Source organism: Prionailurus bengalensis, chromosome A2 (genome assembly GCF_016509475.1).
Source record: "Prionailurus bengalensis isolate Pbe53 chromosome A2, Fcat_Pben_1.1_paternal_pri, whole genome shotgun sequence".
NCBI classification, from domain to species: Eukaryota; Metazoa; Chordata; class Mammalia; order Carnivora; family Felidae; genus Prionailurus; species Prionailurus bengalensis.
The window spans coordinates 1,250,341-1,384,743 of record NC_057348.1 but is presented as its reverse complement, the minus strand read 5'-3'; the positions used below and the strand labels follow the sequence as shown (position 1 = coordinate 1,384,743).

Below are 134,403 nucleotides of genomic sequence, written 5' to 3'. Positions count from 1 at the left end.
CCGGCGCGAGGAGGCGGCGCGCGCCCGCTGCCCCGCCCGCCGCGCCGCGCGCGGCCCCCCCGCAGCCCCGCCCCGTGGGCTCGCCCGCACGCACGCACGCACGCACGTCCTCGGCTGCCCTCGGCTACCCACGCCAGCCCGACGCGGGGACCCGGGGAGACCCCGCGCGTGTGGGATGACAGGTTCGAGCCCCGCCCCTGGAGGAATGGGGCCCGCCCCCCGCGCCGGCAGTCAAGCCGTAATTCCTGGTTAAGTAGGAGGGTCGGCCTCCAGGCCGCCGCCGCCGCCGCTCGCCGCTCGCCGCTCGGAGCACCCGACTCGCCCAGCAAGAATGCAGCTTGTTGAGTACCCGCTGGGCGCGGGGCCTGGACACTCGTTAGTGACCAGGGGGAAATGCCCTGCCCGCAGGGAGCTGCGCTTTCCGAGAGGATCACCCAAGAGCGTGCCTAATCTCCCGCGTTACTCTCACTACATTACTCCACATGCGGCCAGGAGCTACTTTTCAAATCGGTGGACTTTAGGTAAAGGACGTGGTTACCCGCCATGGCGTGGGTGGGCCCCGTCCAATCAGGTGAAGGTCTTTAGGAGGAAATAAGTAAGCTTCCCCACAAGGAGGGACGTCTGTCTGCAGTAGTCTTCAGACTCCAGTTGCAACATCAGCCCTCCCTGAGGTTCCAGCCTGGGGGGCCCGCCCTGGAGATTTGTGACTTGCCAGCCCCACCTCCGAGTCCCGTCACCCAATTCCCTAAACTAAAAGTTCGTATGGATCTATAACGTGTACATACACTGAGCATATGCACACCTATGCATTTATGTGTGTACGTGTATGCATGTAGTATATGTGTAAGCAAGTCTATTTACAGGTGCGTGTGTGTGTGTGTGCGTGTATGTATTATATATGCATACAGACGAGCATACTATATGCACGTGTATGTTAGCTGTGTATACCTATACATGTGTGTGTATACATGTATTGCAAAAACGTGCATATGTGCATTGCATATTGTATATGTACACAGTACATCTGCACACCTATATTTCCCTATATGTGTGTGTAAATATACACACACAGACATTCTCTGCTTGGCTGGAGAGCCCTCACTAACACAGACACTTGTGATAACTGAGCACCTGGCATGTGCTGGCCAAGGAGCCAACCGCCTCTGCCTTTTTGCTATGTCCCTTAAGTGTCACAGCCCCCCGGGAGGGCGGGTGATGGTGTCTGCTCTTCCCAGGTGAGGCGCCTGACGTCAGGGAGGTGCAGTGACCTGCCCAGTGTCACACAGGTGGAGAGATGGAGCTCTGGCAGGAGCGCGGCACGGCAGTACCCACACCCCCGTAGGGGCTTCTCGGGGGCGATGTGGAGGGAGAGAGGCAGGGTCCGAAAGACAAGCTGTTGGGAGCTCTAGACCAAGGCCAACTCACCGAGGGCATTAGAAGTCTGGACAGTGGTTACCCCTGGGCGAGGGGGGTGGCCAGAGGACTTACACAGGGACATTCACCTGTGAAAAAGTAGCCATCATGCACTCTTTATATGTCTATCAATAAACTTTTTTATTTTTTAATGTTTTTTTTTTTAATTGAGAGAGAGAGACTGAGCACCAGCGGGGGAGGGGCCGAGAGAGAGGGGGAGACACAGAATCCGAAGCAGGCTCCAGGCTCTGAGCTGTTAGCACAGAGCCCGACGCGGGGCTGGAACATACAAACCGTGAGATCATGACCTGAGCCGAAGTCGGACGCTCAACCGACTGAGCCCCCCAGGGGCCCCAATAAAAAACTTTTTAAAACCAGATTCTCCTGGTTGCTATGCTAGCACACTGGAAGATTGGGGCGGGGGGGGGGGGCAAAAGAGGAACGAATACGAGGAGTGAGGAGGCCAGAGGGTCACCCAGGCGACAGGAAAGTTGGGCTCAGACAGGGACAAACCTCCCATGGATCACGCAGCCAGCCTGGATTCCAGCTTCGTGAGCTGAGGACACCTGCCAGCCCTGGAGATAAGGGGTAGGGTCCCCAGCCTGAGAAGCCCAAAGCCCAGATGCACCCCTTGTCCTCCCAAGGAGGGCCAGTCACCCTGGGCTCCAGGGCCCTCAGGCTATTTTCAGCCTCCATCCTAGAGGGCACGTCTCAGGAAACACCCTCCCTCCCTTTCTGCCTCCCACTCCCTCCATCCCCCCCAGAGACCCCCAGGGACCTCTCACACCCTGTCCAGCAGCCAACCAGGGAGTGCCTACTCACAGCTGCTTCCGTCCACCCCTCCCCTGCCCACCCCCCACCGGCTGAGGGATGTCAAGGCAAGCCCTGAAGGAGTGTGACCTTGGCCCACGGCCATCAGCAAGTGCTGTTCCCTGGCTTGGAATCTTCCTAAGACTCCTGCCTCTGCCATCAGTCTTGTTCTCTGCTCGCTTCCTCCAGAACGTTCCTGGGCTCCGCAGCCAAGGTGGGGTCCCAGACTATGCTTTATACTTGCCTTACGCCTACAGAATTCCAATTCCCCCCCCCTTCCCTGCGGGGTGACTTTGAATGAGTCTCTCAACCTCTGCGGGTCTCCTCGTTTGAGCAGCCGATGCCAGCAGTCCGTGCCTCGGGGTGTTCGAGAGGGTTGAGTCAGTTACCAAAGAAAATGCTAGAACAGTGCCTGGCACACGATTTGCCATCAGCACTGCTGTCGGTACTGTGACGGCGGTTTGTAGGGTGACCCACAACCCCGTTTGCCCAGTCTTGGCTCCGGAAACCCGGGGGACCCCTCTGTTCTGGGCAAACAGGGATGGTTGGTCATTCCATCTAGGACTTACCTTCCACTCCCACGCAGCCGGAAGGGAAAACTTCCCCCCACTTCCCCTCCTTGCCCGTAACCCTTCATTCATCTACTCGTCTCTTTGCTCATCTACTTTATTCACCGAGTGTTTCTTAAGCATCTACCACGTGGTGGCGCCTCTTCCGGGCGCTGGGCACAGAGCAGCCACGACGGGACCGCGGATGGAAATCCCTGTCCTCATAGAGCTTACGTTCCAGAAGGGACGGCAAACGATAAGTTGCTAAGATGTAATTTATGATACGGGAACGACGTCTCGGAGACCACTCAAATAAAAGGACAGGGGGAGGGGGGCGTCTTCAAATGCAGGCCCCCGCCGGCCGCCTCAACACCACCATTCTGCCCCAGAGAGATCCTGCCCCCAGGGGACACTGGGCCAGGTCTGGGGACATCTGTGGTTGTCACGACTGGGAGTGACGCTGCTCAGCCCCCCCACAGCGTCCAGGTCACCCCTACAGAGAACGACCCAGGCCCAACATCAGCAGAGCCGAGGGGCAGAGACCCTGCTCCAACATTACTCTGACCCACTGGTTCCCCCAGAGTCCTGCAAGGGCGGGGACTCTTTCCTGGCCACTGGTACACCCTCAAAGGTGACCTGGAGTGAGGCAGCCAGGCAGGGTTGCCCCAAGCCTCGGGGATGAAGTGATAAGTGTGTGTGCCCATCCACCTGGCACTCAGAGCTGGGGAGGTGGCACCCCCACACGTGATGGCCTCTTTCGCCCACCTTGTGCAGCTAGCCCTTTCCAGAGTCACCTCTTCTGGCCGCTGGCCTGGTCTCTGTGCTGGGTTGAGTTCCCTGGAGTCGAGGCAGGTCGATGATTTGAGAAGTGCAGAGAAGAGTTGGGGGGGGGGGTGGGGGGAGACAGGAAGAGCCGGTGCCTCTGACATCAGCTGCCACAGTGGGAGCCCCAGCACCGCAGAGGCTGTGGGGTGTGCAAACCCGTCCCTTGGGATTAGCGTCCCCGGGGAGCGAAGGGGATGTCATTGGTGGAAGGGGGGCTGTGAGTTCCCCGGCACTTCTGGCCTGCCACAGTCCTGGACAGTCCTCACGCACGAGCGAGGTGCAGATTCTGGCTGCTGGAGTCTCAACACCGAGGTCATGTCCAACAGAAAAGGTCAGGGCGGCAGCAGGGGCAAATCCGGTCCCCAAGTGACCTGACTCATCCTGTCCTATGGTTCTAAATTCTCCCGGAGTCTTCAGACTTCCACCCACGATTTTAGTCTTGAGCTCTAGAGTAAACCACCAGCGGACGACCCACACCTTCTCAGGGGGCTGGTCGGCAACTCCTGTCATTGATCGTAAGATGCACCCAGATCTCAAAATTGTGAACACGGAAGGAGACTGGGACATGTTCAAATCAAAGACATACATTATTCTCTTTGTTAAATACACGCTTAATTTTAGAAGAGTTAAGATTGACAAAAAAGTTGCAAAGTTGGTACAGGATATTCCTATGCCCTGGCATCCTGTCCCCTCCGCCCCCCCCCCCCCCCCGCCCAATTTCACATGTTACGTTAGTAAGATGTACTTGTAACAGCCAAGGAACCCATATCGACACATTATTACTAACTAAAGTCCAATGTTTATTTGAATTTCCTTAGTTTTTCCCTAGCATCTTTTTCTGCCCCCATGTCCTCTGGGCTGTGAAGGTTTTGGTACCTCGAAAGTTTTCAGGAGGACTAGTCAGGCATTTTGTCCCTCAATTTGTTTGTTTTTCTGATGTTTGCTGTCTTTCTTTCTTTTTTTTTTTTTTAAGTTTACCTGTTTTTGAGAGACTGAGAGAGTGAGCAGGGGAGGGGCAGAGAGAGAGAGAGAGAGAGGGAACCCCAAGCAGGCTCTGAGCGGACTCAGAGCTTGAACCCAGGAACCGTGAGATCATGACCTGAGCAGAAATCAAGAGTCTGACGCTTAACCGACCGAGCCCCCCAGGTGCCCCATTTTTCTTCTAGTTGGTGTGGGGTTATGGGGCTTGGGGGAGGAAGACCCAAACAGAGATAGAAGGCTGTTCTCACCAGATGACATCTCAGCCGGTAGATACCTATGACCCAGATGTTGACATTGGCCGCCTGGCTACTATTGTCTTTTAAATTATGGTGGACGTTCCCCTCCCCCAAAACTAAAGAGGCTGACGATGTCTAGTGTTGGTAAGAACGGGGAGCCACCAGAACACCTTTCCTGCTGATCCCAGCTGGAGTGATCACATTGGAAAGCTGTCGGCCGGATCCACTGGAGCTGACTGCACACACCCCACGTCTCTGGGATCCCCCCCCTCAGTGCATGCCCAAGAGAAATGTGTCTGAGTCCACACTAAAAGACGCGCACTGGGGCGCCTGGGTGGCTCAGGTGTTGAACATCTGACTTTGGTCACGTCATGATCTCACGGTTTGTGAACTCAAGCTCAACTTCAGGTGAGCCCCACTTCTCTCTCTCTGCCCATCCTGGGATTCTCTCTCTCTCTCTCTCTCTCTCTCTCTCCCCATCACTCACTTGCACCCCCCTGTCTCTAAAATAATAATAATAATAATAATAATAATAATAATAATAATAAAAGACGTGCATTGAAATGTTCACAGGGACTTAATTTACAATAGTCAATCACTGGAAATGATTTTTTGAAAGTTTTTTCCACCTCATTTATTTGAGAGAGAGAGAGAGAGAGAGTGAGTGGGGGAGAGGGGCAGAGGGAAAGAAAGAATCTTAGGCAGACGTGGGGTTCCATCCTAAGACCCTGGGATCGTGACCTGAGCCAAAATCAAGAGTGGGACGCTCAACCGACTGAGCCACCCAGGCGCCCCTTGGAAATGACGTAGATGTCCTTCCAGAAGAGAGCGGGTGGAGAAGGTGTGGGGGTACGCAGGGAAAGGGATGCCACACGGCGCTGAAGAGGCAAGAAGTGACACACGCCAGCGTGGGCGGGCCACCGACGCGGTGGCCAGGTAAAGGCAGTGGAACAACGTGACAGGGACTTACCTTTTTTTTCTTCTTCTTCTTTTTTGAGCAGTTAGTTCATTTGTTTGGCTGGTGTTTTGTTTACAACCAAGTTTTAACTTTTCGTTCCAGTGTAGCTTCCACACAGTGTTACATGAGGTTCGGGTGTGCAACGTAGCGATTCCACAATTCTCTACGCTTCTCCCCGTTCGTCGGAAGGGTGCGCTGCCCCTGTTTCATCCACCTCCCATCCCCGAAAGGGACGGACTTCTTAACTCCGTTTATGCGAAGGTCAAAACCAGGAAAATGAACGAACGGTGTTGGAAGTCAGGTACAGGTTGTCGCTAGCGGTTGGGGTGTTGACTAAGAAGGGGCTGGCTGTGCTCCAGCTTGTGGTCCGGGTGCTGGTGACTTGGAGACGGAAAGGGGGGTGGGATTCATCAAGCTAGAGTCACTTGAGAGTAGCGAGTGCACTTGTGTCTGTTTTGTACGTATGTCACCCCTCATATTCAAAGAAGAAAGAATAGGGGCGCCTGGGTGGCTCAGTCGGTTTGAGTGTCCGACTTCGGCTCAGGTCATGATCTCGCGGTTTGTGGGTTCGAGCCCCGCGTAGGGCTCTGTGCTGACAGCTCAGAGCCTGGAGCCTGCTTCAGATTCTGCGTCTCCCTCTCTCTCTGCCCCTCCCCTGCTCATGTTCTGTCTCTCTCTCTCTCTCTCTGTGTCAAAAATAAATAAACATTTAATTTTTTTAATAAATAAATAAATAAATAAATAAATAAATAAAAGAAAGACTAGAATAAATGAAACCAGGTCTGGGGTGGTGGGAATGTAAAATGCAGCTGCTTCTATGGAAAACAGTTTTAGAGGTCCTCAAAAAATTAAACATAGCGTTACTGTATGATCCAGTAATTCCGTTCCCAGGTATATACTCAAAAATATTGAAAACAGGGACTCAAACAGACGTTTGTACACCCATGTTCACAGCGGCGTGATTCACAATAGCCAACAGGTAGAAACACCCGGAGCGTCCATTGACGGACGAGTGAACATGGTGTGTCCATCCACATGCCCGGGTGTCACCCAGGCTCAGGAAGGAAGAACGCCCTCCCACCTGCCACCACGTGGACGGACCCAGAGGCCAGTGTGCGCGGTGACAGAAGCCAGACACAGAAGGACACGTCCTGCGTGACCCCACTCACAGGGGGTCCCTAGAGGAGTCCCGTCCACGGAGACAGAGAGTGGATGGTGGGAGCCGGGGGGTGGGGGGAGTCCGTGCTTCATGGGGACACAGTCTCAGTCTGGGGAGATGGAAAGTTCTGCAGACAGATGGTGGGGACAGCTGCTCGACAGTGTGAGCCTGCCTGATGCCACCGAGCTGTGCACTTGGAAACGTTACAATGGTGACCACATTTACGGGGGTGAGCAATTCATAATGTATATAATTTTCAAATCACTATTTTGTACACCTGAAACTAACATATAGTGTATGTTAACTGTGCTTCAATAAAAAAAAAAAATTAAATGGTTAAGATGGTAAATGTTAAGTGTATTTTATCACAATTTTTTATTTATTTATTTTTCTAAATGGCTGTTTTATTTTTGAGGGGGTGGGCAGAGAGAGAATCCCAAGGCGGGTCCGTGCTGTCAGCACAGAGCCTGATGCGGGGCTTGAACTCACAAACTGTGAGATCGTGACCTGAGCCAAAGTCAGACACTCAACCGCCTGAGCCACCCAGGAGCCCCATCTCAATTTTTTAAAAAGTGGTAGCAAATATAATCACAACAGCCAGATTTTCAGACAAGGGTAAGCTTCTGCCTCAGAAATATAGAACCCTCTGGGAGTCTGCATTCCTGTTGTGTCATTTGCTTGCTCCTAGGGTCAATGAGATCACTCTTGGCAAGACGGGATGCATCTGTGTTGCAGGGAACAAGGATTACAAAGCTGTACGCCAAGTTAAAGGTCATCTAGCAGATGAAACTGTGGAAAGATGTCCTCGCGGAGAAGGATTTACACGATATGTGATGTGAAAAAAGCAAGGTGCGGGTTAGCGAGCTGAGCAAGTTCATATCTGTATTTAAATATATACATATATACATACATAAACACGCTTGCATATAAGTAGGCTCTTTCTGGCTCACAAGAAACACATCGCAGTGGTTGTAACTGGAAAGGGACAAGTCGTAGACTGTTGGAGTCTCCCTATGATGGGCCTACGCACGTGCACGCTCTTGGCCATGTGACTTTGCAGGGTCTCCCGGTAGAGCTGTCAAAACATACATCCCGGCTCTGTGAACTCTAGGCCTAACGACGTGTATCAGTCATCCACTGCTGCGTAACAAGCCGCTACGAAACTCAGTGGCTGCGAACAACCATCATGTAGTTTGCTCCTTGCTCTGTAAGGTCAGCACTTTGGACTGAGCCCAGCTGGACAGCTCTCCTGGCGGTCTTGCCTGGGTCTTTTTACACACACGTGGTCATTCAGTGGGTCAGCGGTAGGCTGTTTGGTCTAAAGGGCTTTAGGTAGGCTGGCTCATCTCTATTTTCTGGCCTCATCCTCCAGTAGGCAAGCTCATGGCAAGAGGACAAGAACGGAAGCGTCCAGACCTCTAGAAGATATTTTGGGAGGGGCTTTAAGGGCCCATACTTTCTCCTCTAAGGAGAGTTGGCTTAGGACAGGGTCTGATCCAGTCCACCCCTTATTTTTGTAAATAAAGTTTTATTGGAAACAAACACACGCATTCACTTACACATCATCCAAGACTGCTCTTCCACCACCACTGGACGGTTGAGCTGTTAGAGCCAAAGTATCGACTCCCTGGTCCTTTACGGGAAGGGCGCCAGCCCCTGACACAAGACATAATGTGTGCCTTTTGGAAACAGCTGCCTAATCATGCCTGCCATGCTTGCAGGGGGCTGGGGCAAAGCACCCCTGGACCCCCAAATGTAACAGAAAGCTCCCCCAACTGGACCCCCAATTGTAACAGAAAGCTCCCCCAACGTTCTCCTGCTGGACTCGGCCCCAGGGACTGTGGTTTGCTGACCCCCTGCTTAAGATTACAGGAGCTCGGGGCGCCTGGGTGGCGCAGTCGGTTAAGCGTCCGACTTCAGCCAGGTCACGATCTTGCGGTCCGTGAGTTCGAGCCCCGCGTCAGGCTCCGGGCTGATGGCTCAGAGCCTGGAGCCTGTTTCCGATTCTGTGTCTCCCTCTCTCTCTGCCCCTCCCCCGTTCATGCTCTGTCTCTCTCTGTCCCAAAAATAAATAAACGTTGAAAAAAAATTAAAGAAAAAAAAAAGATTACAGGAGCTCAGGGATGCCTGGGTGGCTCAGCCAGTTGAGGGTCTGACTTCGGCTCAGGTCATGATCCCACAGTTCATGGGTTCGAGCCTAGCGTTGGGCTCTGTGCTGACAGCTCGGAGCCTGAAGCCTGCTTCACGTTCTGTGTCTCCCTCTCTCTCTGCCCCTCCCCTGCTCGCTCTCTCTCTCTCTCTCTCTCTCTCTCTCAAAAATAAACATTAAAACATTTAAGGTGTTTTTTTTTTTTTTCATGCTAAAGACCAGCATGCACAGAATAACATCTGATTGTCAGGTGCTTTGGAAATCTCAATGAATTCACCAACTTTCCCCCAGCGGGGAAATCATGGAGCTGCTGGCTCCTAGGGCTCCCTTTAAAGTCTCAGAAATGACAGCAGTAACTGCAGAGAAGTGAAGAACTATAGGTTCCTTCTGTTCCAGGATCCAGGCCACTGTCTGCTCTGAAGCCCAGGGTTTCTGAGTTCCCTGCAATGGGAACTCTACCATTTCCAGTTATTGAGCATCAACTCTATGCCCGGGCTAAGCCAAGCACTTTACACACAGTCTCTCTTGATCCTGCAAGGACCCCAGGAGGGATATTCTTTTCGTGTTAGTTTCCTGTGGCTGCTGTAGCAAAGGACCACAAATTGAAACACACAAATGTACTATTATATGTACATTGTATCTGGAGAACCCTGACTAACACACTGGGCTAAAGTCAAGGTGTCAGCAGGACCTCACTCCCTTCTGGAGGGTCTAGGGAAGGATTCATTTCCTTGCCTTTTCCAGCTTCTAGAAGCTGCCTGCATTCCTTGGCTTGTGGTCCTTCCTCCATCGTCAGACCCAGCAGCATCTCAGGCTGCTACCTTCCTGACCATCTTCTACTTTGAAGGAGCCTTATGCTGACCTTGGGTCCCCCCGGATAATCCAGGATAAACTCCTCATCTTAAGGTTGGCTAATTCACAACTGCAGTTCTATCTACAACCTTAATTCTCTTCTGTGTAACCTATTCACGTGTTCCTGTAATTAGGATGTGGACATCTTGGGGGAAGGGGCAGTTATCTACCTGCCATACGTTATAAACATTCCATTTTGCAGGTGAAAAAAGTCACCAAGGCTTAGATGGGGTTAGTGACTTACCTGAGTCACGAGCAGGTAGTCAGTGGCCAGGCTGGGTTGATCTAACTGCAGAGCCTGTGAACCAGTGCTGTGACACGCAGGACTCCAAGGGCTTGTGGGCAGAGGGAGGGCAATGGGGGGCTGAATATAGGGGTTAGAAAAGCGGGGACACAGTCTTGCAATAAGTGAAGTAGGCAGAACTATTGGAGGGCTCACCACGCCCCCCACAGTAAACTCGCTGTGGTCTGAGGTTACACCTCTTCCGTCCCCTCTGTCCCAGTCACTGCACCTGCCCCCCGCAAACTTTGATGGGATGTGGACCCTGATCTTTTTCTGGGCAGCTCAGAACTATCCGTGGTACTGAAACACCCCCCATTCCTTACCCCCACCACTTGCCTGTCTTGGCCAAGTGTTGGGTCTCTAGCGTTCTAACTCCGGCTTTGTCTCGCCAACTACACCCCAGGACTCCTTTTTGTCTTTTCCAGATCCGTCCTTGGCATCGAGTTGGGGAGAGGTGGGGCGTCAGCCTTGAAATCTAGGGCGGCCCAAGAGCTTAGAGCTTTCCTGGAATCTCTAAATACTTTCACATTTGGAGAGTCCCAATGGTTGGGCAGTGAGTAGACTCATGATGGGAGAGTGCCCTGCCTTTAATGACACGTCTCTTAGTCACTCGTGGACAACCTCAAGGGTCCCCACGTTCTGGCTTCAAATTAGACCAGTTGGTTTGAGCGTGCTGATGAAAAACAAGGAGAAACAAACAAAAACAAAACTCTCTTCTGTGTTTTGACCACATGGCAGCCTCCAGAAGCCATCTGGTCAAGCACATAGGTTTCTTGGAGTCTGTTGTTGTTGTTGTTGTTGTTAATTGCGGCAAAATACACATACCATAAAATTCATCATTTTAAAAAACTGTTAAATTTTTTATTTATTTTGAGAGTGCGTGCTCAAGAGTGGGGAAGGGGCAGAGAGAGAGAATCCCAAGCAGACCCTGCGCTATCAGGGCAGAGCTGTACTCGGGGCTCAATCCCACAACCGTGAGGTCATGACCTGAGCCAAAATCAAGAGTCAGGTGCTCAACCGACTGAGCCACCCAGGCGCCCCTAAAATTTACCAACTTAACCAGTTTTAACTGTACATTTTAGTGGCATTAAGTACACTCACAGTGTTGTGCAACCATCACCACCATCGATCTCCAAAACCCTTCATCTTCCCAAATGGAAATTTCTCTCCTCATTAAACACTTAACTCCCCCCCCTGCACTCCCCCACCCTTTGGTCCCATCACCTACTTCCTGTCTCCATGACTTTCCCAATTTTATGTCACTTTTATGTTCCAGGATCCCATCCAGGGTACCGCATAATATTTAATAGACATCTCTTCTTGAGCTCCTCTTGGCTGAGGCAGATTCTCAGATTTTCTTGCTTTCGATGACCTTGACAATTTTGAGGAGTGCTGATCAGGCATGTTACAGAATGTCTCTCAACTGGGGCTTGTCTGGAGCTATGGGTTTTAGGGAAGGAGGTCACAGAGGTGAAGGGTCATCCCATATCAAGTGTCCAGCTATCAACAAGACTTATCACTCTTGATGTTAATCTTTGAGGTATGTTGTCAGGTGTCTGCACTGTAAATTTACTCTCCCCTCCCCCCTTTCCATCCTGTACTCTTTGGAAGGACACTGTTATGCATAGCCCACGCTTTGGAATTTGGAAGTTATGCTCCCTCTCCTTGAAGATGGAGTGTTGATGTGAATTGTTTCGAATTCTTCTGTCTGGGAGGGCTATTTTCCACGTATTTCTTTAATCATTTATTTACATCAATACGGAGTCATAGATATTCATGTCGTGTTTGGGGTTTAATCCAATATTGCTTTACTTCATTGCAAAAATCGTTTTAGCTTTAGGGACTCTTTCAGTGGGTTCCCGTGTCCCGTTGACATACCCTTCTGTGATTACAAGATGCTCCAGGCTCATACTGTGTATTTCCTCAGTCTAGAACCCGCCATCTCTCCACGGAGCCCTGGTTCCTTTTGTTGGAGAATGGTGTTAGAAACCCAGGTCTGGGTGCTGGGTGTCGTGGATTTTTGTGTTACACACGATGGGACAGAGATATATGATGTGAGTCTGCACAAGTGGCTTCTGTTAAGCACAACAGAGTGTGGGACGATGTTGTTCTCTAAAGGCATAGTCTGTCCGAATTTTTGCTATTCTCGGTCTTGGTGGAAATACAACCTCTTCCTCTTGTCTGAAGGGTCTGAGCCCTCCAGGTCACTTCGACCCAGAGAAGTACTCTGGCTTTCCAAACCAGGTGCAGAGCATCTAGGCTGTCTAGACACAACATTTCACACAACGGTTTCCAAGGAAACAGGACCTTGCGTCGGTATCTTAGCCCAAGCTTAACGCCAGCCTCTTTACTCGTAAGTCTGCTGAGCTTCGAGCCCATCAGACTCCACTCCATGTAAATATCACCTAAACTCTGCTTTTCCCGTAAATCTTATCATCTGTTTCCTTTTTTTTTTTTTCCTTTTCTGGTGAGACACTCCATTCCTCCCCTGTTATGTGGTCTCATGCCGTAGCAAGTTAAAAAACCAACCTTTCTGGGACCACAGTTGTGTCCCTGGAGGTCTTTAGATGGGTTCTAACAAGTGAAGGGGACGGTGGTGGGGAAAAGGCTATTTCTGAAACACAGAGAAAGAAGCTGGGATTAGCTTTTGCTAATGTCGGATGAGCCATCCATAGCTCGGGGCCACAGCTCTAGCCTGAGCATAATGGGGTCAGTAAGTTTGTTCATTGTTCAAACGTCCAGTGGATGTTGCGATAATCAAAAAAAGGAGAGAGAAATGAGACATATTTCCACATCCTCTTTATGGGAGGAAAGAAGGGAAGGGTCCTGGGCAAGAGTGGGGTTGCAACATGGGTGGGAGCAGGCAGGGCCAGGATTGACCACCCAGAGACTTAGTCCCCATCATACAAGGATAAAAGTCCTCACGAGCTGCTTCTCCCTTCTCTGGGATCCCCCTCTCCTCCCTATGAACCATCCGCAGTGGAGAATCCCTGGAATTACGATTGCCAGATGTAGCAATGAAATATACAGGATTCCCAGTTAGAGTTGATTTCAGACAAACAACGGACAATTTTTGTTCTGTAAATATGTCCCCAATATTTAATGGGTCACGCTTACACTAAACAAAATTCACTGTTTACCTGAAATTCAAATTTAAGGGGCAGTCCTGTATCCTAGGTGGCATTTCCTACCCAGAAATCCAAACACCTGCCAAACACACACCAGCCTGGTGGGGGTAAAGGGCCCGAGTCACTTCCTGAGGAGCCATATTTATTATCACGTGACCAGGTCATGTGATCACACTTCCTTAACGGGGATTGGCTCCCTAGCCAAAGCAACCAGCCATAGGTTGGGGAAGCAGCCTATCAGGTGGCCAGGCGTTCTAGCCAATAGAGGTTTAGACAGTGACTTAGTGGCCCAATGGGAGCTTCGGTCTGTGGGAATATTGCAGGTGGATGTCCTAGGTTGAATGTGAGTTCAAATCCTGTCTCCGGCAGTTGTCTGTTTTGGAGGAGAGTCATCAGCCTCTGATTTTGGTATGAACCCCATATGGGCATTAAGCGAGGTGCTATAGATGAAGCTTACAGTAAATGCTCCATAATTATGCCCATTATTATATTATTATAACTACCAATGTCAATATAATTAACACTTTTGCTCTCCCTTCTCCCCATGACATGAGGCCAGCAGGGACTAAATATCATTACCCCACTTTACAGCTGAGGAAACCAAGGACAGGGATCCGCTGTCTGGCTGAGTTCCTGGGGGAGCGGTGGCTGGGACCAGGCCCTTCCGGGCTCCGAGGGCCACCTCCCTGGAAGCCTGGCTTGCACCTCTGTTGCCACCTCACCTCGGCACCCTCCCGGCAATCCTGGGCCCTGTGGTTACCAGGACCACAGGTGATGCAAGATGACGGGTTCGTTGCTGGGACCTCCTCTCCGGCTACCAGGGGACTGAAACAGCCTAACCGGGGTCTCTGGGGGCTAGAAGTGCCAACTCATTCACGCCGACACCAGGTCTAGCCCTAGGGACTCCACACCTCACGAGCAGAAATGAAAGGCGTTTTCTCGCTCTCAACCAGAGGACTCATTAGAGACCACCTCTGTCTCTAATATCCAGGTTCGTCACCTGCCAGCTGGCACTGGAATGATCGCCCACGTGGGTGTATTCGTTGGACACTTGGGACAGACAAGTGTGGGCACGAATATCGTAGCTCTGGAACCTCGGCCACTGCTGCAGGGATGGGAGGTTCGTACGACACTTTGGAAAACTGACATCATATACTAGACGTGAACATACCCTTACCCATGACCCTGGATGTGAAGCCAGGAGAAACGAGAGCACTTATCCACCAAAAAGTATGCACAAGCATGTACATCATTTAGATAAATTACACATCATCAGAATGAAAACCTTTTGTGCTTAAAAGAGCTCCACTGAGAAGATGATAAGGGACTTGTATTTTGAACGTGTAGAGAACTCTTACAAGTCAACAGTTTATAAATAATCCAACTGGGGGACACCCGTGTGGCTCAGTTGGTTAAGCACCCAGATCTTGATTTTAGCTCAGGTCATGATCTCACTGTTTGTGTGTTCGAGCCCCGCGTCAGGCTCTGTGCCGACAGCTCAGAGCCCGGAGCCTGCTTTGGATCTGTGTCTCCCTCTCTCTCTCTCTCTGCCCCTCCACCGCTCACACTCTGTCTCTCTCTGTCTCTGAAAAAGAAATAAACAGTAACAAAAAAAGTCTGTTACCGTTTGCCTCCCTCCCTCCCTCTCTGTTTGTCACTATTTTTTCCCCTTCCCTCCCCCCATGGTCTTCCGTTAAGTTTCTCAAGATCCACATATGAGTGAAAACGTATATCTGTCTTTCTCTGAATTATTTCACTCAGCATAATACCTTCCAGTCCTATCCACGCGGCTGCAGACGGCATGATTTCATTCTCTGGTGCTCTTATCATTCAGGAAATTGCAAGAGTTTTAGGAGCTCTAGATAGGACCTGGGGGACAGACCAATACATACCCATTTTTAAAATTATTTCACAAGTCATAATTTACATGCCATAAAACGAGCCCCTTTAAACGCGCAACTCAGTGGGTTTTGCTACAGCTACAAAGTTGTGCAAACATCACTACTATCTAATGTTAGGACAGTTTCATCACCACAAGGCAGAAACAAGAAAACAAAAAACCTGTACCCGTTGGCTGTCTCTCCATATCCTTTCCCAGCCCCTGATAACCACTAACCTAGCTCCTGCCTGTGGATGTGCCGGTTGTGAGCATCTCACACAAATGGAATCACACGCCGTGCGGTCTTCTGTGTCTGGTCTCCTCCCTGAGCATCGTGCATTCAGGGTCCGTGCCTCCGGAAGCACGTGTAGGCGCCTCGCTCCTGCTCGTGGTTGAGTAATTTTTCCAATGTACCTATAACTAGTCGTCTGTTCGTGGATATTTGGATCACCTCCACTTTTCGGCAATTACGAAAAACGCTGCTGTGAACATTCACGTACAAGTTTCGGTGTGGAAATAGATTTTCGATTCTTATTTTTGAGTTGAGGAATATAGAATTTTAGCTGGGGAAAGGTACCGTGAAGTTCATGGAATCATTAACATGTTCAAAAGATTTCAAGTATGCTATATTTTTTTTAAAGGTTAAAAAAAACTTTTTAATGTTTACATTGATTTTTGAGAGAGAGAGAGAGAGAGAGCGTGAGAGAGCATGAGCGGGGGAGGGGCAGAGAGAGGGAGACACAGAATCCCAAGCAGGCTCCAGGCTCCGAGCTGCCGGCACAGAGCCCGACGCGGGGCCCCCTTCTGTGATACTTTTTGTCCCAGCGGCCCAATCTGTGATACTTTTTGTCCCAGCAGCCCAAATGGACTCAGACGGTGTATAATGGTCCACCAGTGCACATCTCTTTCCAACTCTGTATTCAGTGCTGTCTCAAAGGTCGATTGAAAATCAGCTCCGGTGGGAGCATTCACACCACAGAAATTGGTGAAGGTGACAACCTCCCCCCACCTCTAGATAGCTGTTCAACATTCAACAGCACACCGTGCTTGGAATATAAGTGGGGCAACATAAATCTTGGAACCAGGACCAACTAAGATACAGTTAGCGCTACGGATGCCCCGCTGATCTGAAGATGGGAATAGATGATTACTGTCTAAGCCACGGAGCTTTGGTGTAGTTTGTTACCCAGCGTTAGCACAACACTTGCCAACTAATACACCAGGCGTTCACCTTATTGGACTGAGAGAGCTTCAAAGCAGTGACACCAAGTGAAGATGAGAAAATCTGTTAATGGTGACACAGTTGGGTTCAAAGGTAGCTAGGATTAGGAAACAAACATGAGACCTGGGTTCAAATCTAGAGACTTAATAGCTGTGGGGTTTGGGTTCATGGACCTCACTTCTCTGAGCCTCTGCCTTCGAGAGAAAATTGAAATGACCCTCGCTCATTATCTCAGAGATCAAAATAGAAGAACACATATGGGAAGTAGCACAGGCACTCAGTGAATGCTCCCATAAGCTGATGCCTAGTGACCTTGCCAAGCTCACCTTCCTCTGTCCCCCTCTTTGCTCGCCCTGCTCCGATCACGCCAGCTTTCTCTCCGTTCTTCCGTGCTAACTTTGTCCTGACATCTGCCTGGTCATTTTCCCCAAAACTTCTCTCGGCCATGACTTTGGTCTCCTGCTCATTGCCAAAGTCAGCACGGAGTAGACACCCGGTATGGTGTTATTGAATGAATGGATGAATAGACAGAAGGATGGACAGACAGGAGGCTGGCTGGCTGGCTGGCTGATGGGTGATGGATGGATGGATGGACAGATGGATGGATAATGCATGGATGGATGGGTCATTTATGGATGAAAGAACTGACAGGGGCGGAGTTGGGATTGATCACATGTGTCCAAACCTCTGGCTAGATGCCACGCTGGGGGCTCCAAGCCAAGATCATTTCAGAGAACAGTGGCCCCTTCTCTGAACCTGGCTAGCACTGCTCTCTGCTGGATGTCCTAAATATTGCAGTAGTCTACCAGAATCCCATAGGCAAACATTGGCCCTTGTTCAAAACCATTCTTCGGTACACCCTGGATCACAAGTCCTACTAGGGTCTCACTGGGCTAAAACCCAGGTGTGATCAGGGCTGGTTCCTTCTGGGGTCCCAGGGAGACCCTCCTCAAGCCTTTTCCATCTCCCAGAGGAACCGCCTCCTTGGCCTGAGGCCCCGCCCATCTCTTTGACTCTGACCCTTTGCCTCCTTCTCATGAAGACCTCCTGAGGGTGCTGCCCTCTGTCCGACTGGTAGTCCAGGGTCATCCTCATCTCAGGGTCCTCATCTGTAAAATCCCTTTAACCATATGAGGTGACCTACCTACCTCATATGGTAAAAGATTAGGACGTGGACATCTTTGGGGGCCATTATTCTGCCAACGACAGCATCCAAGACATATCGGTAAGTGAAGGCAAGCAACGAATCAGCACGCTGACATGTTTTTCAATGTTTATTTATATTTATTTTGAGAAATAGAGAGAGAACCCCAAGCAGGCTCTGCACTGTCCGGTGCCCCAGCATGTTCTCATTTGTATGAAAATGCATTCACCTCCAAACAGACCAGGTAGAGACCAAAGTGCATAAATGTAGAGAGAAGGGTCTGGAAGGGGACATCCCCAACTGCTAACCACTGTTAGCACTGTTTTCCTCTGGGAAGAGGATATTGAGACATGAGGAAGACGGGTTTTGGAGAAGGCCATGAGATAGAAAAGCCAAAAGGTATGCTGTGTCCCTGCAAGTCTGAACAAGATGCAATAAACACTAAAATATTGGAGGAAAAATAGGATGAGAAACAAGATATTACATAATCTCAAAATATCTCCCCTAAGATATTTATTGGTAAATGAAATATCTCCCCTAAGATATTATTGGTAAGGGGAGCGACAGATCAGCTTGTTCTCATGTGGGCTTTTCTTTATGTTTATTTGTTTACCTTGAAAGAGAGAGGGAGAGGCAGAGAGAGAGGGAGAGAGATTTTGAGGTTTTACAGATATCTGGTTTTAATTTCCAACCTAATTACATTGTAGGAAACTATTCTGCATGATTTCAATCATTTTGGATGTATTACATGTTTCATGACCCAGCTCATTATCCAATCGTCTTGATGAATATTCCGTGTGTTTTTGTCTTTAATTAATTAATTAATTTTGTATAGCTCCGCGTGCTTTTGAAGAGAATGTACATATTGCTTTTGTTGGTTGATAGTGTTGTTCAAATCATCTATATCTTAACTGATTTTCTATTTACTCTACTAATTATTGAGAGAGGGATATTGCTATCTCTTGTCATAATTGCGAATTTGACTTTTTTCTTCTCATTCCAGTCAAATTTTCCTTCATGTATTTTGAACACAGTTATTAGGGGCATACATGTTTAGGATTGTTACGTCCTTTTGATGAATTGGTAATGACCTTCTTTTTTTTAATTTTTTTAACGTTTTATTTATTTTTGAGACAGAGAGAGACAGAGCATGAACAGGGGAGGGGCAGAGAGAGAGGGAGACACAGAACTGGAAGCAGGCTCCAGGCTCTGAGCCATCAGCCCAGAGCCCGACGCGGGGCTCGAACTCACGGACCGTGAGATCGTGACCTGAGCCGAAGTCGGCCGCCCAACCGACTGAGCCACCCAGGCACCCCGGTAATGACCTTCTTTATCCATGTTAGTATTCTTTGTTCTGAATTCTTTTTTTTTTTTTTCCTAATAGAGATGTAGTTACTCCAGATTTCTTACGATTAGTGTTTGGATGGTGTATCCTTTTTCCATCTTTTACATTTTTTTCCTGCCAATGGAAAGTTCCCCCCTCCACCACTTGTAGCATTCCCCACCTCAGCTTTATTGAGCTATACTTTACATACAATTAAATTCACTTTACTGTAAAACCACAATTTGATAACTTTTGGCCATTATTTATGGATGTATAACCACATCATGATCCCAATATAGGATATTTCCGTCACCTCAAAGTTTTTTCTCCTTTGCAGCCAACCCTCCCCTCATCCCTGCCCTCAAGGCCACCGCTGATGTGTTTTCTGTCAATATTGTTTTCCTATGTTTTTTTAATCCACTTGTCTGTTGGTGGATACTTAAATAGTTTCCACTTTTTGGCTACGATGAAAAAAGATGCCATGATCATTTGCCTACAAGTCTGTGTTTGGAAATGTGCCTTAATTTCTTCTGGGTAAATCCCTGTGAATTGCTGGTGCATATGGTAAATTTATCTTTAACTTTGTAACAAACCGCTAAGCCACGTTCCAGAGTGGTGGTGCCATTTTGTGTTTACTCCAGCCATGCCTGAAAGTTCCAATCGCTAAGCATCTTTGCCAATACTTGGTGTTAATGGGCTTTTAAATTTATTCTTTCTAGGGGCGCCTGGGTGGCGCAGTCGGTTAAGCGTCCGACTTCAGCTCAGGTCACGATCTTGCGGTCTGGGAGTTCGAGCCCTGCGTCAGGCTCTGGGCTGACAGCTTGGAGCCTGGAGCCTGCTTCGGATTCTGTGTCTCCCTTTCTCTCTGGCCCTCCCCTGCTCATGCTCTGTCTCCCTCTGTCTCAAAATAAATTAAAAAAATAAAAATAAAAAAAAATTAAGAGTAGAGACGCGAGGGCGCCTGGGTGGCTCAGTCGGTCAAGCACCGAGTTTGGCTCAGGTCATGATCTCATGGTTGGTTTGTGAGTTGGAGCGCCTCATTGAGCTCTGTGCTGACATCTCAGAGCCTGGAGCCTGCTACGGATCCTGCGCGTCCCTCTCTCTCTGCCCCTCCCCCTCTCATACTCTGTGTGTGTGTGTGTGTGTGTGTGTGTGTGTGTGTCTCTCTCTCTGTCTCAAAAATACATTACTATTAAATCATTAAAAAAAAAAAAAAAGAATAGAGATAGGGATGCCTGGCCAGCTCAGCCGGTAGAGCATGCAACTCTTCATCTTGGTCATGAATTCAAGCCCCATGTTGGCTGTTGAGATTACTTACAAAAAAAAAAAAAAAGATTAAGGACAACTTTCTTTCTATTTTGATATTCAGGTGTTACAGCAGCAATTGCTGAAAAGGCTATTGTTTCCCACACTGAGTTATTTGGCAGTTTTGTCGCAAATAAATTGACAATATAACTGTGAGTCTCCTCCTTGGACTCTCTCTCTCTCTCTCTTTTTTTATTGTCTTGATTACCATAAGTTTAGAATAAATCTAAAAACAGGTGGTCCTCCAGGGGCGCCTGGCTGGGTCCGGGAGTAGAGCATGAGACTTGGAGTCCTGTGTTGGGTGTAGGGATCACTAAAAAAATAAATAAGCTTTAAGAAACTTCAGATAGTCCTTCAATCTTGTTCTTTTAAAAATTGTTTTTAAGCCTTTATATTTAAAGCCTTTATATTTAAGCCTTTATATTTAAAGGACAACCTATAGTTGGGGCCATGCGGACAGTTTCTGTCCCTGGACTAGTGTTTAGACATTTGTATTTAATAGAAGTATGGTTATGGCCAGGTTTATTTGTTTATTTTAATGTTTTATTTATTTTTGAGAGCAGAGGAGGGGCAGAGAGAGAGAGAGAGAGGGAGGCACAGAATCTGAAACAGGCTCTAGGCTCAGCTGTGAGCACAGAGCCGGACGTGGGGCTCGAACTCTGACTGCCAAGATCATGACCTGAGCTGAAGTCGGATGCTCAACCAACTGAGCCACCCAGGCACCCCAATATCAGTTTCATTTTTTACCTATAATTGCTTTGTTTTGTTTTATTTTATTTTATTTAAGTAGTTTTTTTTTTTTTTTTTGAGAGACAGAGAGCGAGAGCAGAGGAAGGGCAGAGAGAGACAGAGACGGGAATCCCAAGCAGTCTCTATGCAGCAGAGAGCCTGATGCAGGCCTTGAACTCATAAACCACAAGATCGTGACCTGAGCCAAAGTCGGATGCTTAACTAACTGAGTCACCCAGGAGCCCCTGTTTTATTTTATTTTAATTTTTTATTTAATCAATTTATTTTTTTTAATTTTTTTTTCAACTTTTATTTATTTTTGGGACAGAGAGAGACAGAGCATGAACGGGGGAGGGGCAGAGAGAGAGGGAGACACAGAATCGGAAACAGGCTCCAGGCTCTGAGCCATCGGCCCAGAGCCTGACGCGGGGCTCGAACTCCCGGACCGCGAGATCGTGACCTGGCTGAAGTCAGACGCTTAACTGACTGCGCCACCCAGGCGCCCCTCAATTTATTTTTTTAAGTAGTCTTCACCCCCCAGCATGGAGCTCAACGCCGGGTTTGAACTCACAACCCCGGGATCAAGAGCTGAGCTGAGATCAGGAGTCAGATGCTCCGGGCACCTGGGTGGCTCAGTTGGTGACGCAACTGACTCTTGGTTTTCAGTTCAGGTCATCATCTCACGGTCATGATCTCAGAATCGTGACATTGAACTGTGCTGGGCACGGAGCCTGCTTGGGATTCTCTCTCTCTCCCTCTTCCTCTGCCCCTCCCCTGCTAGTGTTCTCATTTTCTCTCTCTCTCTCTCTCTCTCTCTCTCTCTCTCTCTCTCTCTCTCAAAATAAATAAATAAACTTAAAAAAATGCTCTACGGGCCCCTGGCTGGCTCAATCAGTTAAGTGTCTGACTCTTGATTTCGGCTCAGGTCACGATCTCACCATTCGTGAGTTCGAGCCCCACGTGGGGCTCTGTGCTGACAGTGCGGAGCCTGCTTGAGATTCTCTCTCTCTCTCTCTCTCTCTCTCTCTCTCTCTCTCTCTCTCTCCCTCTCTCTCTCTCTGCCCCTCCCCACCTCTTATATGCTCTAGAACAAATCTCATGATACATTGCCGTTACTTTTTACGTAGAGTCAATGATCATTTAAAGAAATGAAGAAGTAATCCTATTCCCCACGTTTTAAACATTTCTTAGGCTCTTCCTTCCTTTGCGTAGATCTACATTTCTGCTCGCTGTTGTTTTCCTTCTGTCCAAAGAACATCCTTTGACATCATTTCTTTCAATGTCAATCCACTGGTCACAAACGTACTTGGCTTTTATTTGTCTGGGAATGTGTGGCGTCTTTGCTGCTAGGTAAAGAATTTTAGCGTTTTTGTTGTGATTGCTTTGTTTCTTTTGGTACATAAAAATATTGTAGCCCAATGTCCTCCAGTGTGAATTGTTTGTTAAAAATTTCAGTCACTCTGGGGCGCCTGGGTGGTTCAGTCGGTTCAGCGCCAGGCTTCGGCTCAGGTCATGATCTCACGGTTCATGAGTTCGAGCCCCGCGTTGGGCTCTGGGCTGACAGCTCAGAACCTGGAGCCTGCTTCGGATTCTGTGCCTCCCTCTCTCTCTGCCCCTCCCCTGCTCGGTCTTGCTCTGTTTCACAAAAATGAGTAAATGTTAAAAATTGAAAAAAAATTCAGTCATTCTTATTTTTGTTTCCATGTATGTAATGTGTCTTTTTCCTCTGATGTTTAAAAAATATTTTTTTCTGTATCTTTGGTTTCTGGTTTATTTTAGTTTTTTGAAATAATCTCCAAACCCCACATGGGACTGCAACACATGACCCTGAGTCAGAAATTGCACGCTCCAGGGCCTGAGCTAGACAGATGCCCCCCAATACTTTTTTTTTTAATTTATTTTTTAATTTACATCCAAGTTACTTAGCGTATCGTGCAATGATTTCAGGAGTAGATTCCAGTGAGTCACCCCCTACGTATAACACCCAGTGCTCATCCCAGCGAGTGTCCTCCCTAATGCCCCTTGCCCATTTAGCCCATCCCCCCACCCACAACTCCCCTCCGGCAACTCTGTTTGTTCTCTGTATTTAAGGGTCTCTTAGTGTTTGTCCCCCTCCCTGCTTTTATATTATTTTTGTTTCCCTTCCCTTATGTTCATCTGTTTTGTCTCTTAAAGCCCTCACATGAGTGAAGCCATAGGATATTTGTCTTTCTCTAATTTCACTTAGCATAATACCCCCCAGTTCCATCCACGTAGTTGCAAATGGCAAGATTTCATTCTTTTTGATTGCTGAGTAATACTCCATTGTGTGCATGTGTGTGTGTGTGTGTGTGTGTGTGTGTGTGTGTGTCTTCTTTAGGCATTCATCCGTCGTCGGTGGACATTTGGGCTCTTTCCATACTTTGGCTCTTGTCGATAGTGCTGCTATAAACATGGGGGTGCATGTGTCCCTTCGAAACAGCACACCTATATCCCTTGGATAGATGCCTAGTAGTGCAATTGCTGGGTCATAGAGTAGATCTATTTTTAGTTTTTTGAGGAAACTCCAGACTGTTTCCCAGAGTGGCTGCACCAGCTTGCATTCCCACCAGCGGTGCAAAAGAGATCCTCTTTCTCCGCATCCTCGCCAACATCTGTTGTTGCCTGAGTTGCTACTGTTGGCCATTCTGACACATGTCAGGTGGCATCTCATTGTGGTTTTGATCTGCATTTCCCTGATGACGAGTGATGTTGAGCACGTTTTCATGTGTCGGTTGGCCATCTGGATGTCTTCTTTGGAGAAGACATGTCTATTCATATCTTTTGCCCATTTCTTCACTGGATTATTTGTGTTTTGGGTGTTGAGTTTGAGCAGTTCTTTATAGATTTTGGATACTAACCCTTTATCTGACGTGTCATTTGCAAATATCTTCTCCCATTCTGTTGGTTGCCTTTTAGTTTTGCCGATTGTTTCCTTCGCTGTGCAGAAACTTTTTGTTTTGATCAGGTCCCAAGAGTTCATGTTTGCTTTTGTTTCCCTTGCCTCTGGAGATGTGTTGAGGAAGAAGGTGCCGTGGCCAAGGTCAAAGAGGTTTTGCCTGCTTTCTCCTTGATTTGATGGCTTCCTGTCTTACGTTTAGGTCTGTCATCCATTTTGAGTTTATTTTTGTGTCTGGTGTAAGAAAGTGGTCCAGGTTCATTCTTCTGCATGTCGCTGTCCAGGTTTCCCAGCACCACTTGCTGAAGAGACTGTCTTTATTCCATTGGATATTCTTTCCTGCTTTGTTGGATTAGTTGGCCATATGTTTGTGGGTCCATTTCTGGGTTCTCTATTCTCTAATTCTTTAGTTATAACATGACTGGGTATGCTTTTCCCTATTTTTAAAAAAAAGAATAATACCTTTTTTAAAAATATTTATTCATTTATTTATTTTTTTTATTTTTTATTTTATTTTTTTTCAACGTTTATTTATTTTTCTTGGGACAGAGAGAGACAGAGCATGAACGGGGGAGGGGCAGAGAGAGAGGGAGACACAGAATCAGAAACAGGCTCCAGGCTCTGAGCCGTCAGCCCAGAGCCTGATGCGGGGCTCGAACTCCCGGACCGTGAGATCGTGACCTGGCTGAAGTCGGACGCTTAACCGACTGCGCCACCCAGGTGCCCCTCATTTATTTATTTTTGAGAGAGAGACAGAGAACATGAGGGGGAGGGACGGAGAGAGAGAGAATCCAAAGCAGGCTCCAGGCTCCAATCTGTCAGCACAGAGCTTGATTCAGGACTTGAAGTCACCAACCATGAGATTATGACCTGAGCCGAAGTCGGGTGCTTAACCAACTGAACCACCCAGGTGCCCCTGCTTTTCTCTATTTTTTATTATTCTTGGCATTCATTGAGGTTCGTAGACCTGTGGGTTTATGGTTTTCATCAGATTTGGAAATTTTTGGCCATTTGGGTTTGTTTGTTTGTTTACAGAGAGACTGAGCGTGTGAGCCAGTGCTCAGGAAGGGGAAGGATACGGAGAGAAAGAATCCCAAGCAGGATCCACGTTCAGCACGGAGCCCCACTTGGGGCTCAATCCCACAACCATGAACCCATGACCTGAGCTGAAATCAGGGGTTGGATACTTAACCGACTGAGCCACCCAGGAGCCCCTTGTTTGTTTAGTTTCTTTTTCTTTTTTCTTTTTTTTTGGTCATTCCTTTTCCTCTTTCCTTATGGGGCTCCAATTATATGTATGTTAGATCCTGATATTATCCTGCGGGTCACTGAGGCTCTGTTCATCCTGGAAGCATTCTTTGTCTTCTGTGTGTTTCACTGTGGATAGTTTTATTATAAAATTTTCTTAAAAAAAATTTTTTTTAACGTTTATTTATTTTTGAGACAGAGAGACAGAGCATGAACAGGGGAGGGGCAGAGAGAGAGGGAGACACAGAATCTGAAATGGGCTCCAGGCTCTGAGCTGTCAGCACAGAGCCCGACGCGGGGCTCGAACTCACAGTCCGTGAGATCATGATCTGAGCCGAAGTCGGACGCCCAACCGACTGAGCCACCCAGGCGCCCCTAAAATTTTCAATGTCACTAGTGACCTAAAATTCCCAATGTCTACTCTATCACTAAGTCCATGCAGGGAGCATTTTTCATACTGTACTTTTTGGGTTAGAGGTTTATGTTTTATTCTCCCCCATTTCTCAGCCGCTGGTTTTTGGCCTGGCCTGGTGGATCTTCACCATACGCACACGCAGTGACATTCAGCCAAAGACTCATGGGGACGCTTATGAAAATTTATAAGTTCTTTCTTGAGATAGCTCTCTGCTCTCTGCTACGTTGCTCTGAAAATTCTAGCCACCTGGACCTCCCTCATCTCCTGTCTTTATCCCCTCACTTCATGAAACTGTTGTGCTCTGTTTGGGTTTTCCCGCCTAATCACAGTCTGGATGGTGCCTACAGTATTTTAGCCAGTTCTCCTGCTGTTTAGCGTGGGAGGGCAAGTCCCATAGCATTTACCTACTGTATTCTTTTAACAGTTGGTCAGGAATCTGTTGCATGTATATGCCAGAACTTACACATCCAGTCTCCAGTTCTTCTGTGTACAGTTGGGTGACCTCTAAGGAGTTATGTAATGCTTCTTACCATAGGCCGGTTTTGCCCGTAATTGAACTTGACATTGATAGGATCATATCATGCACACTCCTTTGTGTTGGGCTGGTTTCCTTCCACATTGTGTCTGTGCAATTTATCCGTTTTGTTCTGTGTATTAGTGATCTGTCCTTTTTCACTGCTGCGTAGTACTCCATGGTGTGGTGGCCGCAAAGTTGTGCATCCATTTTCTGTTGGTGGACATTTGGGCTGTTTTGGATTTTGGACTAATAGAAATACAGCTCCTCTGAGCCTTTGGTGGATGTATTTCTGCATTCTTGTCGGGAACAGTAGGGACACTTCTGGGGCATAGGGTCTACGCGTGTTATCTTTAAAACACACAGCCAGGAGTGCCTGGCTGGCTCAGTCTGTGGAGCAGGCGAATTTTGATCTCCTGCTCCTGAGTTCATGCTCCGCGGTGGGGGTACAGTTTACTTAAAAACAAAAACAAACACAGACAGCCAGGCAGATTTCCAATTAAGCTGTGTAGCATTACATTCCTACCTGGACAGGAAGAGCAAAATTTCAGTTGCTCCACATCATTACAACTCTCGACGGTGTCATTCTTTCTGATTGTAGCCATTCTCATACCGGTACAGAGGCGTCTCATTGTCCTTTAAATTGGCGTTTCTCCGATGACCAAAGAGATAGAGCACCTTTTGCTTTTTATCTTTTGGCCACGGGGGTGTTGCCTTTTGTGAAATGCATGCCATATTTTAACTGGGTTGGTTTTCTCTTCGTGATTTGTAGGAATTTTTGTTTTGCTCTGCCTTTGTGGATCAAAGTCCTTAGTCGGATGTATGAACATTGCAACTATCTCATCCCAGCTGGTGGCTTGCCTTTTTGCTCTGGTAGGGGTGCACGCGGAGGGCGGGCGCCGCGTGTCTCGTCGCCTGGCACCCAGTAGGCCCCCACGAATGTGTGCGGAGCCAACCGGCCTCGCTGGACCTCCAGCTCCCGGCCTCCGTTCCTCCACGTGGACATGTTATTCCCGTCCTGCCCGTGTCACGGGGTTTTCAGAGACGCGCTGGAGGCACCGCATCCGCTCCCCGCTGCGTCGGGCTTGGGGCTTCTCGAGCAGTGTCAGCTTTTCGATTCAAGGAAGGCGGAGCTGGATTCCTTCCCAGGAACTTGCCTGAGAAGCTCCACGTGGGAGCCCCGCCCACAGCAGGCCCCACCCCCTGCTGTCATTTGGTTCAGGGGCGGGGCAGGGAGGGCGCTCCTGGGGGGGCGTGGTTAGAACCCGAAACAAGGAAGTGGGTGGAGTTATGGGGGCCGCTGGCCAATGACAGAGAAGAGCCCTGAGCCGGAGCGTGCGAAGCAAAGCGGACGCTGAGGGCGTTGTCTGCGTTTCCATTGGGCGGCAGGCGTCGCCAGGGAAACGTGGTGGCCAGGAGATGTAGGGGCGGGGCCTTAGGGGGAGGCGGGGCTTCCGGGGGCGGGTCGCCGGGCCTGGGCTCCTGTCGTCAGCTGACCCGCCGCCATCTTGTCCGCCATTTGCCAGCGGCGCGGCGCGGAGCCGGAGGGGAGCGGGAGTGCGAGCGCGGCCTGCGGAGCGGGTCGCCGCCGCCGCCGCCGCCGCCGCCGCCGCCGCCGCCCCGCGGACAGCCGCCGACCTGGCCTGGGAGCCCGCGCCACCGCGGCAGCCGGCAGCGCAGCGCTCCGCGGGCGGCAGGCGCGGCCCCCGGGCCCCCGCACGGTGCCCTGCCGCGGGCCTCCCGGGGCTCGAGCCCGGCGGCGTCCGCCGCGATGGCCCTCAAGATGGTCAAGGGCAGCATCGACCGCATGTTCGACAAGAACCTGCAGGACCTGGTGCGCGGCATCCGCAACCACAAAGAGGACGAGGTGAGCCGGCGCGCCGCACGGGGCCGGCCTGGCTCTGCCCGACCCCGACGCCAGTACCACCCGGGACCCCGACTCCGGCCTCCTGCTCGCCCCCGAGGCCTCGAGCCCCGCCTGCTTGCGACCCGGGCCGCCGCTCGCCTCTTTCTTCCTGAGCCTCAGTTTACCCCTGACAGACGCGAGCCGCGACTCTCAGGACCTCCCGTGTGTGTCGGATCACCTGGGGGCCCTGCCGCTGGGTGCCCTCCCCCCCCTCCCCCCCGTAGTCTCAGTTTACCCTCTGGGCGATGGAAGCCCGCCTCCCCGTCGTCGCAGGTGGCCCGGGAAGAGACTTTGGAGGGCTCTAACTCCGCTCCAGGCCTCTAGACTCCTGGTTGGGGGGCCCTCCTCTCCGCGGGCCGCTCCCGGAGGAACCCATAATGGGATTGGTACGCGTCCGGGTGGCCCTCTGGGGCCCGGTCCGGGAATCGGGCCTTGCCTCCTGGGCCCGCGTCCCCCGGAAGGTGGAGCCGCCCCTCTCAGGGAGGGAGGGGAGACCGCGGGAGCCCTGACTCAAAATAAGGAAGCCGCTGGGGGGGTCCTGGAATGGGGAAGCCGGCTTCAACCAGAAAGCCGAAAGTCGGGGCGAGGAAAAGGCTGTCCACAAGTAAAATCGTAACCGTGGGCCCCGTTTCCTTCCCTGCGCCCCTCCCCCCAGCCAGTGACCTAGATTTGAGAGGAACGGGGACGGTCAGTGGCCACCAGGCCGCCGGCTTCCTTGAGGAGGTGTCAGCCCACACTTGCACAGGGGGTCTCGAAGGCGCACCCCGCTTTCCCAGGTGGAGGGGGAGGCTGCCCGGTGGCGGGCGGTTGTTGCGTGCGGTGCGGGTCCCACAGGTCCCACTGCCCGACGCCATCCGCCCTCCTCACAATGGCGCCGGGGAAGTCGGGCACGCCGGGGTGGGAAGTGCAGGGAAGGGAGGGAATTTGCCCGAGGCACCCGCAGCCCCCGGGCAGTGTGCCGGGCCGAGTTCCTGCCGCCGGTGCACTTTTTCAGAACGGGCGTGACCTCGCTGGGCAGTCATTTGCAGCCTCCTATCCTTCCTTGGCTGTCCCCGGTTTTGCACCGTTAGCCGCTCCCGCTCGCAGGGGTGGTTCCGGTGCGCGTCTCACTGGGTCCTGGCCTTCAGGTTCGGTCACGGGAGAGGGGCTGGTTGGCCTGGGTTTTGTCTCTCCCAGCTGGGAGGGGCCGAGTGAATCTGCAACCTGTTCACCCTGCACGTTTCTTTTGTGCGCTGGTTCTCCTCCTGATTTCCCTGGGTTAGCGGATGTTGCTGGGCCGCCTGTTCTGGGATTGCGAGGAGGCACGAGGCCGCTCCAGTTCGGGCGCCCGGTGTTTGGGGGAAGCACACTGTCCCCGGGCAGTTCCCTGAGCCGTGGTTGATTCATTGAGAATCGCTGGCACCTTTCCGCGGGCTTGGAGCCCTTTCCACGGGGATGCTGGCGGGGGAAGAGTCTCCGAAGGCCCGTGTCTGTGTGGGTCCTGCCCTCCACCTGTGGGCGATTCCCAGAGGACGTGGTGTCTTGCCCCCCCCCCCCCCCGGTTTCCTCGTCAACAGATCGGGGTGACCTGGAGGCTGGTTGCTGGGGTGTTCTCCAGTCGCCTCGCCGCTCGGCTGCTTCTGCACCCTCTGGCTGCGCTGGGTCCTCCCCTGCTTCCCCACCGCACCCCGGTGAGGACTCGACACTAGGCGCTTTCTCCGCGGCAGTTCAGCGCACTCCAGAGTTGGCTTGATCATAGGTTTTAGCCGAAATCTTCGGTGCGGCATCCTACAAATGAGGCTCGACGGGGCCTTGAAAGGCCACGTGGAAATGCAGCGTGATCTGTGGTGATTCAGTCGTGCTGTTGGACATCGGGAGGCTTGCATCCAAGTTCTCGGGCTTATTGACTGGGTGACGAGGGAAGTGCCTCTGATACAAAGTGGGGGTGACAGCGTCTGGGTGGCTCCCTCCGTTAAGCATCCGACTTTGGCTAAGGTCGTGATCTTGAGGTCCATGGGTTTGAGCCCCGCATCGGGTCCAGCCCTGTGCTGACAGCTGTGGGAGCCTGGAGCCCGCTTCGGATCCTGTGTCTCCCCCTCTCTCTGCCCCTCTCCCGCTTGCACTCTGTGTCTCTCTCAAAGTAAATAAGCATGAAAAAAAACATTTTTGAGTCGGGTGACAGCCACCCCCTTCAAGTGCTTCTGAGAATGCCGTGGGTGACGTAATGCGGGTTTACACCGGGTCACCCACGAAGCTGTCTGCTTGGCTATTTCCAGACCTCAGCCTCTGACCCCTTAGTGGGTTGTGAATTCAGTTTAACGAGTTATGTTGAAAAAGAAGCTAGAAAATCCCAGTCCCGCGTGCACATAGAGTAACTGCCGTTTATTGAAGCTTATTTCAGCCAAGTGTGTGCATGCACGTGTATTGGGTTACTACGGAAACACGTTGCTCAAAATGAGTCCAAGAAGTTTGAAAACAATGGTCGAATTCATATGTGTCTGGGTGCTTAGTTTATTTTTAATCCTTGAGATACAGCACAAATAATGTTGGCAGGGAGGGCAAAATGCACTTATGGATATCCTTGCTTCTAAACTTTGGATATGACGGGGGGGGGGACCCCAAATGACTTCTTAAGTTTGTGTTTAAACTTTTTTTAATGTTGATTGTGAGAGAGAGAGAGAGCAGGAGTGGGCAGGGAGAGAGGGAGAGAAAGAAGCCTAGGGAGGCTCCGCGCTGTCGGTTCAAAGCCCGACATGGGGCTCAAACCTACAGTGAGGTCATGACCTGAGCCAAAGTTGGGTGCTTAACCAAGTGAGCCACCCAGGCGCCCCTAAGTTATTCTTCTGGGTACTCTTCATATTTGGGGGAAAGCTGCTTTTCAATCTTTTTAGGTTGTAAAATCACACCCATACTTTTAAAAACATACTCGATGTTTATTAAAGAAACGGGGGAATGCTCCTTGCCTGTGAATCAGTTTGGAGTATGTGTTTTGAGTGTTTTTTCTGTGCTGAGAAACGATGGGCATTTCCGAGTGTTGAGATTTCCTTCTGCATCCTGGGCGCCTGGCCACGCCCAGTGGTGGAGCGGTGACTCTTGATCTCAGAGTTGTGAGTTTGAGCCCCACTTGGGTGTAGAGATTACTTGAAAAAAAGGTTCTGTTGGGGGCGCCCAGGTGGCTCAGTTGGTTGAGTGTCTGACTTCGGCTTAGGTCGTGATCTAACGGTTCATGAGTTCAAGCCCCACATCGGGCTCGCTGCTGTCAGCACAGAGCCTGCTTTGGATCCTCTGTCCCCTCCCTCTCTCTGCCCCTCCCCCGCTCATTCCCTCTCCCTCCCTCTCTCTCAAAAATAAGCAAACGTTAAAAAAAAAAAAAAAAGGTTCTGTGTGCATCTTGCTTGTAGTGTCGTGGTCCTTACTGACTGCTTCCCAGGATGCAGTATATGAAGACGCCCCACGGTATTTTTAACATCTCCCTACTCTGGATGTGCTTTAGTTTATTTGTTTGCCCCCCCCCCCCCACCCCCGCATTGGAGTGGCTTCACATTGTTAGACACAGGCCCTGATTGGATCCACTAGTATCTGAGTAGTAGTGTTCTGGCTTGGGTATGAACATTTCCAAATCATTTAACTGGTGTTTCAGAACTTCAAAAATTCAGTTTGTGTAGAGTAATATTTTGAAATGAGATGTAACCTAGGATTAAGATTGAGCTGTAGGGGCCTGGGGACTCCTGTCGGTTGAGCGTCTGACTTCAGCTCAGGTCATGATCTCACAGTTTGTGGGTTCGAGCCCCGCGTCAGGCTCTGTGCTGACAGCTGGGAACCTGGAGCCTGCTTCCAATTCTGTGTCTCTCTCTCTCTCTGTCCCTCCCCTGTTCACCCTGTGTCTCTCTCTCTCAAAAATAAATAAACATTAAAAAAAAAAAAAAAGGCTGGGGCGCCTGGGTGGCTCAGTCGGTTAAGCGGCCGACTTCGGCCCAGGTCATGGTCTCGCGGTCTGTGAGTTTGAGCCCCGCGTCGGGCTCTGTGCTGACAGCTCAGAGTCCGGAGTCTGTTTCAGATTCTGTGTCTCCCACTCTCTGACCCTCCCCCGTTCATGCTCTGTCTCTCTCTGTCTCAAAAATAAGTAAACGTTTAAAAAAAAAAGGCTGAACTGTATGCAAGAGCTCATATTCTGTTGTTTCTCATCTCAAAAATGGCAGTTTCCTGGGGTTCAGCCCAGGAGGTTTGTGGGACCCGCCAGGCTGTGAGGTGCATGTAGAACCAAGATGGGATCTGGTCTTGGGACTGTTGTTGAAGCACGTATCTCGTCTGGCCCAGGGCAGGCACTCCGTCTGTGAGAATTCCTTTTGTTTTAATGACTTCTAGGGAGAATAAAGATATGAAGTTTGAACTGAGTTCTTTTCCTGTTCTTTCTTAAAAAAAAAAAATTTTTTTTTGATGTTTATTTTGGGGGGGTGGGGGAGAGAACAAGTGGGAGAGGGCCAGAGAGCAAGGGAGACACAGAATCCAAAGCAGGGTCCGGGCTCTGAGCTGTCAGCACAGAGCCCGACACGGGGCTCAAACCGACAAGCCATGAGATCATGAACTGAGTTGAAGTTGGATGCGTAACCAACGGAGCCACCCAGGTGCCCCAGTTTTTTTCCTTTTCTTTAATAACATTGGTCATTACCCTAAATCAGGATCTCTCCCTCGGCACTGCTGACATTCAGGACTGGATCATTTTCTGGGGGGCTGGCCCAGACTCTGTGGGGGTTGAGCAGCATCTCTGGCCCCGCCCACTCGAGGCCAGGAGCACCCTCAGTCTGACAACCACAGATGTCCCCAGACATTGCCCAGGAGAATCTCTGACCCAAACTGATAAGAAAAATCTCCCTGAATTCCCTAACATTCTTCCCTTTATCCAGGCACCCTGTGTTTCCCACATCGTCACCATGTTGTTGGACCTTGTGGTATTGTGATACTGGAGATCGGAGCTCCTGGGTGGCTCAGTCGGTTGAGCGTCCGACTTCAGCTCAGGTCATGATCTTGTGGTTCGTGGGTTCGAGCCCCGCGTTGGGCTCTGTGCTGACAGCTTGGAGCCTGGAGCCTGCTTCGGATTCTGTGTCTCCCCCTCTCTCTCTCTCTGCCCCTCCCCTGCTTGCACGCTGTGTGCAACTCTCTCTCTCTCTCTCTCTCTCTCTCTCTCTCTCAAAAATAAACGTTAAACAAAACTTAATAAAAAAAAAAAAAAGGAAACATATATTTTGGTCCTCATCCCTGGCTCTAGGCAGAGCTTCTAAAATCTTTGTAATTTCCTAAGCAATAAAAGTACTAGGAACATCCTCGTTTATTTTTTGGTCTCTGACCCTGTTCCTGACCCTGAGCTCCTAGATCTCTCGGCATTTCCTGGGTGACAGGAGTGACTTTCGTCCTAATGAGATGACTTGGTGGCTCCTGGGTGGGCCATCTTCTGGGAGGGGAGATGGGCCAGGGATTGAATTAACGACCTATCCCGCTTGGGTGATGACGCCTCTGCAAACCTCTCCAAAGTGTGTGTTGGGGGAGGGTCTTGGTGAAAGCATCCCCGTGCTGGGAGGGCGACGCGGCGGCTGGCCCACTCCTACACTCGGGACCCTCCTGGAGCCCTCCCTGTGTGTGTCTGTCATTTGTCACACCCTCTGTTACGTACTCGACTGGTAAACGTGACCGTGACCCGGCCATGACCGGGTGCTTCCCTGGGTTCCCTGTGCTGCTTTGGTACCTTAGCCGGGCCCGAGAGGAGGGGGTCATTCAGAGCGGGTGACCACGTGGACGGGGCTCTGTACTGACCAGGCGGTGTGGCCACCTGACGGCGTCACAGCCGGGTCCGGGTCGTGCGGGGACCCACCCTGCATGTGGCGATCGAGGAAGACTGTTCGCGGGCAGACGCAGAGGGTGTGCTTTCCAGATTTGCTTTGCTCCTCGTCCTCCTAAGTTGCGGGGTGATGGCACATAGCACGTTACGCAATTCAGTTAACGTAATTGCCTGAAGTTCTTTGAGTGAACTCTTTGCTGGTGAGTTTATCACCTCAACTCGTGTCCCTGCTGCTTCTGCCTGCACCGAGCTCCCTGCCGCCGGCTTCTGGCCGCTGCTCCGGCTGATCTCGGCTCAGGTCATGATGTCGTGGTTGTGAGATCGAGCTCTGTGTCGGGCTCCACCCTAAGCGTGGATCCTGCTTTGAGATTCTCTCTCTCCCTCTCTGCCTCTCTCTGTCTCTCTGTCGCCATAAAAACGGTGCATAGCTGTCAGCACAATGTCACTTTGGGACATTTCCGTCACACCCAAAAGAAACCCGTGTCCATCTACAGATACTTCCCCACCCCCTCCCCCAGCCTCCTGGATCTGCTTCTGTCTTCGTGGGTTTGCATCAAAGCGTTTTGAATAGTGTTCCTGCCCCTTAGGTGGACCTTGGTGCCCCTTGGTCCTCTGTCCTGTGTGAGAGCCGAGGGTGACGCGGGCCATGAAGGTGACAGGAACGACCATGATTGGCTGCCAGGCACCGCCTGTTGTGTGTGCAGGGTTGGGGGGGGGGTGCGGGGGGCTGGCTGTGGGGGAGGGGAGAGGGCTGGGGCTGGGAGGCTGCTGGAGTCACACTGTCTCCAGTTACTGGCACTGAGTGGGTCTGGGGCGTCGCGGGAGGCCTTCCCGAGGTGGTCGCGGCTCCTCTTGGCCGCAGGGGCGTTGGAGCCCGTCCACGGCAAAACGCTAGCGTGGCGTCCTGAGTTGTTGCTGCCACTCGAGTGTGGTCGGTAGAGCAGCTTCCTTCGTTTCCCGACCGACGTTTCCTACGTTTGGGGTTAAAACGTATCGAAATGATGGTGATGGTGGTCAGCACCCTGGTTGTTCTTCATAAGGTGGAGAAAGTCGTCCCCACCCTGTCCCAGCTGTCGTGAGGACTTGACATTTTCTGGTCTGAGAAACTCGAGTGGCTCGGAACACTGATTTACACTCCGGCGGAACATCCCGTGCATGCCAGGCTCTGGGGGTCTCAGCCAGTAAGGGGCCCGGGGCTCACGCTCGTGGACAGGGTGGTGTGGGCTCCAAGACCCTGAGCCGGGGAGCCAGTGGGGCCCGCGGACAGAGCTGACGTGTTTGGGACAGTCCAGAGAACCTTGTGAAAACGTCAAGGGCTGGAGCAAGTGTGCTGCCCCTTCAGCAGGTGAACGGATGGACGAACTGGTCCACGCAGCTGACAGACCATGGCCCACGCAGGTGACAGACAGACCGTGGCCCATCCGGCACTGAAAACAGGCCATCGAGCCACACAGAGACACGGAGGAGCCTCGGACGCACAGCACTCGGTGACAGAAGCCAGGCTGAGGAGGCGACACACGGGGCGGTTCCAAGTCCAGGATGTTCTGGACAAGGCAGGACCACGGAGGCACGGCTGCCGGGGTGGGGGAGGGTGAATGGGAGGAGCACAGGAGTTTCGGGGCCGTGGGTCTACTCCGGACGACACCGTGGTGGTGGGCAGGTGTCCGTGACATTCGTCCGAACCCACGGGGTGTGCCGCACCAGGAGTGACCTCGTGTCCGCTGTGGACCGTGGTTCGTCACGTTCGGTGCTGGGTGGGGATGTCGATAATGGCGCCAGCAGTGCGTTTATGGGGAGAAAGTGCTGCAGGGAATCCTGGTAGGTGGCCAGGGTCGAAATGGCTACTTACAATAGACCTGAGGAGTCCTGTAGAGGGGAACTTTGTGTCCTTTGTCGGAAATTAAATTCTCTAGCGAAGAAGGTGCAGAGAGGGCATCGTCCATTTCAGTGCTTGGTTTGCTGTTTGAGAGTCCGAATCAGGCTCGCCCGTCCGATGTCTTTCTTTTTTACTAAACGTCAAGGATACGTGGCTATTCGTACCTTAGGCTTTAAGCTCTTTCTAACGTATGTTTTTTAATAGCGTTGTCTGGACGCAGATCCCGACCCGCCCGCCCACCCTGACCAGCCTGTTCCTTGTTAGTGATGTTGCGTGTAAATGAGAGATTAACGTGGCCACGGGGCTCTGCTTTCCTTCCTTCGACTTGCTGCGACCCCGTTCGAGGTCAGTACTGAATCCTCCTGCGTGAGCACGTGCTCTCCGGTCCTTCGTCACCTCCCTGCCTTTCCCAGGTGCAGGGGCCGTGAGCCAGGCGCCTCCTCTGTACCCACAGCTCCAGTTCAAGCAGGCTCATGTGTCCCTCCCCCCGGGAGTGCCCCCAGGTGCAGGGACAGATGTCATCGGCCTGGCCGGTTCAGCCAGTGCAGCACGTGGCTCTTGATCTGCGAGTTTGAGCCCCACCGCGTTGGGCATAGAGATTACCTAAATAAATAAATAAGTAAAGATTTTCTCCTAATTTTCAGTTTTTGGCCGTTTGTCTTGGGGATGTGTGGGTGTGGTTTTCTTTTCGTTTTCTGTTGGTTGGTGCTGAGCTTCTTGAACCTGTACGTGGACATCTCTCACTACGTGTGGGGGAGTTTCAGCCGCTCTCGTTTCAGATGTGTTCTCTGTCCCGCCCTTCCTTTCCCGGGACACCGGTTACGTGCCTGTCCTGCCGCGTGCCCTTGTCCCACAGACCTGGGGCTCTGCCTCTCTTTTCTCGAACTTTTCTCCCCTTCAGACCGGACGGTTACTATCGTCGCACCTTCAGATGCGCTGACTTCTCTCTCCAGCTCCCATTTGCCTTCAGTCCGTCCCGTGCATTCTTTGTTTCAGAAATTATCTTTCTAGGACCTCCGCTGGCTTATTTCCTACCACTTGCGTTCACTGAGGTTTCTCCTCCTCTTCTTGGTGAGCGCCTCCTTTTTTCTGGTCACAGGGGCCGAGCTGAACCCTTCGTGTGCTAATTCCATCCTTTGGGCTACCTCAAGGCCAGTGTTCGTGGCTCGTCTCTTTTTCGTGGGTACGGGTGACATGGTCCCGTTTCTGGTTTTGAGTAGCTTCAGACCGAATCCTGGACGTTGTGACTGACACGTTTTTGGAGGCTCCAGACTGTGTTATCTTCTCTGAGGCGTGTTGACTGGGGGCAGGGTTACTTTAAGGGGCAGTTAGCTTTTGTCTGGGCTGAGACTCCAGCTCTGCCCTCCTCGCTGCGGGCAGGGGGCGGGTGCGGTGTGTTCGTTTCTTTTTGCTTTAGCTGGAGCGTGCCGTGCATGCCTAGCTCTGGGGTCAGCCTCGGATTCGGGCTGAGTTTCTATGTTAGCGTGTGGGCACCATCGCCCCCCCACCAGTCCCCCGCCCCCTGGGATTTCCTTCCTTGAGTGGCAGCTGCCCTGTGTTCTGGTTCTGGAAGGCAGGAGCCCCAGGCCTTGGCTGCTCTGTGGGGTGCTTGAGATAAAAGCCAGGAGAGACATTACCCGGTGCTTTTGTGCCTCCAGATAGTCGTTTTAAAGCCGTACCTGGGGGAGCCTGGGACTGATGGGAGCTCCGTGGACGGCGGCAGAAGTGGACTCCGCCTGGCTCTCCCGAAGCCGGGGTGGGGAGGTCCCTAGACTGTGTGCAAACGCGTCAGCAGCAGCAGAACATTTGAGTTCGTGCTTGGGGGCCGTCACGAGTCCTGCCACTGCACGGTCAGCCCCCCCCCCGTTCTTGAGTGCGCGCCTGGGAGCGCTGCCGGGCCATCACCCGGCCCCGTCTTCCGTGCATAAGCGTTGAGTCCCCCCACACTTGTCACTGTCTGCCTGTCCATTCCATTTCGTCCATTCGTTCATTCAGAGTAGGCTCCGCGCCCAGTGTGGGGCTTGAACTCTCGACCCTGGGATCAAGAGTTGGATGCCCCACCCATTCAGCCAGACAGCCCCCTATTTTTTCCCCTTTTAAATGGTTAACAGTCATGATCCAGGATGCAGGAAGGGCCATCTGTGTGCAGGGACAGCAAGTGAAGATTCCCAAGTGGGATTTAGTAACTGGAAGCCTGTTGGAAGGATACAGTGACACTTGCTCCATTGCACCGACTCTCGATCGTAAAATATTCATGAATTCTTCTCTGGCTGAGAGAGGGCTCCGATGGCTCCTGTCCCCAGGAGCCTGTGCTTCAGGCAGAGGAGCGTCTCGGGGCCGAGCGGGGTGTGGCCTCGGGGGACGGGAGTGCAGGGTGCACAGCCAGCGTACAGGACACTTGGAGCAGGAGTCCGCCATGGGCTTGCCACCCTGGTCTCTCGGGATGCGGTCACCCTGGGGACGGCATCCAGGGGCTGACCACTGAGTCCTGCCGGCAGGTGCCCAACTGGGCACATCCGAGCGGTGGTTGCTGTTGGCCACGTGACAGACGCGAGGCTCCTCGTGCTGCATGGAGTGCTGGGCACGTGCGGGGCTGGGGCACTGACCCGACAAACTCGTTCCGAGCCCTGCGGTGGCCCCTCGCTTCGTGGCTCCTCTCTGAGGCCTCTTCGGGGCAGGGGTGAAAGGAGCCTTGCGCCCCCCCCCCCCCCCCCAGAGGGGCACACCAGTGGCTCTTGACTTCGCGTGTCAGTGCTGCTTCGGGTCGAGCCCGTTTGAGTGGTAGACGTGCCGAATCAGCGAGGAAACCCGAGGGAATCCTCAGACCGTGTCCTTGCAACCCCTGCGGCGTGACTCCTGGAGTGGAAAAGGCGGGCAGTTTGCAAGTGTCCATCCTTCAAACGGATAAACACGAGGTGGCCTACGTGTGTGTGGGGGAGACAGAGCAAGGCACAGACCCTGTGCTACCGCGGGCACGAGCCCCGACATGGTGCCCGTTGAGAGAAGCCAGCGGGCGCCACGGAGACGCCCAGACGAGCTCGCTGCCGCCAGGGCAGGACCGGACGGGAGAGCTGGGTGTCGAGCAGCCGGCGTCAGCGGGTGGACGGCGGGACCTGGGGGTTACTTCCGGGCCTTGTGCGAGTCTCAGTGCGCGCTGTTAAAACTAGAGGACCCCGTGTCTTAGTGTTGTTCTGTGTTGAAGTTCTTTTTTAACTTTTAAAGCGTGGCGACACAGAAAACCACCGCGAGGGGGCGCCTGGACGGCTCAATGAGAAGAGGGCATAGCAGTCTTGGTCTCGGGGCTGTGAGTTAAGCCCCACGTTGAGTGCAGACAGTGCTTAAAAAGAAAGAGAAGGGAAACGTCAGCTGTGCACACAAGTTGCGAAAATGGAATAACGTGTTGCGGCACCTGCTTCCGTGGCAGGGAGTCCGGCTCTCGCCGTCGTCGTGTCCTCTCAGGACTGAGGGACCCCCGGGCGTCTTGCCGAAGCGGCTTCTTTAAGTGCCAGCTCTATTAGACGCTCGCGTGCTGTACGAGTCACCCGTGCGGTTTCTCGCCGGTGCGTTCAGGAGTCGGGCAGCCGTCACCGCAGTGAGCTTCAGAGCACTGTGTCACCCCAGCCCCCAACACCCACCGGCCTGCTTCCTGTGTGTGTGGATGTGCCTGCTCGGGGTGTTTCACGCCAGCGGAATCGCACGGCGGGCGGCCTCTTGCGTTTGCCTGCTTTCTTGACCGTTTTAGACCCTTGGGATTTTCCAACGCTGTCTGCTTCCCTTTTAGGCAAAGTATATCTCTCAGTGCATTGATGAAATCAAGCAAGAGCTGAAGCAAGACAACATTGCAGTAAAAGCCAACGCGGTCTGCAAGCTGACCTACGTAAGTACCGCGGACCGTTTGCTCGGGCGGAGCCCCCCCCAACCCCGACGCCGTCAGGCGGGTTGTAGACTCCACCATCCCTCCATCCGTCCTTCTGTCCACCCTTTTATCCGTCCACCGTCTGCTTCTACCCGCCTGCCAGACATTGACGCTGTCATCCCCAGGCGCCGGCCTTGGCACAAAGTTGAGGGAAGGCACGCCGTGACGACCCTGGGGCTCGGGGCATGGCGGGCCCCTCCTGGCCTGGGCCAGGCCCCCCTCTTCTGGCCCCTCTGCTGGTCAGAAGGGAGGTGGAAGGCTTGCCAGGGGCGCCTCGTCACTTTGGGGGTGTGGGGAACTTTAACCAGTACTCCTGGACGCGAGTATTTCAACCACAGGCCTTCGTCCTGTGTTTGTGATTAACGCGGTCCTGTGGTTTTCAATGGAAAGGCAAGCCCGTCAGAAGAAGTAATGAAATGCCCCGGGGTGTGTGCGTGGAGAGGCCCGCCTGTTCGGGAAGCGTGTGGCGGTCCCATAGGAGCTGAGACAGAATGTTGGACGTTGGGCTCAAGCCTCGGCGTGTGAGTGAAAATCACTGGGCCTGTCTCTTCAACAGTTACAAATGTTGGGCTATGACATCAGCTGGGCTGCCTTCAACATCATAGAAGTGATGAGCGCCTCCAAGTTCACGTTCAAGGTGAGGCGGGCGAGCTTGCTTTGAGACCTGAACCGCGTGGTTGCAGAGGGTGAGGGTGTCCGTGGCCGGGGGCCACGCAGAAACAGAGTGTGGGACACGAGCGGCCTGTTCCAAGCAAACCTCCACGCCTCAAACATCACCAGCTCATGTTTGTCATGTTATTTGTTAATGCCATTTGTGTGATTTCCTTTTTCAACTTTGAGGAATGTCAGTGAAATGATGGGTCCGTAGGGTTATGTCCGTGTATCTTATTTTTAGTGTTTATTTTTGAGAGAAAGCGTGTGCACGGGGGAGGGGCGGGGCGGGGGTGGGCAGTGGATCTGAAGCAGGCTCTGAGCTGACAGCAGCCAGCCAGATGCGGGGCTCAAACCCATGAACCGTGAGATCATGACCTCAGCTGAAGTCAGATGCTCAACTGACTGAGCCACCCTGGTGCCCTGTATTTTTTAACGCCAGTAAAGATAAATGTGTAACTGTCCAAAAAACGAGAAAGCGCTGACGGTCTTGCACAGAGGCCACCACTTGTCACCTGGCCCCAGGGCCTCGTGGTCCTTTCTGAGCGTTTTCCTTCACCTCGCAGGGGTCCTGCTTGTGAGGGATCTGGAGCGCCTCCTCCTCACTCGATATCATAACTCGTAAATATTCTGAAAAACGATCGGCCGTCTGTGTGGCCCAGTTGAGGGCATTCCGTAGTTTTCCTGGGGTCTCACCAGTCGGGCAGCTGAGACCATTTCCAGGTCCCCCAGGCCTCGCGCCCCGCCTAAGGGTCACTGCCTGGGTCAGTCCCGCGCTCCCGCTGAAGGACACCGTCATCCTGCCCACGGGTTACTCTCGGTGAAGAAACAAAATGTTGTGTTGCCAAAATCGGGAGGCGCTCTGCACGTGTACGAGGGCATCTCGTCCGTGTGCCAGTGTGACGTAGGTGTCTGCGTCAGCCTGGCAGAGGGACCCGAGTGCTAAGAAAACCCAGTGCTTGTGATGACTTACGGATTCGATCGTAAGGGGAGCTCCTGGCTGCCCAGGAGGCTGTCAGGACACATGCTGGGGAGAGGACCGGCTGGTCTGGCGGACCTTATGAGAACTTGCATTTCAAAGGCCGGGTCTGGAACTCAGGAGCAGTTTCCTCCTCCTCCTCCTCCTAGAATGACTTTCTGGCACCCACCCACCAGTGTTCCAGCGGCCAGCCGCAGGCTGTCACTGCCTGACCAGGGGGCTGCTTGGCACAGAGCTCGGGGGGCGGCCTGGGGGCTTCTCCCCAGGGCGCCCGGCCCCTGCCTCGTGTGTGACGCCCTGTGTCTGACTCACAGCGGATCGGCTACCTCGCTGCTTCCCAGTGCTTTCACGAGGGGACCGACGTCATCATGCTGACGACGAACCAGATCCGCAAGGTAGGCCGTCCTTGGCCCTCACCGAGTGCCCTCGAGTCACCCTGTCCCCGTAGTATCCTCCACGCTGGCTTTTCTGCTCCGAACGAGCGGCGAGTCGAAAGCAGCGAGGCCCACAAGCTCTCGCCGTCGTGACCCCCCTCGCAAGCCCATGGCTCGCGAATGTGGCCGCGGCATCGGCAGGAGACGCCCAGGAGTGGTGTGGCGGGCCCGTCTCCCTGCCCTCGGGCAGTGGCGAGGCTGGAGGTTGCCAGACGTCCCCCTTCCCTGCCCCAGTGGAGGGGGGGGGGTCCTCTGGGAGTTGGAGGGCTGTCTCAGGCCCCTGTCCCTCTGGGAGTGCTCCTCGGGGCTGCACGCCCTTCCCGCAGGGGCCTCCCTGCCCGCGGGCCCTTTTAGTCACGCTGCGCACACATCTCAGTCAGGTGTAAGTTTTTGTGTCTTAGTCTCGAAGATCACCGAGTGGTAACTTTCTTCCTCGGCCGCAGAGCTTCGAGCGTCTTTTGTGCAGTAGTGAGGGGGTGTCAGGGAGAGGCAGAGCTCACCGGCGGTGGGGTTTGCGGGCCGGACCCCGTGAGTTGCGGTCGGCCTCGCGGGGGCACCCGGTGACCCGGGCCGGGCTCCTGGCCGGGGTGTGTGTGGGCGCTTGGCGTGGGCCAGGCCACTGGTCTGAGCACGCGAGCCCGTGGTCGTGAGGAGGTAGCGGTGGTCAGGTTGCATGGCGGAAGCGGATGCCACGGGGCCTCGAGGGGCAAGCCCAGCTGGGAGCGGCCACTGGGGGAGCCTATGGGGGAGGGGGGCTCCGGCTGCTTGGAGCCCCAGGCGCCAGCCCGCCCGCCCGGCGAGAACGGTCTCTGGCCCGGTGCCAGGACGCAGCCGTGCCCCCACCCACCCCTTTGTAAGGACCTCCGTTCAGACATCTCCGCGTGGACATGTGCTAGAGGCGGGTCGCTTAGGTCTCTGCTGTCAGCACAGAGCCCGACATGGGGCCTGATCTCACAAACCCATGAGATCACAACCTGGGCCGAAATGAAGAGTTGGACATTGAACCGACTGAGCCCCCCCACGTGTGTCATTTAAATAAACCCGTGACTTCTGAAACACGGCTTCCGCAGACCGGCCCCACCCCCGTCCCCTCGGCTGGGGCTCCTCCCACTTAATGGTGACGCAAGCGTCCTCCCCAGAAACTTCTATCTCTGAAAAGCCCCGCGTAAGTCTCGCTGAAGTAGGAGCCTGGCCGTCCAGGGCCTGGGCTCCCCCTTGGTTCCGTCCCGTCAGCCTGGGCTGGAGTGGGTTTCCGAAGTTGGCCTCTTCAGGTTGTCCCCACAGTCTGGAAGGTCAACTCCTAAAATGCTTCTCAGTCTGTTTTTACCACGTATAGATGGGGTTTGGGGGGTTCCTTAGGAAAGCATCCCCAGGGCAGGTTTCTGGCACAGACGATGCTTCCCTGGCGTGGAGGCCGGGCCCTTCTGCGCTGTGTAACCAGAGGCCCCTGGCGGCTACCGGCCCGAAACACGAACCTTGGGCCGTAGGGGCCGTGCCTTTGGGCGGGGCCGGAGGAGTGGCCCCTGGTTCTGCTCTGGGGACCCCCGCGGCAGGCCTGGGGGGCGGTTAGGGGCGGTTAGGGCCGGCCGGACTTGCCTTCCCCTCACGTCAGGGATCACAAACAGGCGGGCAGCTCGCGAGCCGGGCACTGGTACAGGCTCGGCCCCGCCTGTGGTCACGGCCCTGGGACGCCGGGCTGTGTCTGTGCGGAGGGCGGTGCCCGCCGTGGGCCTCTGTGCCCAGCGGGGCGGGGACGGCTCTCCCACCGTCCCAGCTCTTCGGGGACAGTCCCAGAATGGGCTACTGCTCGCTACTCCTCAGACAGGCACAGCCCCAGACTGCAGGCCGGGAGCCCGTGATGCCCGGGTGGCACCTGCCCGCTGACCCTCCTCCTTCCCTTTCCAGGACCTGAGCAGCCCCAGCCAGTACGACACTGGCGTTGCACTGACTGGCCTGTCCTGTTTTGTTACCCCAGATCTTGCCAGAGACTTGGCCAATGACATCATGACACTGGTGAGTTTGCGAGAGTACCCGACCCCCTTGGCCTTTGCCCCGTGACGTGACTTGGTCCGTCCAGGTGCCTGGAAAATGGAGGTTAACGGTCACACCAGGGACACTCGGGCACGTGGGAGTGGGCCGGGTTCCCCCGGAAGACACGGGGAACCGGGTTGCCGTGTCCCCCACCCCCTCACCGGTGGGGCCCCGGGCTCCGGCTGTCTCCACCCTTACATCCCTTCGTCACCTTCTTTCACTGGCCCTGCCCGGGGCCCGGGGCGAGCGCCCACGTCCTCCGGCGCGTCCCTGCCACTTACCGCCTCCCTGCCCGGTGGTGGCCGTGGCACTTGTGGCAGCAGGCCCTGCACGTGGTTAGCGTGGTTCTTCCGGCTCCACCCCTGATGCTGTGTTCTCTTCTGGCCACAACTTGACTTCCGGTGGTTCGGTCCACCTGAAGGGCCAGGACCCTACCCAGGGCTCCTCTCTAGGCTGTCGAAGCATCTTTCTAAAATGCAGATGTCCTCTTAGAAATCGTGGTCCTCAGGGGCACCAGCCGTACACCTGAATCTTCAGCTAATTGGGAGGCCTTTTCCCATCCGGTTTTATCTGGGCAGACCAGAAGGGCGGCTGCGTTCCCCCCGGACAGGTCCATCCGTCCAGGTCAGCCTGTTTGCCGTGTGGATGGATCAGTCTCAGCCTGTGGTCTCAGACTGTGTGTGCCAGCAGCTTCTAGAAAGGGGGCCGGTGCGCCTCGGCCCTGCCCCATGCAGCTGGCCCAGTCGTAACTGACTTTGCCCACACTCGGCCCCGCCCACTCGTTCACATCGTGTCCCTGGTGGCTCTCGAGAGCCGGAGCAAGAGCTCTGCCCTTCCGGCCCAGACGGTGCTGGGTCGTGGGGCTGGGAGCTCTCTCAGGGCAAGGTCCCCGGGGCCCATGCGCGTCGGAGGCAGGAGGCCTTTCTGGCCAGAGCAGAGTCCCGAAAGGACAAGAGTCCGAGACGGTCATGTGTGGAGGGGGCCCTGGCACCCTGCTGTGGGAACAGGCCTCGGCAGCTGGAGGCTCGTGAGGCAGAGGCTTGCTTTCCAGTTCAGGGCCCCGTCCCTCTGTCTGTCCCTCATCGGGTTCCAGCCAGTGTATGACAAGGGTCTCAGCCTCGGAGGGCGGGCCTGGGGTCACAGGCACAGGGAAGCAGGTTTCAGTTCTGTCCACGACACTATCATGTGACCCCTGGGCTGGGGGCAGTGGAGCAGGTGAGCAGGCCTGGCTTGGAGGCCAGAAACCAGATGAGCTGGAGAGAGGGCTTTCCTTCGGGTGATGGAGGGGAGACTCGGGCAGATGCAGGACAGGTGAGCAGGACAGGTGAGCTGGGTGGGTGCGGGGAGGGCGACAGGGGCAGCGGGGGAGGTGAGCAGGGCCGGCGCCGGGAGAGTAGCGGTGTGGCGGGGAGGCTGACCGGACCTCTGTCCCTGCAGATGTCGCACACCAAGCCGTACATTCGGAAGAAGGCTGTCCTGATCATGTACAAGGTGTTCCTGAAGTACCCCGAGTCCCTACGCCCCGCGTTCCCCCGCCTGAAGGAGAAGCTGGAGGACCCCGATCCCGGTTTGTCGATTGGCGAGGGGGTGGCTGGGGGCGCAGGGCTCCGTGGCATCTGTGAGCCCCTGGTGCAGGATGCTGCAAGGAAAGCATTGAAGGGGCACTGGGTCCCGGTCTCGCGTCCTGGGATCTCTCCAGACAGCGCCTCCTTCCCTTCTGGCACCTGCTTCCCGTGCTCTGTCCTGGAACCCGCCATTTCCCCAAGGAGCCTGGCCCCGTTTGTTGGTGTGGGGTTTAGGCGCCGAGCTCTGGGTGCTGGGTGTCCCCTTGCCGCTGGGCTCCCCTTTTTCCAGCCTCTCAGTAGACCCCCGCCATCCCCACACTGGGGAGTGCCCGCTGTCTGTTCACACCTTAGCGCTCATGACTTGATGCCGGTGTCTCGGCCCCGGTCCCCACCACGGGGCTCGTGCCTACTTGTCCTCTATAAATCCTTCCCGCGTTGAGAGCAGTGTCAGGTGGCTTCTGTGACACAAGGCAGGTTCCAGCTTGTCTCTCGGGAGAGCCTGCCTTGTCTTCAGGAGAATCACGGGCCGTGGGAAGTTTTGGTAGGAAAGTGGGAGCGAGGCAACAGGCATGGTGGGTGTCCTGAGCCCGGAGTTCCTTGGGACCTGCAGGGGAGCAGCCCACAGACTCAGGCGACGGGCCGTGTCTGTTGCCTTGGCCTTGGCCGCTGGGAGCCTAACCCTGACGTGACTGGTACTTCAACCCGGCCCACAGGTGATGGGCGGTGTGCCAGGCACAGAGCAGGGCTCCCTGCGCTTGGGGGGACCAGCCTGAGGAGGACGCCCCTCCTTGAGAAGGCTGAACCTCCCCGTGTTGTCGAGACTCTTAACTGCTGCAGAGGGACTCCCTTGCTGATGGGACACCCCCTTATTTCACAGGGGTCCAGTCGGCCGCAGTCAACGTCATCTGTGAACTGGCCAGGCGTAACCCCAAAAACTACCTTTCCCTTGCCCCCCTGTTCTTCAAGCTGATGACCTCCTCAACCAACAACTGGGTCCTCATCAAGATTATCAAACTGGCAAGTATCCCTCCTTACCTTTCCTTCCTCGCCACACAAAACGGCCCCGGCCTGTCCTAAGAGTCCCCTGGGCGTGTGGGCGCGGGTCGGAGTCCGCACGGTTCTGTTCCTGCCACGAGTGACCCCCCGGCTTCTGTCGTCCCTAGTTTGGTGCTCTGACCCCCTTGGAGCCAAGGTTGGGCAAGAAGCTGATCGAGCCTCTCACCAACCTGATCCACAGGTGAGCCCTCGACCCCCACGTGACCTCGTCTGCCGCACGCAGCCCCGTGCCCCCTCTGGGCCCTCGGGGGGACCCGGGGAGAGTCTTGGTGGCAAGAAGCAAACACACGCCATGGGACTTGGCTCCGGACCGTGAGCTGTGCCACCGAGGCTCGTGCCGGCCCCCCCGGGACACTGGGGGCTGTGAGTCCGTTTTGGAAACAGCACCAGTGAAAACAAAAGGAGGGAAGACCCCTAGCTCAGCAGTAGGCCCTGGCCGTCTGGCTGGGTCTCTGGCCGGTTCCGGAATGTTGCAAGAGCTCCCACTCCACTCGGGGTGCCTGCGCTTGAATCACGGACGCTGAGTGGCAGATGGCACCAGAGATCTGCTCTCCAGGGGACCTGGGAGGATGGGCGACGGGAGGAACGGGGGTTTCGTGGCCCCATCAGACCTAGTGCCACGTGCCCTGCGTGAGGCCTTGGGCTCAGAGCATCTTCGGTTTTAAACAACAGGCGTCTTTGCATGTGGTGCGGCTCTGTGGTCTTCAGAGGGGATTAACAGGAAGCCACGAGTCTCGTGACGATGGTGTGGACGGGCTGATGGCCCCTGTTCTCTGGGACGGGTGGCGGCCACGCTGTCAGGTTTAGGTGACTCGGGATCAAGAGCGTCACCTCAGAGGATGTCAGAGTGGAGTAGACGCACCTGGTGCCTGCCCTTGGGTGTCACCCTGGGCTGTACTGGACGCCCCCAGGGGAAGCACTGGGGCCACGGACGTCTGTGCTGTGCCCACCTGTGTGTGGGCCCCTGAGGCGGGGCAGGGGGCCGTCCCAGGTCCGGAGAGACATTTAGGGCAGGTGGCATTCCCTCACGGACATCCCAAAACGGGCTCTGGGGACATCAGAGGTCACCGCCGGCGGTTCGAAAGGGAGGCTAGTGTCCCCCGGGGACTGCCGCGGACCCAGGCGACGGGAGCGTGCGGGGCCACCAGGCCTGCCTCCGCCTCGGGCCTCCCAGTCCTCACCCTCTGCTCTTCCTCCGCCAGCACATCCGCCATGTCCCTTCTGTACGAGTGCGTGAACACCGTCATCGCAGGTGAGGGGCCCGCCCTCCCCCATCGGGACCCCCGGGGGCCACAACCGGCCGTGGGACACATGCGCCCAGGGCCCCTGCCCGTCTCCGGCCTCCAGTGCCGCGTCCTGCCGCCCTCGGCCATGCACCTCCCCTGCCAGCAAGACTCTCCTTCCTGAGTATTCTAGAACGAGGCTCCGGCCCCGTGCCGTCCCCCGTGAACTCTCGAGCACAGAACCTACCACGGGAAGGTTTCACAGGGCGGGATCGGAAGGCGCTTCCCTGGCTTGAGTCCGGCTGCGGGCCACACAGAGCGCTGGGGGGTGCGTCTGCCCCTCCACCTGCTGTGTTTGGCGGAGCCAGAGTCGCCCCCAGGCCGGCTGGCCGTGTCCTAGTCTGCCGTCTGGGTCACTTGTTCCTGGATGTAGTGGCCCATGGGTTCACCTGCTCTCTGCTTGATTATCTGGCCAAAGCTTTTGGGAAGGCAGCCTTCTGGTCCCTCTTCACAGCCCCGGGGACACCCTGAAATTCATTCACAGGAGGCTGGCCCAGGGTCTACACTTTGTGATTGGAACTGCATGGGCCGTGGGTGTTCAGAGGCTCAGTGACACTAGCAGAAAGGGAGGGCGGGCGGGTGGGCATTGGGGCAGGATGGCACCCAGAGGCAGCCGACGCAGAACGTGGAGAGGTTTCTCTGTGTCTGGAGGGGTCGATGGGGGAAACCGAGGTGTGGCAGGATCAGAGCTACCCTTGGTGACGGGCAGGAGATCTGGGAGGAGTAGGCCAGGGCGGGCCTGGCACGTTGCAGGGTCGTGGGTCTCAGGTGGGGGTGGAGCAGGCTCTGGAAATTGCCCTGGACGGGGGTGCCTGCCTCGGGGCTCTCTGTGTTCTTGGCCACAGAGACCCAGCGCCCAGGTTCTCACCGGGGGGTCGGTCAGCAGGCGCCTCTGCCGGGCTCGGGCGGAGACCCCAGACCCCAGGAGGGGAGCAGGTCCTTGGCCCAAAACTCCTGTCTGCACAGACAGCTCCGGGACACGAGCCCCCCGCCGGCAAGGGCGGCGGGAGCCCCGGAGTCAGGTTCCAGACACGGTCTCATAAGCCGGCCTGTCCTGGGAGAGTGCCAGGCGTGCCCGTGCTATGTGGCGCCCCGACCGACACCCCCAGAGGACGTGGGGCGAGGACCAGCGAGTCCCTGAGACGAGGTTTTCTGTTTCAGTGCTCATCTCCCTGTCCTCCGGCATGCCGAACCACAGCGCCAGCATCCAGGTATGCCCCCCCCCCCCCCGACTATCCTGACGCGTCGTGCCCTGCACCAGGCCCCGTGCAACGCGCATCTGTGGAGTTGACAAGGGAGCAAGGGGAACACACGTTCGTGCCCCGGGAGTGTGTACGTGGGCGGTCCCCAAACTATGTCCCTGTTGGAGCCCACAGGCTGCCCTCCTGTCACGTGGAGTGGAGCCGGGTGTCCCCCTGCCCCTCCTGGTCCCAGGACCTGTGAGCGGGACCAGGGCGCGAGGCAGGCCTGGGGTCATGGGAGTCGCCGTTGTCTCAGAGGCGTGACCACTGTCGCCTTCCCCTCTGCAGCTCTGTGTCCAGAAATTGAGGATATTGATAGAAGACTCCGACCAGAACTGTGAGTTCCTCTTTGTACCTGCGCCCGGAGACTGTGTGGCGCTGGGGCTCTCGATCCCGCACGAGCACAGGCGCTGGGACTCTTCCGCTGTGCCCCCCAGTGTGCGCGGGGTGCCGCGGGCTTCGGCAGCGTTTTAAAGAAGCCAGTCTTTCTCCGCTTGGCCGCGGCCCCTGCCCGCTGCCCTCGTGCGCGGCCGTCTCAGTGTGTGGCTCAGTGGTGACGGCCCCTCCCGCGTTCAGCTGGCGGGGTTTGAGACTGTGGGTCATGTGGCCACGCCCCTGGGGGGGTGCCACCCGGGCGAGGTCCCCGAGCCCCAGTTCCAGCGTGGAGCTGAGTGGGCTGCTGGGGAGACGCATTCGGAGGGGGGGGGGCGGTCAGAGGAGAGCTTCAGGATGAGGCCTGGAGCCTCACTGATGTCTCCTGCCTGAGGCCTCCCCGGGACCGTCCAGGGGGGCTGGCTCCCCCGTTGGCCTTGCTCGCGTGCCTGCGTGTTCTGTAGACATGCTCCATCAGGGCTTCTGGCCTGTCACGCGCCCCGGAGCCTGGACCGGAGCGTCAGGGGCTCCTGAGGGCCCGGGAGCACTGGCTCCACGTTTTCAGTCCAGATCTGTTGGCAGCAGGGGCTGCCGGACCTGTCCCGCGAAGGGCCAGACAGGGCCCCGTCGCCCCCACCGTCGTGACCACGGGCCACGTGCTCACGCGAGGCTTTTACAGAAACAGGCTCTGTTGGGACCTGGCCCGTGGAGGCCCGCGCTTCACTGCCCTGCTTCGGCGACCCCGTGTGTGGGTTGCTCAGGGGGAGACAGTGGCGCCCGGCATGCGGGAGGTCACCTGGCCTGCAGCGCCCACTGTTGAGGACACCCGAGGGCCAGCGTGCGGCCCGTCCTGGCGGCGTCCACGTCGTCGCTGTCTCCGCACAGGCCCCGAGGGCTGTGAAGGCGCGTCCGTGCTAACGGTGTCTCGCTGTCTCCACAGTGAAATACCTGGGCCTGCTGGCCATGTCCAAGATCCTCAGGACGCACCCCAAGTCCGTGCAGGCCCACAAGGACCTCGTCCTGCAGTGTCTGGACGACAAGGACGAGTCCATCCGCCTGCGGGCCCTCGACCTCCTGTACGGAATGGTGTGTGCCCCGCCCCGGTCTGTGCTCCCCGCTCCCCACACCCGTCCCGGGGCTCCTCCCTCACCGGCTCCTCCCCTCCCCCCAGGTGTCCAAGAAGAACCTGGTGGAGATCGTCAAAAAGCTGATGAGCCACGTGGACAAGGCCGAGGGCACGACCTACCGCGACGAGCTGCTCACCAAGATCATCGACATCTGCAGCCAGTGCAACTATCAGCACATCACCAACTTCCAGTGGTCCGTGCCCCACAGCCCCGGGGGGCGGGCGCCGGCGCGGGGCGTGCTCCTCAAGGGCTCCCTCCCGCAGGTACATCAGCGTCCTGGTGGAGCTGACCCGGCTGGAAGGCACCCGCCACGGCCACCTCATCGCCGCGCAGATGCTGGACGTGGCCATCCGCGTGAAGGCCATCCGCAAGTTCGCCGTGTCGCAGATGTCCGCGCTGCTCGACAGCGCCCACCTGGTGGCCAGCAGCACCCAGCGCAACGGCATCTGTGAGGTGCTCTATGCGGCCGCCTGGATCTGCGGGGAGTTCTCCGAGTGAGTGCGCTCCCCAGGGAGAGGCGTGCCGGTCGACCTGCGTCCCCGGTTCCCTGGCGGCTGCCCCAGGGCCCCCTTCCTGGGCCGCTGTCTCTGGGGACAGTGCGGCTTTAAGTGCACATTTCCGACCACGAGCCCCAGCGAGGAGCCGGTCACGGCGTGGCCCGGGGTGACGGGGTTTGTCTCCGGTGTCCTCTTCTTCCTGCCCGTCGCAGCCGCGGATGTTCTGTCGCCACAACGATGCTGTCGAGCTGGTTTTGTTTTCTTTTCGTGGTTTTTTTTTTTTTTTTGGTGCTGCTACTCCGTCGTCGTCCCGTCGTTGCTGTGGCTTCTTCCCTAGAGTCCTGTCCATCTGCCCTGGTGCCTGGGGATGGGGGAGCGCCCACGTGACCCCTGTGGCGGGGCGGCCTGCTCATCGGGCCCTTCTTGTCCGCAGGCACCTGCAGGAGCCCCAGCAGACCCTCGAGGCCATGCTGCGGCCTAAAGTCACTACCCTACCCGGCCACATCCAGGCCGTGTACGTGCAGAACGTGGTCAAGCTCTACGCGTCCATCCTGCAGCAGAAGGAGCAGGCGGCGGAGCCGGAGGCGGCCCAGGACGTCACCCAGCTCATGGTGGAGCGGCTGCCCCAGTTTGTGCAGAGCGCGGACCTGGAGGTCCAGGAGCGGGTGAGCGTTTCTCGGGGGTCTGCCTCCGGAAGAGCCTGCGTCTCTCGTTTGTGGCCGGCTTCGCCTTTCCCAGAGGGCATCTTGGGAGAAATCTGCTTTCCGGGGCTCCCTCCCGGCCCCGGGGATGTGGGCGGGTTCTGGGCCCCCGCGGCGGGGGAGGCCCCGGTTGGTCCTCCGCGGGTGGAGTGCAGCGAGAAGGGGGCAGGTCGTGAGAGAAAGAACGAGTGGGAGGTGCCGGCCTGCAAGGGAAGTAGCGGAATCAAGCCGGTGGGCAGCAGGTTCCTGGGTGGGGTGGCGGGTGGCCGGGGACCGGGCTGCTTGCTGCGGGGAGACCGGTCTGGCATGTGCTGCATACAGCCGGCGGGTGGGAGGGAGCTCGGGGTGGCCGTTTCTGGTGCCCCGGGGGCAGCGGAGGGCTCTCAGTTTTCCAGACCTCACAGAAGCGTTCAGTGCCCCGGCCTCGAGCCCTGCGTCCGGCTGGGAGCCGCACTCGAGCCGAGTCCCAGGTCGGAGTCCGCAGGGGACGGGCAGCACGGCGGCGCCCGGTGCCTCCTGGAAGTTGCCGTTTCGGGTTGTCTGGGTCTCGGAGGACAGTGCTGTCTCTGCTTGTGACTCCGTCTTGTTTGGGGGCCCGTTTCAGTCTTTGTCTCCTGCAGACTGACACGGCGGCCGGGGCTGGTATCTTCCTCCCCGGGTGCTTCTGTGTGGCCCGTGGCTTCTCTCGGTGCCGTTGGTGTGTACGCACACACGTGTATATTTTCTTAACGTTTATTTGTTTTGAGAGAGCGCATGCGCACAGCAGAGGGGCGCAGAGAGAGAGGGGACGGAGGAAGTAAAGCAGGCTCTATGTGGACAGCAGATAGCCCGATGTGGGGCTTGAACTCACCAGCCTTGAGACCAGGGCCCGAGCGGAAACCGGACACTTAACCGAGCCCACTCTTGTGCTGCTCTCGGTGCCTCCTAGACGTTCTCAGCAGGGTCAGACGAGAGGCAGCCACTCTCCTGGGCTGGGCAATGCACTAGGGCGCCAAGTGGCCGACAGGGCCAGTCCTCCGTGACCAAACTGTGGCTCCCCTGTGGTCTCCTCAGGCGTCCTGCGTCTTGCAGCTGGTCAAGCACATCCAGAAGCTTCAGGCCAAGGACGTGCCGGTAGCAGAAGAAGTGAGTGCCCTCTTTGCTGGAGAGCTGAACCCAGTGGCTCCCAAGGCGCAGAAGAAGGTTCCAGTTCCCGAAGGGTGAGCTGCGCGGCCTGTCAGAGGACATGGGCCAGGATGGCAGGAAGAGCAGTGAAAGAACCACAGTGGGGTCTTGACTGGTGTCCCTGTCCCAGCTGCCGCCCCCCGGAAGTAGACGGGGCAGCCCTTGCCTACAGATACCGGGTATGATGAGCCGGCACGGGGTCCCCAGAACACAAGGAGGGTCACAAGGGGCCCGCAGACTCTCACTGGGCAGCCATGATCTCGAGTGGCGGCCTAGCTTTTGCGTCCTCGTCTCCGAGAGGACAGGGGTGTCCCTATCTCATCTGCCCCATGAGCATGCGAGGCTGGCACTCGGGCTGGAGCTGCCTTGTGACCTCCCTGCATCTTACAGCCTGGACCTGGACGCTTGGATCAATGAGCCGCCCTCAGACAGCGAGTCTGAGGACGAGAAGCCCAAGGCCATCTTCCACGACGAGGAGCAGCGCCATGCCAAGCAGCGGCAGCCGGAGGCAGAGGAGGAGGAACTGGCCCGGGTGAGCACCGGGTGCGGGGAGGCCGGGCTTTGTTCCCACTGGGGCCTCCGGGGCGGACGGCCTCGCTCAGAGCAGACCCTGGACCCTGAGCCCCCAGGTGGCTGAGCACGTTCCTGTCCTGTCCGATCTGAGCTTTGTCCCAGTACCCTCAGGGGAGCACTGAGCCAACCTGGGAGGTCTGGGTTGGGTTTTGTGCAAATGAGAAGTGGTTTCTCTTAAGGCCGAGCTCCTCAGAGAGAGTCATGGGGCCAGGTTTGGCATGCAGGGGGTTTCACTCGTGCCTTCCGGGTGGAGGGTTTTATTGTCTTTTATTTAAAAAAAATTTTTTTTAATGGTTATCTTGGGGGTAGAGAGAGAGAGAGAGTGCATGTGCTCATGTGCATGAGCGGGGGAGGGCAGAGAGAAAGGGAGGCACAGACTCTGAAGCAACTCCAGGCTCTGAGCTGTCAGCACAGAGCCCAACGTAGGGCTCGAACTCCCAGACCGTGATATCGTGAGCTGAGCCAAAGTTGGACGCTTAACCGACTGAGCCACCCAGGCCGCGCCCTTAGAAGATTTTATTCTACTTTAAAAAATGTTTTTTCTTGGGGCGCCTGGGTAGCTCAGTCGGTTAAGCGTCCGACTTCGGCTCAGGTCACGATCTCACTGTCCGTGAGTTCGAGCCCCGCGTCGGGCTCTGGGCTGACGGCTCAGAGCCTGGAGCCTGCTTCTGATTCTGTGTCTCCCTTGCTCTCTGCCCCTCCCCCATTCATGCTCTGTCTCTCTCTCTCTCTCTGTCTCAAAAATTAATAAAGGTTAAAAAAAAAAAAGTTTCTTCTTAATGTTTATCATGCAGCTGGGAGAGAGAGACTGGGACAGCGTGAGTGGGAGAGGGGCAGAAAGACAGAGAGAGACAGAATCTGAAACAGGTTCCAGGCTCTGAGCTGTCAGCACAGAGCCTGACGCGGGGCTCGAACTCATGAATTGTGAGATTGTGAGCTGAGCCGAAGTCAGATGCTCAACGCACTGAGCCCTGCAGGCGCCCCTCCGGTGGAGGGTTTTATGACAACATGCAGCATTCAGACAGCTCAGGAAAGTCCAGAGATACTGCATCCCCTCAGCTCCCCACCACACCATGCCTTATCGTCCTGAAATAAGGGGTCCCCTCGTGGCCTGTCCTGCTCTCCTCCTGCCCACCTGCAGGCTGAGCCTTCAGGCAGTGTGATCTGACCCCCAGCTCAGCTCTTCTTTGTTACTGAGCGACCTCAGACAGCTCACCCAACCTCTCTGAGCTCACATCCTTGAAACAGAAGGCCATCTCCACATCCTGGGGTCTTTTCTGAGCTCTTGCTGTCCCCCCACTTGTTCCTGCTGTGGTCTCCCTACTGGTCAAGGGCCACCAGTAAAGTACTGGGGCATTCCGGGCCCGCCTGGGGCCTGGAACATGGACGCAGTCCGTGCCTGGAAGGGAGGGTCTGTTCCACGTGCATTCACTGACTTGCACTTCGAATCCTGTCCCTGCAGCGTCGAGAAGCCCGGAAGCAGGAACAGGCTAACAACCCTTTCTACATCAAAAGTTCCCCATCTCCCCAAAAGGTGAGGCTGGCCCCAAGTCGTCCTTGAGAGACACTCCCCTCCCCCCGAGCCCCACAGCGCCCCCATCCGCTCTCGGGAGGACACCAGGGGCCCCCAGCGCTCTCGGGAGGACACCAGGGGCCCCCAGCTCCAGGCCAGTGTTTGGTTGTCACAGTAGGTCCACGTGGCCCAACTGCCAGGTGGGTCTGAGCACCAAGACCTGGGAGCAGGTGTGGATGTGGGGTATTCCACATGACTAGAATGTTCTAGATCTTAATCCAGGTGGTGCCTGCTGCCTTCCTCCGTGTCCTCCCCCCACTGGGCTCCGCTCAACTTTCTGAGGGGCCGAGGTGGCCCACACCTGGCGTGCACCCTCACCAGCGCCTGTGATGTCTGACTTTGATTTTAGCGCTCACAGGGGGTTCGGGCTGCATTACTTTTCTAACTCGAAGTAGGTGACCCAGACAGAAAGCTGTGCCTCGGCCCTGTGCCTGTTGGTGCTGACGGACCGTTCCCCAGTCTTTAGGGGGCTGTGCTCCCCAGGATGCCCCGTCGCATTTGCAGGGGTCCCGCACACCGCCGGCTGCATGCGTGTGTCATCCTGGGCCGTGGCCCCACCTCGGGCGTCTCCGTCTGTCCGGTAACGCTCACTGCTTGCTTCTCCAGCGGTACCAGGACATGCCCGGAGTGGAACATATACCCGTGGTGCAGATAGACCTCTCGGTGCCCCTGAAAGTGCCAGGCAAGTATTGGCACAGGCGGTGTGAGCCCCGGGAACCCATGAGCGAGGGGGTGGGGGCCCGAGTCTGGGTCCCGGATGCTGCCGAGGGCCAGCCTTACCAGCCCCGGACCTGCCCCCTCCTGCGTCCTTGGCTGGAGTAGGTTCCAGACTGGAGGGTGAGTGGGGGGGTACACGCCAAGGGCCCCAGCCTCTCCATGCTGGTGCCGCCTCGTTTCTCCCCGGGCCCTGCCGCGCCCCCACCGCCACCCCCACCCCCGCCGCCGCGCGCCCGCACGTCCGCACTCGGAAAGCCTCCGCCTGCTCCCGGGCAGCCACGGTGGCAGCCCCCGTGAGCTCCCTCGCCCCCTTTTAGCGCAGACCACGGTGGGCCGTGGGCCGCTCGCCCCGCTGAGCCCCCAGGGGCCACCCTCCCGCACGTGGCTCTCGGGGCCAGGGCGGCGCTGAGCACCGTGGGGCGCACGCCTGCAGGGATGCCCGTGTCGGACCAGTACGCGAAGCTGCAGGAGGAGAGAGACCACCGGCAGAGGCTGGAGAAGGACAGGAGGCGGAGGAAGAAGAGGGACAAGGACAAGAGGGGCCAGCCGCGGCGCCACGGCTCGCTGCACACAGAGAGCGACGAGGACATCGCCCCGGCGCAGCGGGTGGACATCGTCACCGAGGAGATGCCTGAGGTCGGCCCGCTGGGGCCACGACGGGCGGGGAGCGGGTTCCCTCCACGGGCAGGTATCCCGCGGGCACCACCGCCCGCCGCTCCGGGGCCACGCTCGGGCGGGCCCTCCCGTCACTGGCGTTCTCGGGGGGGGGGCCCCTGGCTTCGCAGACCCCGGGGGGCTCGGGCCGGACGGACTGGATGCGCTTTCCCTCTCCCCTCAGAACGCTCTCCCCAGCGACGAGGACGACAAAGACCCCAACGACCCTTACAGGGCCCTGGACGTCGACCTGGACAGGTAAGCACGGGGGCGGAGCCGGGCCGTCCTGTTTCCTGTGTCCCCGTCGAGTGTCCCCGTCAAGTGCTCGCCGTGACGCACCCGCCTGCCCCCAGGCCCCTGGCCGACAGCGAGAGGCTGCCCGTCCAGAAGCACAGAAACGCCGAGACTACCAAGTCCCCCGAAAAGGAGGACGTCCCTGCCGTGGAGAAGAAGATGAAAAAGCCCAGGAAGAAAGAGAAGCAGCACAGAGAGAAAGAGCGAGAGAAGAAGGAGAAGAGGAAGCAGGAGAAGGAGGTGGGCGCGGGCAGCGGGTGCAGGGGCCCCGCAGCCCCCCACGCTGAACGCCGCATCGCCCCGGGGCTGCCCGCCGTGGCGCCGGTAGGGCGGGAGGTGCCGCCCGGTCCTGCCGTGCGCGGGTCCCCGCGGAGCCGGAGCGGCCGCGTCCGGTCAGGGCGGCGCCGCCCGTGCTCCTCCGGAGCCCGCGTTGCTGCTTCACCGAAGGCACGTCTTCCTGTGGTTCCAGGGCGAGGACTTCGATTTCTGGCTGTCCACCGCCCCGCTGCCCGCCGCGGCCCCGGCCCCGGCCCCGGCCCCGGTAAGAGCCCGGTGGCCCGTGCCGGCCCCACCCGGTCCTCCACTGGAGACACGGGTGCACGTCCGGGCTGTCCGCCCCAAGGTTGCGTGGGCGCGCAGACCGGCGAGGTTGGGGCCGGCCCAGCCGGTGGCTGTAGGAACGGCCCCCGGCCCCGCCTGCAGCCCCTCGGCCGGGCCTGGCCGCCTCTCCATCCTGGCGGCCGTGCGCTTCGGTGCCGACCGGATGCCCCGTGTGCTGAGGGAGGCCGGGCCGGGATGCGGGGCTGGGGGCGCAGAGGACACCCTGTCCCGGGTGCCAGTTGCCTCCTCGAGCCCCGCTGCCCGGCTTCCTGCAGGGAGAGCCTGGAGCGAACACCGTCACCGCTGCCCCTGAGGGAGGGGGCGAGGAGCCCAGGAGAGAGGAGCGAGGCGACCAGGACGAGGACGGAGACAATGAGCGGGACCCCGAGAAGGTGAGGGCGCGTGCCTTGGCTGCCCTCGTGGGGTGGCCGCGTGGCTGTGCAGGAGAGGGTCGTTCCCGAATCCCGCGAACGGGGGTCATGGGGGTCCTGGTGGCGGCTTCTCGTTTTTACGTCTTACTCGGTAGTAACTCACCTGTGGGACGTCGCACCTTTTCACAGTCTGTGGTTCAGGGGTGTTCACCGTGTTGTGTTACCATCACCAGTGCCTAATTCCAGAACATTCCCTCTCCCCAAAAGAAACCACATCCCCACCCACGGTCACCCCCCACCCCCCTCCCTGGCCCCGGCCCCCACGAGCTCCCTTCCTGTCCCCGGATGAACCCGTTCTGGACATTTCACACACACGGACTCACACCCCGCGTGGCCCCTCGTGTCTGGTCCCCTCCCTGAGCGTCGTGTGTTCGGGGTCCATCCTCGGGCAGTGGGCGTGGACGCCTTGTTTCTGCTTGCGGCCGAGGGACTTGCGCGTGTGCGGTGGACAGGTGCGTGTCCATTCACCCACTGAAGTTTTCACCTCTTGGTTGTCGTGAGTCGTGTTCCTGCGAGCGTGTGTGTGCGGGTTTTGGCGTGGACGTGTGTTCTCGTGCCTGCGCTGAGGAGCTGCCGGGCCGCGTGTCCACGCGTGGGTTCTGGCTGGTCTCCCTGTGCGTTTTCACCCGTCGGCGGTGAGCCGCTAGGTCCTCGCCTGCCCCCCGCGGACCCCGGGGGTTGCTGGTCTGTGCGCTCTGCCGTGCGGGCTGCCGAGTGGCCTCGGTGCGTGTCGTGCCTCGCTGGGCAGCGGCGGCCAGAGAGCGCCGAGGGTTGAGCCGGGTCTCTCTGCTCCAGAAGGCTTCGAAGCATAAGAAGAAGAAACACAAGAAGGAGAAAGAGGAGAGACCCAAGGACAAGAAGAAGCCCAAGAAGAAGCAGCCTCCAGGTGAAGAGGCGGCAGAGCCCGTGGAGAACGGCGCGCTCGCTGACGAGCCTCTCCCGGTGAGGGGTACTTCACTCGCCCCCCGCGGGCCGGAGGCGCCCCCACGGCCCGCCGAGGCCTCGACGCAGGGACAGACCCGGGCCGAGTCTAGGAGCCGCGTCTGCGGGCCGGCGGGCAGTGGGGCCTCGGTGGGCGCGGGCGGGTGACCCCGGGGCTGTGGGCGTCGGGGGGGTGGCGCTCTCGTGTGGCGGGACGTCCCCGAGGTGCAGTCGTGCGCTGCCCGGGACCCCCGGGGGCTCCCCGCACCCCGCTTCTCGTCGGTCCCGACGTTCCCACCGGAGCACTTGGCAGCTGGCGACGGGCCCGGCCTGGCCCGGCCCGGCCCGTGAGCCGCCGCCGCCGCCGCCCTCGGGTTCTCGCTGGCCGAAGCTGAGCGTTTTCCTCTCTTCCCAGCCCATGTCCAGCTACTGCCTCCTGGCCGAGAACTCCTACATCAAGATGGTAGGTGCTGTGGGCATCGCAGGGGGGCTGGGGCGCCCTTGGGCTCCTTTCTCGGGGCGTGAGGAGGGACGCGGTAGGGCTCGGGGGCAGCGAGCGAGCCTTTCTAGGGAGAGAGGCGCACGTGGGTGCTTGCCGCCACGTGGGCCCGCGGGGCCGGCTGGCTGTGGGGGCCCCGAGGGCCGACGTGGAAGGGCGGGAGCGGCCGGGACCACGGACGGACCCGGAGTGGTTTCCCTCGCGTGAGGGTTCGAGTACTTTCCCCTCTCGGACGCGTCGTACGTCTCCACGGCGGGGTTGCCGGCACTCCCAGGCCCCTCGTGCGGGCCCCGGAGGCTGAGGCCGGCCTTGCCCTGCAGACCTACGACATCCAGGGCAGCCTGCAGAAGGACAGCCAGGTCACCGTGTCCATCGTCCTGGAGAACCAGAGCAGCAGCTTCCTGAAGGGCATGGAGTTCAACGTGCTGGACTCGCTCAACACCAGGCTGGCCCGGCCAGAGGGCTCCTCCGTCCACGACGGCGTCCCCGTGCCTTTCCAATTGCCCCCAGGTACGTGGGCCGTCAGGCAGGGCGTCGGGGCTCCCACCAACCCAGGTCCTCTCGGTCCCAGGAGCCCCCTTTCCTCCTGTCACCTGCTTCCCGACCGGGGCGGGCAGCGCTGAGGACAGGCCCCGGGCGGGGGCAGTGCCGGACCCCAGCTGGGCAGCACCCCGTGCCGCTCTCGGGACCCACTCTTTGTCCCCTTGTCCTCTTCCAGGCATCTCCAACGAGGCCCAGTTTGTATTCACCATTCAGAGTATCGTCATGGCCCAGAAGCTCAAGGGGACCCTGTCCTTCATTGCCAAGGTAACGGGGCTGGAGGCGGGGCCCAGAGCCCACGGACGCGTCCCCGCTCCGCGGGCCCAGAGCACCCGGCCCCCTGGGCCCTCCTTACCCCGTGCCCCCACTCCCACAGAACGATGAAGGGTCGACCCACGAGAAGCTGGACTTCAAGCTGCACTTCAGCTGTACCTCGTACTTGGTCACGACGCCCTGCTACAGGTGCGTGGCGCCCACCTCCCTCCTGCTTCCGCTCGTCGCGCAGTTAGCCGGCAGACACCCTTGGCCTGAGGAGGGCCAGGAGGGCCCCGTCTGCCGTTGGCGCAGAAGGTTGGCTCCGGCGAGCGTCCGCCAGCCCGGGCCAGTGGCAGATACACGCCTCGTGGCCCAGGCGGCAGACGGGTTCTCTCCTGGTGCCAGAGGCCAGAGGCCGCGATGGAGGGTCGGCAGGGCTAGATGCCTCTCGTGCCACGCTTGTTGGCGCGCAGACGCCGTCTTCTCCACGTGTCCTCACGTGGTCGTCCCTCTGCGTGTCTGCGTCCTGATCTCTTTTTATTTTTATTTATTTTTTTTTTTTTTAATTTTTTTCAACATTTATTTATTTTTGGGACAGAGAGAGACACAGCATGAACGGGGGAGGGGCAGAGAGAGAGGGAGACACAGAATCGGAAACAGGCTCCAGGCTCTGAGCCATCAGCTCAGAGCCCGACGCGGGGCTCGAACTCATGGGCCGCGAGATCGTGACCTGGCTGAAGTCGGACGCTTAACCGACTGCGCCACCCAGGCGCCCCATATTTTTGGGACAGAGAGAGACACAGCATGAACAGGGGAGGGGCAGAGAGAGAGGGAGACACAGATACGGAAACAGGCTCCAGGCTCTGAGCCATCAGCCCAGAGCCTGACGCGGGGCTCGAACTCCCGGACCGCGAGATCGTGACCTGGCTGAAGTCGGATGCTTAACCGACTGCGCCACCCAGGCGCCCCTGATCTCCTCTTTTTAGAAGGACGTTGGTCTTACTGGTTTAGGACCCTGTTTCCAAGTACAGTCACATCCTGAGGTCCAGGGGTCGGGAGTCAACATAGGAATTTGGGGGACGCGGGTTAGCCCGTGACATCGTACGGGGCCGTCAGAGACCTCGAGCCGCAGGCACACGAAGGGAGGTATCACGCCTGGGGCTGGGGGCCCACCGGTCGTCAGCCTCCCTGTCCTGTGTCCTTCTCACAGTGACGCCTTTGCCAAGTTGCTGGAGTCTGGGGACCTGAGCATGAGCTCGATCAAAGTCGACGGCATTAGTATGTCCTTCCAGAACCTTCTAGCAAAGATCTGTTTTCATCATCATTTTTCCGGTAAGGCCTCCGACGTGGCCGGCAGGTGGGGCGGCTTCACGCGTGCGCGGTCGGCCCTCTGCCCCCCGGCGGGGCGGGCCGGCCCAGGCCTCAGCCTGCGCCCTCTGTTGCAGTGGTGGAGAGAGTGGACTCCTGCGCCTCCATGTACAGCCGCTCCATCCAGGGCCACCACGTCTGCCTCCTGGTGAAGAAGGTGAGCCCCGCCCCCCCCCCCTCCCCGTGCTCTTGAGGCCCCAGGGCTTCTTGGGTTTCGGCATCTCGCTGAGCTCAGCCCGCCTGTGGCGCTGAGGGCTCGTGAGCCTGCCTCCGAGAGGAGGCCGGCCACCCGCTTCCCCGGCCTGGTCTTGGCGTCAGGCCTGGCAGCCCGCCCGTCGGAGTCGGGAGGGGTGCCCGGTCCTGGGGCGCCTCCTCACCCGGTCCTCGGGCTCTCCAGGGGAGCCGTCTGGGCCCGGGGGCGGCCTCGGTGAAAGTTTCCATCGGGCAGTGTCGGGTCCTTTCCTCGGCGGCCGTGGGTCCTCGGTCCACGAGCCGCGTCTCGGGCCGGCCGCCGTGGCGTATGGTCCCTCCGCCCAAGGCGCCTTGTCCGCGTGGGTTGTCTTCCGTGGGTCTCTTCCGTGGCGCCCAGTGGGTCCCAGCGGCACCTTCCTGCACTCCTGATGGTGACACTTTGTGTCTTTTCTCGTTGTTCTTGGCCGTCCTGGCGGGAGGTTTATCGTTTTTCTTGATTTTTTTCAAAGGTAAATTTAAAAGCTACCCTTTTAGGAACTTTGTTTTTTTAAGGCAATAAATAAATTTCGTTCCGCTTTGTTCTGTCCCTCCTTTTTTCTGCCTGCTTTGGGCTTATTTTCTGTTTTGCACGTTTGTTCAGGTAGGAGCTGAGGTTTTCCTTCTTTCACGAAGAGTTTAATGCTTCGTTTTCCTTGAAGCCGTGCTTTAGCTGAACGCCACGGGCGTTTAAATGTTTCGTGTTTATGTCTAAACGGTTCTAACGTTTTCTGATTCCTGCTCCCAGGTCCTGTAGAGTGCACGGGTTACTTAGAAGCGTGTTGTTTGGTTTCCCGTGTTTGGATGGCTTTTTGCTTCGGATTTGTAGCATGCTGCCACCGTGGTTGGGGGACACGCCGCTTCTGATTTCGGTGCTTTGAAAGTATTGAGATTTGCGTTCTGGCCCTGGACGTGGTCATTCGTGGCAGGGGTGGCGCTCACAGATGCGTGGAGGCAGGGAATGTTGTGCCGGTGGAGTGGGCCCCGCTGGTGGTGGTCTCGGTTCTTCTGGGCCCTTGGAGTCTGTGTTGCCGGCCCGGCGGCTGCCTGAGTGGGTGGTGTGAGGTTAGTGACAGTCAGGCTGTCTGTCCCCCCGGAGCTGTCGGGTTCGCTCTGTGTGTCTGCTGTTAGGTGTGTGGACCGAGAAAGTCGTGGCGTCTTGACATACGCACCTGTTTGTTTATCCGCGTCGACCTCCTTCTTTATCTCGGGTTGTTTTCTCTGCTGCTAAGTTCTCCGGTCTGATGTTGGACAAAAAGCCACTCTCGCCTTCTCATGATGGGTGCTGACGCACATGTCTTCTTGAGCGCGTCCTTCCTGTGTTGGAAGGCGTTCTCACGGGTGGGTGCCGTCATCCCACTGACGACCCCGGGTCTCCTCCTCCGTCTGGTCTTCCGCTTCTCCCCTGCCCTCCCTCTCCTGCACACGCCATGCCACCCGCTCCACACCTGCCTCCAGCCGCTTCTGGGACAGGCCTGGGGGCCGGGGAGCCTCGTCCAGGGCTAGTTTTGCTGGGCGCGTTAGCTTGGCGGATCTTTGTCTCAGTGCTTTAAAATCACGCTGCTTCTGGGGTGCCTTGGCGGGCTCAGACAGTGGAGGGTGTGGCTTGATCTCGGGGCTCTAGAGTTGAAGCCCCACGCTGGGTATAGAGAGGACTCACTTTTTTTAATATTTATTTTTGAGAGAGAGAGAGACAGAGCGTGAACAGGGGAAGGGCAGAGAGAGGCAAAGAGAGACACGGAATCTCTCCAGGCTCCAGGCTCCAAGCTGTCAGCACAGAGTGTGACCAGGGGCTTGGACTTGTGAACCACGAGATCCTGGCCTGAGCCAAAGTCGGACGCTTAACCGACTGAGCCACTCCGGTGCCTCGAGAGGACTTAAAAGTAAAATCTTCCAGAAGATCGTCGCACTGCCTCGTTTCACAGTCACAGTTTCTGGACGAGAGCTGCACCCCGTTATTCTTGGCACAGGGAGGCGCCGTCTCCTCTCCAGGTTTTTCTTGGTTGTCAGCCTCCAGCAGGTCACCGCGTGTCTGGCGCGGACTTCTCCGGGTCTGTCAGGAGTGTGCTACGCCTCTTGAGTGTTTGCAAAATTCTGGAAGTTTCCCGCCGTTACTTAAGTCCTTTCTTAGCGCCGGGTTCTTCTTACAGCAGGGCCTGCCTGGCCCCGCCCTCTGCTGTGCTAGCCATTCTGCCCGTGGGCCCACCCGTGGGTGTCTCGTGTTGACGACTGTGTATTCCAGGTCTGGAACGTCCGCCGGGCGTTCTCGAGACCTTGCCTGTCTTGGCTGGGATGTTCCGTCTTCCTGTTGGCTTCAACAGCGCTCCTGACTGCGCGTTGGGGGGTCTTACGGTAGGGACTTACAAGCCTGTGTCCCGTCGGAAGATGCCGCGTCCTCCTCGTGCTGGCCTGGCCGTTGGCTGCCTTTTCCACAGAGCTGAGCTGAGAGGTCTCCCGGGTCTCTGGGTGCTGAGTAACCGGGGCCTTGTTAGTCCCGCGGGGGACACGGCATGGGCTGCAGGTGCCTGACCTCTGGTCCCGGCGCCCGTCTGTCTCTGCGACCTCTGTCCCGCTTGTCGGAGCTGCCGCACGCGGGCACCGGCCCTGGGACCAGGGGGACAGCGGCTCGCGGACACATTTACAGGCCGCTTTCCCCGAGGCCCCCCAGCCAGAAGGCGGACCGTTGCTCGCGTACCCCACTTTGGCAAGCCGTTGCCCAGATTGGGGTTCTCCGGGCCCGGCCTCGGTGGGGGCGTGGGGGAGGGAGGGGGCTCCGGGGCACCTCCCTCGTCTGGATTCGCGAAGCACCAGCACCGAGGGAGGTGGTGACAGACACAGACGGCACATTCGGCCACGAGGCGGCCTCTGGGCGTCGCGTTCCACACCCTCCACAGTGCTGACGGCCATTTCCCTTTGCCAGGGGGAGAAGTCCGTGTCGGTGGACGGGAAGTGCAGCGACGCGACGCTGCTGAGCAACCTGCTGGCGGAGATGAAGGCGACGCTGGCCGAGTGCTGAGCCCGGCCCCCCGCCCCCGCCCCGGCCCCCGCTCGGGTCGCGAGCTGACACGCCGTGCTGACGCGTCTTGTCGGCGTTCCTACTTTGCCTCTTCCCATCTCTTCGGCGAGGAGCCCCGAGGCTGCCCGAGGAGCCGGCCGCGGCGCCCGGTGGACCGTGCGGGGTGGCGCGCCCTGATCCCGCGAGGCCACCCGAGTGCCCCACGGCCCCCACGCTCCCTGCCTGGGGGCGCCTGCTCACCCTCCTGCCTCGCGGCCGCGGGCCAGGACACCCGGTGGCCCCGGGGCCGTGCAGGCTGCTGTCGTGTTCCCCGCGTCCCACCCACGTGTTCATGCGTTGCCACGGCTGCCACCCGGGGTGGGGTCTGGTCGGGATCCCTGACGGAGTGGGGCCTGGACCTTGTTGGTTTACATTTCTTTCCTGTCCAGTGAAATGTGTCTCGGTCGGTGGTGTTTGGCTAGTGGTGGGGACTGTTTGGGATTCCAGGTCCCTCCTGTCGCCGAACGCTCCCCAGGCTTTGTCCCACACCGTGCCCGCAGCTGCGGGGAAGGCCCGGTCCTGGGGGGGGGCCCCGGCCCCTGGAATGCACCTCACGGGGCGGGGCGGGGCAAGGGGACCGCGGACCACCCCGTCAGAGATGATGGTCCTCAATGACGTAACTTCCTTTTGACGAACACTGTCACTTTAGCATGTAGGGTAATCTATTACAGAATCCTGTGCAGTGATTCCAGAACCTCAGAACTGTATGATGTGTTCGATAAGAATTGATTTGCTATCGACATTCCCAGATAAAGGAGAGAGAGACATATCACGCTGCTGTAATGATTTTGTGTCGAGATGATCCAATAAACTTGTAACACAGACGTTGGTCTGTTGCACCTCCTGTCTGTGCCGGTGTGCACACCCGGTAACAAGAGGGACTCCGGACCATCCTCGAGCTGCCTGGGGCGCCCTCGGGAGGTCACCCAGCGTGCTGGGGATCCCTGTCCCCACCTGCGAGTGCGCCCTTCCCTTCGTGATGGAGGTGAGGTCATCCCCACACACGGGCCAAGCCCCAGCGGGGAGCCACGACCCCACCCACGGGAGGTCCACCAACATCGCGGACCGCACCCTCCTTTCCCTTCCCAGGGAACCCCACTAGCGGCGGGTGTGTAGGTGAGTGGCAGAAGCAGGTGCTGGAAGGCAGGCCCTGCCCGTGCTTCAATTTGCCACATTGCCACTGCCTTTACTGACGCCACGTGGCCAAGGGACAATCCAGGACCAGTAAGGCTGGGTTCAGCAGACGGAAAGCCGTCCGACCCCTACATGGACCCGGTGCCGGGCAGCCCCCGACTTCCACCAGCTTCTCTTCCTGATAATCACCCGCCCGAGCCAGACCCCTCGCGGGTCCCTCCGCTCCCTCACCAGCACTGGGGCAGCAGAGGCCACATTGACGCCTTGAGGCCATTGTTGGCCGGTAAGACCACCGGCCTGCACGCCCACCCGGCCCTGCGGACTCTTCTGACCTCCGTGTACCTGCTCCTGGCAGGACTAGTCCCCGACTTCTCGTCTGCCAGGCCCATCAAGCCATTTACCGTGGGTCTCGTAACGCACATGAGTGTTTGCGAAAGGAAACGACGTGCTAGGGACGCTTCCTGTGCTCCTTCGGCTGAGGTTTAGCCCCGCGTGACGAGTCAAGAGCACCCGCTCGCGCCAAAGGCTTGGGTCTGTCAAGCCTGCCCGGCTGTGTTGAGACGGGTTGCGGTACAATTGCTATGGAAATCCCGGGGCCGTCAGCCCTGCCCAGTGCCCATGACCGGGATGTGCCTTTCCTGGGGACCCAGCCCTGGTTGCCCCAACACGGATACTCTGTGATGAGAAACAGGGACGTTTAATCATTGCCTCTAATAGCCCTGCAGCTCCGCCCGGCGGTGACGCACTCTATATACAAAGCCACGCGCCCTTCCCGGCCCCGGTCCCGGCCTCTGATGGCAGTGCAGGGACTCAAGGCGGCAGTGAGCCTGCTCCGGGGGGTCAGGCTGGGGCAGTCCAGCTGAGTCCTGGCTCCACCTCGAGGCTAGGGCCAGTCTGGCGATGGCCGGTGGCCGTCAGTGCTGTGTCAGGCACTCGGAAGCGTTTTCCAGAGTCAAGTTGGCCAGGTGTGGGGGCTCAAGACATGTGAAGCTTGGTGACATCAGACTGTTGGGGAGACATGGGTGCCCTCAGCTCTTCTCTCCCTGTTCCACCTCCCCCCCCCCCCCCCAAACCAAGGTCTTTGCTACGGGCCTGGGGCATGTGACAGGGCTGCAGACAACCCTCAAAGCTCAACTTGGAGGTCTCGTGGCCTGTACCCATCCCCTAAACAGCATCGGGGTCGAGCCCAACTCTCTTGCAAGGGGCTGCAAAAAGGGGGTGGGAGGCTGCAGCAAGCTGGCCATTGGGTTTTGACCTCTGGCTTAGGCTCGACCCTGCCTGCAGAGTCCACCCAGGTCCTCAGAGCCTCCCTCCTTTGCGCCACTCACAAAGCTGGAGTGGTTCTGTGCATCCAGGAGAGGGGAGGAAGATCCGATGTTTATTCGAAGTGATCACTTGGGTGTGGTTGCAGGGGTGACGTCCAGCTTGTCCCAGGTGCAGAGAGAGCCCTGCCGGCTGTGTCTCCCTAGCCAGCCCCTCCCCGTCCATCCCTGACTTAGAGGCCCCCGTGCCACCCCTTTTCTGACTCCCTCGTGCTCCCCTCCAGAAGGCCAGGCCAGGGTTTTGGAGAGAACAGACGGGGTGGGGGCCTTACCTTGTGTGGTCGTCCTGTCTGAAAGACATGACAGGGTCCCAGTTAGACCCAAGCTTTAGGGCTGTGCTGTGCCTGTGGCCCCCAAGTCCCTCCACTGGGGCACATCCGTCATGGGCCGCGCGCCCCCCCCCCCCCCCCCAGCTCTGACCACAGCCCTGCCAGCTGCTTAGGGCAGGGGTAGGACCAGACTCTATGGAAACCTTTAACTTGGGTGTTGCGCCCCCTGGTGCCAGCTGAGCGCAGAGGAAGGGCGGGCTGGGTCCTGAGCACTGGAGCAGGTGCGGCCTCCCGTGGCCGCCCTCCGCATACTCACCCGCCCTCCGCATACTCACCCGCAAGGGCACATAAGCACACCGCCTCTGATACAAGTCATGCTGGGTTTGGGGACAGGGGACTTACTTGTGCCACTTATTTCTACAACGACAGCAGGATTGGAATCAGAACGTCAGGCGTGGAGGGGAAGGTCCCCTCCCTGAGCCCAGGGGCCCCAACTCACATGTACCGGAGGAGGCCCTGCACAGCTGTTTCCCACTGTGCCGATGACCTGTGGGCACACGGGGCGTGCAGACGGGGCGCCCCAAATCCAGAACTCAGGGCCTGCCGAGGGGCTACCACCCACCCGACCCCGGTGGAGACAGGCCAGGGAGGAACAGGGAGGGTCCCAGGAGAGCCTCAGACCCACGGGCACAGGGCCCTTGCTGGTCACCACCCGAGCCTGAGCCTTACTCGCAGTTGTAGCCAAAGCAGACGACGTGCGAGTCCGTGCAGTTGGTACAGGAGATGGTCTCGTACTGGAAGATGCCTGCAACACAGGAGAGGCGGCCGCAGGCTCCCCCCGCCTCGGCCTCCAGGGCTGCCGCCACCGCTGTGCCCCACGGACCGGGCAGGGGCTCACTCACCACAGTGACGCTGACAGTCGATGCGGCCTGTGTGGGGACGAGGGCACTGACGGCACTTGTCCCCCGCCCCCACCTACCCTTTTTATTATTTTTAATTTTTTTTTTAGTGTTTGTTTTTGAGAGAGAGAGAGAGAGAGAGAGAGAGCACAAGTAGGGGAGGGACAGAGAGAGAGATACAGAACCCGAAGCAGGCTCCAGGCTCCGAGCTGTCAGCACAGAGCCGGACGCGGGGCTCGAACTCCCGAACCGTGAGATCATGGCCTGAGCCGAAGTCGACACCTAACCGACTGAGCCCCCCCAAGCGACCCCCGACCCAGCCTTCTTGCCCTGCCAGAGGCTCACCTAGGGTTAGGCTGGCTCTCAGCCTGGGAGGAGGGTAGCAGCCCTACTCAGCCGCTTCTCCAGGGACAGGCTGGGGGAGGGCTGGGGTTTATCCAGGCCCCCTGCTGGTGCCCACGGGAAGGAAGGGCCCCTGCCTCGGGGAGCTGCCCTTCTTTCTCTCTGTTGGGAGCCGGCTGCACTGAGCCAGAAGCCCCAGTCCTGTCACGCAGCCTCTGCCACCCCCTGGCCGGGGCCCCTGGCTCCGGAGGGACTTCTGAAATACCCCCGCGGCGCTCCCCAAGCCCTTCCTTTGCTCACTTTCGATGATTGCATTCTGGATGAGGTGCACCTGCTCCCGAAAGATGGCTCGCAGCTCGTTGGGGAAGTACCCTGTGGGGGTAGGCAGGAGGGAGGTCAGCCTCCGGCGCTGGGCGGAGGGGAGCTGTCTCGGTGTCCGCGCGCGCGCGGCGCCCGCCCCCTTACCGGGGAAATACATCTTCCCCTGGTACAGCTGATCCATCTTCTGGTACACGGCGTTCGCCACTTGGTTCAGCTTCTCCCGGGCTGGAGGCCGGAGAGGGAGGCCGGTGAGCTGCGCGGGTCGGGGCCAGGCCGGGGTCTGGCGGGAGTCTGGCCGGGCCGGGGGGCGCGCCCGGGCGGGGCCCCGCACTCACTGATCTCCGCGGGGATGGCCAGGTGCAGCTCCTTCATCGTGTCCTGGCTCCAGTCGCTGAGCAGCAAGCCCGACACGGGGATGTCGCCCACCCACCAGGACTTGAGATTCACGTGATGGCGGTAGAAGGAGAACTTCTCCGAGAAGTTGCCGTGACAGTGCAGGCAGCCGCGGGCCAGCGCCGCGGTCAGGCCGAGGCACAGCAGCAGAGCCATGGCCCGCCCGCCAACCAACCAACGGCGCCTCCCGCGCCACGCCCCCAGCGCCGGCCTCGCCCGCGCAACGGACAACGGGCTGCACCGGCCCCGCCTCCGGCCCCGCCCCCACGCCGCGCCCCATGCCCGCGCGCACGGCACGCGCACGCGCACGCTCTTCCTTGTGGGCTGGCCCTGTCTCGCGGACCCGCTCGCGCTCCTGCCACTGCGCCAGCTCCCGCTGGTCGGCCTTGAGCCCCTGGCCCGGGCCAGTGACGTCACCGCCCGTTTCCGGTTGCCCGGCAACAGAGAGCGCAGCGGCGGGGAGCATTCTCCTCCCCCCCAACTCTAGGCCTCGCCCCCTTCGGCTCCGCTTCCGGGGAGGCCTAGGCCGATAGCGGAAGTGGACCTGGCTGGGCGGGGCGGCGGGGGCGGGCAGTGGGCGCTGTTCCTCCTGGGCGGCGGAGGGGCCCGACCGGACGAGAGACGCCGGACGCGGGGCAGGCGCGAGACCCGCCCGACCGGTGGGGGCGTGAGACCGCAGGTGGGTCCTCCGAGGGACGGACGCGGGCGGCGGGGAGGCCGGGTCCCTGGGGAGCGGCGGACGCGGGCGGCGGGGAGGCCGGGTCCCCGGGGAGCGGCGGACGCGGGCGGCGGGGAGGCCGGGTCCCCGGGGAGCGGCGGATGGGAGAGGTACGATGGGCGTGAACTTTTGCCTATCGCACACCCCGCGAGTCCACTTGCACTTTCTGGTTGTGGACTTGATTCTGGACACATGGTCCCAGCCAGCCGCTTCCTCATTCCTGCCTTCTTCCACCCCACATAAAGTTCGGGGGCTCCTATTGGCCCGGTTACAGGTTCAGCGGGGAGTGGTAACAAAGGTTCCAGGCCTGGCCAACGTCAGGACAGGGCCCTGCAGTCTCCCCCAGGTCCTGACCCCCGTGCTTCCGAATTGACACGCTCAAGACTGCTCAACCCCTGCGTGTTTGGGGTGGCCTGGCGGGTGGTCTGTAATCTACAGATTCCCAGTGGGGTGCAGCAAGTGGAAGTGCCCGCTGCCCCTGCCCCATTCGGGGCCCTCCTCCTCCCCTCCCTGCTGGGGGCACCCACCTCAGACAACAGCCATGCATCACTCCAGTCTCCCCACACGTGGCTTCCTCTCTCATTCACCCCTCCAACTGTCCCGTGCCACGGCCGCTGGCCATGTGTGGCCAGTGTGCACTTGGAACGTACCTCGTGCAAACTGGGGTGTGCCGCACGTGCCAAATACAAGTCTTGGAGACAAAGTCTGTTTAACAACAAAAAGCAAAATGGGCCTGTGACGTTTTCTGTGTCCGTCAGGTGTCGAGATGGTATTTGGCATTTTGGGGCTAAATGCCATACGGTGTTAACAGCGACTTCACCTGCTTCCTTTCACTTTTTTGCTTTTCACTGAGGCTCCTGGAAAATTTGAAACTATGCCTGTGGCAGATGTCACATTTCTAGTGCTTTTTCTGACATCCTGTCCGCGGCTGTGTATCCAACTCCTGTTTCCCAGGATTCGTTGTCCTCTGCGGCTTTAGGTGTTTCCTAAATAGAGTAAACTATTGGAAGATTTAACCAAATGCTTGGTGGATCGTAATTGAATCAACCTTACTCATAATTTTAAGTCGAGTTTATTTTTTTAGAGCAGGTTTAGGCTCACAACAAAACTGAGTGGAAGGTACAGGAAATTCCCATAGACTCCCTTTCCCCATAAACGCAACAGCGGCCGCATTATCAACATCCCCACCCAGCACCGAACGTGACGAACCACGGTCCACAGCGGACACGAGGTCACTCCTGGTGCGGCACACCCCGTGGGTTCGGACGAATGTCACGGACACCTGCCCACCACCACGGTGTCGTCCGGAGTAGACCCACGGCCCTGAAACTCCTGTGCTCCTCCCATTCACCCTCCCCCACCCCGGCAGCCGTCCCTCCCCGTGGTCCTGCCTTGTCCAGAACATCCTGGACTTGGAACCGCCCCGGGTGTCGCCCCCTCAGCCTGACTTCTGTCACCGAGTGCTGTGCGTCTGAGGCTCCTCTGTGTCTCTGTGCGGCTCGATGGCTTACTTTTTACTTGAACTTTCCTAAAGGAGAGAGCACCATTACCACCTCTACCCTGCACACTGCTGAGCATGGTGTTCGAGTACCAGACGCCCTTAGTAACCTGACGGGTTGAATTCTAGGTACGCCTCCCTCTGTCTCAGCAGAAGCAAAAGTGGTTATTTTTAGTCCCTCAGGGGCTTCTCAGAAATGCCAGTGCAGTTCCCGAATCTTTTCTGAACAGTTTTAAGTCTCTTTGTTTCGTACGTACAAATGCCCCAAAGCCAAGACAGCTCAGCGAAAAGTCAGCCTTTAATCATGTTTCCGGGCGCTGTTCTCCCTTCCCCAGCACTTCATACAGTGGGGGTTTTAACAAAAATTCCCCAGGCAGCCGGCTTAGAAGTTGGGCTTTTACTCTGGGAAGTTTTAGACACGCCCCAGCTGGAGGGCCCCATTCCTGATTTCCTAGAATTTCGAGGTCTGGATTGCTTAAGCGAAAAAGGGGAATCCAACGTCAGAAACCCGATTCTGGGAAGGAGACGGGCGTTTCTGTGTCTCCTGAGTTCAAAATAAGACATCTGTGACTGGGTCACTCTGGGGGTGCGCGGGCGCTGTGGGGGCTGAGCACCGTCCCAGGCCCCCGTGCTCGGTGCCAGGAACACCCCAGTCGTGATGGCCACAGACGTCTCCAGACATGGCCCACTGTCCCTGGAGACGGAGCGGCCCCAGGCGAGACCCTGGCACAGCTGGGAGCTAGGCACAGCACCCTGGAGAGAGCGCCATCTGTGAGTGGATGGGCCTGGCCTGCTGTGGCCGCACTGTGTCCGTTTCAGACCAGGGTCTTCTCAGAGTCCAGTCCACATCCTGAGCATCCTGACGTTAAAAGGAAGCTTGGTCAGCCAGCTAGCGGAGTCTGCGTCGGGACGGGAGCGGAGCGGCTTCCCCTGCTGACCTGCGGGCCTCTGCTCAGTGAAAGGGCCCCTTGAAACCTCAGGCGGAGGCCTAGAAGGAAGAGGCGCGGCTCCTGAGCAGACAGCCACCCCTGGTCTCTGTCACACTGTGCTTTCTGTCCCCAGGGGACACGGTTTCCTCACAGTCCTTGTATATCTGCCTCTGTGGCGGGAGAGGCCCGGCGTCCGCGGCGGCCCCAGTGCACCCAGCACCCCCTTGAAGCGCAGGCAGTGGGCACGGGAGTCCTGGGCTCGGATCCCCGGCCCGCCCCCTACTTGCCCTGCGATCTGCCCCTCAAAGCTCCAGGGAGGGCCCTTCCTGCCTCTCCCAGCTCCTGGGGGTCACAGGCCATCCTGGGCGTCCCTCGGCTTGCGACGCACCCCCGGTCACATGGCCGACTTCTCCGAGTGTTTGTCCGGATTTCCCGGTTCTCATAAAGGTGTGTGTCCTTGGATTGAGGGCCACCCTGTCCGGTATGACTTCATCTTGACATCTGCAAAGATTGCAGTTTCCCGACAGGGGCTCACTCACAGGTGCCAGTGGTTAGGGTTTGAACATCCGTTTGGGGGGGACACGATTCCACCCATGATAGACGGATGGGGAGTGACTGCTGATGGGCAGTCTTTTGAGGTGATGAGCACGTTCTGGAATTAGTGGTGATGATTGCACTCTTCTGCGATCTTACTAAAAACCGTTGAATTGTGTACCTTAAGTTACTTACGTGTGAACCGTATCACAATTGGTTAAGACATAAAAGAAATACCAGGAGGGCGGGAGTATGTAGAACCCCTGGATGGCACCCGGCCTGGAGTGATCTCTGCAAACCACTTCCTGCAGGACGAGTTGGGGAACTTGGCCCCGAAAACAAAGACATGAGGGCTGGATGCCAGCAAAGCCGCACACCCTGGGGGGGCTGGGGGCTGGGGCCACCTTTGTGTGAGTTCCGCAGGACGGCAGGTGGCCTTCCCACTCAGCCAGCGGTGGGGACACTGAGAAGACAGCGCCGGGGGGTGTGGCCTTTGACAGGACAGAGCCTGGGCTTCCAGCACCTTCCAGCTGAACCTCAGCCGCTGGGCCAGGAGCCGGGGTTTGCTGATCTGGGACCGACCTCTGAGGCTGGGGCTCGTTTGTCTGGAGCCCCAGCTCCAGGGCAGGGTCCCCTTAGCAGCAGCATGTCAGGGCCAGGGCCAGGGCAGGGTGTGGGGGCACCGGAAGGAAGCGGCAGCCGCAGCTCTGGGCCTCTCCCCGGGGGGGGGGGGGGGGGGGGGGGGGAGGGGGAAGGGGGTGCTTAGAGGGACTATGTTGTGTTTGGTTTTCAGAAAAAAGGGGGGGTGAGGAGGGTGTGGGTAGGGGCGGGGGAGTTTGGCGGCTTACCTTCCTCAGTCTAGAAGTTTCTGAGTGCCGCCACATCTCGTCTGTGGGAAGCACCAGGACAGCCCCCCCCCCGGAGCCCTTAGCACCGAATCCCCTGCCCCACCCTCCCCTGCGCCAACCGCGGAGGTGTTCCGGGAAGAGCTGGTAATGGGACCAGGGGCGGCGGTGGGGGGGCTTCCCGGGCACCCTGGGCTCCTGCCGCCCCTCAAGGCAAAGGCACCTTCTGGGGGCCACCGCCCCTTGTCCGGGGGTCGGGAGGGGGGTGCACGTGTTCCTGAGAGAAGGCTGTTTGCTTTTGAGGGGAATTCTACCATCAGGGAAGCTTTTTAGGAAATCATTGCTTCCACTTAAAAAACCTTCCCACTTCCTGAGAAGAGACCGAAAGCAGGCAGGAGCCCTGTAAGCCCCCCACTGCCCTGCCCCGCCCCACCTTCCAGAACCATCCCCGTGTGCGTCTGGTCCGTGGCACGAAGGCGTGCAGACAGACCACCGCCCTCAGTACCCCTGAGGCCGCACTCCCATGTCACACGGCGTGCTTCTGTCCTGTGTCCCCAGGTGACAGGGTCTCAGCCTAAACTCCCAGAGCCATCCGCGGGAGGCCCCAGGTAAAAAGCGACAGCAGGGCACTGGCGGGCTGTGTTTCTCTCGCCCCAGGATTGCTGTCCGGGGCGTAGCTTAGCCGCGGTGAATAAGGAGCCGGGGAATCAGGCGACCCACAGGAGGGGCTGCGGTGGCCCCTGTCGGGCTGGACATAACCCCCACCCTGTCTCCTCAAGCGGAAGGGAGTCTGCAGGTTGAAGACAGACCTCGAACGAGGAAGTATCTAAGCCGCGTCGGAGGAGGAGCAGAAGGTGGCCCACAGGGGATTCCTGTCCCTTGACCTGTCCCCAGAGGGGCCTGAGAGCGGCCAGGTTTGCAGCGCGACCCCCCCGGGCAGGTGTGCAGGCCGCTTGGGCGTTACTGGGCGTAGGCGGGGAGCGGGTTCCGTGCCGGCGTGTCTAGCACGGGCCCACCAGGGGCGCACGGCCGGTCTGACAGAGGGTCGGGGTGGGTGTGGCTGCGCCCCGTCCTCTGAAGCGCCACCTTCCCACCGCCCAGGCCCTCCCGCTGGAACCAGGGAGGGTCGGCTGGCCCGGCCACACCCGTTCTGTGCAGGCTTCACAGGGCCGCAGGGGGGACCGGCCCGGCCTGGAGGGCAGTTGGCACTGGCTTTGGGTTAGGCTGGCAGAGACCCAAATAACGGAGAGGGGGCCCGCCGTGGCGGCACGCGGCCGGGCAGAAAGAGTGGTGGCTTCACCCACAGCCCAGGGGTCCCGCTCTGGCCCCTCCCCCTCCCCGCCGCCAGGATGGAAACTCCGACCTAAGTAATCGTTAACCAGGCAGTACGGAGACATGGTCTTCTAATCCAGGGTCTCGCCCGAGGTGACTCGGCCCCCAGGGGACCCTGGTCACGACGGGGGGCGGGGATGCCACCCCACAGTGCCCCGGGGAGACCCGGTCGGCCCGCTGTCGGTGCCGCACTGCTTGGGGGTGACCGTAAAGCCGAATCCACCAAGGCGCCGGTCGATGGTGCCAGAGCCCCCGGGCCGCCCTGGGGAGGGAAGCGGACGCGCTTCTCTCCCTTGTCGCCCCGTGTCCTCGTCAGAGCACAGGCACCTCGAGCCACCGGCCGGGGGTCATCACGGGACCTCCCTCCTTCCAGTCGTCCCGGCACCGTCTACTCTCTGTGCCTCTCGGTGGCTGCTCCAGGGCCCCGTGAGCAGGGGTTACAAGCCGCGCTGGCCTCCGTGCGAGCGAACAGGGACGCCTCAGCCGTTTAGGGCCCCGGATACAGGCCTGCCCGTGCCCCCACCCCCCCTTTCTCAGATAACATCCGCGTGCCTTACTCCCACTCATCGACAGCGCACAGCCCTGTGTCTTCAGTTCACAAGGCTGCTCAAGCACCTCCTCTGGTTCCAGAACATTCCATCACCCCATAGGAAACCCGGTCCCCATCAGCCGTCACCCCCACTCCTCCCCCGGCCCCCACGAGCCCCCTTCCTGTCCCTGGATGGGCCTGTTCTGGAAGTTTCACACCCGCGGACTCACACTCCGTGTGGCCTCTCGTGTCGGGTTCCTTCCCTGAACGTCGTGTGTTCGGGGGTCCGTCCGCGGGGCAGCGGGGGTGAGCGCCTCGCTCCTGCTCGCGGCCGAGGGATGTGTGCGTGTGCGGCGGACCCAGCTGGTTCATGTGGTCACCTGTTGATGGACGTTTGGGTTGTTTCCACTTTTTGGTGAACGTTATGAATTGCGCTGCCGCGAACACGCATGTATGTTTCGTGTGCACGTGTGTTGTCGCCTCTCTTGCCTGCGGATCTGAGAGGCATCGCTAGGCCCCGGGGTAGCCCCGTGCTGGGCTGTTGTCCCCAGCGGTCGCTGCCTTTTACGCGCACACTGGCGTAAAGGCCCGGGGGTTCCGGTCTGCCTGTCCTCGCTGGCGCTGGTGACGGGCTTTGTGACCGCTGTTGTCGTGGGAGCGCTGGTTTCTCCGTCCCTCTGACCCCGCCGTCTCCGGTCAGCTCTTCCGACCCTGATGCTCACCTTCTGTGTTTTGCGCGGTTCCTGTGCCTTGATTGCGGCTCAGCTGGGCCCAAAGGAGTGGTGGGGCTTTGCCTGTCCACGCAGAGGGTGGGAGGCCTCGCCAGCCACGCCGCAGGCAGGAAGGGCCCGGGCCCACGGGTAGCCAGGCTGGGCTGCCGCAGTGTCGTCCGCAGCGAGTCACTGTGCCCAGGCTCGTTATGAAACTCCGCAGGGTCATGAGTTCAAAGTGGAGTGGGCAGGGCTGGGCTGGAAAGTCCTAACACCCAGGCGTGGGCAGGGGTGCCCCCCGCTGGGGCCCCAGGAAGCCCCCTTTCCCCCCTTTTCTGGCTTCCAGAGGCCCCGCATCCTGGGCCCACGGCCTCTCCTCATCCTCCCGGCCAGCAGCACGGGGTCTGCCCACCTCTCTGCCTCCCTCTCGTGAGGACCTCGCCAGGACGCTGGGCCCCTGGGGCACCCAGGGGCACCCCCGCCTCAGGGACCTTGACAGGGTCCTCTCTGCCACGTGAAGTGATAGGTTCCCGGTCACAGAACCAGGACGGGGACGCTTTTGGAGGCCCTTATCCTTCCCACCGTCTCCTGCCCACTCACCAGGGCAGGGAGCCTGCTTCACACTCTTGCACGTCAGGTGCTGCCTCAGCCCCGGGAGCAGGCCGTGGGGACACACCAAGGACAAGGCCGACGCTGGCCAGGTGGGACAGCTGTGAGCAGGCGGGAGGGTGGCAGTGGGGTCCCTCCATGTCTGCCGCCACCTCCCATTTGGCCCCCGGTGGCCGCAGAAGGACCAGCTCTCGAGGCTCTGCTTGGGTGCTGGCGCCCTTCAGCCGCGAGCAATCTCTCTTTAAGTCTCGTGGCCGAGAGTCCACACGGCCCACACCGCTCAGCTGGGGCTCCCAGCTCGGCCACAGCGGGCACAGAGTCGGCCCAGTTCTGGCGAGGCAGGTGCGCAGGCCGCACGTGGCCCCAGAAATGCAGTCGCCGGCTCCGGGGGCACCTTGTCAGGACCCAGGGTCCCGGGAGGCCCCTTCTTCCCACGTCCCGGCAACAGAGGGCCACAGGCCGTGGTGGAGCCATGACAGCTCTAAGTGTTGGCTGGGAGCCCAGGTGCCCCCATTGCCAGCCCGCCGTCTGGGTCACCCTCCCCGCATCCCGGGCCGCCGTGGGCACTCATCTCCGAGAGTCTGGGGACCCCTGCACCCGGACAGGTAGCGCCTGTGGTGCACGTTCTCTGCGGGGGCCGCCGCGGGGGCTGGGGGTGAGTGGGGTCCCTGCAGAAGGGGGCTTGATGAGGGAAGCAGAGGCCAGAGCCACGTGGGCCGATGGCCAAAGATGTGACGCCCTGGAAGCCGGGAAAGGCGAGGACTCCCAGGAGGGCCGTCTCGGACCTGGAGCCTCTAGAACTTTCTGATAGCACGGTTGGGCTGTTAGGAGCCCTGAGTCTGTGGGACTTTCCTAGAGCCACGTGCTGGATCTTGAGGGGTGGAGTCAGAGGAGTGAGCCCCCCCCTCCCCCCACAGTTTAAGTAAAGGAGAAGCTGGCGGGGGTGGGCATTCGTAAGCGGTTACTTGGTTACTTGTTGTAGGCAGCAAATGGAGGAGGGATACGGAGGGCCGCAGGGCGGGGCCGCAGGGCGGGGCCTGGCACTTCCGCCTCTCCCCGCGCTTCCCCTTCTGCGCCTTCTGTGAACTCCTAAGACCCCGCCCCGCCTGCCCCTCTGGCACCCGGCCTCCCCCATCGCAGCCCGGCCTTCGCTCCCGGGACAGTGTGGGGTGATGGGCAGTGCCAGGCACAGCATGGTGACTGTGTCCCGCCTGAGCGCCCGGCCTCACGTGCTCCATTGCGCTCTCTCCCACTCCCTGACGTGGGGCGTGTCCTGTCCCAGGTAACAGGACACGGAGCACAGAGAGAGGCTGGAAGAGTAGGGGGAGATAGGGCCCTCACCGCCCTGGGCAGGGCCGTGTCCCCAGAAGCCAGTGGGCGCCCATCCTGGTCCCAGCTTGGACAGACAGGACCCAGACGGGCTCGTCCGGGCCTCTTAGGCAGGCCCCGTGGGGCAGCGTGTCCCCCCAGAATTGCCGTCCGTCCATTGGGAGCACGGTTTCTGCGCATGTCCTCAGGGTGGTGAGGTCTGCTCCCGGCCCTCTCCTGGCCCTGGCGGTGCTGGCCATCCTTGGTGCCCCCCCTTGACCTCCATCCTCATGCAGCCTTCTCCCGTGTGTCTGCGTGTCCTTCTGCGAGGACAGCCGTCATCGGACTAGGGACACCTGGATAATCCAGGAGGAGCGCGTCCCGAGATGCTCAGTCACCTCCGCAAAGCACCTTTTTCCAAATAAGGTCCGTTTGCAGGTCCCAGGGATGGAGACCTCCCTTCGCCCTTGGCCGCCACTGACCTGCTGCGGTCGCCGTTGGCCGCTGCGCGGCTTTGCACACGACCCCTCCCGCCGTACAGCAGGGGCTCCGCCAGCTCTGGCTCGTCGGGGGCTTTGCCTCAGCGCCTTCTGCCGAGGTGGCGGACCGTTGTGTCCACCGGCGCCCTCTCCGTGAAACTGAAAACCACGAGTCTCGGGGGCCTCCCGATCCAGCCCCGTGTGCTTCCGAAAGAGGGTTTCCAGAAACAGGTGACCCTTCTCCCCTTTCTGTGTTCCAGATCTCGGGGGAGGCCGGGGACGCCGCGAATCTCCGGTCCCCCGTCCCCGCGGCTGACAGCAGCGCCCTGCCCGGGGCCACTCTGCAGAGGCCTCGCCGGGGAGCACGGGCCGGGCACGGGGCCACCATGTCCAACCCCTTCCTGAAGCAAGTTTTCAACAAGGACAAGACTTTCCGGCCCAAGCGCAAGTTCGAGCCGGGCACCCAGCGGTTCGAGCTGCACAAGAAGGCGCAGGCGTCGCTGAACGCGGGGCTCGACCTGAAGCTGGCCGTGCAGCTGCCCCCCGGCGAGGAGCTCAGCGACTGGGTGGCCGTGCACGTGGTGGACTTCTTCAACCGCGTCAACCTCATCTACGGCACCATCGGCGACGAGTGCACGGAGCAGTCCTGCCCGGTCATGTCCGGCGGCCCCAAGTACGAGTACCGCTGGCAAGACGAGCACCAGTTCCGCAAGCCCACGGCGCTGTCGGCCCCCCGCTACATGGACCTGCTCATGGACTGGATCGAGGTGCAGATCAACAACGAGGAGCTCTTTCCCACCCACGTGGGTGAGTCGGGGCGGCCGGGCCGGGCGGGTAGGACTCGCGTTCGAACGGTCGGCCCGTCTCGAGCGGGCAGTTCAGGGGCGTTTAGCAATATGTTCTCAGGCTTATGCAAGTGCCACAACTGGTTCTGGAACATTCCACCACCCTGAAAGAAGCCCCCTCCCCCAACACCCATGAGCCCCCTTCCTGTCCGTGGATGAGCCTGTTCTGGACATTTCACACGCGTGGCCTCTCGTGTCTGGTTCCCACCCTGAGCGTCGTGTTCAGGGTCCGTCCGCGGGGCAGCGGGGGTGGGCGCCTCGCTCCTGCTCACGGCCGAGGGATGTGCACGTGCGCGGGGAACACGGTCGTCTGTGGACGTGCGCGTGCGCGGTGGGCACATTGTTCTTTAAGTTAAGGACCCTGGGATGGGAGATGACTCTGGATCGTCCTGCTGCGGCCTGAGTGTCATCACAAGGGCCCTTGTGAGAAGGAGGCAGAGTGAGATCCGACTTGAGAGAGAAGGTGGCGCGGCAGCCGGGAAGGGGGGAGGGGTCGTGGGCTTCCAGAGGCAGCAAGGACACGGACTGACCCCGGAGCCCCCGGAGGGAACAGTGCCTCCAGCACCTTGACCAACAGGAGGCCAGCGACAGACTCGGAACTTGTGGCTTCCGGCATTTAAGCCGCCAGGCCGGTGATAGTTTGTTACAGTGGCACCGGGAGACTCCCTGGGACACGGCTTCGACTGTCCCCGCCAGTGTTGACACGGCATCCCCGAGCAGCAGCAGGGCAGACAGGTCTCAGGCCCGGCCCCCGGGCCCCCCTCCGCGTGTGCACTCCGTCCGTCACTGTGGCTGCCAGCCCTGCTGAGACCCCAACAGGTCCCACCTGCTCCTTGGGGGGGGGGGGGGGCGGCACCTTAGAGCTTGAGGCCCCAAGCCTGCCCCTCGCCACGGAAGGTGACTCCTAAGCTTACCGAACAGGACACCGACGAGAGGCAGAGAAAAGTAACTTGGCAGGTGCCTCTCAGCCGTCCAGTGGGACCCTGAGGCCTCACGCAGGCCCTTGTGCTCCAGGCTCTCGGGGCCCCAGGCCCGTCCCACACGGTCACATCGGGTGGGGGGGGGTCCGGCCTGGCCAGCGTCACCCTGAGGCTTGCAGGGCCCTGGCCAGGCAGGCAGAGGAAATGCTTCACGCAGAGTGGGGTCCCGTGTGCTGGGCGCCCCCTGGGGCTGGGGTTGTGGCTTCCAAGGGAAGGACGGGGTCCACGCTTCATCCCGGCTCCCGTGTGGGTTCCGTTCACGCTTGTGCGTCCGCTTGGGTCTCGAGCCACCAGCCTGTGCTCTTAATGTCGGACCGGGGGTTGCGCACTTTTCCTCGTGGGGACCAGTTGGTAAATCTCTCCGGCTTGGCCGGCCACACGGTATGTGTCTTGACGGCTCACATCTGCGTCATAGACCGAAAGCTGCTGTAGGCGGTTCATAAACAAACGGGTGCACCTGTGTCCCGGTGTCACTTTATTTGTAAGAGCAGACGGGGCCGGGTTCGCACCCCGCGGGAGAGTCCTCAGGAGCGTGTGCGGCTTAGTCCTGGAAGATTCTGTGTCAGACCCGTCCAGACCAGCCTGCTTTAAACTGCCCCCCTTCACCCAGGAACGCCCTTGGCGGCTCCCGTCCTAGGACAGAGGCGCAGCGGGGGCCGGGGCGGCCTCACACCCGGGCCCCGTGTGGGTTTGGTGCCGAGCCGGGCTCCCCGGGGCTCCGTTTGTCCGCTTGCTGTGGGCCTGATGTTCCTTCTGAGCTTAAAGCCCCTTTCCACTACGAGGGGCCCCAGTGCGTGGGGACTGCCAGCCCTCAAGGTGACCGTCCCACCGCGTGGGTTCCAGGGGCTTTCAAGGAAAGCATCTGCTCCGCAGGGACCCACAGACCATTCGGTTTCACGTCCAGAGTCGAGGGATGGGGAACGTGCACAGGCCTCAGTGAGCCTGAGCAAAGGCTCCACAGAGTCAGCCGGGAACGGCCCGTTCACCACGCTCGGACGCTTGCCCATGACCGAGGCCCATCGTTCCCCTGCCCCGAGAGGCCACCTGGGCCCAGATACAGGGGAGGGAGCAGGGTGGCACCTGGGACGCGCAGGGTCAGGCTGCACCGGTCACAGTCCGCTCTTAGAGAGCCTTCTCCCTCCCACTTGCCTCCGGGTAGAGGACAGACAGCCCCGTGGGCCCTGCCGCGTGGGGCGCTGGCTGGCCGTCCCTCTCTCGCTGCGGCGCCGTCCTGAGAGCTTTCCCGCACCCGCATCCCGCACGCGCCGGTGTGTCCAGCTGGGGGGACGTGCGCCCGGCACACGGGGGCTTCCCGCAGGGCGCGGCGTCTCTGTGCGTCCTCTCCCTGGGCTGCTAGCCCCTCACGTCGGGGACGGGGGCCCCTCGCTCTTTCCGGTCCCGGGCGCGCACCTGCCCGTGCTGGCTGCACCCCTTCCGTGCCGCGGGACGGAGGGACGTGAACGGATGGGGGTGGAAGGGGCACGCGGGGGCGCCTGACGCGACCCACCGCGGCCCAAGGAAGCGTCGGTGACGGCAAACGGAGAGGACGTGGTAAAGACGAACCGGGGGTGGGGGCAGGAGGACCGGGAGCCCATCAGGGAGTCTGCTAAGGACAAGAAGCCTCACCGGAAACGCGCGGGGCGCCCACGCGCCGGAACCCAAGTGGGGTCGGGAAGGGGGGAGGTGGGCCCCCCGCCCCCCTGAGCCTCTCGCCCCGCCCACAGGCACGCCGTTCCCCAAGAACTTCCTGCAGGTGGTGAGGAAGATCCTGTCGCGACTGTTCCGCGTGTTCGTGCACGTCTACATCCACCACTTCGACCGCATCGCGCAGATGGGCTCCGAGGCGCACGTCAACACCTGCTACAAGCACTTTTACTACTTCGTCAAGGAGTTCGGCCTCATCGACACCAAGGAGCTCGAGCCGCTGGTGAGCGGGCCGGGACTGGTGGGCGGGGGGGACGCTGGGGTCCCGGGCTGGTCCGCAGGGCCCAGACCCCCGGCTTGGCGGCGGCCCCCGCGGCTCCACGGCCCGAAGTCGGCGGAGGGGAGCGGAGGGGGGTTCTTTGGGCTTGGGCCCAAATTGGTGACGCAGTGACACTCGAGTGGGCTGTTCGGGTTCCTGGCAGGCTCACGGGACCCCCCCCCTTCACCCCCGGGCTTACTTTTGGTTCTGGCTGCTCTGTGCCCCCCGCTGGCGGTCATGGCGGGGATGCGGCTGCCATGCCCTCGGGGACCCTGGGGAGGTCACCCTGCAAACACCAGCTGCCCGGTGGCCAGGCCCAGACATCTCAGTCTCCCCCACCCTTGTCCTCACTGCCTGGCTGGAGACCAAGCAATGATTTCTTTCTTTTTTTTTTTTTTTTTTTTTTTTTAATGTTTATTCGTTTTGAGTTCAAGGCAGAGCTGGAGCGGGGGAGGTGCAGAGAGAGAGGGAGACACAGAATCCAAAACAGGCTCCAGGCTCCGAGCCGTCAGCACAGAGCCCGAGGCGGGGCTCGAACCCACAGACCGTGAGATCGTGACCTGAGCTGAAGTCAGACGCTCAAAGGAGGCTCAGTTTGTTTGTTTGCTTGTTCATTTTAATGTTTACGTATTTATTTTGAGAGAGAGAGGAAGTGGGGGAGGGGCAGAGAGAGGATCCCAAGTAGGCTCTGCCCGGTCAGCGCAGAGCCCAGTGTGGGGTTCGATTTCACGACCACGAGTCGCTCACAACCTGAGCTGAAATCAAGAGTCGGATGCTCAACCGAGTGAGCCACCCAGGTGCCCCGATTTTTTTTTTTTTTTAGCTTCGTGCCCCGATACCCTCATCATTTCTCCCGTATCGATGCTTCCAGTTCTTTCTGGGGCCAGCGAGACTTCCCCGGGCTGTGTGTAAAGGGCGTGGGCTGGTGCTCATCTGCCCGCTGCTCCTGCACACCGAGGCTCCCGGGGTCTTGCCGTCGTGCAGACTTCGTGCCTTAGCGTTTACGCGTTGCCGCAGCCGCTCTCCCTCGACAACACTGCCTTTTTGGCCCTTCACAGAATGGCTTGGGCCCCCCCCCCTGCGCCACCCGGTTATCTGTTCCGTTGTTCGTAAGGTTTGGCGAGAAATGAAGCCTGCGGGTCCCTTGAGGCCGGATCTGCTTTTTCGGGGTGTGGTTTCTGTCCTTCTCGTCCTGACGTCCCGCTCATTCTTAACAGAAAGAAATGACTGCACGGATGTGCCACTGAGCGCCGCTCGGCCCTGCGGCCACCGAGGCAGTGCCCAGGGGACACTCTAGCCTGAGGGCCACGTCTCCGGAACATGGGCCCGTGCTTTCTAGAAAGCCCAGCAAGTGATCGGAGCTCCATGCTGTCGCGGCTACGCTGAGCGCCGGGGTCGAGTCCTCCCCGATCCCAGATGCAGCAGCCGTGGGTCTGGCCACCCTGAGCCCGTCTCCTCGGCCGGCATTGAACTTGGACTCCGTGGTTGTATGTGTTGGGCACCTGGGAAAACCCACTGTGTTTGTAAAGCACTTGCGTTTGCCCAGTGGGCCCGCACGGACCTGTGCCCTGCGGGCAGCCGGCGCCTGGGAGCCCCGTGTCTGCTTCACGACAGGTACGACAGGGACCCCACAGCCTGCCTCCCGGCCCCCCCGGGCCCCTTCGTGGATCATGAAAGATACGATTTTTCTTTTCCTACACGGGAGCCTGCCTTCCCCTTTAGAAGAATATCCCCTCTCCCGTGGGGACAACACAGGATGAGTCCCCTGGAACCGCTCTCCTGGGCGGGATCTTTGAGTCTTGCCAGATGTTAGCTGGCCGAATGTCGTCCTGCAGAGCCTGCCAGCTTCACATCGAAACCCTCTGTCTGCGTGGCCCTGTGTGGCTGTGGGATCCGAATCCCACCACTGTCTCCCACGGGCCCTGGGAGGGGTGGCCAGGGCCCCGTCGGGGGCTGCACCGAAGTGACCACGGGAAGCCCCGTTCTGCCCCGAGTTCGTGCCTCTGCCTGCCCACACATCCTCCGTGGCGTCTCGCCATGGCTGCCCTTCCAGTGTGGACCGTGCCGACTCAGTACCTCTGGGTGTCTGGGATGCTCGCAGACGTGAGGGGCACCGTCACCCAGCACCAAACAAGTGCAATTAACATGAGCTCGGGCCTCGGTCCTTCCGGAAGCCTCCGGGGCCCAGCTCAGCGGGGGGCCTGGCAAGACAGCCTCCCAGGACGAGGAAACTGTCCAGTCGGATGTCGCCCCTTCACATGCAAGACCACAGCCAAACCGCAGAACCACTGTGCGCCCCAGGGTTCCCAGCTGCTCCCGCCGTGCGGCCAGGCCGGGGACGGTGTGGCAGGGACCCTCTGCATCCTCCCCGCCCACGGGTGTTCCCACCCGAGCATCAGAATAAATTGTGCCATTTTTGTACCCGCGGCTGCTGGTGGTCATTTCCATTTTCCTGGCGGGGGGGGGGGGGGGGAGCCGGTGTTGGGACACGTCACGGCCATTGTCCCCAGGGTGCCCTCATCCCCAAGGGGCGAGGGATCCTAGATGTCACGATGGCCGGTGGCCCGCCAGAGTGCCCCAGATAGGTAAACAGACGCACAGGCTATGGGTGAAGTTAGGATTTCGTGGGGTGGTGAGGATGGAAGTCCCCGGAAAGCAGGCTGAGAACCGTGGGGAAGGCACGTGCTCTGTCCCCTGTTTCTGTTTCGTCAGTTGTCGCCAGTGCTTAGGCACAATTTTAACTCTCCCTTTCTGCTGTGCGGGAGAAGGAGCCAGAAAATGTTGAACCCACTGCAGCGTGATAGGGCAGAACCAGCCAGGAGTTTTCTGGGCAGCCAGCTCTGAGCAGACACCTGAGTCATTCACCCCGACTGCTCTTTCTTCTGTGCAAGATGGGGTCCCTCTCCAATGCACGTGCCCCGGTTCCGGGGCCCCCAGGCGTGGGTCTCTGGCAAGTGGGAGCAGACGAAGGGGCGGTGGGTAGGGCTGCGCAGGAACCAGGGCAGGGCTGGCTTCTCGCCCCTAGAGGGCGTGCTGTCTCCGTGGGAATTGAGCGGCTTCTCGGGAATCACGTTATCTGGAAACACCTTCTAAAGGAGCCATGGTCTCCTTACCCGTTGACTTTGCAAATGCACCACAATTTCCAGAAACAGCTAAAAATTTGGGAGCTGCTATTGTCATCTGTAATCACCCCCAAAGATGTCCCCTTCCTGGTCCTGGGACCTGTCGCCTCATGGCACAGAGGGGACCTTGTCAAGGTCCCTGAGGTGGGATGACCCTGGGGTTCTGGGGGAACCGGCCCTGCCCACACCTGGGTGTAAGGACTTCTGAGCCCAGAACCGTCAGAGAACCATCGTGTGTGGCCTTAAGACCCCCCCTGCTTCGGGCTGCTGGGAACGCAGGGATCTGAGGCCAAACGGGGTGGGTGGTTCACGTCAAAACCCCAGAAGCGGTCCAGCCGGGAAAGGTAATGGGGGGCCAGGCGTTGGCATGGAAATCTGGTCAGACGGGGAGGACGAGGGAGGACACGGCGGGGCTGCTCGGACAAGACCGCTGGCCGAGCCCCCTCCTGGCCAGCGGGGACTCCCAGGAGTGGCGGGAATCTGCATCATTCCCGCGGAAACCACGCAGGAGGCAGCCTCTGGTGTTCGTGAAGGAACGTTCTGGTAATTCGGGAACAGCTGGACGAGGGCACCTCAGAAGATCAGGAGCCCCTGTCACTGGAAGTCGCCCCGGGGCGGGCTCTACCCCTCAGAACCCCCTCCTTAGTTGCACCAGCCCTCGCCAGAGGCCTCCCCAGGCCCTGTTGCTTTGCAGCGATTCCTGAGGTGGAAGCAAAGTCAAGGTGGGAATGACTTGGATCCTTTCTTCGTCCCAAAAACCGACCGTGAAGTACTGGACCGAGATGCTGGTTCTGGTCTTGACCACCAAGTGGAGAGGCAGGTGGGGGCCACGGAGCCGGGGCAGGCCCAGGGTGACGCAGGCGGACAGGCGGTGTGGACAAGCCCAGGCACGCACCGTGCAGGTGCCCCATCAGTTAACCGATGCCTCCTGGTTGTTGCCGTGACTTTGGCGACAATAAATTCTCTAGTCAGATCTTTATAAATATCCCCGATTGTGGATACAGGTAAAATGCCAGGGTTGGCGTCTGTGTGTGTCAGAGGGCATTACCCTGGGGGACATTTTGGTGAGTTGGGGAGTACCCTGCAGAAAGGGGGCACTAATTTACATCCCCATCTACACAGGTTCAGGGATCCCACTTCCTTACATCCTCCCAAAACTGGGTGTTAGGCCGCATGTCATTACCTATTTGATAGGAAAACACTCTCACCGCACGTTGACCATTTATATTGCCAATGTATATCCTTTGTCCTTTTTTCCATCGGAAAGTGGTCTTTTCTTATTGGTTTCTAAAAACTCTTTACATGTTGGGTGTAGAGACCCTTTAATAATACTTGCTTATAAAAGCTTTTTTGCATATAATTTGTCCTATATGTTACACAGATTTCTCCTGGTTTCTTGTTTAACTTTATGATCATTTCAACATAACTTTTTTTTCTTCTTCTTCTCTTTACCAGCTTTCACATTTTTGGTCATTCTTTTCCTCGACGTTTTCTGCCCGTAGTGACAAACTTACAAACTTGGGCTGGGGAGGCCTTTATGGAAATATTCACCTCTGTTTTCTTCTGGTTCTTCATGGTTTTCCTCTTTTTTTATTTTGTAGATGTTTATTTATTTATTATTTGTTCGGGGGCGGGGGGACGGGCAGAGAGAGACAGAGAGAGAATCCCAAGCCGGCTCCGAGCTATAAGTGTAGAGCCTGAAGCGGGGCTCAAACTCAGGAACTGTGAGATCACGGCCTGAGCCAAAACCAAGAGTCAGATGCTTAACCAACCGAGCCACGCAGCTGCCCCTCTTCTTTTCTCAAATATTAAACGTTGGATAAACTTGAGAGTTTCATTTCCACGTATGGTGTGAGGTAAGGCTCTAGAGACATTTTTATTTTTTTTAATGTTTATTTTTGAGAGAGAGAACATGAGCAGGGAAGGGACAGAGAAAGAGGGAGACAGAACCCAAAGCAGGCTCCAGGCTGTCAGCACAGAGCCCGGCGCGGGGCTCGAACTCACCAACCATGAGATCACAACCTGAGCCGAAGTGGGACGCTTAATGCACTGAGCCACCCGGGCGTTCCGGAATTTTTATGTTTTAAATAACAAGGAACCCCTACTGCGTTTATTTATTTTTGGGACAGAGAGAGACAGAGCATGAACAGGGGAGGGGCAGAGAGAGGGAGACACAGAATCGGAAACAGGCTCCAGGCTCCGAGCCATCAGCCCAGAGCCCGACGCGGGGCTCAAACTCACGGACCGCGAGATCGTGACCTGGCTGAAGTCGGACGCTTAACCGACTGCGCCACCCAGGCGCCCCCTCGTTGTTGTTTTTTAATATTTTCTGGACTATTCTAAGTATAGATTGCCGATGGACTTTAAAATTCCTTTCAGTTCCAGAAAACTTGCTTCTGTGATTCTGGTGAAAATGGTTAATTTGCATAATAATGTGGTTCCAGGTTCATTCTGGAGCATAGGTCGATCCCTGCGGTCCCGCGTATCTCTCCACTTACCCCGGCCACACGCGTCCCTCTGTCATTTCCAGCACTCAGCACCTCTGCCCAGTGCATTTTCCTTTCTCTTTTCTTCATATGATTTTAAAAATTTAGGGGCGCCTGCGTGGCTCAGTCAGTTAAGCATCCGACTCTTGATCTCAGCTCAGGTCATGATCTCACGGTTCGTGAGGGTCAAGCCGCGTGTCGGGCTCCACAATGAGCCTGGTGCCTACTGAAAAAAATGACACACGTGACATACTCTAAAATTCGCCATTTTGGGGAATGCAAGCTGGTGCAGCCACTCTGGAAAACAGTGTGGAGGTTCCCCAAAAAACTAAAAAGAGAACTACCTACCCTACGACCCAGCAATTGCACTAGGCATCTATCCAAGGGATCCAGGTGTGCTGTTTCGAAGGGACACATGCACCCCCGTGTTTATAGCAGCACTATCGACAAGAGCCAAAGTCTGGAAAGAGCCCGAATGGCCATCGGTGGACGAATGGATAAAGAAAATGTGGTGTATATATATATATACAATGGAGTATTACTCAGCAATCAAAAAGAATGAAATCTTGCCATTTGCAACTACAGGGATGGAAAGACAAATCATATGACTTCACTCATATGAGGACTTTAAGAGACAAGACAGATGAACATAAGGGAAGGGAAGCAAAAATACTATAAAAACCGGGAGGGGGACAAAACGTAAGAGACTCATAAATATGGAGAACAAACTGAGGGGGTTACTGGAGAGGGTGTGGGAGGGGGATGGGCTAAATGGGGGAGGGGCATTAAGGAATCTACTCCTGAAATCATTGCTGTACTATTGCTAACTAATTGGGATGTAAATTTTAAAAAATTAAAAATAACATTTAAAAAAACTTAAAAAAAGGAAAAAGTAAAATTCGCCATTTTAAAGTACGCAATTCAGTAGTTGTTAGTGCAGAGTTGTGCGACCATTAACATCAAATTCTTTTTTTTTTTTAATTTTTTAAATTTTTTTTTTTCAACGTTTATTTATTTTTGGGACAGAGAGAGACAGAGCATGAATGGGGGAGGGGCAGAGAGAGAGGGAGACACAGAATCGGAAACAGGCTCCAGGCTCCGAGCCATCAGCCCAGAGCCCGACGCGGGGCTCGAACTCACGGAGTGCGAGATCGTGACCTGGCTGAAGTCGGACGCTTCACCGACTGCGCCACCCAGGCGCCCCAACATCAAATTCTTGAATATTCCATCACCCTAAAAAAAAAAAAACTGTCCCTCTGAGCTGTGACCCCCATCCCACTCCACAGCCCCTGGCAACCATGAATCCATTTTCCGTCTCTGTGGATTTGCTTGTCCTGGACATTTCATATCTGCACGTTTCTTTTAAAGTTAATTCCCATGGGGCGCCTGGGTGGCGCAGTCGGTGAAGCGTCCGACTTCAGCCAGGTCACGATCTCGCGGTCCGGGAGTTCGAGCCCCGCGTCGGGCTCTGGGCTGACCGCTCCGAGCCTGGAGCCTGTTTCCGATTCTGTGTCTCCCTCTCTCTCTGCCCCTCCCCCGTTCATGCTCTGTCTCTCTCTGTCCCAAAAATAAACGTTGAAAAAAAAATTTTTTTTTTTAAATAAAGTTAATTCCCAGTTATTTTTGGTTGTTACTATGACTGTTTTTCCATGACGTCCTTTTTCCCATTGTACTTTCTAAATGATTATGTCTGACATATATAGGAAGCCTCTTGTTTTTGGAACTGATCTAGTAACTGGCTTCTTAAATTTTAAGTTGATTCTCCTGCAATTTCCAGACAGAGATTCACATCTGCAGACGATGTGAATTGGATCTATTCTTTTTTTTTTTTTTTTCAACTTTATTTTTAAGTAATCTCTACACCCGACACGGGGCTCAAACTCATAGCCCCAAGATCAAGTCACATGCTCCACCGAATGAGCCAGCCCGGTGTCCCTGAATATATTCATGTTTTTAAGGCCAGAATCCGTGGATACTATTTCACAGATGATGATATTGGCAAAATTAAGTTCAATATGCTTATACGTACACACATACGTTTGCATACGTACACGCACATAGTTAGCCACTAATAAAATGAAAACTAATATATATCCTTTCAGATTAACTAGAGAGACAAAGACAGGATAAACATCATCTACAAAAGAACGAAAATTCGGAAAACAGCAAGGATGAATACTTTAAAGCAAGCGCCCAAGACTAGCTCACGACAAAATTAAACACATCAGCCACCGATCAGGACTGGCTACATGGAGCCCGCTGTCCGTTTTTGTAGATAAAGTTTTATCGGCACACGGCTCTGCTCATTCATTTGCCTATGACCTAGGGGGCTCCTGCGCTACGGTGGCAAAGCCAAGCGGCTGTACAGAGACCCCTAGCCCCACAGAGCTGAAAATAGCCACTACCGGCTGGTAGGGAAGTTTGCCACCGCCCGATGCCACAAGAGACACAGACTGATTCTCCCGCGAGCACAGAAGAACCTCACGCAAGACTCAAACCAAAATCTTCACACTTTATTCTTTCCAATCACACACAGTGATGATGGGGGCACAACTCTGAGTATCCGACAGCCCCGAGCTGCGCACTTGAAACGGGAGAATCTCGGGGCGCCTGCGTGGCCCGGTTGGTTGAGCGTCCGACTTCGGCTCAGGTCGTGATCTCGCGGTCCGGGAGTTCGAGCCCCGCGTCAGGCTCTGGGCTGACAGCTCGGGGCCTGGAGCCTGCTTCGGATTCTGTGTCTCCCTCTCTCTCTGCCCCTCCCCCGCTCACGCTCTGTCTGTCTGTCTCTCTCTCTCTCAAAAATAAGTAAACATTAAATTTTTTTTTGTTTTAAATAAAGTTACTTTTAAGTGTTTTCACCCGGAGGCTCACCTGGGGATGCACCTGCTTGAGGTCCCGTGGTCGTCGGCAGAATTCGGCTCCCGGCAGTTACAGGACTGAGGGCTGCAGTCTCTTGCTGGCTGTCGGTCAGAGGCCACCCTCGGCTCCCTGCCCCATGGGCCACTTCAACACGGCCTCATGCTTCATCAGAGCCAGCAAGAGAGAGACTGGGCCAGACGAGATAGTTACAGCCGTTCATCCCAAGAGACAGTACTGCTGGAACATTCTAGATGTTTCCTCCTGCACCCACCTGGGGAGAGTCTCTCTAGACCGGGGTCTGCCCTCCCCTCCCCCACCCCCACCCCCACCGACGTTCAGGGCTGGATCGTTCTCTGGAGGGCTTCCTGGGCAGTGTGGGGTCAAGCAGCATTTCTGGCCCCACCCCCTCGATGCCAGGAGCCCCCAGTGCGATGACCACAGATGTGCAGACGTGGCCCCTGCCTGGACAAGGTCCCCTGGGGCAGAACCACCGCCAGATACAAAGGCTGTAGGGGACGTTCCTGACCCGGGGTGGCGGTGCCTGCCGCGACGATGGGGAGCGCGGAGACCGCAGCCGACGTCACACCCTCCCAGCCATGTCTCTGCGCACACGATCCGACGTTTCTTGTGAGCGAGGCGTTTTCTCGAATGCCTGGTCTCCTGTTGCCACTCGTGTTCAAAAGCGTGGTCCGGTGCTCAGCTCTCGATCTGCAACGTGGCAGCCTCTCACGCGCCCGCTGGCCTCTTCCGCGTTCACGCAGATCCTTGCCTGCGGTGACCCGCCGCGGCCAGGAAACGTGCCAGGCGCTGGCCGGCACTTGTGGTCATCTGCTGTGCGTCCCATCCGGGTTAGCAGGGCAGCAGGCGGCCCTTCGCGCCCGCCCAGTGCTGTCAACCCCTCGTCCCCGGTCACCACGCGCCATCACAAACCACCACCGCGCTGGCTTCTGTCGTGGTCAAACATCTCTACTGAGGTGTCACTGACATGCCACACAAGTCACCCAGTCGAGGTCAACAGTTCGGTGGCATTTGGCACATTTGCAAAGTTGTGCAATCATCACCTCTATCTAGCTCCCGAACATTCTCACCTAACAGAAACCTCATCACCACCCGCCGGCACCCCCTCCCCCGGCCCCGGGCCCCCACGAGTCCCCTTCCCGTCCGTGGATGGGTCTGTTCTGCACGTTTCACACACGTGGACTCACACCCCGTGTGGCCTCTCGTGTGTGGTTCCCTCCCTGAGCGTCTTGGGTCCGGGGTCGGTCCTCGGGGCGGCGGAGGTGGGCGACTCTCGCGCCGGCTCGCGGCCGAGGGACGTGCGCGTGCGCGGTGGAGGCACCTGAGGGGCGTGCGCGTGCACGGTGGACACGTCACGTGCAATTGTCAGACGTTGGGGCTGTTGTCACCTCTGCTGTCCCCAGCCACAGCAGAGTTTTGTGCAGGTCTGCTGTTTTGAAGCCACTGTTTACACTACACTCTGCTGACCTTCCGATGGCACTGCCGGTCACCACCCAGGGAGGGGGGTGCGTTCCTAGATATTTCTGGAGCCATCTGCCCTTCTTTCCAAAGACAGTGGATGAAAAACAAAACCAGCTGCTCGGCTCTGCCCCTCCCTGCTGTGGGCCTCCCGTCCCTAGATGGGGATGCCGTCCGCAGGAAGGCCACCAGGGACGACAGCCTGGAGACAGCTCTGTCTGTCCCCGGGTGGGGGTGGGGGGGGCTGGTCCCCGCCACCTTGCCGCCCAGCCCCAGGCCTGTCTGAGCTTCCGTCAGATGCCGGGTTGACCTGGATTTCACACTGGTGACACTTGGCACTCTCCAGCACTTTGCTGGAAAGTGGCGATATAGTCAGGTGGCCACCCTGTGTCCCCCACCCCGGGACCTCCACCCGGGACTTACCAGCTTGCTGATTTTCCCTCTCACCAGGCACCGGACCCCCAATCCTGACCTCCGTGGGGGATAGGTACAGGGCTGGCTGGGACCCCACAGCAAGGTCCCTGGTCCATCACGACACAGGAGGTGGCCACGAGCCCGGGGTCCCAGCAGACACCCTGCATCTGCTCGCCCCGCGGCCCTTTCTCCGCCGTCCAGCCCATTTCCTCTCTTTGTGTGAGCAGATCTTCCTGACTGTTCTCTGCTCGGCTCTGGGAACAGCTGTGAGTTCCAGCCACCTGGCCAGGCCAAGGCCAGAACAGGCATTTTGGAGGGAGTCCTGGAGGAGAAGCCCAGAGCAGGGGGACCCCACCGCACCCTCTGTCGAATGAACATACTCTGTCAGTCCAGTCTCCAGAAGCTTCCAGGGAAGATGTGCTGCTCTGTCACAGCAGCAAGGGGAGGCTGGTGCAGGCTCATCCCTAAGGATCAGCCTGGGGGCAGGGCACGGGGTCCTGGGCCCCTGTAACATACCACCAAAACTTGGTGCCTTAAAACCACACACATTCTGGGGCGCCTGGGTGGCTCAGTCGGTTGAGTGTCCGACTTCGGCTCAGGTCATGATCTCACGATCCGTGAGTTCGAGCCCCGCGTTGGGCTCTGTGCTGATGGCTCAGAGCCTGGAGCCTGCTTGGGATTCTGTGTCTCCCTCTCTCTCTGCCCCTCCCCAGCTCACGCTGTGTCTCAAAAATAAATAAACTTAAAAAAAAAGAAATTACTTAATAATAGTGGTGTGCTTTCTTTTTTTAATTTTACTTCATTTTGAACTAGTTCTAGACTAAACAAAATTTGCAAAACTGAGGGTTTCCAGGTACCCCCACCCAGTTTCCCCTATAGCTGACATCTTACATGGCCAGGGAACCAGGCTCAAAGCAGGTCGTCACGGGTAGTGGTGTCCAAGGGGGCTGAGGTGAGGGTGATGCAGGGACAGGAAGGAAGGCCACCAGGGGGGGACTGGGTCCACCCCCCAAAGCCTGACGTGGACCAGGGCTCTGCCCTGCTGTCCTCCCCAAATCTGTGGGTCCTGCCACCTCTCCAGATGCCAGTCACAGTCTTTGAGAGCAGCCTCGGCAGGGGCCCTGGCCGCAGACATCTCCAATCCCTGAAGGCCACCTCGGGCGACACTCCAAGCTGGGGGGACAGAGGCTGGTGAGTGGTTTGGGGTAACACTTCAGCGGCTGTCTGCACCCAGGATCAGCCAATGTCACTGCTTACCCCTGATTTGTATTTTCATTGACCTGGACCAGTTGAGAGAAAGGAGGGCCGGTCCAGGGTGGAGGGACACTGTGGCCATGGACACCGGCCCCTCAGAGCCCATGGGGACCAGATGTTCACCACCACCCCTTTGTTTTCCGCTGTCGGATACAGGGCTGGAGGGGATACTGCCGGAGACCTAAAGCCCAGGGGAACCAACCTCCCGAACCCTGCAGGTCAGGAAGGGGTCCTTGTAAAGGCAGTTTCCTGGCCCCAGGATTAGAAGGGTGGGCGCAGGGGCCCAAGCCTGGGGACAAATAAGGCTCCCAACTGCGGTGTGGCTTTCTGAGGGCGTGCTTGCCCTAAAGCCGAGGAGCTTGGGTGATCCTCATGCCGGAGGTGCCTGAGGTCTAGGTGCACACCGTGGCGCCGCATAAATGCGGGGGTTCCCTTCCAGGGAGCAGCGGACTCTGGATGCTCCGTTCACGTGCCTCTGATATGCGCACCTGAGGAAACTGAGGCACAAGGAGACCACCCCCCCCCCACCCCCACCCCGGGCCGGCCCTCCGACCCTCACCTTGGGGTCGCGCCCTCGGGGCAAGCAAAGCGGGAGAGATGTGCGCGGTCCCTTTAAAAGGAGCGCGGCCCTTCTTGCGCGACCCTGAGGAGAACAATCCCATTGGCTGAATTGTGGGACCCAGCCACGCCCCCCGCGCTCAGTCCTTGGAATCCTATTGGCCCAGCTCCAGGGCCCATCTTCCACACCCAGGGAGCCTGGGCACCGCGCCAGGCTCGGTGACGCAAACGCGTTGCCCGGCAACCGCTCCCGCCTCGGGGCAGAGGGGCCCAGCGCCGGAGCCAGGGCGCAGGCGCGGCCGCAGCGAGTTCCCCTGGGCGAGCGGCCTGGACTCCGGAGTCCACCCCGCCCGCCCCTGTCGGCGCCCTCGCCCCCCCCCCCCCCCCCCCGCCACCCCGGGGTCCCGACGTGCGGATGAGCAGGAGGAGGGACCCTGGGGGCGGCAAGCCCGGCGGGGGTCACGGCGTGGGAACGGGCTGGGCGCCGCGGGCGTCCGGCTGCAGAGGGCGAGGAGGGTCCAGAGGCGCCGGGTCACAAGTCCCGCAGCGGATCCGCTCGAGCTTTTAGCAGCATTAGCAAATCCAACCCTGGGGGAGGGCATTCCCGGAGGCTGGAGCCGGGTCCCTGCACCAGCCGCTTTCGGCCACAGGCACTGGCCCGGAGTCCAGACTTCCAGGCCCCTCCTGCCTCCTGGACACATCGCCACTGTCCTCCGCCCTCTCGGCCGGGTTTGCCTCCTGTGGGCCTGGCTGGACCTGCCTCACTGTGCTCATCTGCAAAATGGCAACGCCAGGCGTCAATGCCTGTGTGAGCCTCCCAGGACTACTGTAAGAATTACCAGATTCGGGGGCTTAAAATGGCAGAAACCTATTCTGTGACACTTGTGGAGGTCGGGAATCCCACACAGGACTCGGGCTAAAAGCCAGGTGAGGGCAGTTTCCTCCCGAAGGCCCAGGAAGACACCCCCCCCCCCCCCCGGGAGCTTCTGCCCATCTCTGCCTCTGACCCTCTGCCTCCCTCTCATGAGGACCTCGTGAGGACTCTGGGCCTCCTGGGAACCCAGGGTCACCCCCACCTCAGGGGCCTTAATCTCATTCGCAAAGTGCCTTCTGCCGCTAGGGTTCACCGCCACAGACAGGTTGCTGGCAGTCGGGCAGGACGTGTTTGTGCTGTCACTTCGCTGACCCCAGGGCGTGACTGAGCTTTCTGAGGCATGGAGCCAGCTCTGCCTTCGGCCTGGCCCTAGGAAGAGGGGAACCTGTGTGTCACTAGCACATGCAGAACTCAGTGCCCCCCCCCTCCCCAGGCCTGGGACCCAGACTGGCCAGGAGCAGCCCCAAGGAAGCAGCCTTCAGATGGTGTCTGGGGTCAACCGGCAGGGAGAGGCCCTGGGCTGCAAGAGGGTTTGGGGCAGGTGACCTGAGTGGTGTGGCCTGGACGGGCATGCGATGTCCCCCTGCATCTGCTCCCCTCTCCCTCCCTAACCTACCACCCTTTTTGTGCTCCCGTGGCCTGGCCTCCCAGGACCTGCACCCACACCCGGAAGCTCCCCACCCTCCTCAAAACCGGGGGCTCTTGTACATGATGCCCCAGGTTATCGTCGGAGAGGTCAGCTGGGAGTGGGGGCCCCGGATTCCCCAAGAGCCACCTCCAGTGCCTTGGAGGACGGGGTGGAGAGGAAACAAGATGACAAGCCAAGGGCCCCATCGTGGGTCACTAGGGCAGAGTGGTGGCCTTTGGCCATCTGCTGGGCCTGCCCTGCCAGCCCCCAGCCCCCACCTTGAGGACTTTCAATGACTGACCCCCCAAGAAACCACACGCGTCGCCCACGGCCAGAGACACCCACAGCCAGGCAGGCGGTGCAGCCCAGAACTCCTGGCCACGCCCACCCCTGCTTTCCCTTCTCCCCGCCCTTCCCCCACCCTCACCGAGGCCGGCGGCCCTGGCTCCGTCCCCAGGACTGCTGAGCCACCGGAATGGAGCGGGCTGTGAGTCAGTCAGCAGGAAGGGACACTTACAGCCACTTGCATCAGATGTTCCTGCCGCGTGGTCCCACAACCTTCTAGAAGCCCCAGCTCGTGACCCTCGCTTTTCTGGGGATCTCCTTGGGCCTGGGGTTCCTGTCCATGGGGGACCAGACAGATGGGAATGGGTGGAGAGGGTACAGGCTAGGCTGGGCACCAGCTTGGGACTCTAATTCCACGAGTCCCCTACCCCCACTGCCATGCTCACCCCAACTCTCAATCCTGATCCCAGCACCCTGGTCTTCCTTTGAGGCTGCACTGGGACCCAGGTGTCCCACACCAGCTCAGGGCTTTAAGGCAGCCCTCTGCCCCCTCTGAGTCTCAGGGGGCCCAGCTCTGAGCAGGAGAGGGAGAGGCCGGGGCCTTCCCCCAAAGGCACTGCTTGTGAGCACACTGGAGCCATCCCAGACATGCCCCACGCCACCCGGCCCCGGACACAGGCCCCGCTTTCTCTCCGGCGTGTGCACACCAGCAGGTGCATGGGCCACGCACCTCCACCCGGCTCCCATGCCCCACACAGACCCAGGCTCATTGCTTCTCTAAACGTGCACAGACAGACCTACACACCCCAATCTGGTCACACTCACACATGCTCACACCAGATGGGCACCTTGTTTTTGTAATGCCGGGGGGAGAAAGGTCTTTGCTGTTGCCCCCTGGTAGGGTTGTCAGGTAAGCTACAGGACCCCACCGTTACCAAGTTAAATTTGAATTTCAGAGAAGTGATGAATAAGGTTTGGGATATTTGTATGCGCGGGACTCTCTCTGAAAAGTATTCATTGTCTCTCCGAAATCCACATTTAACTGGGTGTTCTGTAATTTATTGGCTAAATCTGGGAGCTCTGCCTGCTGGGATCTGGAGGCCCTGAGTTCCCGGGGCTCCCCCAGGCACTGCCCAGGAGGTGAGCACTCAAGCCCCCGCAGGGGCCCAGGGCTCAGGCCAAGGAGGGGGTGGTCAGAGGGGAGACCACTGAGCACAGAAGCTTGCCTCCTGGCTCAGAGGAGGCTGGCAGAAGCAGAGACCCCAAGGATGGAAGTCAGGACCTGCCTGCTGTCTCCTCTGGGGTGTGGGGGAGAGCCCACATACGGCATAGGCCGAGAGTCGCCCCGCAGAAGCGAGGGGCTTCTCAGGGGCCTGGCTGGGTGTAGACTCTTGGAAAGAGCAGAGTCCCTGCACCTTTGGTCTAAGCTTTGCCAAGCCAGCTTCATGACTGCGGCGGGAAAGGGGATCAGCACCCCCCTCCTTGAGCCCCTAGGGAGCCACAGGGGCGGCTGGAATAAAAAAAAAACAAAACTGCATGGGGAGGTGGGGGCGGGGAGGGGAGGGGGAGGCCCAGGAGCCAGGGAATCATTTCCCATTTGTCCTCCTTTTTCAGGCCAGTACCGGCGGCTCTGGGAGCCTCAAAGTAGCCCCTGGGCCCCCAGGGCTGTCCTGAGCCCCCCTCCCAGGCTCTGGCAACCCCCTCGGCATCTGGCATCGGAGGGGTGGGAAGCGGTGTTGCCCTGGGCCCTCCCTGTCCTGCCCACCAGCTGTGTCTGTCCTTTGCCTCGGCTGGGACTGCACCCTCCCCCCGCGCCCCAGTGACAGTCACCAGGAGCTGGGGAGGTGTGAGGAGCAGGGGCCAGGACATCGTCTTCCTGCCCTCACCTGCCTGGCAGATTCCTTCCACCCCCAGAGGAGGTCAGAGGCGGGGAGCGGGACCCCTGGGGGTCCAAGAGGAGGGAGGCAGGGTGGCTGGCAGGTACCTCCCAGCCCTCTCTCTCCCTCGCTCCCTGGCCCCCGGGCACCCGGCACCTCTGGGACGTCAGCCCATAAACAGGGCCTCCTCCAGGAAGATGGTAGGCTTTGGCTGTGGGGATCTGTGGGGCTGGCCCACAGCAGGACAGGGCCTAGGCCCGAGAGCCTGCAGGCTGGGCACAGGCGCCCCTCCCCTTCCTACATTCCCCCTGCCCGTCCCTATGGCCACCAGTGCAGGCCAGGCTAGGGCCTGCATAGCACAGGCACCCACAGGCACCTGTACCGACGAGGTTAGGCCCAGCTCTCAGACCCAGGGGCTCCGGCATCTCTGCGGGGGGGGGGGGGGGGGCGTCTCTGACCTGACCTGCTCAGGGTATGTGCGTGAACTGATTGAACATACCCCTATGCAGCCCGCGGTGCGCACAGAAGCCTGCACGTGTGTGCGCGTCACACATGGCCCCCACCTGCTTAGGGGGCCCACCGTGTGCATCGCGGCCCCTCCCAGCGTTCACACAAGTGTGTGCTCCCCTCGCGGTCCCCACCTTCTCACACACGGGGCAAGGGACTGCAGGACTCAGCAGGGGACACTGGTGATGTCTGGGGACACTTGTGGCTGTCATAACTCGGGGCGTGCTCTACATCAAGTGGGAGGGCATGGACGCTGCTCAACACCCCGCAGTGCCTAGGACGGCCCCCACGAAGAATGACCTGCCACTACGTCACTAGTACTGGGGAGACCTGCTGGAAAGACCCCAGAGGCAGGGCCATCGTCCTGTCTGCCCACCTACAGCCTGGGGCCCACAAAGGGACCACCTGTCTGGGCTGTGTGACGCTGAGGCAGCTTGTCTGAATGGTGCCCAGTGCTGGGCCTGGCTTCTGGCTTTGGGAACAAGTCTGTCCCCACTGGCCAGGCTCCAGGATCGGCCACCAGGCCCTGAGCGTGGCTACACCTGGGAAGATGGCCCCGGGGCGAGGCCTTCGTTTGTTTCCGTTCCCTGAGGTCAGTGTGAACAGCAACCCCACACAGGTGCACACGTGAGGGAGGACGCAGCTAAACACCCACACTGGGGTATAGACCGACTTTCCTGTCCTGGGCTGAACCACGTTCCCCAGAAAGATACGTCCACGACTCAACCCCTGGAACCCGTGAATGTGACATCTGGCGACAGGGTCTTGGCAGGTATAACTGGACAAGATGAGGGGTGCTGGAGTAGGGTGGGCCTGGTGCCACGAAGCAAAGAGCAGACGCAGAGGAGACGGCCACCTGAAGGTGGAGGCGGGGAGCAGGGGGAGGCGTCTACAAGCCTGAGGGACTCCAACCCCGGAAGCTGGGAGAAGCAGGAAGCATCCTCCCCTGGAGCCTTCCGAGAGGGTGTGGCCCTGCGGAGACCTTGATTTCAGACTCCTGGTCTCCAGAATGGGAGAGCATACATTTCTGTTTCAGGCCTCCCCAGTGTGCGACGCCGTGTTACAGAAGCCACAGCGGCTAACACACTTACACAAGCCCCGTAGGCACAAACACACAACCATGCACACACAGACGCTCAGACACACCTATTCCTTCCAGCAATATTCGGCGAGCACTCCCCGTGCACCAGGCCTGGTGTGCTGGGCTCTGGACGGGCAGTGGACAGGGCTGTGCTCTTATGGAGCTGACCTGAGGAGGGGCAGTGACCCATCTGTACCCCCCTGAGCCACCCGAAGCACATGAAAACCTGCAGGTAACCATGCACACACAGAGAGGGCCCCTGTGGAGGCAGAGGTGGGAGGGGACAGCCAAGAAAGGAGGGAGGGAGGAGGAGGAGGCAGCTTCCAGGTGGCCTCTCCGGGGCAGGCAGGTCTAACAGCCCCACCCCAGGCACTTGAAGCCAAAGTGTGTGTCTACACAAACACACACACGCACACACACGCAGGGGACAGAGGACTTGGGGCTGACTGAAGTCAGGTGTGGCCTGAGCTGTGGCCTTGGCAGGCGGCACATAGAGGCAGCCCCCTGGAAGGGGACAATTCAGTTTCAGGTCAGCGGGGCCCGGTTGGGGGACAGTTGGGTTTGGGTGGTGGCAGGGCGAGCTGAGGTCTGGAGGAGACGGAGGTGGGTTCACCCCACAGGCTTGCGCTTCCATGCGCCCAGGGCTTGGAGTCTGAGGACTTTGCACCACAGTGCTTCAGGGACAGGGAGCTGGCCCAGCTCCGGAAGAGCCGATTCTACCGAGCCTGGGTGGTGGGGGCGCCGGCCCAAATGGGATGGCATTTTATCTGCTGTCCTGGCTGCCCCCCACCCCCGGGGCTCTTTCTTGGTCCAGGGTCCCAGGTTGTGGCATTAATCAAGAGAGAGCCACAGCACGCTCTTCCGGGATTGGGGAGCTGCAAGAGGGAGCCATGGTGTATTCTAGGGCAGGGAAGTCGCCCAAAGGAGTCAGTGTGTCCCAGGCCCTGGCCGGCATCCCGGGGGAGTTGCCAGAGCGTAGGGCCCGGCTTCAGCTCGGTGCCGGGGATCCACGGGCCTCCCAGGGCCTCAGGCGGCCAGTCCAGCACCCACACCCCTGCCCACAACCGCCAACATCCCTCCCAGGTCCTTCCCCTGTAGCCCCGCGCACCTCACTGCGCAGGCGCGCGGAAACCCCTCCAGGCCCGAGTGCGCAGCCGCACGCGGCCCGGAGAGCACTCCAGCCCCGCCCCCGTTGTGCGCTTGTGGGCGGGATTGGCGGAGGCGGGGCATGCGTATTGGGCGGGGCGAAGCCTGGCCTATAAAGGCGGCGGCGGGGCGGTGCGCCCGGCTCCTCTCGGCGGCGGCGGCGGCCCAGGCAGAGGAGTCCGCGGTGGTGGCGGCGGCAGCGGCGGCGCTGTTCCCCGCGCGGTCCGCGCAGTGGGGTCCGGGCTGCGTGTCTCGGGCGGCGGCGGCGGTGGCACTGCGGCCCCGGCCCGAGTCCGACCCCGGTGAGTGCGGCCCGGCGACGCTGGCCTGGCCCCGACCCGGTCTCGGGGATCGGGCCCCGCGGAGCCTCGGCGTCCGGGGCTCACGGCGCGCTGGCCGCAGCCACTCACGTTCTCCTTTGTCTGCTCCCGCCTGCAGGGTCCCCTACCCGGCCGCCCCCCGCCCACGGGCCGCTCCCCCGGGCCCGCCGTCCCCTCCCCCGCTGGCGGGGCCCGGACAGAAGATGGTGCAGAAGAAAACAGCCGAACTTCAGGGCTTCCACCGTTCGTTCAAGGTGAGGGCCGGGTGGGTTTGGGGTCGCCTGGGGCTGGACCACTCGAGTGGCCGGTGGGGGGCGCGTAGCCCCCACCCCCGGGATCCACCCGGGGCTGCTGCCCGCCCTCCCCGCCCCCCCCGCCGTGTGTCTGGGGCTGCCCCAGCCGGGAGTGCGCTGGTGGGGGTGGTCAGCGGGCCACAGTCCAGTCCCCAGCGCCCTGGGGACTGTGAGGTCTTTCCTCTAGGAACCCCAAGCGCGGTCAGGGCCCCCAGGCCCTTGGGAGCACCTGGTTGTGTGTCCCCTGCCAACCCCTGTGCACTGCTAGGGAGCTCAGGCCACAGTCCAGTCCTCAGCGCCTTGGACCTGTGGGTCTGTGGGGTCTTTCCTCCAGGAATCCGAGGTAGGACTGCAGGTCCCAGAAAGCCCTCCTAGGTGGTCCTTGGAATAAGGGAGTGAATTGGATGCCCCTCAGCCCTGCGCCTCCCAGACAGTCCGGGCCCAAGTGCTATTTCCTGTGGGAGCAGGAAGTTTCTGCGGTGGCCCCACGGCTGCAGTCTTGGTCTCAGATGAGCGAGTCTGGGGGGGGCGGGCAGGTGCTGAGGAGGGGCCCCACGGGGCTGGCTCAGGGGACGCAGTGATGTCAACGGCCTCCCCACCCCACCAGCCGCGTTATGTAATGGCTTCCCTGGGCCTTCTTGGGCAGGGACCTGTTGCCCTGTAAAGAAGGCAGGACCTGGGTGTGTGTGGGCACGCGCACGCGCGCGCGTGTGTGTGTGTGTGTGTGTGTGTGTGTGTGTACACAGGCACTCCCAGAACCGGGGTGGGAGGAGCAAGCTGAGACTGTTTGGGTTAGAATTCCCAGGCCTGTCCAGCCACATCTTGGGCCAGCGTGCCCCACCCCTGCCCACACGCCTGCCATCCTCGCTTTACCCCCTGCCAGGGGAGCAACAGCCTTGGCAAGTCCAAGTGTCTGGGGCCGGGCTGAAGCGGGGGGTGGACCCGAGACGTCACCGGCAGTGGTCTATTCCCTCCTGGGGCTGGGCATGAGCTAGGACAGGGTCAATGTGAGGGGCCAGCACGGCAGCCAAAGCAAACTCGAACTTTCTGGATGATTCCAGCCGCCTCCTGCCAAGGCCTGCTGACTGGAGGCCTGAGGCCAGCCCCAGGCCCAGCCCGCCCACATTGCTTGGGACTGGAGGCTGCTCCCAGGTGGGACCATGGGAGTCCTGAGGAGTGGGAAGGACCCTGGCCAGGGAGCCTCAGCTATGAGAAGGTCCTCTCGGCCACTCTGGGACTCCCCTCCCGCCATGCTGAGCTTGCTTCTTGGGCTGGGCCTCGCCCTCCCGCCCCAGTCCAGCAGCAGCACTGCCGGGACCCTTTCTGCTGGGCGTCTCCCAACACACTTTCCCCATTTTCAGTTGGGAAATCGGAGCCTTGGAAAGAGATGTTTGCCCCGAGTCTCCCTGCAGGTGGAGACAAGGACACAGGAGCTGCTTTCATCAGGGGTGGCCAAGCCACCAAGGTGGAGGCTGGGACAGGCTTGTGGGGGTGGCGAGGGGACCCATAGGCCCCCTTGAGGGTCCTCGCACTGTTCCTCGGTCCGAGGAGCTACAGGCAGCTTCCTTCCATCACCCAGCCACAGACGTGGGTCAGGCCTGGGGCCGAGGTCACTAGACGGAGGTGAGCGGCTGCTGGCCCTGAGCGTCCCCCCCACCCCCGCCGCTGTCCACCCCTATGTGGTTACCCTGGGGCCCCTCCTCCAGGTAGAAGTAGTGACCTGGCCCCTCTCGAGACCTCTGGACGAGCCCAAGGCAGGGTGCTGGTTTCTGGCGTTGGTGACTGTGTGCCTGCCTCCCCACCGGGCAGGGCCAAGGGCCGGAGCACTCCCTTCTCCCGTCTGCCTGGCCTGGCCCGGCCCAGGCCTCCTCGCAGCCCTGCACAGGGGGGTGGGGAGGCTGAGAGGCCTGCGCCTGTGTTTTCAGCCGCTCCCTCTGACCTCCGCCTGCCCCCTCTGCTGCCGGCCTGGCTTCTGGGCCTCCCGTTTGTAGGAATCTGGCCCAGCTCCTTCTGCCCTGGGCCCCTCGGTGTTTCTCTGGGGCTTTCCTGGAGTTCCTTCTCTGGATGATCCTCCTGCTGGAGCCCCGTCCCCAGTTGTCCTGAGGCCCCAGGGAGGGGCAGTGACCTGGCTCGGGTCACCCAGCATCAGCAGCACCACCGTGCACAGAGGCCCCCTCACCCACCTGAGGCCCCGGCCACCTAGTCAGCCAGGGTGCAGGGAGCTAAATTAGAGCTATCTCCTGAAGGCCTCTGCTGGGCCTCAGTGTCCTGGCCTCAAAGGCCTCACATCTCAAGCCAGGGGCCATCCGTCCTCACTGTGGCCCATCTGCTCTGCAGAAGATTATTCCAGCAGCTCTCTGGGGCGGGTAAGACAAGGTTTCTCCAAGCCCCAGCTGCCTTCCTTCCCTGCTCAGGGTCTAGCACCCTTCCCCCGGTCCTGGGGACTAGCGGGTGACCTCCAGTGGGCCTCTCCCTGCAAGGCTGGTTTCTTAGCTGGGCACGGGGGCCTGTGAGGAGCTCTGTCCCGGTGGCAAAACGGGACAGTGCTGGCTGTGGCCCGGGCAGGGCTGGGCAGAGGGCGGTCCGGTGTCTACACTGTTGCAGCCGGAGGCCTTGGAGGCCCGTCCTATGAGCCATGGTCGGGCGACAGCGGGACCTCAGAGGGAGCAGCGCATGACCAGGAGGGCAGTGGCTCCCTGTTTCACAGAGGGAAGACTGAGGCCAGAAATTCAGGGCCTCGTGTTGGAGGCTGTGGGAAAGCAGGCAGGGCCACCCCTGCTGGGAACCCCGCCTAGAAGCCAGAAGCCGGTGACTCACCCCCTCCCACTGACCGCCTTGCTGTCTTTGATCCTCTGCAGCCCAGGGGGCCAGTTGGGCTGCGGAGGTTGTCCCGGGTGAGCCGCGAGGCCTGGCCTGGGCACCATAGTGACTCACGCCAGGCCCTCTTGCCTGCTCGGGGCCCCTCCCCTCAGCGCATCCCTTTCCTGGACACCCCGAGGGCCCTGGGGTTCGGGGGAAGAAGGACCATTTCCTTACAGTCAGGCAAAGCCAGGCTTTTGTCCCCCTGGACTTGTGGATGCAGACGCGGGGGCTGGGTCACTCTCTGGGCAGGCCCTGAGAGCCCTCCCGTCCTGTCCCCTGCAGGGGCAGAACCCTTTCGAGCTGGCCTTCTCCCTAGACCAGACCCACCTCGGGGAGACCGACTTCAGCCTGGAGCATCCCACCCGCCCCGGTGAGGGCCGGAGAGGAAGGTGGCGGTGCGGGAGGGCCGGTGCGGGAGGGCAGCAGGGGCTGCCTGCTGAGCAGGGCGGGCCTCACCTCTGGGTCTCCTAGTGCAGATATGCCCGCCAGCCAGCCCATCGACATCCCAGATGCCAAGAAGAGGGGCAAGAAGAAAAAGCGGGGCCGGGCCACCGACAGCTTCTCGGGCCGGTTTGAAGGTCAGTGAGGACTACAGGTGGGGGTGTAGGGAGACGTGGCCAGCCCGGGGCGGCTCTCACCGCACCCCTGCTCCCCAGATGTCTACCAGCTGCAAGAAGACGTGCTCGGGGAGGGTGCCCACGCCCGAGTGCAGACCTGCGTCAACCTCATCACTAACCAGGAATACGCCGTCAAGGTGAGTACCAGCGCCCGGCCAGCTCCCCGCACCTCTCCCTGCAGCGCCTGGGCTCTGGCACTGGCCGCGGGTGGCGGGAGGGGGGAGCTGGCCTTTGAGCTCCCGGACCAGCAGCTGGGGGAAAACTAGTATCTAAAAATGGCCCCAGGGCCAGTGACTCAGGCCACCCCTGGGAATCTAGGTCAGCCTGCTCTGAGCCCCTGAGTCTGGGCAGGAAGTGACCATAAGGAGCCGTTCCCTACCCAGGTGGCTGAGGACCTGGTGCCAGGGCGCCTGAGAGCTGGGGGCTCCGGTCAGAGTTGGCTCTTGCCTGCTGGGTCACCCCAGGCCACTCCTCAGCGACAAGCGGTTCTCCATGTTGGTTACAGGGGTTAAAAGGCCATGCCGTACTTGGGGCCCAGGGAGGCTTGGCATCTGGGGAGACCAGGGTGTGGCCTCGAAACCTGTGTCTCTTGGCCAGGCAGTACGGCCCTGTGCTCCGAGAAACCGTCCAGTCTTCCCTGGTGACCCTGCATCCGGGTGGGGTGGGGTCACAGGAGGCTGGCAGACCAGGAATGAGGACCGGTGCTCCCCGGTGAGTGAGGCTGGCCAGAGCCCAGCGCTTTGGTAGAAGTCTGATGGCAAAAGTGGCCATCGTCCCTGCCCCGTGAGTTCCAAGTCGGGCGGCATGATGGTGCCAGAGAACTGGATGCTCAGCTTTGAGCGCTTTCTGCAAGACAGGCCACGCGCTGAGTGTTTTCCCCTTAAGGACCGTCGGGCAGCCTGGCCTCCTGTGCCCCTTCGACAGTTCGGAACGAGGCTCTGAGGGGTTAGACAGCCTGAGTCAGACCCTGTTGGGCCTCCTGTAAGGTCATCCCTCTGCCCCGAGGGACTGCAGTTTCCTCCATGAGGTGGGGTCCTGGCCAGATTCCCAAGGGGTAGGATGAGGTTCTTCAGGAGGGCATGGCTGCTGGCATTGTGTCACGAGGCCCCGACATCTGGTTGGTCTGCCTCTCCGAGGCACGGGTGCGTTTGTCACCAGACAGGTGGGACAGCACGTAGGCTGGGCCCCGGCAGCACGCGGACACCATGCCTGCCTGTTGCAGGGGCGAGCTGGTGGCACACTGTGTTCCCCTCCTCCAGGCCGGCGTGCTGGGCAGGGAACCCCGGGCCTGCCCCGCCTGCCCAGTGAGAGGGGCCTAACATCCAACCTGGGAAGATGTTCCCAGTGGGTGCCCGGGGGCCGAGGTGGCCCGGAGAGAGCCAGCTGGCACCTTCTGCCCCCACTTCTGTGGGCGAAGGTGTCTCGGGGAGAATCCGGGAGGCAGGTGGGCCCAGAGCTGCCAGGTGCTGGCGGGATCGGGGGCAGAAGCTGGCTTCCGGAGGCTCTGGAGTCGCGGGGAGACTGTCCCTGTTGGTTGACGGGAGGGCCAATCTGGGCTGGCATGAAACAGGCCTGGGCTGAGGGGCCCGTGGCAGCTGCCCAGACTGTCACAGAACAGGGGAGGTGGGACTTGGCACCAAAGTGGGCAGGGACGGCTTGGCTGGCAGCCAGGCACCCCAGGGCCGCTCTAGTCCCCTGTGTGGTGTGGGAGTCTGCACAGTGGCCACCAGTCTCCCAGGCAGGGCGGGGGTGCTGACACCCTGAAGGGGCATTTTGCAGGCGTCTCAGGCCCTAAACATGCCCCCGAGGCCTGTGGGGTCAGGAGCGGAACAGGCCCGCCTCCTCTTTCTGCCATTCTTGTCCAGCTTGTCTCTCCCCTGATGCCACTTGGGAAACATGTTGCAACCCCCCCCCCCCCCTTCCCCCAGCCTGTGCTGACGCCATAGTTCTGACTTCTGGCAAATTCTGGGCCGCAAGAGGAGAGCTCTGCTTAGAACTTAAGGTCTAAGCTCGAATGGGGTCTCAGCCATGGCGCAGGGCAGGTCTCTGGTGGGAGCCCCTTGGGCTTTGGGAAGGGCTTTGGCTGACCCACTGCTCTGTCTCCTGCCCGCCCCTCCCCCCCCCACTTAGATCATCGAGAAGCAGCCTGGCCACATTCGGAGCAGGGTTTTCCGGGAGGTGGAGATGCTGTATCAGTGCCAGGGACACAGGTAATGTGACCCACCTTGCCACAGAACCGGGCCCTTAGCCATCTTTCCGTGTGTGAATGGGCCTGAATGCCTCCTCACCCCCAGCAAGCATTTGGGGAGCATCCAGTGTGCAGCAGAGGCCGTGCAGGGTGCACTGGGGAAGACCCAGCGTCAGGCAGGCAACCCAGAGTGGGCAAGGTGGAAGCAGGCCCGTGGCCCCGGTCCCAGCCTTCCTGTGCACAGGTGGGGGTGGAAAGGGTGGGCCCCTCCTGGGCTGGGCTGTGGGTGCACAGGAGCCTTAGGAAGCCTCCCTCCTCTCCTGCCTCTCCAACCCCCCACACCTCAGGAATGTTCTAGAGCTGATAGAGTTCTTTGAGGAGGAGGATCGCTTCTACCTGGTGTTTGAGAAGATGCGGGGCGGTATGTGGGGCCTGGGGGACGTTTGCAGCTGTGTCCTAATGGGCTGTGGGCTCGGCCACCAGGGAGGACTTTTCAGATGTGCTCGTCCTGCACATCAGAGGGGGCTTGTGGGGTCCGAGCTTCCTGTCCACATGGCAGCTCAGGGTTGAAGGCTCTGAACCCAGGGAGGCCAGAGTGGGCACTTCCCTGTCGGGTGGAAGTGGGCACTAGGCACTGGGCGGTGGCCTGGAGACACGGAAGTGACGCGTATGTGTTTTTCCTCCACCACGGCCTGGCCCCAGGCTCCATCCTGAGCCACATTCACAAGCGGCGGCACTTTAACGAGCTGGAGGCCAGCGTGGTCGTGCAGGACGTGGCCAGTGCCCTGGACTTCCTGCACAACAAAGGTGGGTGGTGGGGCTCCCTTGTTCCCTGGGATGTCCAGCCTCGCGCCCTGTCCAGCTGCCTGAGACTCCTAGAAAACGCCTCCACTCCCGCCACTGAGTCCCGGTTCTCACCGCAGGCATCGCCCACAGGGACCTAAAGCCAGAAAACATCCTCTGCGAGCATCCCAACCAGGTGAGGGGCGCCGGGGAACCGCCTTCCCTGCGCCAGGGCCCGGGCTGGGTTGGCCTGGACCGCCGTCCCCCCCTCCCTTACCGCCTTTTCCCACCCTTCCTAGGTGTCCCCTGTGAAGATCTGCGACTTCGATCTGGGCAGCGGCATCAAACTCAACGGGGACTGCTCCCCTATCTCCACTCCGGAGCTGCTCACCCCGGTGAGGCGCCCAGGCATCAGGCACGCAGCGACCCGCTCCGTTCTGCTCTGGGGCTGCGCGGCCCGCTGCCCCTGCCCCTGCCCCTGCCGTTGCGTAACCTCGAGGTGCTGGCTGCTCTGCTGCCTAGCCCGTGGAACTGGTGCTTTTGCTTAGCAACAGCCACTGATTGGCCCGCGGAAAGTGGCGGGCGGGGCCATGGGCGGGAGGGGAGGGGCGGGCTCCCAGCAACTGCCGCTGATTGGGTGGCTGGGCGGGTGGGCACCTGCCACCTGTTGATTGGGCGGGTGTGAGGGCGGGGCCTGCCCCCAGCCCGTCTCTGATTGGCCAGGCTGGGCATCGGGCACCGCAGGCTCAGGTGACCCAGTGTTGGGGCCTTCACGTGATGCCGGGAAGTCCCGGCCTGCTGCAGTCCCCTCCTCCCCTCCACGGGCCCTGACTCCAAGTCCCACCCGCAGTGCGGCTCAGCGGAGTACATGGCCCCCGAGGTGGTGGAGGCCTTCAGCGAGGAGGCCAGCATCTACGACAAACGCTGTGACCTCTGGAGCCTGGGTGTCATCCTCTACATCCTGCTCAGCGGCTACCCGCCTTTCGTGGGCCACTGCGGCAGCGACTGCGGCTGGGACCGCGGCGAGGCCTGCCCGGCCTGCCAGGTGCGCACGTGCGCCCCGTCCCCTGTGCGCCCGGTGCATCGCAGGCCTGGTCTGTGCGCGCGTGCGCCCCGTCCCCCCTTGTGCCAGTCTCTGAGCGTGTGCGTCCCCCACCCCCAGCACCCCTCTGTGCCCTCCCCCAGGGCCTGCTTGCTGCCGAGATCCTGGCCTGTGATGCCTGATCCATCCACGGGGCAGTGCTGGCCTGGTGCTCCTGGGGTTACCCAGACTCCTTGGTTTTATGGTCTAGGAGAGGAAGCATTTGGAGGTCAGAAATCTGCCGTCCGGCAGGACTAAGATTTAGGGTTTGGGATGATCATGTTTCAGCCTGGTGACCTTCTGCTCCCATGAGCCCGGCTGCCCAGAGTTGCCTTTCTGCTGCTTGGCTTCTCTTGGGCAGAGTTCACTGGCACGCTCCTGAGGCCGGGTCTCTAGTCCAGCCTGCTTTCCTCTCAGGCATTTGGCCCCCCAGAGCCCCCGGTCCCGCCAGCTGACCTCAGGGTCACTGCAGCCCCTGCCCACCCCCCCTTGCGGTCTGGGGGCCAGCTGTTCAGGTCACGGGTTAGGCTGCATGGCTGGGTCTGGGGCCTACGGCAGCTTGTTACCGAGCAGCGTCATGATGTACCCCGTTGGTCCAGGCCGGTGTGGATGTTGGGGTAAGTTGGCTGCAGCTGATTTCACCCCCTTGCCCCTCCCCCACAGAATATGCTGTTTGAGAGCATCCAGGAGGGCAAGTATGAGTTTCCCGAGAAGGATTGGGCCCACATCTCCTTTGCTGCCAAAGACCTCATCTCAAAGCTCCTCGTCCGCGACGCCAAGCAGAGGCTGAGCGCCGCCCAAGTCCTGCAGCACCCCTGGGTGCAGGGGGTGAGTGAGCCCTGCTGGGGACCTCCTGCCTCTGGCCCACCTCCGATGGGCAAGGGAGGGACTTGGAGCAGGGGTATGAGCATCCCCGGGGAGGCCAGCATCGACACCCCCAGATGCAACGTGGGTCTGGGGCCCAGCCTTGGGGTCTGCAGGGGCCCCAGGCGCAGCAGTCAGACCCACCACCTGCTTCCAGCCGGGCGCCAGGACTGCAGAAACTGCTTGAGCTTGTGCCCTGGAGGCATCGGGGCCTCTTCCCGCCTGGCACAGGGAGCAGGCTGAGGTCGTGCAGGTGTTAGGCAGGTGGCAAACCCCGGGCAGGGCCCGCCAACCCCAGTCCTGCTCCCTGTCCCCCCACCCACAAGCCGGGAAGAGCCTGACGTTTCTCTGGCCCGCAGCGCCCCGAGCCAGGCTGCCTGCCCAGAGCAGGGAGGGCCCACGGCCAGGAGTCTTAACCAGACGTTGGCACCGGGAGTCCACAGGAAGCAAAGGCTGGGGCCCTGGTGTTCAGGCCAGCCGGTGGAGGGGCTCCCAGCCCCTTCTGGGGCACCGGGAGACCTGTGGGGGCGGGGGAGGGGGCAGGGTGCGGGTCTAGAGAACCGCTCTGGGCTTCTGCCTTGCCCTCCCCCTGGCCTGGCTGGGCTCCAGCAGATACACCCCCCCTCACCTCGGTCGCTGCCAGCGGGGCCCCGGGAAGGCAGCTGGGCTCTGCTTTCAGCTCCGCCTCTCCCCTGTCCTTACAGTACGCTCCAGAGAACACCCTGCCCACACCCATGGTCCTGCAGAGGTGAGACCCATGGGGGGTGGGGGTCTCGGGCCCGAGAGCGGGGGGACCCCGAGTCGGGGGTGGTTAATGTTAAGATGATTAAAGTGACAAGCCGTCTTTAAATCGGGGGGCTGGGAAAGCCATCTAAGCGCTTGGGTGTCCTCGTACCAGTGATGGTGATGGATTGGGCCCCTGGCGGGGGTCCTGGTCCCCCAGGGAGGCTGGGCATGCCTGGGGCCTGCAGCCCCTCCCCCCGAGGTACTGCACAGACTCTAGGGGTCCCAAGGGGATCGGGCCCCGAAGCTACCTTTCACCTCCTTGGTGACCGCCCCGTCTCCAGGAACAGCTGTGCCAAAGAGCTCACGTCATTTGCGGCTGAGGCCATTGCCATGAACCGGCAGCTGGCCCAGCGGGAGGAGGACGCGGCTGAGGAGGCGGAGCAGGGCCAGCCCGTGGTCGTCCGAGCTGCGCGCTGTCTGCGGCTGTCGCCGCCCTCCCAGAGCAGGCTGGCCCAGAGGCGACAGCGAGCCAGCCTGTCCGCGGCCCCCGTGGTCCTGGTGGGAGACCACGCGTGACCCCTCCCTCCCTCCCTCTGTACATAGGTCACTCCCCCCCTACCCCCCCCCCCCCCATCAAATCTAAAAAGTTTTTTAAGCTATTGCCAGCCGGTGACCAGCAGGCTGCCCTCCCCTGGCTGGACTTCGAGGCGCTAAGCTCAGTTGGGGGGGCTCTTTTTATATGAGGTTTTTGCTGTTGGCTTTTTTTCTTTTTTCTGTCTCACCCCCGTTTTTTTTCCCTTTAAAGGTGTTAAAAGCAAAGCAGGCACCTGGGGAGGAGGTTGGAGGGTGTGTCGCCGGGCTTGTCCCGTCCCGGCCCCAGATACGCACCTCTACTGTGAAGGGTCCCCACGCCCCACGCCCGCCCTGCCCAGATGTGACTCAGGAGAGGAGGGCACTTGTCGCCTTCCAGAGCTGGGGGCACAGAAGCGCACCCCTTCCCCAGCCCTCACAGTATTTGCAGGGACGGGCCACCCCCACGTCTCCCCGGGGTGACACAGCACCTCTTTAATCCCTCACCCTGAAGCACCCTGGTCGCTTGGTGGGGTGGGGGCTTCTCAGGTCTCCCTTGTGGCCAGAGGGGGCTTGGGTGCGGGCAGGTGGGAATCACGGCTGCCTGCCGGGCCCCGCCTCTGACTGACAATCGGGGCTCCCTCGAACCTTGACCTTAAGCTCTCGCCGCCCCCTCCCCTGCCCTCTCCAAGGGGGACCCTGCCCACCCAGGAGGGCGGTGCCAGAGGAAGTGGGAGGGGTTGGACAGGCGCCCGTCAGCCAACGTGGGGGTCCCTAAGACCCCCATCCTGGGCACCGGTGTGCCCTTTCTCAGGGCTCAGTCTGACCATGGCCACGTCCTGCCCCTCACCGTCACCCCTGGGTCTGGTGAGGAAGCTCTGTCACCACCCCCCCCCCTTACTCCTCCTCAGAGCCAGGGCCCAGCCAGGGGTCCTGCTAAAGCCCCCCGCCCCCAAGGGCAGCGTTTCTGCGTGCCCACCTTCAGGAACACGGCTACAGCTGCCACGGCCTCCTCCCGGGCACCCAGGAACCTCCGTGCCCGCCTCTACCCACCTTGGCGCCGGGGTCAGATGTTGAGTGACCGCCGGGCTTGGGGCGACTGACCCCCCTCTTCCCTCGGGTGGGAAACACTATGCAATACAGGCTTCCCTTTTCTCCATGTTCGTGTGCTTCTGCCGGGGGTGGGGGGGGAGGTCTCTGCAGCCCCCCCCACCAGGGCAGCCTGGCCCTGGGGTCTGGGCGAGACTCCGCGGCAGGCCGGGCCTGGATCGCTCCCCCCCTGGCTTCTAGTTGTTCGTCCCGTTTTGTTCGTTTTTTAAAGACATCGGTTGACTTCCCTTCCCTGTTCTTGAATACTTGAATGTTGGGGGGCTTTGTGGGTTGGGGGAGCTCACATGCCGTTTCTGTGGCAGTCTCTGGTGGCCGGTGGGGACTGACTGCCCCTCCCGTCCCCCGCCCGCCTGGATCTGTGGACTGGCCTTTCCAAAGACCCCGGGGCGGGTGGGGGGGAGAAGGCCGCCCCGCCCCCTGCTTCTCGCCCATCAGTGATTCTACGTTTTGCAACTGGGGATTCTGCCTTTTTGTAAAAAAAAGAAATGCACCCCCCGCCTGCCGCGGGTGCCGTGGCCGTTTTAACTCTGGAAAGCTGAGCTGTGAGGAGCTTTTTTTTTTTTTTTTTTTCCCAAAGGTGGGGCAGCCACTTCCTCCCCGTCACACGGACAGTGTGGCCCAGAGGACTGTCAGAACCGCTACTGTGAATGGGCGCCCGGCCCCTGGCCCTGGGGGAGGGGAACGGCAACGTTTCAATGTTCAGATGTATAAAAAAGACAAAAAAAAGAAAAAGAAACTCAAGTTTTTTAGAAGTGGGGGGGGAACATCAAGCACTTTAACTGCACCGCACCAGGCGAGCCGGTAACAGCTCATTTTCCTTACACCAACGTCAACGCCGGACTTTTGTATCGTTTTGTAAGGATTTAATAAAAGTCATAAAAACTTGGGGGTCCTCGTCCTGGTTTTCTGTTGAGTGACGAGCAGCCCCAAACCATTTCTCGATCGGCGATCTCACTGATGCCGTTGGAGTCCGGGGTTTGGACGGGCATCGAGGGGGTTGGCCTGATGCTCGGGGGCCTGGGCCCTCGTCTGTCCGCGGCGGCTGCGGGCCCGGCTTCCTCCCGACGTGTGGGTGGCTCTGCCAGACTGAGAGGACAGCCAGAGTTGCCCGGGACCGAAGCGGGAGCGGCCAGGCTGGCCTGCTCTTGGACGCCATCACGTCCCCGCATCCAAGGCCCGGCCCTCTGCTGTCCCGGGGCCGAGGGTGCGCGGAGGCGAGCAGCTCGGGGTGGTGGGGCTGCTACCTTTGGCCGATGCAGCCCAACGAAACCTGGTAATTCCAGCCTGTCCCGTGTGGCTGGCCCTCGGCCATCATGAAATTCTTGCTGCAAGCAGGCTTTTGTGCTGGATAGCCGGGGCTGACCAGATCCAGGCAGGGAGGCAGTGGACCAGGGAGGGCTTCCCGGAGGCAGGAGCCAGTGGGGGGGGGGGGGGGGAGGGGGCGTCAGCCTGGGCTGCCCCGTGCTCCGGCTCATCTGAGAAGCCAGGCGAGGTGATGAGATAGCAGGGCGCGTGAGCCACCCGGGGGAGCTGCAGGTGACCTGGGCTCTGTGGGGCGGGGGGCCGGTCCTCGAGTGTGCCAGGCTCAGTCCCTGGAGCTCCTGTGTCTGCTTCCCTCCCTGAGCGTCCTGTGTTCAGGATCCAGCCAGGGGGCAGGCGCTAGGATCCCCTGGGCCAGCAGAGGCTGGTGGGTCACCCCTCCTGCCCGGGACCGGGGCTCAGAAACACAGCCTGCCCCACCTGGCATCCCCGAGCCTGGTCCCACCCCTGCTTTTGTTCAGCTCCCTCCTAGCCCTCCCCCGAGACCCTATGGCTGCCCTGCCCAGGACTGGACCGCCACCAGCCCCCTCCAGGGCCACCCCCCACCAAATCCCTCTCACGGTGCCTCTGGGCCCCTTCCCTGGCTCTGGCCCAGCCTGACATGTGGGTGGGTCGGAGCCCTGCCGACCCTCACCGATGCCCTCTCCCTGCCCCCTCCTGCCCCCTCCCTGCCGGGCCGGCATAGGTACAGCCTGTTCTACGAGTTGAGTTGCGTTTTCTTCCCGGCTGATCCCGCCCCTTCCACGTCTCTCTCTCTCCCTCTCTCGGTCATGGAGTGGCAGGAAAATCCTGAAGCTGGAGGACCCAGAAGCCTTTTCCCGGCTGATGACTGTGGCGCCCCACCCGCCTCCACCTGAGAAAGAGGAGGGGCCAGCCACGTCCGAGGTGCCAGGGAGGTGAGTCTGTGACCAGGGTCTCTGCGCTGCACGAGACGGTGGCTCGCGTTGGAGATATGTGCACGCAGTGGGGGCTGGGCGCATCTTCACAGTTTTTCTGTAAAGCTAAAGCTTTTTAAAAAAAATAAATTTTACTTAAAAAAAAAAAAAAGTAGTGGGCGCCTGGGAGGCTCAGGTGTTTAAGCGTCTGACCTTGGCTCAGGTGATGATCTCACGGTTTGGGGTTCAAATCCCGCGTCGGGCTCTGCGCTGACAGCTCAGAGCCTGCTTAGGATTCGCGCGCTCTCTCTGCCCCTCCCCTGCTCATTCTCTCTTTCTCTCAAAATAAATACATAAAACCTTAAAAAAAATAAGCCAGGCGTAAAAGGCCACGTGGTGTGCGAGTCCACGTGTGTGAAACGTCCAGAACAGGCTCATCCACGGACAGGAAGGGGGCTCGTGGGGGCCGGGGCTGGGGACAGAGAGAGGGTGACTGCTGATGGGGACAGTGTTTCCTTTTGGGGCAATGGAACTTTCTGGAATTAGGCAGCGGTGATGGTTGCACAACACGGTGAATGTACTACGCGGCACCGATTTGTTCCGGAAACTTCACCTCAATTTAAGTTAAAAGGATGAGCAGAGCAAGTCTGTGTAGGGTGGGTTACATCGGGGAGTAATTTAGCTCCCCAAGGTGGGGGGCACACAGGCACCTCCCTCAGAGCTGGGACTCCTGCAGGTTTTGTCCCTGTCATTGTCACCAGTGCCCATGCCGAGCCCTCCAGGTGCCCCCACCCCACCCCACCCCACCCCCAGCTCGCCGGTCCTGCTGTTGGGCAAGGCCAGAAGGGAACATTATGGAATCGAGTCAGACGTGAGGAAGAACCTGCCTGGATGGGGTAAGCCAGGGTGAGGGGGGCGGGGCACCGCGTTCCCAGGGCCTGGGACACCCCGCGAGGTGGGCCATCGGCCTTGCCCGTTTCCAGCACGCAGCTGCCTGCACACATGCCCTGGGTCACCCGGGCCTTTCACTCCTCCCCACACGGGGCTCGGGGTTTATGGCAACCTCGGAAAGATGCTGTAGGGTTTCTGTCACGTCCATCATTTCCCCCACGAGGACTCAGTTTCCCCAAATGGAACGTGACGGTAATGGCTCCAGCTCCCCCCGACTCAGTTTCCCTTTTGCGACCCCCTGTGAAGCAGCAGGAGGCGGGGACACCAACAAGGGTGGGGGAGGACGGGGTTCTTGCCCAGCGCCGCAGCCTTGGCTCGGGGGTCAGGACGCTCGAGCCCGAGGCCCTCGGGGAGAGCACCTGGCCTGAGGCTGGCAAGTCCCCAGAACAGAGTCACAGACACACGGGCGGAGCACGGCTCTGTCAGTGTTCTATCAGCACGTTCCTGGCGGCACCTGAAGGTGCCAGGGCCGCCGAAGCTTGTGGGTCTAAGCCCTGGTCGCTCCTCACCCAAGGTCATCAGCTCGGTGACTCAGCCCTGCAAGTAGCAGCCAGGACCAAGGACAGGTGAGCGAGAGCCTCTCCTGGGCACAAAACCTTAGGGGCTCCAAACAGGGGTCCCCAGGATCTTCCCGAGACAATTGTAGATTCTGGCGTTCAAGCAGCGCCCGGTTCCCCCAGTGGTAACATTTTGCAAAACTGTGTTACAATGTCGCAACCAACACAGACTTTGCTACAGCGCAGCTGGCCGCCGAGTCCCGATTTCCAGGTGTCTCTACGGGCTCCTGCCCTCCGCCCCGGGCTGCAGCAAGAGCACCCTGATTAGCTCCAGGAACTCCCTCCCCTCTCTTCTCCTTTGGGAATAGAAATGCATCAGACTGGACTGTCGAGCTGGGGGCCTCTGACGGAACTTTCTGGAATGACGGACACGTTCTCCCTCTGAGCTGCCCAAGACAGCAGCCACCAGCCACGTGCGGCCGTTGAGTGAAATGTGGTCAATACACATGAGGAACTAAATGCTTTCATGTGTTTCTTCTTCTTTGGTTTCAATGTGTGGAGCCTGGCAGGGCTGGTGGGTCTCCAGCTAGAAACCCTCCAGCGGGCCAAACCCTCCCTTTTCAGGCCTCTGCACTTTCTGGGGTTGGTCCCCAGTTCCTGCGTCCTCAGTCCGTACATCCTGAGCCCTGGGTACACAGTCGGCACTCGATAAATGCTGGTGGAGGGAGAGGTTGAATGAGTGAGGTCTCTGGACCGCCCCCCCCCCCCCATCTAAACTGACTGGGGCACCTCCGTGTGAAGCTTGGCTTGCCCTCCGGGGCCTCACTTTGCCCCATCTGGATAGTGGGGCAGGGGTGTCACGGACCAGGGCAGGGTGTGACCTGTCTTCCATACCTTTATCCCTCGCTGGTGCGGTTCCTTGGGGGTCCACACCCTGTGATGGCCACCCAGGGCAACACACCCCACAGCAATGGGTGACATCCAGGGGTGTCCCCTGGGCCCCCACCCTAGAGTGAAGGGCAGAGCAGGGGACAAAGACCCAGTGGGAACGGAGAGCTCCCGGCCCTGTATTTGGGGCCAGAGTGGGTATTCCAGGCACTGCAAGCAGGGAGGAGGACGCAGTTTTCGGATGGGGAAACTGAGGCACGGAGAGGTCAAGTCACTTGCCTCCGTGCAAACAAGCAGCTTGCACAGCTGGGGCCGCAGAGCCCTGAGAGCACACATTCCCCCGTGTTTTACAGTCCTGCCTCCCCTGCCTGCCCGTGCCCCGTCTCTCTCTCTCTGTCTTGTTCCTCAGGACACCTCCCTCTCTCCCTCCTTTCTGCCTTTCTTTCTCTAATAAAAGCAGCCAATATTTGCGGCATATCCAGAACTATTTTATTTCCCAGAATGAAAACACATAAAATATATTTGTTTTAAAAAATGTGTTAAGTGGGGGTGCCTGGCTGGCTCAGTCTGTTAAGCGTCCGACTCTTGGTTTCGGCTCAGGTCATGATCTCACAGTTTCGTGAGTTCGAGCCCCGCATCAGGCTCTGTGCTGACAGCGCGGAGCCTGCTTGGGATTCTCTCTCTCTCCCTTCCCCTCTGCCCCTCCCCTGCTCGCTCTCTTTCCGTCTCAAAATAAACACTTAAAACATCGTTTAAAGAAGTTTTAAGTTAACTAAATGTAGACATTTATGGTGCCTGCCCTGGGGGGTGGTGATAATGGTTTTCCTGACGCTTGGGGGGGTCGGGTGGGGGGAGGTCTCTGCCTGCAGCGAGTTCTCCCGACCGCTCTCCAGCCTGTCCAGGAGCGTCCTTCTGTCACCCGATGTCACCCGCAGGGCTGTCTCCCGGGCTTCTGCTGCTCCTGTCGGGTGGGTCCTGACCGGGTTGGGGGCAGGAGCCCGGGAGGGCTGGGGTTTCTCTGTGCATCCGGCAAGGAGAGCCATCTGGGGGGGGGGGGAGGCAGGAGGTGAGAGCTTGAAGACAGGGAAGCGGAGGAGGATGGAGGCGTTTAGATGGGGTGCCCTGTGTCCCCATGTTTGCCGGAACACATGCAATCGATCGCGTGGGGTTTCCCCGGAGGGCTGATAGGGGCTGGGTGATGCAGCTGGGTGCGTGTTGGGGGGAAAAGACCAGACTGGGGACCCACAGGGGCGTGTCCAAGACAGGACGACGCCCTCCCCCCCTCCCTCCACCCTGGGGCTGCTGTGGGGACCGTCCAAAACCAAGACAGGGCAAAGGGACGTGCTCCAGCTCACGGCTGCATGACAAAGAATCCCAAAGCTCACGGCTCAAAACAACCATTTAATTTTCTCATGATTCTGTGGGCCGGGAATCTGGGAAGGGCTCAGCTGGACGGCTTGTCCCGGACCCAAGATGGCTCTTCCCTCACGTGTCTGGCTGCACCACCGTCCTGGCCTGTCTCTGTAGAGTGCTCGCTTTCCAGCACTTTCCGTGCACGGCACACATCTCTGGCATGGCTTCCGGAAGCCCAGGTGAGCCCAGGGAAGGGAAGCAGAAACTGCTAGGCTCGAGCCTGCACATCCTCTTGGGCAAAGACAGGTCGGGTCCCAGGGACGGAGGGAAGAGGTCCCCAGGCCCCCTCCCCCAGGTCAGGACCAAAGTCGACAGGTGCGTGTCTGCAGCCTCTGCCCCGCGGACGGACCCCGAACACGCCACGCTCAGGGAGGGACCCAGACACGAAAGGCCACACGGGGTGAGTCCACGTGTGTGAAACGTCCAGAACAGGCTCATCCAGGGACAGGAAGGGGGCTCGCGGGGGGCTGGGGGAGGGGGTGGGGGCGGTGACTGATGGGGACGGGGCTGCTTTAGGGGTGATGGAAGGTTCTGGAATTGATTGTGGTGATGGGTATACACTATGCGGATATACTAAAAACCCTGAGTTGTGCACCTAAAATGGGTGAATTGTAGATCAACAAAGCCACGGCGGGGGGGGGGGGGGGGGGGGGCATAGTCACAGCGGCCACACGGTGGACACGACCTAAGCGTCCGTCCGTGGCTGAAGGACAAACACAATGTGTCCATCCACACGCTGGAATGTGACCCAGCCTCAGGAAGGAAATTTCTGGCCGGTGGGGCCTCTCACCCTTTCTCCCCACCCCTCCCCCAGGCTCTCCCCTCCCCCCCCCCCCATTTCCAGCGGGCAGAGGGGGAGGGGACAGGATCGGGAGCATCTCACCCGTGGAGTCACCCGCCTGGCGCTGGGCGCTCGGGGGCCAGCCGGGTCTGGGGTGGGTGGTCTGCGGCGGGGGGGGAGGGGCCAGGACTGGGCGGGGCGGGGCGTGGCCAGCAGGCGGGACCCCCACCCTGCTGTCTCCTTCGGGCCCGCAGCTGGGGGCGGGGGGAGGCCCCCTTCTGGCCGCTTGATACTCAGTTTGCTAACCTCTCCTCCATCCACCCCCGGCCCTACTGTGGACACCTCCTCGTCTAAGACGCCGTCCAGGCCTCGCCCTCTGCGGTGAAGGTCTGCGGAGCTCGCGGACTTGGCCTCCCGCTCGCTCCTGTGACCCGGGCCCCGCGTGGGACCCTCCCAGATGCTGCCCTGGGGAAAGGGACATTACAACCCTCAGGCCTCTGGTGCCTCGGCTGTTAACTGGGGGAGGGACGGGGAGGGACGCAAACCCCAGTGCCAGGTGTCACCAGTAAAGACTCGTGATGCAGGGGACTTTGGATTTTCCACGTCCTGGGAGAGATACGTCAAGGGGGGGGTGGGGGTGGAGGGAAGGAGTAGGATCCCAGTCACTGTGGTTCCTGAGGGCACCTCCTTCCTGAGAAGGGCGGAGTGCTTCCAGAACATTCCAGAATATTCCCGCTTGTATCCTCCTCCCTGGTCAACATTCCCGGAGTGCAACAGTCAGCCTGGAAGCTTGTAAAACGTGAGGTGGCCCGGCCTCTGGAGCGCGCGTGTGGCGTAGGGGACAGACTTTGCTCTGCAGTGTGGTCAACAAGTCGGTGCGTTTATCAGACCCGTCTCACTGAATCTCAGACGCCCTTCTGCTTATTTGGAAAGCGCAGGCCCCAAACCTGGTTGTCCCCCTCGCTGCCTCTCCCGGGCCAGGTTTCCCAGAAGCACACAGCGAGACAGGCATGGGGGGGAGGCTTTCTTTGGTAGGGTTCCCTGGGAAGATCCAGTAGGGCGACGATTCTCAACAGGGGTAACCGCCCCCCACCCCGGACACTGGGCCACGTCTGGGGGCATCTCGGGGGTGTCACACTGGGGTGCCCCTGGCATGGAGCATGTGCTCGGCCCCCACAGCGACTAGGAGGCTCCACAACTGAGAACCATCCAGGCTCCTGTGTTAGCAGTGCCTGGGGGGGGGGGGGGGGCGGGCAGGAGCCAGAGGGGAAGGCAGGCGAGCAAAGCAGGGACAGCACAGGTGGCCCGAGGGGAGACAGGAGACCTATTTATTTATTTATTTAAAAAAATTTTTTAGCGTTTATTTATTTTGGAGACAGAGAGACACAGAGCATGAACGGGGGAGGGGCAGAGAGAGCGGGAGACAGACTCGGAAGCAGCTCCAGGCTCCGAGCTGTCGGCACAGAGCCCGTCGCGGGGCTCAAACTCACAGACCGCGTGATCGTGACCTGAGCCGAAGTCCGACGCTTAACCGACTGAGCCCCCCAGGCGTCCCAACAGGAGACCTATTTAAAACCCTGCCCTCCCTGTTGGGATGAGCCCTGGGTGCTGTATGGAAACCGATTTGACAATAAATTTCATAAAAAACAAACAAACCCCTGCCCTCGAGGTCCCACCCAGGCCGTCTGCCGTGACTTGGGGGCCTGTTTGGTCCCTTTGCTCCAGGTGGGTCACAGGCCTCCCCACCACGCTCACGCTCTCATGTGGCCCCCACCCACGCAGAGGCAGGACAGGCCCGGGTGAGCCAGGCTCCGGGGGAAGCCAAGGAGTGGGGCTTCTGAGGGCCCGGTGGCCTCCGTCTGGCGCCTCTGGGGCCACTGGCTGGAGGGGGCTCGGGCATCAGTCCCCCTCCGGTCCCGACTTCCTGCAGAGACTAAACCCCTGCTCCTGCAAACACCGCCTCCTGGCAGGTCCCCCGGGCTTCCAAGAGGAGTCGCTCAGCTTTGTTTTCTGACCCGCTGAACTTCCCGTAGGCGGGAGGCTAGACTCAAAGCCTCGATTCGAATCCAGTTAGCACTTTGGGCTGGAAACCTTCGTTCAGAGCTGGTGCGCCCGCCCGGCGAAATCTGGTGGTTTCCATGCGCTCGGGCCCATCCTTGGACCGGGGCGCTGGGAGCCCCGCGGGCGTGAATAGCCGCTGTCATTTGAGATGGGACTCTGTGCGCACACAACGCCCCGCGCCCCTTCCCGTGATGCACCTATGGCCTCAACACCACTGCCCACCCCTGCTGGACTCCAGAGTTCCGTAACAAGCTGCTGGTCTCGGTCCAAGGTGTCCCCTTCCTTTCCCCAAACCCAGTCACATACTCAGTTTGTGACCTAGGGAAGCCACCTTCTCCCCGTGGGTGAACAGTCCGTTCTTTGCCCAGGCAGATCCCGTAGTCTGACTTGGCATGAGACTATGGCCCAGAGATTAAATCCAGACAGAACCCACTGGCACCCGACTGGGCTGGGCCTCACCCGTTCGGGGTCACTGACCCACTTTGAGGAGGTGCCTTCCCAGGTCGGGATGTCAAGGAGAAGGCTGGGCTGGCTGGTTGGAAATGTTTCCACCTTCAGCCCAGGCTAATGTGAGCCAAGTGGAACCAGGAAGCATCGACCCACAGCTGATATTACTGACAAACAGCAGTTGTGTGGGGGAGGGAAACCTCTTCCTCTACCCTCTTGGGTTCTGTGCCCGGGGACGTGTGAATTAAACTGGTGAAAGACATTAAAAAAGTTTTTTTTTAATGTTTTATTTTTGAGAGAGAGAGAGAGAGAGAGAGCAAGCACGGGAGGGGCAGAGAAAGGGAGACAGAAGATCCGAAGCAGGCTCTGGCCTGACAGCACAGAGCCTGACGTGGGGCTCAAACTCACAAACCGTTGAGATCATGACCTGAGCCGCAGTCGGAGGCTTAACCGAGTGAGCCGCCCAGACGCCCCATGAAAGACATTTTAACAGGAGCCATACGAAGTTGCTTATTTTTAGTTTTACGCGCTCAGGCATCACGGACAGTAGTAAGTGTGCGAAGGAAGCGTGGGGTCTGAGGCTCACACACCGCCGTAACAGGAAAAAGGAGGTGACAAAGGCCACTTGCGGGAGAGCAAATGAATTTTAGGAAAAATAAACAGGCCGTTAGGAGACTGGACAGGAGGTTTGATGGTCTGTGACAAAGTCTGGGGAGAGTGCTAGCATCCCTTCTGCGAGAAGAGGGTTTGCTCCCTGGAAGGGATTTATGACAAATGAGTTCTTTTGGGAGCCTCTGGTTTTCGGCAGATGAGGGACTGCAGGAGCTCAGACGCCCTCAGCTCAAAGTAATTCTTACACCAAAGTGGCGGCTTTTGGGGTAGCATGCCTTGGTCCCCTTCGTAGCTCCCCCTAGATTTTCTGCTAACCCTCCATTTTTTTTCTGTTCAGTGTCAGGCATTTTTGGTGATGATATTATCCCTGTGTGAGATCCAGGCCCTAGAGACAGGGCAGAAGGGTGCGGGGGACGACACTCGCCCTGCTCCCCAATGATGGCTTCATAGAAAGAGTGTGCCCCCTTGGGGCACCTGGGTGGCTCAGTCGGTTGAGCGTCCGACTTCAGCTCAGGTCATGAGCTCACAGCTTGTGAGTTCGAGCCCCACATCGGGCTCTGTGCTGACAGCTCAGAGCCTGGAGCCTGCTTTGGATTCTGTGTCTCCCTCTCTCTCTGCTCCTCCCCCACTCACACTCTGTCTCTCTCTCAAAAATAAATAAACATTTAAAAAAATTAAAAAAAAAAAAAAAGAGTGTCCCCGCCCCCCCCCCCCAACGAATCCCCATTCCTGGAATTAGCTTGTCAGCAGCGCCCCCTAGAGGCCACCACCAGCTTGAACAGGGCTGGGCGCCAACCAAAGACCCCTGGATGCAAAATTCAGACACCTTCTCACCTCCTCAAGGACACTGCAAGGGACCGGGGACAGGGGTTTGGTCAGCAAGCAGCGTAAAGTGTCAATCAGATGAGACAAAATGGCCTGCTGTCCTTCCCTCGTCACCCCTGGGGCTGGTGTGTCCTCACAGCTAATGTCTGTGTCTTCTAAAGGACACCAGAGCACAGGTAAACATGTCATATTTTCACATCAGCTGAACTTAACTGAGATATAGTTTACTCACAGTGACGTACGCAGATCCTAAGCACATCTGGATGGGTTTAGGCAACTGAGGGGGGTATGTCACCCACACCCCCATCGAGATCTAGAACATTCTGGCCCCTGGAAAGTTCCCTCCACTCCCCAAACAACCATTTTCCTGATTTCTGTCTCCATAGAAGTTATACCTGTTCTGGAACTTGATCTAACTGGGACCAAACGGGATGTCCTCACCATCTGGCTATAGAGCTGGGACTTTGCAAATGTATGGCATGAGGTAAGAAAGTTTGTGTTTGGATATACCTAAAACTTTTTGTTGTCGTTGTCTTCACTTGAAACATAAAACCCTTTACTGATAGAGGCATCGCTCTCTTCTCTGGCCAGGCATGGACACACAAGATGTTTAAAAAATAAATAGAGATCGGGGCATCATCTGGGGGGCTCAGTTGGTTAGGCGTCGGACTTCAGCTCAGGTCATGATCTCACGGTTCGTGGGTTCGAGCCCCACATCGGGATCTGTGCTGACAGCTCGGAGCCTGGAGCCTGCTTCGGATTCTGTGTCTCCCTCTCTCTCTGCCCGTCCCCCACTCACATTCTGACTCTCTCTCTCTCTCTCTCTCTCTCTCCCCCCCCCAAACATTAAAAAACTTGAAAAAATAAGTGATTATAGCCAACATATGACCCCTGTCCAGACTGTTGCCCCCCTCACGCTCCACACGTGGGTCATCTCCTCCGCAGACGCTTCCCCGAGAACTCATAAAGGAGAAGAACTTTCAGGACATACAAGTATCCTACGCAGTGTCCCTACATACAAGACCGTGATGCTGCTTCACGCCTCACAGACCAACCTAAAGTCCTTCGTGCTGTCTGGTTTCTTATTATTGATTGATTGATTGATTGAGACAAGTGGAAACGGGACAGAGAGAGAGGGACACAGAGGATCCCAAACAGGCTCTGTACTGACAGCAGAGAGCCCCGGAGAGAGCCAGATATGGGGCTCAAACCCACGAACCGTGAGATCACAACCTGAGCTGAAGTCGGACACTTAACCGACTGAGCCGCCCAGGCGCCCAGAGTGTATTTATTTTCATGACTGTATATATTCCATTGTATGAATACACTATCAGGCTATTTACCCATTTGACTTGGGTTGTTTTTGGTTTGGGGCGATTACCAAACATTTAAAAAATGCTGCTGTGACTATGTCTGGGCTCTGTGTTTGCGTGTGATTCACGAGGGTAGGACGTAAGAATGGAATTACCGGGCTGTAGCAGTTGTGTGCATTCAAACTCCATAATGCGAAACTCTTTCTCAAAATTGTGGCCTGGTTTATCACTTCCCAGCCTGACAACAGTTCCTGGTGCCCCACACCTCTGCCATCGTTTCTTATTAGCACATCTGAATTTCTTTTCCCAGCCTGTGGGGTCTGTAGTGCTATCTCACCGTGATTTCAACTTCTGTTTCCCTACTCACTAATAAGGCCGAACACCTTTTCATAATTCGTTGCCCATTTGGGGTTCCCCCTCTGTGGCTCATCTAGTCAAGTGTAGCTCAGCGTTCAACCCGGTTTCCTAATGTTCTCTTAACGATTTCCAGGAGCTCTTTGTAGATCCCAGAGACAGACCACTTGGTGCACATAGAATAGACCCCTTCCGCTGTGTGTCCTGCCTTTTCGCTCTCTGGATGGGCTGCCTTTTTAACAGTTCTTAATTTTAATATAATCCAATACACCATTCTTTTCCTTTATTGTTACGTGACCTGTTTCAGAAATTCTCACCACAGAAGCATTATTTTACATCATCTTCTAAAATGTTACTGTTCTGGGGAGCGCCTGGGTGGCTCAGTCGGTTAAGCGTCCGACTTCGGCTCAGGGCGTGATCTCGTGGCCCGTGGGTTCGAGCCCCATGTCTGGCTCTGTGCCGACAGCTCGGAGCCTGGAGCCTGCTTCGGGTTCTGTGTCTCCCTCTCTCTCTGCCCCTCCCCCGCTCATGCTCTGTCTCTCTCAAACTAAATAAATAAACATTAAAAAAAGTTTTCAAGGTTATCGTTTTATCTTTCCTATTTACATCTACAGTCTCACCCAAATTGACTTTGAGTATGGTGTGAGGTAGGGGTCACGTTGTGTTTTCCCGTGGTGACACCCAGTTGTCCCAGCGTGCTTTGTCGAGGACCTCGTTTTTTCTGTGCTGCCCTGCACTACCACCTGTAGCCTGAATCACCCCCCTGGATGCTAGCAGCGTCTGTCTTGGGCTCCTGATCTCTCTGTCCGTCTTCAGCCCCTGTCTTCGTGATTGTAGCTGTTCGAGAAGTCCTGATCAGCCGTACGAGGCTGTGCTGTGAGTGAGGGGAACCCAGCACGTTTGCTCACCCCCCTTCAGCCACGCACCTAACTCAGCCCCGTCAGCTGTGCCCATCAGCTTTACCAGCCTTTGCCTGAATCCATACTCTCAGGAAGACTCGCAGACTCTTGGGAGTATCAGCTCACAAGCCCTTCGACGTCAACGTGGGTGTGATGACATCAGATGGGGTGCGGCCTGAGCAGGCTGCGTGCACTTGAATCTTCACTTACCACCCTGCACAAATTCCACTGCAGGTGGGCATGTGCAAGGCTCTTCGTGAAACCTTCAGGCATTGAATGGCTCCCACTGTCTTCCCTCTGCTTCCTAGGGTGAGCTGCTCAGAGCTGACCTCCCGACCCTCCAGGAGCAAAATGCCACTGGCAGACAAGAATTGATGGCCTGAGTAAGAAGTGTCAGGAGTCACAACAGTTTCTGTCTGAACCTGCACTTCAAGCAACCGGACTAACTTGGGTGGACTGCACAACCACCACAAAGCCCTCCCATTTCTATGTGCTCCCTTTGCAAGGAGATGGTGTTCCTCCTGTCCAGAGGGGGTTCTGTTTCCCCATCCCATTAGCGTTTGTTTATTTTTGAGAGAGAGAGAGAGAGAGAGAGAGAGAGAAGTGGGGGAGGGGCAGAGAGGGAGGGAGACACAGAATCTGAAGCGGGCTCCAGGCTCCGAGATGTCAGCACAGAGCCCGACGCGGGGCTCAAACTCCCAAACCGTGAGATCATGACCTGAGCCGAAGTCGGACGCTCAACCGACTGAGCCCCCCAGGTGCCCCCAAGGACTTCAAATTATTATAAAAGAACATGAAGATTATACAGCTATACTTTCTGAATTTCTCAAACACATTCCATTTCAAAAGCTGCAGGCTAAGTTTACACGTTAGAATATTCATGAGGCCATTCCTCCTTTGTATGCACCTATAAAAATCAAAAACGAAACCACGCTTCCCTAAAGACATAGCTATTTCTAGACTCCATTAGTGTCATCATAAAAGCCCACTGGAAATAAATTCTCACTTTAATGTTAACACTTTTCACAATACATCTTTCCTAAAAAGACAAAAAAAAAAAAAATCGGGGAAATGTGGATTTCCCATACTGAAGTTAACGTAATAGAATCTCCTACTTTCTGACTTGAATAAGCTTCAACTCCCCCCCCCCCCCCCCCCCCGGGAACTATCCACACAGCACTGTGCTATATGTAATTAATTATTCCAGGGAGATGTCTATTTAGATTTACAATGGGATCAACACGAGAGTGCCATACAGTTTTTCTGCAGGCGCAAATGCTAAGCAAAGGCCCTGTGGACACTTCCCAACACCATGGGTACAGTAGATTATGGGGAGCACAGAGGTTCAGAGGAGACCGCACGTTTCAAATTTTTTTCCGCAATGGAACAAGAAAAAAACGTTGAGAGAAAGCAAGAGCACAAATATATATGTATAATGCCACTGTCAACAGCATAACTTTTCAGAGACGGCTTCCACCCAGGCCGGCTAGCTGAACTTTGACAAAGCGAGCAGGATGGAAAGGTGAAGGAGGTTCCTCGTTTTCTCACCAAAGGGATGACGCAGATTAGCAGCAGGATCGCTCGGCGTCCTGTTTGCCTGTAGGTCGCCAAACACCCAGGATCTGCAAAGCCGAAGAAGCCGCCAAGGCTCCCGGCAAATCTCAAAACCTCTCCGGCCTAGAAGAGGTTCCAGGCACCTCTGGAACCGTCTGGAACACGCGGACAGCCTGGGTGGCTGCTTTCCACGCAGCTGGCCAGGCAGGTGTCCCTTGGGCTAAAAAAACCTCTGAAACTCACAGCAGACTGAATCTCTCTGGATGTCACCTCCAGCTCTGGCGGTACTGTCCCAGCTGACTTCCAGAAGCTAACCCTGTCGCTCCTGGTTCGGGGCGGAGCAAGGACATGGGGAATACAGAAGAAGAAACACGGGTAAGAGAAGAATCATGTAAAAACAGAAACAGTAGAGGCAACACCTGATGTGCCATCAGCCCCACCAACGCGACCAGGAACGGAAAGACCCCACTGCAAGGACCAGGCCGGCCCCACCCCGCCCCCAAACCAGTGCCCCAGCAGCGATTCCGACCAGACCGGCCACAGACCTTGCGGTGGTGGGGCGGACGGCGCATGCGCGGTTCTTGCCGCCCGCGAGGCCCCGCAGACGACCTTGGGGCCTGCGGTTCCCGCCGCCGCAGGTAAACCTGGCTCCCGCAGAGCCTCGGGGACACATCCTTGTCCTTGCCTTCGGAGCCTGAGCCCCAGATGGTGAAAAATAATGTTATTTCCCCCCCACCAACATTTGATTTTGAAAATGTGCAAACATCTAGCAAAGTTGGAATAATTACGCCACCTCTCGGTAATCTCTGCACCCAGTGTGGGGCTCAAACTCACGAATCTGAGATCAAAAGTTGCACCCCCCAGCCAGCCAGGCACCCCTGAATTTTTTTCCTTTGAAGTAAAATGTACACACAATGACTTTCATAAATCTTAAGTGTACATTTGCTGAGTTTTAAATCGATTTTTAAAATATTTATTTATTTTTGAAAGAAAGAGAGACAGAGCATGAGCAGGGGAGGGGCAGAGAGAGGGAGACCCAGAATCCGAAGCAAGCTCCAGGCTCTGAGTTGTCAGCACAGAGACCGATGCGGGGCTGGAGCGCACAGGCCGCCGAGATCATGACCTGAGCCCCCCAGGCACCCCCACATTTGCTGAGTTCTAACAAAGGCACACCTCAATGGGAATGGAGCCTCTATTAAAATAGAGAGCCTTCGGTTCACCCTGTGGCGGGCCAAAGAGCAGCCCCCAGACATGTCGTGTCCTAATTCCTAGATATTTACCTCACATGGCAAAAGGGACCTGGCAGACGGGATTATGTTAAGGACCCCGCCATGGGGGTGACCCTGGATTCCCCCAGAGGGCCCAATGACGGGACAAGCGTCCTATAAAAGGGGGTGTTGGAGTCAGAGCTGTGACAGTGGAGGTCACAGTGAGGCAATCACGAACCCATGGGTAGCGTGGCCTCTGGAAGCTGAAAAAGGCAGGAATAAATTCTCCCTTGGAGCCTCCAGAAGGAGCCAGCCCTGCCCCCATGTTGGAGGTCACTGGGGGGGGGGGGTCACTGGGTGGATGTGATGCTGGCGGACCTGTGAGCTGGATCCCGGCATCTGGAGGCTCCACCCCCCCTCCCCTGTCCCGGGAAAGTGGTCCCCCTCGCTTCCTTGCATTGAAGCTGCCCAAGGACACAGCCTGGAGACAGGGAGGTGGTGCTGAGCCGTCTGGATGGTCTGTGCCTGAGCCTCTATATAGGCTTTAAGATTCTGGCAGGTGGGTGCAGAGCACGCTCGTAAGGAAGGTCCCTTGCTCATGAAGCCTGCCGTCTCCAGTCTGGAACACTCTGCCCCCTCCGTCAGTTCCTCCTGGGGCAGCGCGCACAGGCGCCCGTTGGCAAACCAACACCTTCATTTCAGCCCCTGCGACCGCGTCGGGCTCCCCACCTCCAGAAGTGGGTCCTGTGATACCGGGTTGGTCGGAAGGCCTCGCTAGGAAACGCGTGGCGCCCATTGGCCAGGGCTGGTCACGTGCCCCTTCCCTGACCCAATCAGCTGGCGAGGCATTCACAGCCACCGCCACAGCGCCTGAGATCTTAGATGTTCATTTCCCAGCGGCGGTATTTCGGGGGCTGCGGCCGTTACCCTCAGGGTCTGTGCATGTATTTGATGTTGGCGGATAAAATGAATATGAAATTACCCAAGTTACAACCAGGATCTTCAGACACTTACCATGGTTCGCCAAATGATAAAAGAAAAAGATAACATTATATTTTGGGGGAGGGGCTAAAAGTTTAGGGAGGCGTTCGAGCAGCGTCTTTAAATGTTTTCTGGAAAGGGTTTTTGCCCGCCACCTGGTCTCTGTGGCAAATACTCCACTTTGCCCCGGAAGCCAGGAAGCGGGCATAGATAACATGCAAATAAATGGGCATGACTGTGTGCCGATAAAACTTTATTTACAGCAGGTGGCCGGCGGCGTCTAGCGCCCAGGCAGGCCACGTCTGCTGAGGACAGTTGCTGCAGAGTATTGTGAGAGCTAAGTTGGAACTAGCAATATGAGCTCACACTCTCCAAAGGTTATCATTTCTACCTGATCACCGAAGTAGCCCTGAAGCAGTTTTCCACCAAAACTAGTGTGCAGTAATTGAATGTCCACAACACCCAAAATGCAGTCACGAGACCCCCTTCCCCCCTCCCCCCCCAATGTAGTCACACATAACTCTTTTCCACCCCAGGGAACGAGGGATCTCTGGAGAATAGTTTTTGTGTCTGGGGGCAGGGAAGGTGGGCCTGGACTATGTCGTTGCTAGAAGGGAAGGAGGCTTCTCCAAATTCTAAGGGGTGTCGAGGGCCCACAGGGGCCCACGTAGAGGTATCCTTCATAAATAATGATTCCAATCAATGAAAACTACCTGAATCTGAATGCCATGAATCCATAATTATCTTCAAAAGGCAAGAGTAAGGATTTTCATTCCTTATCGCCTCACTAGGACTGTATCCAGGGCTGATTTATTTGGATGAGTCACCATTCAGCATCCTCACAAAAAGCCTGGGAACCTGGTATCCCCTTACCACCTGAGACAGATTCAGGGTGATCCCAATTATACAGAAAGATTCTACTCTTTGTAAAACACAAACCAAGACAAAAGGCAAGGAAAAAAAAAAAGAGGCCAATAAAGAAATGCACTAAAGTGTTCTCACCGGTATTATTTTTGGATAGTAATGTTCTTTTCTGTGTTTTTCTGGCATTTCCAAGGTCCCTCCTTTATTTTTATTTTATTTTATTTATTTTTAAAGATTTTACTTTTAAGTAGCCTCCACACCAAACATGGGACTCAAACTCACAACCCCGGGATCAATAGTCACACGCTCCGCCAACTGAACCAGCCAGGTGCCCCTCCTTTTTTTCCCATACATTTTTAGTTACTTTTTTTTAACATTTTCTTAATGTTTATTTTTATTTTTGAGAGAGAGAGAGAGAGAGAGAGAGAGAAGACAGAGCATGAGCAGGGGAAGGGCAGAGAGAGGAGACATGGAATCCGAAGCAGGCTCCAGGCTCTGAGCTGTCAGCACAGAGCCTGACGTGGGGCTCGAACCCATGAACCGTGAGATCATGACCTGAGACGAAGTCGGATGCTTAACCGGCTGAGGGGCCCCCATACATGACTTTTAGAATGAAAAACAAATTTGCAGGATTGGGATGCTTTTGCCCATGGTTATAACATTGCATGATTTGGCCTTGGGTAAATTTTTCATCCTAAAAGAGCAGAGGCAGTGAGCTCAAAAGGTGGCATTTTTTTGAAATCCAGTGGGCAAGGCTGCCGATGGGAGCACATTCTGCGGTGGGTTGGAAGGTGTGGGGCTACAGGATGCCAGTGGCCTGGCCTCCCCAGAGGGAGAGGTGGTCCCCAGGGCGAGACCCAGGACTGGCTGTCAATGCAGGGAAGCCCCTGAAGGGCTTGAGGCAAAGGCTCCAAGACACCAGGTTAAGCCTGGAAGAGACTGGGTTCTAAAGAGTAAAGAAGGGTAAGTCGTTGAAGCAGGGGACGGTGCAAATGAACACGTGGGTCCCTTGTTCCAGAATTATCACACATCTCAAGATGGTGACAGCAGAGTATTACATCAAGCATGGGGCCCTGGGTGAGCCCTTGGGCTGCAGGCCAGGAAGGTGACCGGGGTGGGGATCCAGGAACAAGGGCGCATTCAAGGTCTGCTCTGCTTTGGAGGTGAAGAGCTCATGGAGTTCGGGGGCAGAGTCTGGACGCTGAGGGGGGCTGCCTTTCCTGTGGCTCTCCTAGGTGTCACTGGGCCGTGAACCCCCAAGAAAAATCCCTCCGCCATGGGAATGACCAGCCCTGAGACCCGGCGTGGGAGGTGGGGTCTCCCAGTCGCTTATTAGGTGCTGAATTGTCGCGGATGTTACCGAAGTGGGTCTTGAAGCCCTGTGAACAGATGAGGGGCCGCGAGAGGGCCTCGCGCCCACCAGTGGGGCTGCTGGCCCTGACCTCTCTACCCAGCTTTCCGGCCACCTTGACCAGGCTCAGGACCTGGAAGGGGCTCGCCCTGGCTTCTTCATCTTGACCCCTGGTCACTGGTCAGCATCCTTCCCTCCAGGAACCCCTCCCCCAGGCTGAAGCTCTGGGTTTTGACCCCTGCCCCAGGTCGCCCAAGGAGTTCCCGGTGTCCCTCTTCAGGGCACGCGGGCAGTCTGACACTATGGGTGTGGTTAGCAGTTTGGGGGTTCCAGTCCGGTCCGCACTGCCGATCAGCTACCCGGGTTCTTTCTTCCTCCCCTTCCGCCCCCCTCCATCCATCCCCGCTCGCTCCCCCTCGGCCCGCAGCTCCCTCCTTCCTCCTCCTCCTCCCGCCCGCCCCCTCCTCTCCCATCTCCCCGCCTTCGCCTCCCCCTCCCCTCCCCTCCCCTCCCCTCCCCCAGGCCTCCTCCACCCGCCCCGCCTTCCTCTCCCCCTCCCCTCCCAGCTCCCTGCTCACCCCTCCCCTTCCCTCCCTCTCCCCTCCGGGCTCCCCGCCCCCTCCCCTCCCGTCTCCTCCCCTCCCGGCTCCCGGCTCCCCGCCCTCCCCTCCCCCTCCCCTCCGGACTCCCCGCCCTCCTCCCGCCCGCCCCGCCCCGCGGCCGCCGCACCGACAAGATGGCGGCGGGTGGGAGCGGCGGGCGCGCGTCGTGCCCGCCGGGGGTCGGCCCGGGTGCGGGGGGCGGCCCCGGGCCCAGCGCCAACGCCGCCGCCGCCCCCGGCAACGCGGCCGCCGCCGCCGCCGCCGCCGCCGCCGCCGCCGCCGCCGCCCCGGCCCCCGCCGCCCCCGGGCCGCCCCCCGCTCCGGGACCGGGACCGGGACCCGGGTCGGGGCCGGGCGCGCAGGCCGCGGCGGGCGGGGAGCGGGCGGCCGAGGAGCCGGGGGCGGCGGCGCTGCTGCGCGAGCCCGTCTACAACTGGCAGGCCACCAAGCCCACGCTGAAGGAGCGCTTCGCCTTCCTCTTCAACAACGAGGTGCTCTGCGACGTGCACTTCCTGGTGGGCAAGGGGCTCGGCGCGCAGCGCATCCCCGCGCACAGGTGGGCCCCGCCGTCCTCGGGCCCCGGGCCCCGCCGCCCCCCGGGCCCCGCCACCCCCCGGGCCCCCGCCACCCCCGGCCCCGCCACCCCAGGACCCAACCGCTCCAGGGACCGGCCGTCCTCCGGACCCTCCTGCGCCCTGCCACCCCCAGGTCCCCTGGGACCCGCTTTGCCAGAGCCCCGTGACCCTGCCGGGCCCCCATCTACCCTTCAGCCCTCTGATGCTAGCTACACCCTGGCCCTGGGACCCCCCCACCTCTCCACTCCCAGCAGAGGCTCCTGGCTTTAGGATGCCCGACCCTGCCACCCAGGCCAGGATCTCCAGGCACGGCCACCCAGCCACCCCCACCAGCGCCTGCCACCTCTAGGCCCCTCCGTCCTGCCCCAGTGACCTCCTGCACCTAATGTCCCGTGCTTCCCCTGTGGTGACCCCCAGGCCCCCGCCAGACTCCTGCCTCCTGAACCCACATAAGCCCCTCAGTGACACCCCAGTCCCCCGGCCTCTCTGAAAAAGGGGACATTGTTGACCTGTGCTTCTAGCCAGTCTCCAGGACCCAGCCCCCAGACCCCCGGGCAGGGCGGGGCTGACGTCAGACTCCCAGTCCACTGCCGGTGTCCTGACTCTGCTCCCTGACTCTGCTCCCCAGGGACGGGGGGCTCGCTGATGGGGGAGGGGGTGTGTGTGACATCAGAGGAGGGGGGCCGGGGGCGTTTCTTGCACTCGTCTGGAGTGTTCCCCAGCCTGCTGCGAGGGGTTCTCCCTGCCTTTCTGGCCTGTGGCCTTTATTTAACCTGTGCCTTCGAGATTTTTCTTTCCGGCTTTTTCCTGGTTATTTATGTACAACTGGATCTAGATTCCTGTCTGCAGAACGTTCCAGGCCTGTGGTTGGGTCCCCAGGACCTCCCGTGGCTCCTCCCTCCCCTGTGTGCGAGCGAGCAGCTCTCTCCAGAGTCGCAGACATGGGCCTCACCCCCACCCAAGCTGGAGTAGGGGCCTGGTCTGTGTGCTGCCCGTGAGCCCCCACCCCCTGCCCCCGCCCCCAGGCGTCCCTGAGGCCCGTCTTGCTCCTACATAACTGGTCAGCCAGGCCTGGTCTCCTTCACCACCTTTGGGGAACAGAATAAGTGAGGCGAGGCCGCACGAGCTCCCACCTGCCTGACCCAAGCCCTTTGGGGACCGGGTCAGGTGGATGTGGCTGGAAACCCCACAGGCAGGTGGGGGGGGCAACCTCAGGGGGAGCCAGGGGCCCCCAGGCACCAGTGACCTTAGCGCCTGTCCTCGGCCTGTCCTCCTGTCCTCGATTGAGCTGAGGCAGTGGGCGTGGGGCCCCCAGAGGCGTGAAGGGTGTGGCCCCGCAGGGGCTCCGGAGAAATGGGAGGGCAGCCAGTGGCCCAGGCCTGGAGCGAGGGGTGTGGTAGGAAATGGCCTTGGGTCAGCTGGGCGTGGTCTCTAGTGAGACTTATTGAGACCCGGAGACCGGAGTCTGGGGGGTGGTGACAGGAATCCTACCTGAGCCGCTGTGCTGAGCAGGGCGAGGGGAGGGGCCGTCTGGAGTCCAGGTGGGCACTCGGGAGCCACAGCAGGGGCAGGGGCACCGTGGGCCTGAGTGACCGCATCTGCTTTGAAGGTGGACCGGCTGGGGGTGGAGGCCGCAGGCGCTTGGCGGGAGGGTAGAAATGGGAGGCAGAGGGTTCGGCTTCCCTTGGGAGGAGGTGCCTCTCCCTGGTGCGGTGGGGGGCCCCGGCTGTGGCC

The 134,403-nt window shown here is 58.8% G+C and overlaps 5 protein-coding genes across 18 annotated transcripts in view; 4 read left to right on the top strand and 1 right to left on the bottom strand.

Annotated features, from left to right (window-relative positions):
• Positions 1–27,592: 27,592 nt before the first annotated feature.
• Positions 27,593–65,182, top strand: AP3D1 (adaptor related protein complex 3 subunit delta 1). Of its 3 annotated transcripts, none has more exons than XM_043586028.1 (32): positions 27,593–27,906; positions 39,415–39,510; positions 40,106–40,186; positions 41,494–41,574; positions 43,519–43,626; positions 45,082–45,211; positions 46,087–46,226; positions 46,373–46,446; positions 47,468–47,517; positions 48,710–48,759; positions 49,078–49,126; positions 50,102–50,247; positions 50,333–50,481; positions 50,552–50,782; positions 51,219–51,450; positions 52,540–52,685; positions 53,041–53,182; positions 54,686–54,757; positions 55,403–55,478; positions 55,947–56,149; positions 56,352–56,425; positions 56,521–56,701; positions 56,931–56,996; positions 57,337–57,453; positions 58,288–58,434; positions 58,829–58,876; positions 59,233–59,422; positions 59,631–59,719; positions 59,829–59,914; positions 60,918–61,039; positions 61,153–61,232; positions 64,224–65,182. In XM_043586028.1, exons 1-32 carry the CDS (start codon positions 27,811–27,813, stop codon positions 64,317–64,319), a joined length of 3,648 nt encoding a protein of 1,215 aa, XP_043441963.1. In that variant the 5' UTR covers positions 27,593–27,810; the 3' UTR covers positions 64,320–65,182. The 3 variants fall into 3 exon arrangements, with proteins under 3 accessions (XP_043441963.1, XP_043441962.1, XP_043441961.1); XM_043586027.1 differs by having other exon boundaries at positions 56,931–57,002; positions 58,291–58,434; XM_043586026.1 differs by having other exon boundaries at positions 56,931–57,002.
• Positions 65,183–66,170: 988 nt separating this feature from the next.
• IZUMO4 (IZUMO family member 4) lies at positions 66,171–69,231 on the bottom strand. Of its 5 annotated transcripts, none has more exons than XM_043586034.1 (10): positions 68,981–69,231; positions 68,790–68,870; positions 68,625–68,696; positions 67,986–68,012; positions 67,813–67,888; positions 67,583–67,630; positions 67,486–67,500; positions 67,087–67,104; positions 66,821–66,835; positions 66,171–66,497 (listed from the first exon to the last, which is right to left on the bottom strand). In XM_043586034.1, the coding sequence occupies exons 1-10, from the start codon at positions 69,192–69,194 to the stop codon at positions 66,407–66,409; spliced, it is 657 nt and encodes a 218-aa protein (XP_043441969.1). In that variant the 5' UTR covers positions 69,195–69,231; the 3' UTR covers positions 66,171–66,406. The 5 variants fall into 5 exon arrangements, 2 of the variants coding, with proteins under 2 accessions (XP_043441969.1, XP_043441970.1); XR_006298196.1 differs by having other exon boundaries at positions 66,388–66,497; positions 66,821–66,916; XR_006298198.1 differs by having other exon boundaries at positions 66,417–66,497; positions 67,419–67,500.
• Positions 69,232–69,306: 75 nt separating this feature from the next.
• On the top strand, positions 69,307–84,735 carry MOB3A (MOB kinase activator 3A). 4 transcript variants are annotated; one of them, XM_043586033.1, is made up of 4 exons: positions 69,307–69,717; positions 78,790–79,336; positions 82,079–82,281; positions 83,535–84,735. In XM_043586033.1, exons 2-4 carry the CDS (start codon positions 78,916–78,918, stop codon positions 83,562–83,564), a joined length of 654 nt encoding a protein of 217 aa, XP_043441968.1. In that variant the 5' UTR covers positions 69,307–69,717; positions 78,790–78,915; the 3' UTR covers positions 83,565–84,735. The 4 variants fall into 4 exon arrangements, with proteins under 4 accessions (XP_043441968.1, XP_043441965.1, XP_043441966.1 ...); XM_043586030.1 differs by having other exon boundaries at positions 69,314–69,717; positions 83,141–84,735; XM_043586031.1 differs by lacking the exon at positions 69,307–69,717 and adding an exon at positions 73,567–73,709 and having other exon boundaries at positions 83,141–84,735.
• A 16,295-nt stretch (positions 84,736–101,030) lies between these two features.
• Positions 101,031–113,184, top strand: MKNK2 (MAPK interacting serine/threonine kinase 2). Of its 5 annotated transcripts, none has more exons than XM_043586021.1 (14): positions 101,031–101,186; positions 101,323–101,458; positions 104,642–104,729; positions 104,836–104,937; positions 105,016–105,113; positions 107,107–107,186; positions 107,512–107,585; positions 107,867–107,971; positions 108,088–108,143; positions 108,247–108,342; positions 108,798–108,992; positions 109,692–109,856; positions 110,597–110,640; positions 110,960–113,184. In XM_043586021.1, the coding sequence occupies exons 2-14, from the start codon at positions 101,408–101,410 to the stop codon at positions 111,192–111,194; spliced, it is 1,389 nt and encodes a 462-aa protein (XP_043441956.1). In that variant the 5' UTR covers positions 101,031–101,186; positions 101,323–101,407; the 3' UTR covers positions 111,195–113,184. The 5 variants fall into 5 exon arrangements, with proteins under 5 accessions (XP_043441956.1, XP_043441958.1, XP_043441957.1 ...); XM_043586023.1 differs by having other exon boundaries at positions 101,034–101,186; positions 104,831–104,937; XM_043586022.1 differs by lacking the exon at positions 107,512–107,585 and having other exon boundaries at positions 101,039–101,186; positions 104,831–104,937.
• Positions 113,185–132,198: 19,014 nt separating this feature from the next.
• The window catches only part of BTBD2 (BTB domain containing 2), a 19,396-nt gene continuing 17,191 nt past the window's right edge, over positions 132,199–134,403 (top strand). Inside the window, exon 1 of the mRNA XM_043586019.1 lies at positions 132,199–132,650. Within this exon, the coding sequence (XP_043441954.1) occupies positions 132,229–132,650 (422 nt within the window). The 5' untranslated portion in view covers positions 132,199–132,228. The remainder of the gene's footprint in view (positions 132,651–134,403) is intronic.

Excerpts from the sequence above, each read along its gene's own strand:
- AP3D1 (XM_043586026.1), top strand. The coding sequence starts at position 27,811 with ATGGCCCTCAAGATGGTCAAGGGCAGCATCGACCGCATGTTCGACAAG. Across the intron at positions 57,003-57,336 it reads CGGCCCCGGCCCCGGCCCCG|GGAGAGCCTGGAGCGAACAC; the intron begins GTAAGAGCCCGG and ends GGCTTCCTGCAG. Across the intron at positions 57,454-58,287 it reads ATGAGCGGGACCCCGAGAAG|AAGGCTTCGAAGCATAAGAA; the intron begins GTGAGGGCGCGT and ends TCTCTGCTCCAG.
- MOB3A (XM_043586030.1), top strand. The coding sequence starts at position 78,916 with ATGTCCAACCCCTTCCTGAAGCAAGTTTTCAACAAGGACAAGACTTTC. Across the intron at positions 79,337-82,078 it reads GCTCTTTCCCACCCACGTGG|GCACGCCGTTCCCCAAGAAC; the intron begins GTGAGTCGGGGC and ends CCCCGCCCACAG. Across the intron at positions 82,282-83,140 it reads CCAAGGAGCTCGAGCCGCTG|CTTCGTGCCCCGATACCCTC; the intron begins GTGAGCGGGCCG and ends TTTTTTTTTTAG.
- IZUMO4 (XM_043586034.1), bottom strand. The coding sequence starts at position 69,194 with ATGGCTCTGCTGCTGTGCCTCGGCCTGACCGCGGCGCTGGCCCGCGGC. Across the intron at positions 67,889-67,985 it reads CGACTGTCAGCGTCACTGTG|GCATCTTCCAGTACGAGACC; the intron begins GTGAGTGAGCCC and ends CCTGTGTTGCAG. Across the intron at positions 67,631-67,812 it reads TGCTTTGGCTACAACTGCGA|GTCATCGGCACAGTGGGAAA; the intron begins GTAAGGCTCAGG and ends GTGTGCCCACAG.
- MKNK2 (XM_043586021.1), top strand. The coding sequence starts at position 101,408 with ATGGTGCAGAAGAAAACAGCCGAACTTCAGGGCTTCCACCGTTCGTTC. Across the intron at positions 105,114-107,106 it reads ACCAGGAATACGCCGTCAAG|ATCATCGAGAAGCAGCCTGG; the intron begins GTGAGTACCAGC and ends CCCCCCACTTAG. Across the intron at positions 107,586-107,866 it reads GTTTGAGAAGATGCGGGGCG|GCTCCATCCTGAGCCACATT; the intron begins GTATGTGGGGCC and ends GCCTGGCCCCAG.